At 45.5% G+C, this 137169-nt stretch overlaps 3 protein-coding genes and 1 long non-coding RNA gene across 18 annotated transcripts; 3 read left to right on the forward strand and 1 right to left on the reverse strand.

Annotated features, from left to right (window-relative positions):
- Positions 1-3951: 3951 nt before the first annotated feature.
- On the forward strand, positions 3952-79847 carry HDGFL3 (HDGF like 3). Of its 2 annotated transcripts, none has more exons than XM_046009495.1 (6): positions 3952-4471; positions 54116-54192; positions 60258-60396; positions 60734-60892; positions 65062-65208; positions 76607-77554. In XM_046009495.1, exons 1-6 carry the CDS (start codon positions 4388-4390, stop codon positions 76847-76849), a joined length of 849 nt encoding a protein of 282 aa, XP_045865451.1. In that variant the 5' UTR covers positions 3952-4387; the 3' UTR covers positions 76850-77554. The 2 variants fall into 2 exon arrangements, with proteins under 2 accessions (XP_045865451.1, XP_045865452.1); XM_046009496.1 differs by lacking the exon at positions 76607-77554 and adding an exon at positions 78633-79847 and having other exon boundaries at positions 3956-4471.
- TM6SF1 (transmembrane 6 superfamily member 1) lies at positions 70316-110170 on the reverse strand. Of its 13 annotated transcripts, none has more exons than XR_006818782.1 (10): positions 108280-110165; positions 102993-103096; positions 94054-94136; positions 93307-93428; positions 91470-91574; positions 89481-89573; positions 89172-89291; positions 78250-78365; positions 74690-74967; positions 70316-73888 (listed from the first exon to the last, which is right to left on the reverse strand). XR_006818782.1 is itself a non-coding variant. In XM_046009489.1 (10 exons), the coding sequence occupies exons 1-10, from the start codon at positions 108369-108371 to the stop codon at positions 81245-81247; spliced, it is 1113 nt and encodes a 370-aa protein (XP_045865445.1). In that variant the 5' UTR covers positions 108372-108493; the 3' UTR covers positions 79579-81244. The 13 variants fall into 13 exon arrangements, 10 of the variants coding, with proteins under 10 accessions (XP_045865443.1, XP_045865445.1, XP_045865441.1 ...); XM_046009489.1 differs by lacking the exons at positions 70316-73888; positions 74690-74967; positions 78250-78365 and adding exons at positions 79579-81436; positions 95706-95809; positions 99574-99671 and having other exon boundaries at positions 108280-108493; XM_046009494.1 differs by lacking the exons at positions 70316-73888; positions 74690-74967; positions 78250-78365 and adding exons at positions 85966-86297; positions 95706-95809; positions 99574-99671 and having other exon boundaries at positions 108280-108498.
- Positions 100558-102616, forward strand: LOC123944400. Its single transcript, XM_046009497.1, has 2 exons — positions 100558-102294; positions 102494-102616. The coding sequence occupies exon 1, from the start codon at positions 101193-101195 to the stop codon at positions 101880-101882; it is 690 nt and encodes a 229-aa protein (XP_045865453.1). The 5' UTR covers positions 100558-101192; the 3' UTR covers positions 101883-102294; positions 102494-102616.
- Positions 103338-108230, forward strand: LOC123944401. Of its 2 annotated transcripts, none has more exons than XR_006818785.1 (3): positions 103338-103681; positions 105932-106060; positions 107849-108230. It is a non-coding gene; the product is annotated as an uncharacterized LOC123944401 (long non-coding RNA). The 2 variants fall into 2 exon arrangements; XR_006818784.1 differs by having other exon boundaries at positions 103338-103676.
- Positions 110171-137169: the final 26999 nt, after the last annotated feature.

Here is a 137169-nt window from a genome sequence, read left to right on the forward strand (position 1 = left end):
TTTGAAAGACGCCTCTAGTGGCAATAGTAGCAGAAATGAACTCTGATGCAAAGTGCAGGGAGCTCCCTCAGACATATGGGTGTGTGTGTGTGTGTGTGTGTGTGTGTGTGTGTGATTAAAACCAAATTTTCCTGACTCCCTTTCCACGGTCCTTTCCACCGCACTATGTTAACAACCACCACCACCACAAATCCTACCAACTAATATTTAGTGAGTCCTTACCATTTGCCAGGCATTGTTCTAGGTGCTTTCCAGATATCATCTCATACATAATTTGGGGAGAAAGAACCGATTTTTGGCAACTGCGGCATCATACAGTGGGTGGAATCTGGGGGACAAATCGGAAGGAACTATCAGAGTTTTATTAGGAACTTGAGCCAGGATACGAAAGGTGATGGTGAAAGCCAGACGGGGTCAACAAATCGTGTGGGTGTGTGTGAGCGAAAAGAGGAACAGTAAAAAGCAGACCGAAGTGCCAAGAGCAGGGCGAAGTAGTAGCCTGTAGGGATTTTAGGATAATAAAATCAAAAGTGATCAAAGGACGTTGATATTATTATCATTTGTGAATTGAGTTCTTTCCAAGTTTCGGAAGCAAAATTAATGTGTTCTATTCTGACATAGTAAAGAGACCAGCTCTTGGGGCCAAACTAAAATAAAATACATCAGACTCTTAATGGTCTTAGTGGTATCTCTAAAGGGTTAGTTATTATCTGTTAAATATTTGAATAGAGCATTGTTCTGGAATAGCCACAGGAACAGGCCTTGCATAAAAGCAGAGGAACCAGTCTGAAAGCCCTGTCTGCAGTGAAAGCCACAGGGCAATGCTTCAACCCCACAACACTGTGTCCACAAGGTGGTCTGCACCCAGCCTGGCTGTGGAGACAGATGGGCTCTGAGCCAAAGGCACAAGGAGATTCCCAGGACCAGCCAGAAGGAGCCTCAAGGGGATCCCCTGTGCGCTGGTTATTGACACTGACTCGGTCAGGGCACGACAGGCAGGCAGATGACGTGTGCTGAGCAGTGAGACCAGGCTTAGAAGAAACCCTGAAACCAAAGCCTAGCTGGGAGAACTCTCTACATTCTCAAAACAAAACAAAACAAAAACAAAAACCCTTTCAACAATCCCTCTTTGGCCTTTGTCTTCAGCCTCTCTCTCTACTGCTTCTCCTCATTATAAACTCACATTTCTCCAATCTTTGACCAAGCGACCAGTCACAGCAGGACAACTCACCCTTCATGCATTCTTGAGAGACCTTCTCTACTGTCGGGAATGAGGTGTCTACACTTCCTGCCTGTAACTCACGTGTCAAGCCACTGCTCCCTGGTTTCGTCCCATCACCGTTTCAGTGACACAGTTCCCACCAAGGTCACCAAAGACATCTCAGTCACCAGATTCGGTGCACCCATCTCCTGCCTTAGCTCCCTTGACCTTCCTGTGGCATCTATCTGGACAGGTCCCTCCTTTTGGAAATTCTTTATTTTTTCTTTTTCTTTTTGGCTTCTCCAGCACTACTCTCCTCTTCTTTTTCTGCCTGACCCTTAAAGGTTCATGTTACCCGGCTCCATCCTTGGCCACTGCTTTTATTTGACACAGAACTCCGGGAACCTCCCACAGGGTTTCAACCGCCACCTGTATATTAACGTCACTCAAATCTCTACACTCTGCCTCGCCTTCCTTCTCTAAGCTGTACATTCTGCTGCTCACTAAACACCTCTTTCTGGATGCCCCACGGAAATTTTGACACACAAAACCACTCATTATCTCATCCCCAAATTGCCCTTTCTTCATGGATTTCCTCAACTGAATGCCAAAACGAAACATCCTGTTGCTTAAGCCAGAAACCAGGGAATGGTTTTTTATTTCTTCTTCCTACTCAAGTTGCAACCCAGTGAGTCACCAGGCCCTGTCTCAGCCCTTCTGTCTCCTGGTGAGACCCCCCCAACTGAGTCTGTGTCTCTAGACCCTTACCCTCAAATCCACCCCCACACTGGCCTCCGGAGTAATTTGTCTGGCCCCAAACCATGGACCATGTCCCTCCTCTGCTTAAAGTCTCCCGTGGCTTCCAACTGACAGCCTGTCTGTCCTCATTTCTTCCCTCTCCCCTCTTGCCACGCTATGCCCACAGGGAGGACAGACTGGAGGGGGCAAGCAGCCAACGCTAGGGCTTTGGCAGCTAACGAGAGGGATTTCGGTTTGACATATGATGATACAGGAACCGTTCTCAGGTTCATGAGCGGGGCATGATGACGGGTACACAGGACAGGTCATAGAAGTGGCAAACACGTTCACAGACTGCTAGAAATCGAACATTGGTGTCCTCCCAAATCTCAGATAAAAATCCTTAGCTAAATCCTAATGTCCCATGTATTTGGAAGTGAGGCCTTTGGGAGGGGATCAGGTCATGAGGGTGGAGCCCTGATAAATGAGATTTGTGCCCTTATAAAAGAGAGTCCAGAGATCTGCCATACCATGCCCTCCTCCCCCTCCTACCTGTGGAAGAACGCAGAGTAAAGACTGTCCTTGAGGAACCAGGACGTGGGGCCTCACCAGTGGACAGACTCGCCAGCACCTTGTTTTGGACTTCCCAGCCTCCAGAGCTGTCAGAAATCAGTCCCCCATTCTGTGGTATTTTGTTGTAGCCGCCCGAAGGGACGGACGCTGGCTACAACGACAGAGACAAAAGGACCTAGACTGGTCTTCTACGGTGAGAAAAGAGGACAGGTGAGCCTGCAGGACCCATGGGGGAAGGCGTGATATCTAAGAAGGAAAGTCACCAGACACGAGTAGTAAGGAAACGCATGAGTGGGTCACATCAAGCACTAGTAACAACGTCAACAAGCCTCAGGAAGTCTAGACTTCAAAGCCCTATTACTGGAAGCCCAAGAACAGGAGCAGGGGTTGGTCTGCCAGGCAACACACACACACACACACACACACACACACACACACACTCTCTCTCTCTCTCTCTCTCTCTCTCCAAAGCAAGCGAGGGAGGCAGGTACTGATGGAAATGAATAGCTTCTATAAAAGGGAAGAGCAGGAACGCTCAGAAGAGGGGACAGACGCCAAGGAGAACCGTCCTTGTGACGAAGGCCACAGCAAGTAGGTCACACTCAAGGGCTGCGCCAGTGACTTCTTACAGGTGGGCTTCGACATGATGAAAGAAGCAGATTCATCATTAGGCAGATTGAAGACACGTTGTCCGAAATGTTGCCAGGATTGGAAACAAGTGACCCGCCAGAATTAAGTCCCTTTCCCCAAACTACAGGCCTGCAAGACCTACGCGCTGGAGAAGCACGACCGCGCTTGGACTCTGGAGTCTTATAGGTCCGCGTTCGAATCCCGCCCGTGCCGCCGGGCAAACGCGAACCACCGCCCCTGACTCCGGGCCGAAGAGCCTGCCCTCGGTGGGTCACAGTGCATTGTCAAGGGCACAGCTGGGGCGAGGACCCAACAAGGTCGCCGACTCCAGAGCGGGGCTCTTTGCAGGCAGCCTGATGCGCTGGGCAGCGGGTCCCCCAGGCCTGCAGCGCCTTTGTGCCCCACTCACCGGAGAGCACTCGCAGCAGTGGCCCGCGGGGGGCGGCCAGGCGGGGGCCGGGCGTGGGACTGGGGGGCGCGAGGAGGTGGGGGAGCGCCCCCCGAGAGCCGCGCGGGCCGGCGGGGAGGGGGGCGGCCAGGTGGTGATTGGCTGGGCTGCGGCAGGCAGCTCCGGGCCCAGAACAAAAGAGAGCGGGCGGCGGGCGTCCCCCGGAGTAGGCGCTCCCGCCCGCCCCGCGCGGGCTTCGGTGCTGGGGGAGGACGCGCCCACCGCCCGCCCGCCCGCCCGCCGAGCAGCCGGGCTGGCGCGCTCGGTTTCTGGGCGAAAGCCGGCCGTGTACCTAGGAATTAACCGGCCGGCGCGGGAGGGGAGGGGAGCGGGAAGCGGGGCGGGGGGGATGCTGAGCGCGCGCGAGAACAATAATAAGATCGTGTTTGCGGTCGCTGCCCGAGGAGGAATTCGGAGGAGGCGCGAGGCCCGGCGCTCGCGCCGCGCCCGGGAGCCCGGGAGGGAGGCCGGCGGCAGCGGCAGCGGCGGCGGCATGAGGCAGGCGACGCGGCGCCTGTGAGCAGCGCGCGGCGGCGGCGGGGACCTCGGCGCGGGCGAGAGCCGAGCGGCCGGGGGCTCCCCTCCCCCGCTGCCGGGCCGTGATTTGCCGGGCCTGCTGCGCCCCCCGCCCACCCCGCGCCTCAGCCGCCGCCTCGCCGCTTCCCCTCGTCGGAGCGGCCGCTCGCCCGCCCGCTCGAGGCCCGCGGGGAGCGCGGCGCAGTCCGTCGGCCCACGGGGGGGCGGCCTCCCGGCATCTTCGCGGCGACCAAGGACGACCGGGGGAGGAAGCGGCCGGGATGGCGCGTCCGCGGCCCCGCGAGTACAAGGCGGGCGACCTGGTCTTCGCCAAGATGAAGGGCTACCCGCACTGGCCGGCCCGGGTGAGTACGGCGGCCGCGGGCGGGCCCGCCCGCCCACCATTTTCCCCTTCATGATGGCGCGCCCGCCCCCTTCCTCCATCCGCCTCGGCCCGGAGCCCGGGCGTCCCCGAGCCGGCCGCGGCCGGGGCTGGAGGCGCGGGCGGCGCTGCGCACGGAGGCCGTGCCCGGGCCGGAGGCGAGGGTTCCGGGCCGCGCCCGCTCGCCGCGAGGGCGGCCATCCTTCCGCCCCTGGAAGGCGGCTCCGGCCCCGGCAGGCCCGCCGCGGAGAAGCCGGGCAGCCGCGGCGCGGGGGCGGCGGGCCCGGGCGGGAGGCAGGGCTGCGGGCAGGGTCGCGGGTGGGCCGCCGGGTCCCGGGCGAACGTCGGGGCACGTAGGGGAGCGTGATGCAAATGGCTGGCGGCGGGCCGGCGGGGGCCGCGGCGGCGAATCCTGGAAAGGGCCAGTGGTCATCCAGAGGCCAGCGGGAGCCTCTTGGCAGCCGTTCATCCATCCCACGGCGCCTCCTTCGCCTTCCAGACTTGTTGAGTTTCCCCTGAGCCCCGCCGGCCGCATCATTGTCCTGGCGTCCGCGCCTGCCCGCCGCCCGTCGCTCCGCAGACCCACCCGGAGTGGCCGGGAGCTCGCCGCCCGGCACCCGCTGGTGGGTCCGCGGAGCTCCCGGTGCCTTTTCACCTCCATGTTTGTTTTAGGTCGGATCCCAGACCTTCGCCTTGGCCTCCCGCGACAGCCCACAATAGCTCTCTCTTCCAGGTCGTGGCTGGCTCTTTCTCTCGAAAGCATCTGCGTGTAATACACAGCCTTAATTTTTTTTTTTTTTAATCGGGCTCTTTGGGCGAGGAGGAGATCAACACGGCCGTGTGTGCTTTGTGTCTTAAAAATAAACCCCGTTTACTTTTGATTTTTATCCTAGTTGGCAGTTAGTTGTTCGAAAGGAGAAATAACCGTGAAAAGGAGGGTCAGGGCATCTTGGAGGCTCTGTTGGTATCCTTGGGGAACAGAATAGACGTGGGAAATATTGGCATAAATAAGAGTGTGAGCTCTAAAATGTTGTATTACAGTCAAGTGAAGGTAGCTAGACCGAGGAGGGGGGGAAAAACACCCATTCACAAAAGGAAGTGACATCACGGGTGGCCAGGCTGAAATTAGTGAAGTTGAAGTAATGGGTGGACATAATCACTTTTTTTGTGTGTGTGTGTTTAGTTCCGCGATTGTAAAATAGGGGGGGAAAAACCCACAACCCCCACAAAAAACAGTTGGCCTGGGAATTGGGGGGCCTGGTATTGGGTTTGGGCTCTGTTATGGACTAATCATTTCGGCTGTGTGAACATCCATTTCTGAAACTATAAAATTATCATCTCTAGGATTCCTTCTAATACTAACCACCTCGGCTTTCAAAGTTCAGGTTCCATTAGGCTGTGATAATAACTTTGGAGAGTCAAAAACAAAAAAAACCCCAAACCAAACAAACCAAAACTTAAAATTTCATTAACAAGTTGCTTACTTAGGTTGGTAGTAATCTTGAAACAAAAAAAGTGCAGTAGAAGTAGTCCTGGTTCTGTATCTAATTGCACACGGAATTCCTAGAAGTTGTAATTCCAAACCAAGGCAAAATGGAAAATAAAATGAGGAAACAATCAGGTTGTTAGATAAAATAAGTACAAGAAGGAAAAATCTGTGTCTCCCCCATTTAACACAAACTCCTCAAAGAAAGGACATGGGTTTTCTTTTTTATAAAATGGTATTTTATAGTGAGTGGCATGTTATAATTTCCAAGGAAAGGTAAGGGTTAGAAAAAGATGTGAGTCCCTACTCTGGTAGTTCCCAGGTTGTACGCTCCATCGATGTTCTCATGTTACTTCCACTCCAGGGCGCTAAGGCATTATCCCCATTTTACATCTCACTGTAGATGATGTCTGTAGGTAATGTTACAAAATGCTAACCGGAAAAAAAAAATCCTACTTCTTCATATTTCAAATACTGTCACTCGATATGAAGGCGGTCTTGTGGGAATTAGATTCTGTATGGCCCCGAGGGATCAGAGAGACCTAGGAGGAAAAACGGGGAGACAGATTTTGGGAGGACTATTCTAATCAAAGAAGGTCCATGCTTGAATGGAGAAGCAGCCCCACCGTAGGGAAGCTATTGGGTCCTGGGCAGCCCCTTGTGAGGAATGTGGGCTGAGAGGATTCACTCTAGCAAATTTGGTCAGGTTGGATTCCTCTTTTGGCCACCCGTCATACTCTGTGATCTTAGGCATATTCTGTAATCTTTCTAAGTTTTAATTTACTAGCCTGTGAAATAGGTAGAATTCTCACCGCACAGATTCAGTGTGTGTAAAAGTACCAAGCAGCAGTGTTTGGGTGTTCCTACCTTTTTTCCTTTTTGGATTTCTGACTTTCCCGTTGTATCACTACACTGTTTTTAATTTTCAACTTTTGAGTCAATAGGTTATTTTTCCCAACCTTTTGTCATGAATCATTTCAAGTGTTTAGAAAAGTTAAAACTATTGTCCAGTGAACACCTTTATATCCACCACTTAAATTCTACAATTAACGTTTACTGCACTTGCTTTATCTTGTGATTCATGATCCATCCCTCTATCCGTACAGCAGTCCATCTTATTTTAATGCATTTTAAGGGAAGTTGCAGGCATCAGTATAATTTACTCCTAGACACTTCAGCATGCATTATCATTAACTAGAGGTCAATATTTTTTATAGATCCTTTTTCTTTTCTTTCTTTCTTCTTCTTTTTTTTTTTTTTTTTTTGCCTTTTGAGGTAAAATTTATATAAACTGAAACACACTTAAATGTATCATTCAATGAGTTTGATTAATGTATACCCTGGTATAATCCAAACCCCTTGTAAGATACACGGTAGTATCAGTACCCGTGAAAGTTCCATCGTGGCTCTTCCCAGTTAATTCCTGTCCGCTTCCCTGTTTAGATGCATTATATTAGCATTCAGTAGCCAACTAGCTGTTTCTAATGGAATATATTTTATATTGCATATGACTTAAAAATACAAGTTTTATTTGTACCTAAGGATTAACTAGCTTCATATTAAAAATACTTATGCTAAAATAAGAGTCTCTGAACCCTATTGATCATGTGCTCTATTGGTAAAAATCCCTAATATATGTAACTTTAAATTATATCTCCATGTAAAATGCACTATTGCTACCTACATTGTAAAATAAATACAAAAGAAAGCGGATGACAGATGATGTAATTTATGTTTTAAAATTCTTATTAGCAAAATATTGACAGTAATGGATTAAGTCTGTATTTTTAAAAGTAACTTTTGGAATATTTTTTGCCTGTTTCTTGTGAGATCTGACTAGATAGTCACAGTTTTTCTAAAGAGATTTTCTGTAATAGAACTGTCAGCTGGGCCATTTCCTTGTTTGCTTGTGCTTACATTATTGGTATTATCTTTGCAGGACTCCTTTTAGCCACTTGTTCATTTGGCAAGAGCTCACTTAGAAGTGACTATTCCGTAATTCTGCTCAACCAGGCACTCCCAAATGGCAGTAAATCACGGTGTGCCCAAAGTGAATAATACAACCATCTGAATAAGGACACCGGTGTCCATTTATATGTTAAATATCTATAAAATTTACTTTGTAGGTAAAAGAATAAGAAACTAAAATAGAAATTGTACAATTTTCTTCTCACACTCTTCCCCCAAATTATCTTGTATGTCCTCTGAGGTGTGAGCACTCTCTGTGTATTACCCCGCTCTGAAAGACGGAAGTGAAAAAGCAAAGCAAAACAAAAAAGTCCTCCAAACTCTTGTATTTCAACCAAGAGCTCTTTTTAAATTTAAAAACCTTATATGAGATCTCTCCAGCATTGCTAATAGAAGAGTAAATTGATACAATCACTTGGGAAAACGGGCCCAATCTACCATAGTTAAACACACACCTATCTTGTAATTGAGCGGTCTGTTCTAGGCATATACCCAAGAGAAGTGAGTGTTTATGGCCACCAAAAGCCTTGTAGGACAAGGCTCACCCATGACAGCTTTATTCATCATAGCAGAAGATTGAAAACAACCCAGATGTCCCATCAGCAGGAGAATGGCTAAACCAAACCGCAACGCATTCATGCGGTGGCATACTGCTCAGCAGTAAAAAGGAACAGGCTATGGAGGCCCACAAACATAAGGCTGTATTTCAGAATTTGCGTTTGAGTGAAAAAAAGCCAACACGAATAGATTTTGTGTGATAACATGACCATCGAAAACAGGCAAAAGTGGGGATCAGTTCGTGGTGGGTGGAGGGGATGTTACAGACCGGGAGGAAGCTCTGAAAATGTTCGTTACCGTGATCTGGCTGTAGACACACTAAACCTTATCAGACTGCGCATTTCAGATTTGCACACTATCCTTTGTGTAAGTTTTACCTCCGTTTCATACTTTGTATGAAGTGAGAGAAAAGAATCTAACACTTTGATTTCGTGGATTGAATTTAACCATTCTTAGTTTTCAGTGAGAATTTTATTTTTTCTTTAAGGCTTCAGTGCTACCAATTTGCATCTTCCTGTTCCCTTTTGACTGTCTGAGAAACTTTATTTACTACTTTACAGCTTTCTGTTTACATTTCTTTTTAGTTCTGGTTTCTGCCTGTCTTTGGTTTAACTATATTAGTTTTTCTAATCCTTTCGTGCTAAATCATTGCTTGTATTTTTAATCTAGCTCTCGACTTCTTACCTATAAGAAGTCAAGAGCTAGATAAAACATTTAGGGGCGCCTGGGTGTCTCAGTCAGTTGGGGGTTTGCCTTCAACTCAGGTCACGATCCCAGGGTCCTGGGATTGAGCCCCCTATCGGGCTCCCTGCTTGGTGGGGAGCCGCCTTCTCCCTCTCCCTCTGCCCTTTTCCAGTGCTCCTGCTGTCACAATCTCTCAAATAAATGAATAAAATCTTTAAAAAAAAAAAAAAAAAAGCACTTGATCGCCATTCTAGGACAGCTTGAAGAGCTAAACTCTTAGCTAAGCTTTTACTGAGCACCTACTGTGTGTAAGGCACTGTGCTAAGTATAGTTTTTCATTTTTCTACCAACAGATTAAATTTTCAACAATTTAAAAATATTATAATTACATAATTAAAGTTTCTATACTTTTTTTTTTTTTTAAGAGTTTATTCATTTGACAGAGAGGGAGAGGGAACACAAGCAGGGGGAGTGAAGAGGGAGAAGCAGGCTTCCCGCTAAGCAGGGAGCCTGACGCAGGGCTTGATTCCAGGATGTTAGGATCATGACATAAGCCAAAGGCAGATGCTTAACAACTGAGCCATTCAGGCTCCTCTCCATACCTAAACACTGATTGAGAGTCCTTAGTTCAGATCCATAGTACTTTCAGTTTCTTTGCTGTTACTAAACTCTGAACCTTTATTTCTGGAGACCAAGCTACATAATTTCAGGGAATGACTTGGGACTTAATCTCAACATGAAGTAAGATGTTTATATTCCCGTTTCTTTGGCATGAGTCCAGAGTAGCCCATCATTGGTTCATCCTCAGGTAGAGTGGCAGGGATTCGTTCAGCCTTTCCCTGGGGACCATATTCATGTTGCTGAGGGACTGGCTCGTTGTCTCATTTTCTTCTGCTTAAATCTGGGGATAGGCAACTTAAACCCTCAGTATCAATATGTACATTTGCTCCCATTTCAACCAGCTGAATCTGTATTTCTGGCACATCCCCTCTGCTGTGTCCTAATGACTGCTGTTTCCCCGGGATTTGGAAAATGTTAATTCTGTGAAGCCAGGTTTCTCCTATATGAGATTGTGTTTCATTCTTTTGGAAAATGACTGATAGTTTTTAAAATTATATGACTGTATCGAAAATATGTATTAGCATAAGAAAAGCATCGTAGGCTAGTAAATATGGTAACCCCAATAGGGGAAGAGCCCAAATGCTCCTGTTTATTGGAGAAAGTTACCCTCTGTTGCAGAAGATTGTCCAGATGTTCAAGCAGAATCCAGTCTACTTCAAGCCGTGATTAGTCCATTGCCAAAAGGCTTCTTAATCACTTAGAACCTTGCTTACTGGGAGCATGGTCTGTGGACCGTTCACCTGTCAAGGACCAGAGAGGTGCAGAAATGGAAAGTAAGAATTTAGAAAAATTTTTTTAAGCAATCTGGTAGAGTAACTTCATGTTTATGCATCTAATTTTTTAAATGAAGTTTATGTTTTCTGTGACTTTAATTTTATTTTTCTACTATTTCATCTTTCATGTATTTTATAAAAATGTCAGTCTGTAACAAAGTAGAAATTTAAAAAAATGTCTTTCACCACAGTGTACTGACTATAGAGGATCCTTAAAGGTCAGTAGTGTTCCTTGCATCTAAAACAATCTGCTCATACGATAAACTTTTTTTTAGAGATTTTATTTTGGGGACACCTGGATAGCTCAGTTAGTTAGGCATCTGACTCTTGATTTCTGCTCAGGTCACGATTTCAGGGTCATGAGATTAGACCCTGCATGGGGCTGTTTGCTGGGCATGGAGCTACTTAAGACTCTCTCCCTCTCCTTCGGTCCCTCTCCCCCCAACACTCTGGCTCGCTTGCTTTTGCTTGCTCTCCTAAAAAGACAAAAACATTTTTTAAGTAATCTCTACACCCCACAGGTGGCTCGAACTCACGACCCCAAGATCAAGAGTCACTTTCTCCCCTGAGTCAGCCAGGAACCCCTGCTCATATTGTAAACTGTTTTAAACTGTCTTCAGCTATTTAAAAGAGAGAATGGATTGACTTTTATAAGTATCTCATCTGTGTAAAAAGTTTTTATTACTTAAGTAATAATATTCATTGTTGAAAGATTACTATCCCTCTGCCTTGCCATAAGCATCATGAATATGAACCTACATGTATAAGTACATAATTTGTGTAGTTACATACAGTTTTGTAGCCTTTTATCTCCATTAAACACTATATCTTAGGGAACTTTCAATGGCAATGAATATATTCCTATAGCATTATTTGTAATAGCTGTCTGGTAATTTATGGTATAGACCTATTTGTTATAAATTATAACCAGTTCCTTTATAGGGACATCTAGGTTATTTCCAGCTTTTTTTTTTTTTTCAAGATTTTATTTATTTATTTGACAGAGAGAGAGAGAGATCACAAGTAGGCAGAGCAGCAGGCAGAGAAAGAGGGGGAAGCAGGCTCCCTGCTGAGCAGAGAGCCCGATGCGGGGCTCGATCCCAGGATCCTGGGATCATGACCTGAGCCAAAGGCAGAGGCTTAACCCACTGAGCCACCCAGGCCCCCCAATTTCCAGCTTTATACTATAAAATAAGACTCAGAGAAACATGCATTAAGCAAAATCATTAGTTAACTTCCTCAGGACAAGTCTCTGGGAATTTCTCAATCAAGTGGCATGTGCATGGTTTAAAACTTTGGATTTACGTTGTCACATTGTCCTCCAGAGAAGTTTTGACTGTCTTAACCAGTAGCAGAATAAGAGAATACCTGTTTCCGTACATATTCATTACAAGTAGAGGACTCAGATTTTTAAAAATATTTGTCAGTTTGATAAATACAAATATTTAATTGAATTAATTTATTTGTTTACATGTTAGGCAGAGTGTGTGTGTGTATATATATATATATCTCAATCAAATGTGACATCAACTCATGTATCATACATGTCTTGATTACAAGTGAGGACAAATATCTGATAAAGCTACTGCAAGATGTAAGAAAACCAAGACTTAAGAAATTCACCTAAGGTTATGTACAAAGTAAGTGTGTTAATCCCCAGATCGTTAAGAACGTCACAGGAACATAAGAAATGTGACAACAAGAGTAGGTAAAGGGACTGAAGAAGCATTTGGTGGTGTGTAAGAAGACCATGTATGCGTATACGTAGTACTGAGAAGCAGCGGGAGGCCAGCACTCTCATGTCCGAGAACATTTATTGTGACATTATTATATTATGACTATTTTTTATTATATTATTTTTCTCTAGTCTGTATCTCTTTGCAAGCCCTTTGACACAAGGCAGTAAAAACCAAGTAAGATATTAGTTATGCATACAGAGAAAGCAGAGACCCATTAAAATCAATTCCGAGTCAATAGCATGGTGTTGACGCAGTGTAGGTTCTAAAACCTTTATGTGTGAGAGGATACATACACTTTGAATAGCAGGTGGAGCAGTTACGAGAGTTACTGGTTCAGTAGAGCCTAGAGGCTAAATCATAGGAACTACTACTAGCCACTGTATTCTTAATCCCTGTAACAGCCTCTTCCTGTGTTATTTCACTGCCATTCATACATGTAATAGCTTCTCGGCTGTGTTAGTAAGTGAATTTTTCTATTCTATTTTCTTACCAAATAGAAATTTGCTGCAGTTAGTCAGAAATAGCTGTATAGTCACGAGAAACCACATAGAGGTAAAAAGAATGAAGTAATCTGGGTGCCTGGGTGGCTCAGTGGTTAAGTGTCTGCCTTTAGCTCAGGTCATGATCCCGGGGTCCTGAGATTGAGCCCCGCATTGGGCTCCCTGCTTGGCAGGAAGCCTTCTTCTTTCTCTCCCACTCCCCCTGCTTGTGTTCCTGCTCTCGATGTCTCTCTTTGTCAAATAAATAAAATCTTTTTTAAAAAATGAAGTAATCTGATAACTGGTGAGTTTTAAGCCTTTAGAAGGGCTATCCTCCAGGTATCTGAGTAAGATTTCCTGTGATGTTGGAAAAAACAGTGGCACCAGGAGTTAAAGTACACATACTTCATTCCACCACTGTCTTGGCTTGTCAGGTTTGGACATCTTTTTTTATTATAGCCTCTCTGTAAAATAAGGAGGATGATAATTCTTATTTTCTTTCTCATTTTTCCTTGGAATCAAATGTTGAAATATATATGAAATAAGTTTGCTAAAAGGAACATAGACCAAAATGGGTGTGTGTGTGTGTGTGTGTGTGTGAGACCATATGTGTGTGTATATATATATATGTATATGTACATATGTATATATGTATATAGTCTGCCTAACTTATAACCAGACATTAATTCACAGATTTGTGTTTATTAATACCACAGTGTCATATAGGCCATATACCAGTCGTGCAGCTAATATCATCCTCAGTGGGGGAAAACTGAGAGCTTTCCCCCTAAAGTCAAGAACATGACAAGAACGTCCACTCTCACCACTGTTGTTCAACATAGTACTGGAAGGCCTTGCCTCGGCAAACAGCAAAAAGAAATAAAAGGCTTCCAAATCAGCAAGGAAGAAGTCAAACTTTCACTCTATACTCTGGTACTCTATATAGAAAACCCCAAAAGCTCCACCAAAAAACTGCTAAAGCTGATACATGAATTTAGCAAAGTCTCAGGATATAAAGTCAGCCTACAGAAATTTGTTGCATTTCTCTGCACCCGTAATGAAGTGGCAGAAGGAGAAATCAAGGAATCCATTCCATTTACAATTGTACAAAAAACCATAAGATACCTAAGACTAAACCGAACCAAAGAGGTAGAAGATCTGTATAACGAGAACTGTAGGACATTAATGAAAGAAATTGAAGAGGACACAAAGAAATGGAAAAACATTCCATGCTCTTGGATTAGAAGAAAATATTGTTTAAATGTCTGTACTACCAACCCAAAGCAATCTACATAGTCAGTACAATCCGGATCAAAATAACACCAGCATTTTTCACAGAACTAGAACAAACAATCCTAAAACTTGTATGGAGCCAGAAAAGACCCCAAATAGCCAAGGTAATGTTGAGAAAGAAAAGCAAAGTGGGAGGCATCACAATTCCAGACTTTAAGCTGTATTACAAAGCTGTAGTCATCAGGACCGTGTGTACTGGCACAAAAACAGGCACATGGATCAATGGAACAGAACAGAGAACCTAGAAATGAACCTTCACCTCTGCAGTCAACTAATCTTCAACAAAGCAGGAAAGAATATCTACCAGAAAAAAAGACAGTTTCTTCAACAGATGGTGTTGGGAAAACTGGACAGAAGAATGAAAGTGGACCACTTTCTCATGCCAAACACTGAAATAAATTTAAAATGGATGAAAAGACCTAAATGTAAGATAGGAAACCATCAAAATCCTAGAGGAGAAACCGGCAGCAACGTCTTTGAGCTTGGCCACAGCAACTTCTTACTAGACACATTTCTGGAGGCAGGGGAACCAAAAGCAAAAATGAACTATCGGGACTTGATCAGGATAAAAAGTTTCTGCACAGCAAAGGAAAGAACTGACAAAACAAAAAGGCAGCTGACGGAATGGGAGAAGATATTTGCAAATTACATCAGATAATATCAAGAATCTATATCTATAGTATCCAGAATCTATAAAGAACTCATCAAAATCAACACCCCCCAAATAAATAATCCAGTTATGAAATGGATGGAAAACATGAACAGACATTTCTCCAAAGAAGACGTACAAATGGCTAACAGACACATGAAAAAATCCTCAATATCACTCATCAGGGAAATACAAATCAAAATCACAATGAGAGGGCGTGTGGGTGGCTCAGTGGGTTAAGCCACTGCCTTCGGCTCAGGTCATAATCTCAGGGTCCTGGGATCGAGTCCTGCATCTGGCTCTCTGCTTGGCAGGGAGCCTGCTTCTCTCTCTCTCTCTGCCTGCCTCTCTGCCTACTTGTGATCTCTCTATGTCAAATAAATAAATAAAATCTTTAAAAAAAAAAATCACAATGAGATACCACCTCGTACCTATTAGAATGGCTAAAATTTACTCTGGAAACAACCAATGTTTGTGAGGATGTGGAGAAACGGGAACCCTTTTGCACTGTTGGTGGGAACTCAAACTGGTGCAGCCACTCTGGAAAACAACATGGAGGTTCCTCAAAAAGTTAAAAACCAGAGCTGCCCTATGACCCAGCAATTGCACTACTAGGTGTTATCCAAAGGATATTAAAAATGCTGATTTGAAGGGGCACATGCACCCTAGTGTTTATAGCAGCACCATCAACAGTAACAGATTATGGAAAGCACCCAAATGCCCATCAACTGATGAATGGATAAAGGTCTATGTATGTGGGTGTCACACACACACACACACACACACACACACACACACAGAGGAGTATTACTCAGCCGTCAAAAGTGAAATCCTGGGGCCCATGGGTGGCTCACTTGGTTGAGTGACTTTGGCTCAGGTCATGATCTCAGGGTCCTAAGATTGAGCCCATGTTGGGCTCCACACTTAGTGGGGAGCCTGTTTCTCTCTTTGCCTTTGCCCCTCCCTCTATTTGTGTTCTCTCTCTCTCTCTCTCAAATCAAATCTTTTTAAAAAAGGAAATCTTGCCATTTGCAATGATGTGGATGGAACTAGGGTGTGTTATGCTAAGTGAGATAAGTCAGAGAAGGACATATACCATATGATTTCACTCATGTGGAATTTAAAAAACAAAACAGATGAACATAGGGAGGGAAAGAAAAATAAGATAAAAACAGAGGGAGGCAAGCCATAAAAGACTTCACTGTAGAGAACTAACGGTTGTTGGAGGAGAGGTGTTGGGGGGGGAATGGTCATTAAGGAGGGCACTTGTGATGAGCCTTGCGTGTTACATGTAAGTGATGAATCACTATATTTTACTCCTGAAACCAGTGTCACGCTGTGTGTTAACTAACTTGAATTTAAATTTAAAAAATTGTGTTTATTAAATTTCTATTTGCTTTCCCTTCTTTTTCCCTAGGAATCATGTGTTAAGATGTACTTAACAGTTACCCACCAGGAGAGCACCAAACTCCTTGTCATACAGTGGTAGAAACCTAGTAAAGTCTCCGTGGATGCTCTTGCGGTTGGCAGGTGTCTTTCAGTAGTTTTCTTGTGGCTTTAGAATATTGACTTGGCTCTAGGCTCTTGAGCATTGTGGGCATTTCTCATTGGCACCCCTCCCTCCGATTCCCGAGTGTGGTGGGCCATTTCTGGAGGTTCAAGCTTAAGTCTTTGGGGGCAGACCGAAGCTGGACTGCGTTGGCACACAGAAAGAATCTGTGAGAAAACTACTCTTCCCACTTGAGCACAGACACTTGAGCTCTGAGTGGATTCTCTCAGATCATAGTCTATAGGGCTGCCCGGAAGTAGCCGTTATCTAGCTGTCAGAGTGGAGGGAGTCATGCAACAATGAAATCGCCTCCACGGGGACTGGAAAATCCTTGATAATATTAACGTCTCAGTTTCTGTTGCAAAATATATATAAGATGAGAGCTGTTAGAAAGGCTGGAATTGTTCGGTTCAGAAGTGGTTGCCAATATAAAAATGAGTGTCACAGAGATTCAAAAATTTTTATGTAGGAAGAAATGTCAAAAAATAAACTCATGTCTTCAGATCTGTTTTTCCTTTTTCTCTGTCCCTGAAGTAGAACTTTTGTGTTAATGGCGTCTTTAACTTTGGAGGAAATGCATATTCAGAGGGAGTGGTATGACAGATCCTTGGTTAATTTTTTTTTAGAGTTACATATGTTGACTAGATTGAAAACTAATTCCCTCTAGACCTCTGTTTGACTTTCGAAATGAGACCAACTACTTTGAAACAAGACATAAGTGTTCTTATTTCCCCTCACTGAACTGCTACGTGAGGATTCAGTCTATAATTTTGAAAATGTTTAGATCTTGAAAATGAGTCATTGTTGCTGATCGATTCTGATGCAGTCTAGTCCGGTGGCTTTCAGACTTTTCTTGCACTATAGTAAGGAATAAAGCCCAGAGTAAGAAATAACTGCTAATTTCATGCACACACACATGCACACACCAGTAATAAGTTTTCACCAAATTATACTATATGTGATGCATTCTGATATTTTTTTATTTTTATTTTGTATAAAATCAGGTTGCAACCCACTAAATCAGTTTCACTTCCTACAGTTTGAAAACCACTGGTCTGGTCTGTTAGGCCAAAGGGAAATTAATCTATGTGAGTTTTATGTGTGTGTGTATGTATATGACAGTAGTTGGTTTTTTTAAGATTTTATTTATTCATTTCAGAGAGTGAGAGTATGAGCCAGGGGGAGGGGCACAGGGAGAGAGACAAGGAGATCCCCTGCTGAGCTGGGAGCTCAGTTCCAGGACCCTGGGATCAAGACCAGAGCTGAAGGCAGACACTTCACTGAGCCACCCAAGTGCCCGACGACAGCAGTTTTGAAACGAGTTAGCAGTCCTGAGCATTTGATTGTGCGGTAGCCATGGTGTGGTACCTTCTGAAGTGGGTGTAGTCATGGGACTAATGTTCCTAGTGGTTCTGTATTTCCTTTTAGATCACTTGTCTAATCAAAAAGAGACTTACTGGGCGCCTGGGTGGCTCAGTGGTTTAAGCCGCTGCCTTCGGCTCAGGTCATGATCTCAGGGTCCTGGGATCGAGTCCCACGTCGGGCTCTCTGCACTGAAGGGAGCCTGCTTCCCTCTCACTCTCTCTGCCTGCCTCTCTGCCTACTTGTGATCTCTCTCTGTCAAAATTAATAAATAAAATCTTAAAAAAAAAAAAAAGAGACTTACTTGCTATTATTAGATCAGCCTCAGTAGAGAGAACCTAGTCTTGATGGTAGTAAGGCATTTTCGGTTTCTGTAAAAGGTGCGTTTCTGAAAAGGTGTAGTAAACACAGTTTAGGATCTCACATCCGGCTGGTTCACTCACACAAAGCAAGTACACGCCTGTTAGAAAACACCCCCACTGTACCGAATGGGAGGATCCTGGAGCTGGAAGGATCCTATTAGGTTAATCTTTGTGCTATGCCAGATACTCCGAGCTCTGCTCGTTCTCCAGCTCAGTCCCTCTGTTGCTGTGGGGGTCCGCCGGCCCTACCCAGTGGGAGGCCAGGTGGGCGGGGAGAGGCAGAGCCTGTGAAGGAGTTATGAAATATGATGGGTTCCACTGTTTGTTTTTAATAAGCTCCTTGTCTGGCAGAGGATTTATTTAGCTACTAGGGATCAGGTGACCCAGAACAAGTGTGCCCCTTGTTTTATACTGCGCTGACAGCGAATTACAGAAGAGAGCAGTTCGGCGGGAGCGGGCAGTTGGAGCCGCTTGCTGGAGTGACACGAGAGGACAATGACGGGGGACACCTTCTTTGCCCCAGTGCGCTTGTTCCTCCCTCGGTGTTACTGTGCACTCGGAGTGAGCCCACGACCGCTCCCTGTCCTCTAGCTGCGTCCACTGCTTCTCCTTACCCAGATTTCATCTCCAAGATCACTTGGACTCTCCCACCCTAGTCTCCTTTTCTACTTTTGAGACATTCATCCTAGAAACCCCTTCCTGGGTCATCCTTACAGTCTGCCCTGTCCACTCCAGCGGGTGCCTCCTGCAGCCGGCAGGCCGTCATCACCAAGTGTGCAGCCCGGCCCTGCCGCAGATGGCTTTCTTCTAGGTCCTCAGTGCCCCTGTCCATCCTTCTTGGGCGTTCCAGCATCCCTTTACTGTTCTCCAGCTCAGCTGTCTCCCCCTCGTTTTTGGCACATCATCTTACCTTCGTGTTCCGTTTGTTCATTTCCAAGGTGAAATGGAAGAGTAAGAGCTTAGTGGGCAGAGGACTTAAGTCACGTCTCCATGGTGCCTCTGTCCCTCAGCAGACGAATGACCTTGGGTAGATGACCTAATCTCTTGGCCTCAGTGGACTCTTCTATAAAATGGAAACAGGAAGGACTTGTTTTCCAGATTGTTTCAAGGATTTTGAACATAAACAGCCTGGAGTTTAACATGATTAAAAAATATTTGTTTCCCTCCAGTTCACCTGTTCCCTGTGCTCCTTACTAAAACCCTCCTCTTTCTTGATTCCACCCGTTTCCTCCTTGCCTGCAACATTCAATAAGTATTTTTGGAATGTTTGCTATGTCCCAGGTGCTCTAACAGGTCCTGGGAGTACAGAAGGGACTTCAGCAGCCTTCTCCTCTCCACTCACTCTTTCTCTCCTGGCCAGAAATAATCCTCTCTCCCGTATTCTAGGCACTGCTCCCTCTGTTTTCCTTGGTCGCCAGGCTTCTTAAATAACTGACCTTCCCGTCTTCCTGCTGCTTTCCCAAAGGTCACCGTGATCTCCCAGTCCAAAGGACACATTTCAGTCCTCCTTTTTTGCCTCTGTGGAATTTAATACCGCCTTTAAAAACATTCTTTTCTCTTGGCTTCCTTCCTGTATTTCTTTTCTCGAAAGGTTCTTCCACTTCTCTGACTGTGCCTTTGCAGGATCTTCTTTGTCTTCAAGCCACCATTTAATATCTTCTAAACCCCGTTTCAGCCCAGAATCAGCTGTTGTGGGCTTCAGACCCATACATCCGTTTACCATCTCAGCGGCTCCATCTAGCCGTCTCTCGGGTGCCACAAACTCATTGTCAACGAATCTAGCTGCCCCTCCCCAGCTAAATATTTCTGTTTCCATGAGAGATTACAATTCAGACAGTCACCCCAAAAGACAGAGACCTCAGATTATCCTAGGTGCTCTTTTTCCCTCATCCCCCACATTTTGCTGCTCACTAACGATGTCTAGATGGCCATGCAAATGCAGGCCTGCTGGTCGTTCAGATAGCGGAAAGTGGTGTGAAATCTGATTCATCACACGGCCCACGGCATAGTAAGGATGCTAAATGCAAGAGAACCAAGACATATTCACGTTGTAAACAGGATATAATTTCAGTAAAATAATAAGATATTAAATTAATACCATTAATTTAGATTTTATTGATGTTACTTCATTTCTACTTAATATATAGATTAACCTTGGTTTTATAGTATATGATTATAATATATTGTTATATTTGAGCATGTTTTAGAACATTATGATAAAATTTTATGACAGCTGGGGTTCTGCAAGATTTTGTTCCCTTTAAAAATAATTACAGGGGCGCCTGGGTGGCTCAGTGGGTTAAAGCCTCTGCCTTCGGCTCAGGTCATGATCTCAGGGTCTTGGGATCAAGCCCACATCAGGCTCTCTGCTCAGCAGGGAGCCTGCTTCCCTTCCATTCTCTCTCTGCCTGCCTCTCTGCCTACTTGTGATCTTTGTCTGTTAAATAAATAAATAAAATCTTTAAAAAAAAAATAATTACAGACGGGGCGCCTGGGTGGCTCAGTAGCTTAAGCCTCTGCCTTCCGCTCAGGTCATGATCTCGGGGTCCTGGGATCAAGCCTCACATTGGGCTCTCTGCTCAGCAGGGAGCCTGCTTCCTCCTCTCTCCCTCTGCCTGCCTCTCTGCCTACTTGTGATCCCTCTCTGTCAAATAAATAAATAAAATCTTAAAAAATAAGTTTAAAAATAATTACAGGGATGCCTGGGTGGCTCAGTGAGTTAAGCCTCTGCCTTCAGCTCAGATCATGATCCCAGGGTCCTGGGATCGAGCCCCGCATTAGGCTTTCTGTTCAGCAAGGAGCCTGCTTCTCCCTCTCTCTGCCTGCCTCTCTGCCTACTTGTGATCATCTCTCTGTCAAATAAATAAATAAAATCTTAAAAAAAAAATTACAATTGCCCCTTGAACAGTGAGGGGGTGGGAGTTAGGGGCAATGACCCCCATGGTCAGAAACCCAAGTGTAACTTTTGACTTTCCAAAAACTTGTTGACCAAAAGCCTTACCAATAACATAAACAGTTGATTAACACATATATATGTTTATTCTTACGATAAAATAAAAGAAAGAAAATATTGTTAAGAAAATGATAAAGAAGAGAAAATACATTTACAGTACTGTATTAGAAAAACCTCACATCATGTATATAATGTGGGGCCCTTGCAGTTCAAATCCATGTTCAAGGGTCAGATGTAATTTAAGATGCCACAGATTAAGAGACCTCAACAAATTAGAATGAATTCTTGACAATGAGGGACCTAGAGAGAAAGACATATAAGGACATAATCAGGGATTTGAATGTTCAGTCAAAGAAGGAAAGATGTACGTGCTGATAGTGAGTTTCAAATATTTAAGGGGCTCCTATGCAAGAAGAAATAGGAAGTGTGGGGTAGCAGAAAGAGTGTCTACTTCGGAGCCAAAAGTATAGGTTCAGATGAAGCTCTACCACTTGCCGACTGTGGTCTTGGGCAGATTACCTAATCTCCCTTAGCCACTTCAGAGAAGTGGACTTGGTGTCACCTTCCCCCACGAGGCTGGTGAGAGAACTTAGTACCTGACACATAGGTGAAGCTAAGCCAATATTAGTTTCTGACTGACTTGGGTAGTTTTTAAAAGGGTGGAACTAGAATATGGGATAGAAATTGATCTAAAAGCAGGCTTATTGCAAGGAAGAACAGTTAAGAGAAATCTTAGGACTAATTATCGAGAACTTACATGCCATTAACTCATCTGTCAGCGTGTAACCCTGGGTGATTCATGTTGATGCCCCTTCTTTACAGATGAACAACCTGAAGTTCAGAGAGATTTTAAGTATCTTTCCAAAGATTGCCCAGTTACAGTAAGTGATAACCTGATCCCTGGCTCTGGAGCCTGTGCTCTGAACCACAGTGCACGGTGCGTTCTGTCCGTGGCCGTGCGTTTATCTTCAGCCACTCATTCAACACTGTTTAGTGAGCACCTTCTCTGCTGCAGGCACTGTCCCCCACACAGGCAGAGTGCCCAGCACAGAACATGACAAAGACCCGGCCGTCCCGTGATTCTTCTCTAAGGCAAGGAAAGAGTTGAAGGGGACAGGAAGTGCTAGCAGTGGTGCAGAGTGAAGAGAGGATCTTGCCGTGTTTTATGTACGAATGTTCGGGGAAAGCCTCTCATAACACGGCATTTGAACAGGGAACCGAAGGAAGGGAGGAAGCCCTGTGGATATTCATTTTAGGTAGAGAAGAGCAAGTTTCTCATAATTAATCTTTTTATTAAGAATAATTATTCTGAACCATTTTCACTTACTTGTTTTTCTAGATTGACTTTAGCAATACCTTGAGTTTCAAAAGAAATCACAATGGAATTTTAGTTGGAAGTAAATTAAATTGTAAATTAATAAGAGAAATGACCCTTTTTTCCGTATTGAAACATGCCTGCCAGAGGCATGGAATGTTTCTGTTTATTTTTCTATCTCAGTAGAGTTTTGTGGTTTTTCTTCCTAAAGGACCCACACAGTTTTTAAAAATTATTTTAAAAATTACTGGGTGATGTTTCCTGTTGCTGGTGCCTTTATAAATGGAATCTGAGTAGCTCAGAACAAGCACCTTGGTGTCCCCCCGGCATCATAGGTTTTTCCCACACCTAGTGTACTGGCAAATCCTCTTTTTTTTTCTTTTTGAAGATTTTATTTATTTATTTGACAGAGAGAGAGATCACAGTAGGCAGAGAGGCAGGCAGAGATAGAGGAGGAAGCAGGCTCCCCGCCGAGCAGAGAGCCCGATGCGGGGCTCCATCCCAGGACCCTGAGATCATGACCTGAGCCGAAAGCAGAGGCTTAACCCACTGCGCCACCCAGGCGCCCTGGCAAATCCTCTTAATTCCAACTTCAGGGTATGTGCAGAATCCAAAACTTTCACAGCCACTATCCTTATCCAAGCCAGTATTGTCTCTTAAATATATTATTTGAGTCAATTTCTAGCTGGTCTCCCTTTCCATCCTTGCACTCTGAAGATCTGTTCTCAGCAGTGTGGGCACGGCCACATGTTAAAACGGAGTGGACATGCAGCCTCCTCTCTTCTCTGCTCCAGTCCAGCCCAGGGCCTCCTCCCTGCTCCTTAATGTGCCAGTCGTGTTACTGCCTCAGGGACTTTGCCCGGGCTCTTCCTGCATCCCTCCCAGACCGTTTCTAAGTCTCTACGTAGGCACCAACGAGAAATTTTGCCATCCGTTTAAAATATAACCCCATCTTCATCCTTGGCTCTGATTTTGTATAGCTCTTTATTTACATTCTTATATACTAAATAATTTACTTATTTAATAGTTATTTTCTGTTTTATTTTGCCCCTTGTTTGTTGGTGTATCCTTAATGCCTGTAACAGTGTCTGGCTCAACAAAGAACTAAATATTTGTTGAAGGACTAAATTCAGTCTTTTTCTTTGATATTTTTCAACCTGGTCTCTGATGATACGTGCCAAAGCTTTTTATTTTTACTTATTTGTCATCCTGCTATACTTTATTTTTCAAAAAAGATTTATTATAGAGAGGGGGTGAGCAGGGAGAGGGGTAGAGGGAGAGAGAATCCTGAAGCTGGCTCCTTCTGAGAGCGGAGCATGACACAGGGCTCAATCCCAGGACCCTGAGATCATGACCTGAGCTGAAGTCAAGAATCAGCTGCATAACCCCAAGTCACCCGGGGGCCCCATTCTTCTGTACTTTTTAATTGTTTTTCTAGTGATATACTTTTTCTTAAATCATACTCAGATAATTCTTTTATCTTCTCTGTTTCAATATTCGTTAGGTGGGGTAGCAATTCTCTTAATATATTAACTAGAACTTTCAGAACAGTGTTAAGCATTGGAGATGATTGACTTCCTTGTCTCCTTGGTTTTTAGGAATACGTCTTATTTTATTACTCTATATGGTTTTGTCTGTTCTCAGATAAATAGTCTTTATCATGTTGAAATACTCTTTTATTCCTGTTTTTCGAGGAATTCTTACAAAGAAGTTACATTTTGTCGAATGCCTTTTATACCATCCATTGTAATAATCATAACATTTTCTCTTTTAACCTTTGTATTATATAAACAGATATTAAATGTTAAGTTGTACTTGCATACCTGGAATTTACCTTACTCTGTCCCAGTATGTATATGTGTGTTTCTTTTTTTGTTGAGATAGAATTCAGATACCATAAAATTCACCCATTAAAATGATGTAATTCAGTGGTTTTTATTACATTCTCACGCTTGTACAACCATTGTTGCCAACTCCAGAACATTTTGCCACTCCAGAAGGAAACCCTGTATTCATGAAGCAGTCATTCCCCATCTACCCATACCCCTGCCAACCACAAATCTACTCTATCTCTATGAATTTGCTTGTTCTGGATATTTCATTGCAGTGGAATCATAGGATGTGTGGCCTTTTGTGTCTGGCTTCTTTCACTTAGCGTCATGTTTGTCCGTATTCCATCCGTGTAGAGCAAACCTCAGTCCTTCATTCCTTTTCATAGCTGAATAACATTCCACTGTGTGGATATTCCATGTTTCTCGAAATCACTCTTCAGTTGGTGGGTATCTGGGTTGCTTCTGCTTTTGGCTGTTCTGGATATTGCTGCGATGAACATTCATGTAACAGTTTTTATGTGGACTTAATGTTTTCAGTCTTTTGGCCATAACCCTATAAATGGAATGGCTGGTCATATTATTACTCTTTGGTTGAAAATTGCTGGACTCTTCCACTGCTGCCTCCTGCATTCCAGTCCCAGTAGCCTGATTGTCCTGGCTGAACCTCTAGTAGAGTGTTGACAAGAAATCAGACTGAATGTCCTCATCTTGTTCCTGATCCAATGGGGAAATTTTTAGTGTTTCACCATTAAGTATGATGTTAACTAAGGTTTTGTGTTGTTGTTTTTTTAATAGATGCCCTTTATCAGCTAAAGGATATTTCCTTTATGCCCGGTTGGTTGAATGTTTTTATCATGAAAAGATGTTAGATCTTTTCAAGTGTTTTTTTCCTGTGTCTATTGAGATCATCATGTGGTCTTTGTCTTTGGTTCTATTAATATGGTGTATTGTATTGATTGATTTTGATATATTGAACCAACCTTACACTCCTGAGATAAAGTCTTTGGGTTATGGTACATAATTTAAAAAAAAATCAAAACCAGTTTTATTAAAGAAGTTTGAGTCATTTCCTTCCCTATCATTCTAGCTTTCCCATTCTGCAATCACACATGGTTGGTACACACGACATTGAATACTGATTGACCCTTCTTATATGTTGTTCCATGAACATGAAACCCAATAACAGTGCTAACCCATTAATCTTAAAAGTGTCCTCTTTTACTAGATGTTTCTCCTTGTCAATCAATCAATGTCTAGCTCCTCCCCCTCTGTTCAGTAGAATTAAATGCTTTCCCCATTCCAAATAATGTGCTTACAAACTGTCTTCTATTTTGGTCTTTCTTCCTAAAGGTGAGTTTATTTCCTTCACTTCTTAAATGATTTGGTTTAGTTTCTTTGTTTTATAATGTTCTGTTATGCTGGAGCAGGTTCTAGTTTTAGCCAATCTGATTATTTTCCTGTCACTTTTTATAACCCTATCCCCTCATGCAACAACCAGTTTGTTCTCTGTATTTAAGATTGTTTCTGTTTTGTTTGTTTTGTTTTTTAGATTCCACATATATGTGAAATCATGTGGTATTTGCCTTTCTCTGTCTGAGTTATTTCACTTAGCATAATACCATCTAGATCCATCCATGGCATTGCAGATAGCAAGATTTATCCTTTTTTATGGCTGAGTAATAATTGTATATGTGTACTGCGTCTTCTTCATCCACCATCTGTTGGTGGACACTTGGTTTGCTTGTATAACTTGGCTAATGTAAATAATGCTACAGTAAATACAGGGCGCATATTATCTTACCGAATTTCATTTTATTTGGGTAAATACCCAGTAGTATAATTACTGGAGTCATAGGGTATTTCTATTTTTAATTTTTTGAGGAACCTCCATACTGTTTTCCCACAGTGATTATACCAATTTACGTTCCCACCAACAGTGCATGAGGGTTCCCTTTTCTCCACATCCTTGCTAATGCTTGTTATTTCTTTCTTTTTTTTTTTTTTTTTAAGACACAGTGAGAGAGGGAACACAAGCACGGGGAGTGAGAGAGGGAGAAGCAGGCTTCCCGCTGAGTAGGGAGCCCCATGTGGGGCTCGATTCCAGGACCCTGAGATCATGACCTGAGCCGAAGGCAGACACTTAACCAACTGAGCCACCCAGACGCCCCTAGCGCTTGTTACTTCTTGTCTTCTTGATATAGCCGTTCTAGCAGGTGTGAGGTGATCTCTCATTGTGATTTGGATTTGCATGTCCCTAATGACTGGTGACACTGAGCATCTTTTCATGTGTCTGTTGGCCATCAGAATGTCTTCTTTGGAGAAATGTCTATTTGTGTCCTCTGCTGACTTTTTATTTTTTATTTTTTTAATTTTTAAAACCTTTTTTTTTTTTTTTTAAGATTTTTATTTATTTATTTGTCGGAGACGAGCACAGGCAGGCAGAGAGGCAGGCAGAGACAGAGAAGCAGGCTCCCCGCCGAGCACGGAGCCCGATGTGGGACTCGATCCCAGGACGCTGGGACCATGACCTGAGCCAAAGGCAGCCGCTCAACCAACTGAGCCACCCAGGCGTCCCTCTGCTGACTTTTTAATCAGATTTTTTTTGGCTGTTGAGTAGTATAAGTTATTTATAAATTTTGGATATTAACCCCTTATTGCATATATCATTTCCAAATATTCTTCTCCCATTCAGTAGGTTGCTGGTTTCCTTCTCTGAAAGCTTTTTATTTTGGTGTAGTCTCAGTAATTTATTTTTACTTTTGTTTCCTTTGCCTGGGGACACATATCTAGGGAAATGTTGCCAGTGTTCAAGAGGTGACTATCTGTTTTCTTTTAGAAGTTTCAGGTCTCACATTTAGATCTTCAATCCATTTTGAGTTTATTTTTATGTATGGCATAGGAAAGAGGTCCAGTTTCATTCTTTTGCATGTAGCTGTCCAGTTTTCCCAACATCATTTATTGAAGGAACTGTCTTTTACTTGTATGCTCTTGCTTCCTTGGTCATAGTTTAATTGATCATAGAAGCGTGGGCTTATTTCTGAGGTCTGTATTCTGTTAAATTGATTTGTGTGTCTGTTTTTGTGCCAGGCCCATACTGTCTTGTTATGATGTATCTTGAAAGCCAGATTGTGTTACCGCCAGCCTTGTTTTTCTTTTTCAAAAAAAAAGAAAATATGGCTATTTGGGGTCTTTTGTGGTTCTCTACAAATTTTATGATTATTCGAGTTCTGTGAAAGATGCCACTGGTATTTTGAAAGGGATTCATTGTATCTGTACATTTCTTTGGGCAGTTATGGACATTTTAACAATATTAACTCCTCCAGTCATGAATACAGTATATCTTTCCATTGTGTTGTCTTCAGTTTTGTTGGTTTTTTTTTGTTGTTTGTTTTTTAATCAGTGTTTTATAGTTTTCACAGTACAAGTCTTTTCACCCCTTTGGTTAAATTTATTTCTAGGCATTTTATTTTTGGTGCAAATATAAATGGGATTGTTAATCTCTCTTTTATTGCATCATTATTAGTATATGGAAACACAACAGATATTTCTGTATATTAATTTTGTATCCTACAACTTTACTGAATTCATTTATTCTAGTAGTTTTTTTGATGGAGTCTTTAGGGTTTTCTGTATATAATAGGTCCTCTGCAAATAGTGACAGTTTTACTTTATACCGATTTGGATGCCTTTTGTTTTTTTTCTTTTCTGATTACTGCTACAACATTCAGGATTGTGTTGACTAGAAGTGGTGAGAGTGGACATCCTTGTCATGTTCCTGATCTTAGAGGAAAGTTCTGTTTTTCACCATTGGTATTATATTAGCTGTGAATTTGGCATATGTATTCTTTATTATGTGGAGGTATGTTCCCTCTAAAACCACTTTTGACACTTTTTATCATGAATGGTTGTTGGATTTTTTCAAATGCTTTTCCTGTATCGAGATGATCATACGGTTCTTTTCCTTCATTTTGTTAATATAATATATCACATCGCAGATACTGAACCATCCTCGCATCCCTGGACTAAATCCCGCTTAATCGTGGTGAATGATCCTTTTAAAGTATTATTGAATTTAGTTTGCTAATATTTTGGGGGAGATTTTTGCATCTATGTTCATCAGAAATGTTGGCCTGTAGTGGGTTTTTTGTTGTTTGTGTATTTTTTTGTTATGTCTCTGTACGGTTGTAGTACCGTGGAATGAATTTGGAAGCTTTCCTTTCTCTTCTATTTTTTTGTAATAGCTTGAGAAGAAAAAGTATTAGTTCTTTAAATGTTTGCTAGAATTAAACTGTGAAGCCATCTGGTCCTGGACTTGTGTTTGTTGGCATATCATTTTCTTAGTAATCTCTTATAACCCTTTGTATTTCAGTGATGTTGGTTGTTGCTTCTCCCTCATTTCTGACTGAATCCTCTCTCTTTTTTTCTTGATGAGTCTTGCTAAAGGGTTATCAGTCTTATTTTTTTTTCAAAGAATCATCTTATGGTTTCATTGATCTTTTCTTCTGTTGTTGTTAGTCTCTACTTTGTTTATTTCTGCTCTGATCTTTATTATTTATTTTTATTTTTATTATTTATTATTATTATTTCCTTACTTCTGCTGTGGGCTTTGTGCTTTCTCTGATTCTTTAGGTGTACGGTTAGGTTGTTTGAGATTTTTCTTGCTGCTTGAGGTAGGCCTGTATTGCTATAAACTTCCCTCTTAGAACTGCTTTTGTGCTTCCCAGAGATTTTGGCTGTTGTGTTTTCATCTTCATCTCTCTCCCTGTGTTTTTTGTTTTTTGTTTTTTATTTGACAGACAGAGAGAGATCACAAGTAGGCAGAGAGGCAGGCAGAGAGAGAGGAGGAAGCAGGCTCCCTGCGGAGCAGAGAGCCCGACGCGGGGCTCGATCCCAGGACCCTGAGATCATGACCTGAGCCGAAGGCAGCGGCTCAATCCACCGAGCCACCCAGGCGCCCCTCTCCCTGTGTTTTTTATTTCATCTTTGATTTCCTTATTGACCCACTGGTTGTTTAGTAGCATATTGTTTAGCTTGCACATGTTTGTGTTTTTTCCATTTTTTTCCTTGTAATTGATTTCTAGTTTCATACCACTGTGGTAGAAAAGACACTTGATAGGATTTCAATATCTTCTTAAATATACTGATCTATATTAAATATACTGATCTAATGCGTGATCTGTCCTGGAGAATGTTCCGTGTGCGTTTGAAAAGTATGTGTATTCTGCTGTTTGGGGATGGAAATGTTCTGTATATATCTGTTAAGTCCATCAGGTCTGATGTGTCATTCAAAGCCACTGTTTCCTTATTGATTTTCTGTCTGGATGGTCTGTCCATTAATATAAGTGAGGTATAATTCTTTTTATGTTGCTGGATTCAGTTTGCTAGTTGGTATTTTGTTGAAGATTTTTGCATCTTAATCATAAGTGATATTGATCTATTTTGTGGTGATGTCTGTGTCTGGTTTTGGTATCAGAGGGATATTGGCCCCCCCACTCAAAAAATGAGTTGGGGAATGTTTCTTGTCTATTTTTTGAAAATTTATTTCTGTAGTATTTATGATAGGATTATGTACTCTTATTCGTCAGAGAGACATAACACTGCATCCTAAATGAACCTTACCTTACATTTTGTTCTATTGCTTCTTCACTTACAGCAGATAATTTTGAAGTCTTTAATGAAAAGTTGGGATGCCTGGGTGGCCTCATCGTTAAACATCTGCCTTCGGCTCAGGGTCCTAGGATCCAGCCCTGACTTGGACTCCCTGCTCAGCTGGGGTCCACTTCTCCTTCTCCCACTCCCCTGGCTTGTGTTCCCTCTCTCACTGTGTCTCTCTCTGTCCAATAAATAAATAAAATCTTTTAACAAAGAGAGAAGAAAGTTAAACGATATTGCCTCCTGAGATGGGATTTAAGACGACTTCCAGTATTGTTATATTGTTGTTGTGTTATTTGGGGGGATGGATAAGAAAACTAAAATTCATTAATCTTTTTGATTGAGTGATTTGCTCGGGGTTACAGAGCAAATTAGTAGAAAGAGCTGCTCTAAAATCCATTTTCCTCTTTACTCACCTTTATGGGATGAAAGGAAGAAGAAGAGGACATGTGGAATTCACAGTATTTTGACGGTTAGGGAGAAACCTGATTTAATTTAGAAAATTGAAAGTTCAGGTAGGGAAAGGATCAAAACCAGACTTGGGATGAGCTATTTATGTGTTTTTCACTTTCTTTTCTTTTTAATTGTGGCAAAATACGCATAACATAAAATTTACCATCTTAACCATTTGTAAGTGTGTAATTCAGCAGCCATCACCACCACTAACACTCCTCTCATCTCACCGAAGTGAAACTGTGTACCTGTTAGATAGTAACTCCTCTCCCCTCACCCCAAGCCCCTGGCAACCACTGTTCCACTTTCTGTCTTTATGAATTTGACTCAGTACCTCCTATAAGTGGAATCATACAGTACTTGTCATCTTGCAACTGGCTTATTTCACTTAGCATGATGTCCTCGTGGTCTGTCCGTGTTGTAGCATTTGTCAGAATTTCTTCCTTTTTAAGGCAAAATAATATTTCATTATATGTAGTACCACATTTTGTTTATCCACTCATACATTGGTGAAAACCTGGTTGCTTCCACTTTTTAGCTATTATAAATAATGTTGCTATAAACATAAGGGTACAGATATGTCTTTGAGACCTTGCTTTTAATTCTTATGGGTATGAGTCTAGAAGTAGAACTGCTAGATTATATGATAATTCTGTTTTTAGTTTTTTGAGGGAATGCCATAGGGACTTTTTTCATAGGAACTATATATACCATTTTACATTCTCACCAACAGTGCACAAAAGTTCCAATTTCTCCATATCTTTGCCAACACTTGTTATTTTCTGGATTTTTTTTTTCTTTAAGATTTTATTTATTTGTCAGAGACAGAGAGAGCGCACAAGCAGGGGCTTGGCAGGCAGAGGGAGAAGCTGCTCCCTGCTAAGCAAGGAGCCAGATGCAGGACTCGATTCCAGGACCCTGGGATCATGACCTGAGCCAAAGGCAGACTCCTCACCAATTGAGCCACCCAGAAATCCTGGATTTTTATTTTATTTTATTTTATTTTTTGGTAGTTGCCATCCTGGTGGGTGTGAGATGGTATCTTATCTCATTGTGGGTTTGATTTGCATTTCCCTAGTGATTGGTGATTTTGAGCATCTTCTCGTGTGCTTGTTGGACAGTGTATATCTTTGGAGAAATATCTGTTTAAGTTCTTTGTCCATTTTTTAATTGGGTTGTTTTTGGCTTTTGAGTTATGGGAGTTCTTTATATACTCTGGATGTTAACTACTCATCAGAAACACGATTTGCAAAAAAAAGAAAAAGAAACATGATTTGCAAATATTTTCTCCTCTTATGTGGGCTGCCTTTTTATTCTGTTGATTGTTGTGCTTATTGTAATTTATTTATACAAGCAAAGTACAGGACTCTGAATGAGATGTTTTCAAGACAGTGAGATTCTATGGCAGCACATGTACAGCGGGCGAGAGCTAGGAAATTCGGGACTGGGTCACTGTGATCAGTGCTATCGTATGCGCAGACTGGAACAAGAGAGGAAGTTACTGACAGATAAAAACGTAAGACTAGGGGCGCCCTGCTTCCCCCTCTCCCTCTGCCTGCCTCTCTGCCTACTTGTGATCTCTGTCTGTCAAATAAATAAATTAAATCTTCAAAAGAAAAAAAAAAGTAAGACTGAAGGCAAACCTACCTAGTTTGTCCAGGCTTAGCCTTAGATGAGGCAGTTGGATAGAATTGAGAACAAGGAAAACAAGATTGTGTTTAGAAAATAACTGTGACTGATTATCTAAGTGATCAAATGAGCTTTTGCATAGATAAGGTGGTCAAGATGGTTCAGCTAAGCTGCTACCTTTATTTGTCAAAAACAATCATATTTTAAGACTAAATATGGTAGGGGTGCCTGGGTGGCTCAGTTGTTAAGCGTCTGCCTTTGGCTCAGGTCATGATCCCAGGGTCCTGGATGAGTCCCATATGGGTCTCCTTGCTCAGCCTGCTTCTTCCTCTCGCACTCCCCCTGCCTGTGTTCCCTCTCTCGCTGTCTCTCTCTCTCTTTCTCAGTCAAATAAATAAATAAAATCTTTTAAAAAAAGACTAAATATGGTTTATGGAGCGCCTGGCTCGCTCAGTCGGTAGGGCACACAGTGCTTGATCTCAGGGTCATGAGTTTAAGCCCTCTTGGATGCAGAGCCTACTTAATGTTAAAAAAAAAAGTCTAAATACAGTTTAATTTTGTTTTATACCACGAATTCATTGAAATTTTCATGTGATAAATTTCATCCCTGAAGCAGAAACTAAAGGAAGGAGTCTCTGAGAAAATTAACCAAAAATTGTTGTATTTTGGGAACACTATTGTGACAGGAACTAAGTCTTGTTCTCTGCTTGTAGAAATACAACAGTTTGCTCACTGTTTTGTTTTGTTCTTATTTTATGGACGCTCGCACTGAAACCCGAGAGGTTCCCATTAGTTTCCTCATCAGCGTTCTCGCCATTGTCTGCTCTTCCCGCCCGCACAGGTTGCTGCGCTCGCCCTGCGGCCTGCCTTCTGTCACTGTTTGTTGAGCAGCCCTGTCAGGAGCACGTGTCCATCAGAATTTGTTTTGTTTTGTTCTTTGCTTTTGTTTTTTATTTTTACATTGGTGTTTTTGGCAGAAAGACAAACTATCTTCCCATTTTTATCCTTAACAATAGATTTCAGTAGAGTGCATTTTGAACAGATGGTTCTAAACCTTTACAATCGTAATGCTACTATAGGTTAAATTTTTGAGGCGTTTGATGAGTTATCATACTTGTACATTGATTCAGTGATTTTGTCTTTCGTCTGGGAGCCACAGTCGAAAGCGCAGGTTCCTTTCCAGAGGCATTCGGGGTGAGTGGCTGCTGTCCTAGATATGAAAGCATGTGTTTTCTTCCTTCAGCCTTTCTGCTATTTCTTCCTTCTTCCCAGGCTTTTTTAAAGTCCTCATGCTTTGCCTTATGAGAGAAAGCCCTCCTTTCTGGTAGTCTACCACATTTGTGTTTCTCAGGTGTTTCTTCCAGTGAAGAAAAATAGTATGTGTATAATGAGTCTTAAATAAAAAGGCCAGAGTAGAGAGTACATAGACACCCCAAATAGCAAGCAGAATCAGTGCTCCAGAAAATAGCCAAATAGAAGACAAACTCTGCAGAACGTATCTAGAAAGTAAAAGAAGTTAGAGACAAATAAAATAAGCATCAAATAAATATCTTTCAGAGGGAGTCCGCTTGCCGACATCATGGACTCCAGCAGAAGACAGGACAAATCACAACTGGTTATCAGGAAAAAAAAACCTGGCTATTAGAATTATAATGAAACTTTGTAGACTTTAACAGGAAAAACCCAACTCTAACACTGGAGATAGATAAGGTTTGCCACATTTTGGACTAAGAATTTGGTCAAAGTCTTATATCTTATATTAAACTTGTAATTCTGTATGCTTCTAATCAGGCAGTGGAGTGCAAACAGTGTATTAGCTTATTGAGATTAATGATAAAAACTATGTTGAGATTTTGATTGGTTTTGGATTATAGCCATGGATTAATATGGGGCAAGTGCTATCTTATTATATTGAGGTTTCTAATACAAGAATGTGGTCTTTTTCTCCATTTATTTGGGCTGGCTTAAATGTTTTTGAATTGCTTTGTAATTTTCTATACACATCTATTTTAGATATATTCTTAGGTATCTTATACTTTCTGCTGCTGTTATAAATGTATGTTTCTAAATGATGTTTTCTTTTTGTTGCTGTCCTTTAATATGGAAGGGTGGAAAGCCAAGACAAGATGTTCTAAATAGAAATAACGTGGTGAGACTTAGCCTACCAGATATCAAAATGTAGAATTCTTCAAATGATAATTCACAGTAAATTAAGACAACGTTTGTCTCAGGGGGAGATGTGTTAAACAGTAGAACAGAAGGATAAGTTAGAAACGGGTCCACAGATTTATGGAACCATGATATATGACAAGGGTGGCATTGCAGATGGGGGAAGGGGGTGTGGAGAGACTATCATGAGTTAAATATCTGTGTGTGTCACGGTATAGTTTCCATAAGAAATTAGATCCCTGTTTCATACGGTGTACATAGATGAAAGTGTGAAAAGTTTTTAGGGCATATGGGGAATATATTGTGTCCCTAGAATAGGGAAGAATTACTGTCAAGACACCGAAAGAGCTATCCATGAAAGTAAAGATTAATAAATTTGAGTATATTAAAATCAAGTGCTGTGTTCAACAAAAAAAGTTCCTTTAATGAACTTGAAACTCTAAGCATGGAGCCCGACGCAGGGTTTGATTTCATGACCCTGAGATCAAGACCTGAGCTGAGATCAGGAGTCAGACCTTTAATGGACTGAGTCACCCGGGTCCACTGACTCAGCATTTCTGTTCCTAGGTTTACACCCTAGAAACACATTAATATGCTCACTAGAAGATGTATAACAAGAATATTCACACCAGCATGATTCATAATGGGAAAAAGAAACTTGGAGATAACCCAAATGTCCCTTGACAAAGAATGGAAAATTAAGTTTTGGTATATTGACATAAGAATATTATACAGCATTAAAAATGAATGAGCTACAGCTGTGCATTGGCTGCTTTCAGCATAGGTAGGCTAGCTTTACAATGATGTTTCAAAAAATAAGTAATAGACACTTACTAATTGGTTTAAAAAAATAACTTACTGAATCCCTGCCATGTGCCAGACAGCGTGTGGGGTGCTAAGGATTTTGTAGTGAACAAGGTGGACAAATTTCCTATCCTCATGAAGCTTACATTTTAGTTCAGAGGGGACAGATAAATAAAGTAAGCAATATGTAACTTAATATAATTCATAAAAGCTGTGGAGAAAGATGAAGCAAGGTAAGAGGACAGCATATAATTTGATTTGTGTGTTGTGTTTCTGCAGATTGAGGAAGGGTTTTTTGAAAACGTAACATTTGAAAAGAGTTGGTTGTCCTATGGGAGAGAGTGTTCCTACTTTCTTGGGGGAAAGTATGAATGAGCCTGGCGTTTACGGGAGATGAAGAAGCCAAGTGTGAGTCTGATAAAGAGCCAGGACTAGGGGAAGAGGGCAGGAGAAGAGTTCAAGGGCATGGACAAAATTCATATCATATGTAGGGTCTTACAATTTTAGTACTAAGTTTAGGATTTTAAGAAATATGGAAAGTCCTTGGAGAATTTGGGGCAGAGTGACATAATCTGAGTCATGTTTAGAGTCTGAACTGATTGTTGGGGGCAGAGGTGGGGGGTTGGGAGGTGGATACGAAGGACCCAGTTAGGCTTTTGTTGAAGTGCAGACATTAGATGATGGTGAGGTAGACCAGAGGTGGGGGAACAGCAACAAATCCAGAAGGAACTGGCTAGTTCGGTGATATAGTGGGGGGTTATAATTGGAAGGATTCAGTATTCGATGAAATATATCTATATGGGAGAGAAAGAAATCAATAAAGACCTCTTGCTTCTTACTGAGAACAGCTGGTTGGACAGTAATGCCCTTTACTCACCTGGGGATACTGAAATGTAAGCGGGTTGGGCCGTAAGGTTAAGAGTTTGTTCTTAGATCTCTTGAATTTTTTTTTTTTAAGATTTTATTTATTTATTTGACAGAGAGAGAGAGAGATCACAAGTAGGCAGAGAGGCAGGCAGAGAGAGGGGGGGAAGCAGGGTCCCTGCTGAGCAGAGAGCCCAATGCGGGGCTCGATCCCAGGACCCTGAGATCATGACCTGAGCCGAAGGCAGAGGCTTTAACCCACTGAGCCACCCAGGCGCCCCAGATCTCTTGAATTTAAAATGTCTGTTAGACACCCAAGTATGTGAGTGTGAAGCCCTCAGAAGGGAGGTCTAGAGTCCAGGGGGTAGAAATGCGGGATTCATCAGCATACAGATGGCATTCAAAACCTTGGAGTCCAAAGAGACCCCTGGGAGGGTAAGTGTAGACAGAGAAGAGGAGCTAGGAAAGGAGGCTGAGAGTGGATGGGGGAGAAGGGGAAGGTGCCTTGAGACGTGGTGTCCAGGAACTCAAAAGAAAGAAATGGGTCAGTAGACATGCTATGTAACAGAAAAATATATTTGTAATAGAAACTACAGATATATCAGGTTAATATATCACAAGTGAATAGTAAAAAGATAGTCTTATATAGAGAAATGCAAAAATGATAGGAATAGGCAGTTCACTGAAGGGTAAGTCCTAATGGCCAGTACACCTATGAAAAGATGTTTAACCTCATCATTAATCAGGGAAATGCAAATTTAAAAGAGCAGTAATACCTAATGCTGTCAAAGATTGGAAGGGAGGTCATTTTCATACCTTAGTGGAAATGTGAATTATTACAGCCTTCTTTGAAAGCAGCCTGGCAATATCTATTAAAATGAAAAATATCTCTAATCTATGATCCAACAATTTCACTCCTAGAAATCTGTCTCCTGGAAATAGAAGCATCAGTACATAAAAATCTAAGTATGTTTACTATAGCCTTTTTAAAGGGCAAAAACACTAAAAATAGGGTAAATGCCCAATCCCTGAGGAAAAAGTTTAATGATTATAGGTTATCCAGTCATTGGATTATTATGCAGCTGGTTGAAATCAAGGACCTTTAATGATGCAGACAGTTTTATAAAATATGATTCACTGCATGTACACGTGTGGAACACAGCAGTCTCCCTCTTTCCAGAAAAACTTCTGCCTGTGTATGCAACATTTGAATATCTGTGAAGGTAGAGCAAAGCATAGTTCTAAATAGTCCTTGTCTGGGGATAAGTCAAACTCAGGGATGTTGTGGGGGTAAGCCTCTACTCACTCATTCACTCAATAAACACACACACTCATCTCTGTTCAAAAGAAGAGGGATCCCCAGGGTAAAATCGTTTCTGTGATCTATCCCATTTGTGTCAAGTATATGTGCCTATATATAAAGATGGGAAAAGACAGTCACCAAAATTATAATCCTAAAGTATAATTAACTTTTTAAAAAATAAAATGCTAGATGGAGGTGTACTTTCACCATTTTTTCTCCTTTCAATGCTAGTTCAAGTGGAGAATCTTGATATTGACCAGATAAATTCTATTTTCAAAAGAATACTTTTTACTTTCATAAGAATAATTTTTAAGTAAATTTACAAGATTAGTACCAATTTACCCCCTTCATTAACCTCTTTTCAACATTCATCTTCCTCTTGTTTTCTTAGCTTTCAGTCTTTAACCAGCAGTTTGTTTTGGGTATAAATAAAAGAATAGAAATTAGAACAGATTAGTGGTCAAACCCACAAGTAGCTATGTTCAGTTGAGTGATAACCCTCACGGAATATGTGAATCATGCGCACAGTTATTTAGTATTTACCGTATGCATCTGTTCAATAGGTATGAAGAGACTTTCACACTGTTCAGTTTTAGAACATATTTGTTATATTTATTGATCTTTTAAAATATTATGTATTACATGCTTTAAAAAATGTGAGTATAGGCGACACAAATGTGACATTAGTTTCAGGCGCACAGCGTATTGGTTTGACACCGGGACCGTAGCCAGCACCTGTCACCATAGAGCTCTATTACGGTGCCATTGGCTGTATTCTCTGTGCAACACTTTGTATTCCTGTGACCGACTCATCCCGTAACTGGAAGCTGGACCTCCCACTCCCCTTCACCCATTTTGCCCGCCCCCTGACTCCCCTCGCCTCTAGCAGCCATCAGTTTGTTCTCCGTTTTCATTGTGAAATCATACAGTGAAATCATAGAGTATTTGTTTGTCTCTGACTTACTTGACAGTGTAAGTCCCGCTGTCCGTCCATGTTGTCACAGTGGCAAGATATCACTCTCTGTATGGCTGAGTCATATTGCCTCGTGCCTGCCTTACTGTGTCTTTATCCAGTCATCATCTATCGCTTTGGACACTTGACTTGCTTCCTTGTCTTGGCTCTTGTAAATAGTGCTGCACTAAACACAGGGGGGCACATCTCTTTTTTCATGTTAGTGTTTTCATTTGCTTTGGGTAGATACCCAGGAGTGGAATTACTGGATCATATGGTGGTTCTATTTTTAATTTTTTGAGGAACCTTCATGATGGCTGCACCAGTTTGGGTTCTCACCAGCAGTGAACAAGCATTCCTTTTCCTTCACACCCCGGCTAACACTTGTTATGTCTTGTCTTTTTTGATTCTGGCCATTCCGATAGATGTAAGTGTATTTATTGATTTTTACATTGAGATTAAAACGGACATCATGACTGTCATTAATTATGTGAACTTCTAGAGCAGTGTGGGAGCCTGTGGATTGGGAGACTACCATTTACAGAAGTTTGGGGCTAGCCAGGCTGGGTTTCTCTTAAATCTTCATGCATTACTCGGTATTCTCTTGACCGGCCTCCCACCTTTGCTCTTCCTCTCTGTGATTTAACTGCCGTGTCGTCTTGCCTCATTTTACTCACCTGAAGCTTTGTTTTGCTTCTACTCTGTGTTCAGAGGCATTTTATGATGCTAGCATCGTTCCTGTCTCTTTGGATAAGGTCCTGTAACTATTCTGGTCACTCTCTGCTAATGAAAAGCCCCCAGATCGGTTCTAGTCACAAAAGCAAACCAAGTTCTGTAAGGAATATGGTCAATTCTCTGTGATAATTTGAAAGTTCAGACTTTATTTAAAGCCAAAATTTCGCCCTTCCAAAGAATCTTGTAACTCCTGGAGTAGGTTGGCCTGCTACAGTGGGAAGGAGGAGGGGTCAGCTACTTTTTCTGACTTGACCTGACATACTCACTGTCTTCCAGCATTCTGCAGCCCCCTCGGCTGGAAGTGGAGCAGAGGTGGCAGGAAAGTCCCTACCTGACACAGGGCAGTGTTGCTGCTGTCTGGACTTAGCAACTGTGTACAGCTGATCGTTTTGCTTATGAATTCTTTGTACTTTCTTCAGAGCCACCCAGTATTAATTATCTTTAGCCACATGACACGTCTCTCCAGAACTTAGTGGCTTAAAACAACACATGTTTGTTATCTCACAGTTTCTGCGCATCAGGAATCTAGACGTGGCTTATCTGCGCCCTCTACCTCTTGGTCTCTCACAAGATCAGAGTCCTATTAAGGCTTGACGTGGAGATAGATTCGCTTCCGAGCCGACTCCGGTAGTTGTTGGCAGGATTCAGTTCCTCATGCGCCAGTAGCCCAACGGCTTCATTCCTTCACGAGCTGTTGGCTAGAGCCTTCCCTTGGTACCTTGCCATATAGGCTTCTCCACAGTGCAGCTCACAGTATGGCAGCTGGCTTCCTTCAAGCAAGAGAGAAAGAGTCAAAAAGATGGAAGCGACAGTCTTTTGTAACCCAGTCTTGGAAGTCACATCCTATCACTTTCGCCATATTCTATTCATTGCAAGAAAGTAACGAGATGTAGCACACACTTGAGAGAGGAGTAAGTACACAGGCCATGAGTACCAGGAAAAAAAGATCACTGGGAGCCACTTTAGAAGCAGCCTACCACCCCACCACCAGTATTCCTGGGATTATCTCATTTTCACGTCTCTCGATATAGGCAATTGTATCTCTCTTCTGAGTAGTCACTTACAACTCCGTCCTCCTTGAACATCTTTCTGCTTGGTCCCCTCACCTCCAGGTGGCCCTTTTGAACAGGATTTAAGACAACCCCCATACTACCTATCTCTGGCTAATGGTGCATGGAAAACTTCCATCCTTAACCACAAGAAAATTTGGGGGTACAAGCCAGTCCCAGTGTAATCATCACCCAGATTAAGTCTGCCACGAGAGCAACCACCAGCAAATCTGTATTCTTTCCCAAGATTTCTTAGTCTTGAGTCAATCACTGGTCTAGTTCTAGAAGACATATCATAAGCTCTTCCAAGTAAGTGGTCTTGTTGATGCTTTTTTCCCTACATCAAGGTGCTAGGGGAAAGGAGAGCCTTTTATCAACTCTGTTTACCTCCACTTTTTTTTTTTTTTTTTTTTTTTTTTTGGCTAGGGCTAAAATTCATAAGGAGTTTTGGTTTGGTTTGGTTCGGTTTAGATTTTTTATTTATATGAGACTAAGAGGATGAGCAGGGGGGAGGAACAGAAGGAGAGGGAGAAGCCGACTCCACCGGGCTCCATCCCAGGACCCTGAGATCATGACCTGAGCCAAAGGCTCAGCCGACCAAACTACCCAGGTGCCCCTGCAAGGAGTTTTGACCGCATTCTTGGATCTGCAGCTAAAACTGACACTCAGGTAGTCCGTATTGATATCCCGCTGCTTCTGCTATTTGCTTTCTTCCTGATCCTTTGAGGCATTTGCTTTGGGTGGTTGCTTATAGTTATTGAAACAAGAAAAATGATTACCAATTTATTAAATCAAACGGGAACATAATAGAGAAGAGATGGCAGAAAGATTAATAATGAGAAAGGGAAGGGAAGAAGGTAGGAGAAAGCACTAGATACCTTATTTGGTTTCAGATTAGAATAAATAGGTAAATATTGTCTTAATGTATTGTGTAATTACTGTTGTTTTAAGAGTGTCCTTGACATGTTTGAGGCACTTGTAGAATTAAAATTGAGATATTTGAGTTTAATTCATAGAACAAAGGTAAATATGAAGAAAGAAAAGAGGCATAAAAAGCCAAACATTATACTAGAAGCATAGATGTTCTCCATTTAGACCCATAAATAAAATCCAATATAATGTTTGTAAGAGACCTATCTAACACAAAATAATGGGAGGTAAAAATTACTCCCAAATTGGAAAGATCTATTTATCAGACCTGAACAGAAAGACAACAGTAATTTATATCAGACAAAATAAAATTTAAGGGAAAAAAAAGCAGACAGTGCGTATCACTTTATATTGACACCATAAAGCCCAATGAAATTGACACCAAAAATAAAAGATGTGCCCAAATTGGCATACGTCTTGTGAATTGGATTCACAAGTATCCAAATATTGTTTTACGTGATTATCTTTCTTTAAGCTTTTTGGTGGGGGACGCAGGATTTGGAAGATTTGGATGAAGCAATAAATTCTCTTTCTATTAAAACATGCTACATAGATCTTTGTGTGTAATTATGAAAGTTTCGCTGGTGGAGAACCAGGTAAGAATCCTTGCTGGGGAAATGCAGAAGGCAAGGGTAAAGTTCTACAAATACAGTTTCCTAGGAATTCAAACCAGGTTTGGAACTGGAGGCTTGTGCCCAACCCCCTTTGCAGTGGGAAAAGATGCTGTTTCTATCCAGTTAGACAAGACAAGGTTCTCGTGGGTGTAAAGAAGTCATCCTCAGCTGACATAGATTTCTGAGTCTGAGAAGTTTCGTCGTCCAGGTATTCTTTACCCAATAAAAATTCCATTCTGCAGTTCTTGTTTTTTTGAAATCAGACTTTCTGGGGCAAGCCCTAAGCATTTATAGCTTGATTGATTTACTTTTAGAAAATAATGTTTTGGTTTGTTTATTTAGTTTCAGAAATGTAGTTCTGTAACACTACCAGTCCTCCTGCCCTGAGGTAACTAGCAGTGATAGTTGGGAGTATATCCTTCCTAATGTTTCCTTACGCTTATGTGAGCGTTCGTAGATAGATAGAGATAGGTAGATACAGACACACACACCCGTCATTTGATGCAGTTACCATTTTCTCACTTTCGGCTTGCTCTTTTCACTTGTCCTTGATATGCTGCTAGCTTTCCAAGTCAGTACATACAGATCTTGGCTATGGATGTGCCTAGTATGGCTGCGGCATCATTTAGTTAATCATTTCTATACTGATGGCCCGTTAGTTGTTTCTTCTTTTGGCAGGAGAACTTCGGTGAACATCTTGGATTGTTTATCTTTACATGCTCCTGCTCTTCTATAGAATAGATTGGATCCTAGAAGTAGAATTGCTAGACATGTGGTATGTGTGTTTTTAATTTTGTAATATATGAAATCATATCCACTTCTTAAACGTCTGTAGCAATTTATATTTCATTTATGTAATCGTTTATGTGGGTGCTGATTTCTCCACACTTAAAGTTGAGCACATTTCTAGCTTAAGAAAATAATTCATTATAACCACAAAAGTGGTACAAGGGAAAATGTGAGAAAATGTTTTTGTAGTCTTGGAATAGGAACGGCCTATTAGGCAAGATACAAACCCATAAGCCTTAAATAAAAAGATTAATAGCTTTTACTATATTACTATATAAAAATTAAGAATTTCTGCTGGCCAAAAAAAGTGTTGCAGATGAAATCAAGACAAATGATAACTGAGTAAAAAACACTTGTAAGGTATGATAGAAAAAAGGGCTGAGAGGGCACCTGGGTGACTCAGTTGGTTAAGTGACTGCCTTCAGCTTAAGTCATGATCCTGGAGTCCCAGGATCACGTCCCACGATGGACTCCCTGCTCAGCAGTGAGTCTGCTTCTCCTTCTAACCCTCCCCTTCTCTCTCTATCTCTTTCATTCTCTCTCTCTCTCATAAATAAATTTTTTTAATCAAAAGAAAAAAAAGAAAAAGGGCTGAGATACAGATATGCACAAAATGAGCTTTAAACAGATCAATAACCAATGGAAGCATGAGTACTGGATGTGGAAAAGCAGCTTATAGAAAACATAAAACAAATAATTCAACATATGAAAAGATGTCCAACGTCCTCTATAATTAAGAAAGGGCAAATTAAAACAAAACATCTTTTTTCACATAGCAAATTGAGATCCCCATTATTAGTGAAGATACAGGAATATGGGCTCACATATGGCAGTGTAATTGATATAGGCTCTGTAATTGACATTTTGGTGGTTTTAAAAAAGTCTTTTTGAAAAAAAATTTTTTTTTAATTGTTTTTAGCTAAAGTATTGTGTGTACATAGTTTTACAAATCAACCTTTGCTTATAATGAAGTACAACACTTTCCTTTCTCATCTGAATTTATTGACTAGACAGTGTCTGTTGACTTTCTATCTTAAAAGACAAGGATATATGGGGCGCCTGGGTGGCTCAGTGGGTTAAAGCCTCTGCCTTTGGCTTGGGTCATGATCCCAGGGTCCTGCTCAGCGGGGAGCCTGCTTCTCTCTCTCTCTCTCTCTCTCTCTCTCTGCCTGCCTCTCTGCCTACTTGTGATCTCTGTCTGTCAAATAAATAAATAAATAAAATCTTAAAAAAAAAAAAAAAGGCAGCCAAGGCTATAACCAACTTGGTCTACTACCCTCATATTATCTCCATTCTACATATTTTTACCAAAGTATTTTGAAAATACAGAAAAATTAAAATATAAAGTGAACACTGTATACCCACAACCTCGATTCTACAATTAACATTTTCCTAGGTTTGTTTTATCACAATTCTATCCTTCTCACAATCTCTCTCTATCCATCTATCAATCCACTTTATTTTTTATGTATTTTAAATTAATTTGCATAGAATTTCATCCCATACACTTCAGCATGCATATAATTAGCTGGAATTTAACATTTATTTACATTTTTTGAAGAAAGTTAATACACAGTGAATGCCTAAGTCTTAAGTGTTTCATAGGATGAATTGCGACGGGTTTATACACCTACGTAACCCAAATCCCTGTCAGCATATGTGGTATTGCCATCGTCCCAGAAAATTTTCCCACGCTTCTTTCCAATCCCTAAGTCCCCGAAGTTAGCAATGTTAAGATTTTTTTCACCATAAAGTAACTTTTCCTTTTCTAGAACATCATATAAATGGCATCACACAATATTCTTTTATGGTAAGACTTCTGTCATTTAACATGTCTTTAAGATTCATCCATGTTATTGTATGATTATCATGACATCATGTTTTTTGTTGAATATTATTCCCGTGGATGACGACACCGCAGTTTGCTTGGCCACTCTCCTGCTGGTGAAGGCCTGGCTGCTTTTGGACCGGGCTCTTGTGACTAAAGCTCCTATGTATGTCCTCGTACAGATCTTTGTGTGGTCATGTGCTTTGATTTCTCTTGGATCAGTGCACAGAGTATTGTGGCAGTTCGTATGTTAAAAGATCATCACGATAGATTCCGCTTCATACCGAACAGAATGGCTGAAGTTGGAAAGGCTGGCCGGACTGCCGTACCCAGTGTCGGTCAGGATGGGGAGCAAGGGGAGCTCTCATATATTGTTTGAAAGAACAATACGATACAGTAACCGCTTCGGAAAATAGTCTGGCAGTCTCTTACACAGGTAAACATTTACCTAGGCTTTAACCCTGTAATCATGCTCCTGGGTATTTATCCAAGGGAACTGAAAGCATATATTAAAAAAAAAAAAAAAAAAAGTGCAAGAATGTGTATAGCAGTTTCATTCACAGTAGCCAGACCTGGAAACAATACAAATGTCCCGTCAGTACACCCTCGGGGGAATGGGTGTAGTGGAAGACTACTTGGTAGTATAAAAGAACAAACGGCTTAAATAATGCGAAGTCGTCTCAAAAACGCATTGAATGGGTGCCTGGGTGGCGCAGTTGGTTAAGCAGGCAACTGCCGGCTCCGGCTCAGGTCATGGGATCAAGCCCCGTGTTAGGGTCCAAGCTTGGTGTGGATTCCGCTTGAGTTTCACTCACCCTCTGTCTCTCCCACTTGTACTCTCTCTCACTCTCTCCCTTTCGAAAATAAATAGATCAATCTTAAAAAATGAAGAACAACAACAACAAGAACACATTAAGCAGAAGAGGCCCGTAACAAAGATTTCTTCCCTTTTTAAAATTTTTATTATTTTTTTTAAATTTTAAGTTGAGAAACAGGCAAAACTGATGTCTGGTGACAGAAATCCGGAAAGTGGTTGTCTTTGGTGGGCCTGCAGTAACTGGTAGGGAGGGTGAGGGGGCTTTCTGAGCTGACAGTGTTACATACTTGATTAGGATGGGTTCTATAGGTCTATGATGTATCAAATTCTTATTCATTTAAGGTCAGTATAATTCACTATATATAAATTTTTACCTCAATAAAAGTGAAACCTAAAAAACAAGTGTATTTCATACCCTTTCAAAATTGAACCCATGTGGATAGTTGCTTAGAAGACTGTGGGGACTGAGGGAGATGAAGGACTATGCCATATTTTTAGACATTTCAGTTTAAAATGTGACTTCTGAAATTAAAAAAAAAAAAAAAAAAAAAAAAAGAGGACCTGGAGGCTTAAGTGAAGATCTTCTGTGACAGTCATAAACCAAATCCCTTCCTTTTTAGAACCTGAGTTTTTCCAGTTGTCAGAGACTGGCCTTCCCTAAGTACCATGAGGATGAGGGATGAGTTAATACCCAGCACATGCCCCATCTCCAGAATCAGCAGTCCTAATGAGGGTCTGCAGTTAGTCGTCCAGCCTGCCCCCGAGAGAGCCTACCACAAGGTTAAAAGCACTGCATTCTGAGTATATCACGACCTCTCAAAATTACTTATAATTCTTTTAAAGATAAAATTACCAGGTTTTCCAAAGTTCTGTGGAGTAAAAAACAAAATGTCTATGAAATTGCTCTGTCAACTAAGAGGTGATGGTTTTTACATACTTTAAGTATGTATGTATGTATGTATGTATGTATGTATGAAGTATGTAATAACTTTAAGTTATTAGGGACTGCTTTTCTAGAGATTTTTTTGAATTGTTATTTTGGGAACGATTTCCATATAGTCATGCTTGTGATTCTTTAACAGAGTGTTATTTTCAACTATTAAATTGATGAATAACCTGTTTATTAAGCCAAATTTAGTCACATTTTAAGAATTCTTTCCCCTTTATCTTGTGCACATTTCTGTGTTCTGTAACGCGCTTTCCTCGTTTCACCCTGCGGTAAATCTGTTTGTAGAACTCTATCTAAAGCCATTTTTAGAATAACATCACAAGTTTTTTTCCCCTCTGTAATTTAACTTCATTGTATACACTTTGATACCTAAAATAGTCTTTTTTTCTCTATTCTTTTCATTATTCTTTTCTGCTAGCCCCTCAAGTCTTTATTGGCATACTCAGAGACAAGTTTGCTTGTCATTCCTATTTTGTTTTCTTAAGCGTGGAGACTTCTTTATTCTATAACCTCAGAATAGTTTTTTCTTAGTAATCTGTTATTGAAAGTGTTCCATGATATGCTTTCTCATCTCCATTGTAGTTGGAATCACTAATTCTCTCCATGTGTGAGTGTAGGCTTCTTCATGTCCTAAGTCAATAAGGAAACCTTGGTCCTCAAGGGGTATTTATTATGCATGTATCAGGCACTGTTTTAGGCATTTGGGCTACTGTGTAAAGAACACGTTTCCCCTGCACAGAGATTATTTTCTTTTTTATTCTTCTAAGATTTTATTTATTTCTTTGTGAGAGAGAGTGAGAGCATGCACGAGTGAGTCCAAGCAGTGAGAGCAGCAGGCAGAGGGAGAAGCAGACTCCCCGCGAAGCAAGAAGCCCGATGTGGAACTCGATCCCAGGACCCTCGAAGGTGAACGCTTAACCAACTGAGCCACCCGGGTGTCCCAGAGAGGTGCTATTTTTAATTGGGTTGTAAGGAAGTCTCTCTGATGAGGTAGTATATGAGCAGAGATTTGAACAAAGTAAGGGAATGGGCCAAGGGCACTTCTGAGAGAAAAAGCATTGCTGAAGGAGGGAGGTTGAGTGTGTTTGCCTACCCTTCTGGCTCTTAGGACCCTTGTACCCCAACCCCTGACTGCTGTGTGGACTACAGTGAACGGAACCAGTAAGCTACCAGTGTGGAGCCCCTTACCCCTAGTCTCCTGATTCAGTTCCCCTAATTTTGGTTCCTGGGTTTTCATACCCTCCTGTTCACCCTGTTGCTGAGAGAGGGATTCCTACCATATGGTTATGGGAGTGTCTCAACACACATCACCGGACAGATGAAGGAGGCCGCAGCTTATTAATTACATGAACTCACATCCGAGAGGAAGAGGACACCGCGTGCCATACAGGGCCATGTGGGGGTTGCACTGAGGAGTAGAGTGAACAGCCAGGGGCAGTGGGAGGTGGGCTTTGTAGTGTCAAGAGAGTGGGGCGCCCACGGAAGACGGTGGTTGCCTTGTTTTCATCATTTGGAGGGCTGGCGATGTGGAGCTTTGGGTCTTACACCACAGTCTGAGCGCAGCAGTTTGTTTCCCGGAAGTACTGTGATCTCAGCGACATCACGACAGTTCTCAGAGAACATCTGATCCCTTGATTAAGATAGGAACTTAGATATTGGAAAATAATGAATAATGACAATATGTTTTATGTGAACATGGAAGATGGTAACCTGGTTTTTTTTTTTTTTAAAGAGCATAATTCTTTAGCAAGGAACTTTTGTTTGTTTAAAAACAAATTTAAGGATATGACAGTATAAATTCTAGGAAGTTACTAGGGTAAGTCTAGTGAAATACAGCATCTCTGCTAGCTACGTGAGTTATTCTGAGAGTAAGGAAGACTGTTCTTTACCATGTCTTGTTAGGGACAGGATACTCCAAGACCCAATTTGTTATTTTAACAGAGAAAGCCAACTTCTTGTTTTATCTTAATTTATATTTGACATTAATGGATTTATAAGCTCACCCTTTTTAACCTTATGAATAAGTCATTAAAAATGAGCCAGCTATATCAAAAAGACAGAATAACAAATGCTGCCAAGGATGTGGAAAAGAGGGAACACTCATACCCTGTTGTAAGAATGTAAATCGGTGCAGTCACCATGGAAAACAGTAAGGAGGTTCCTCAAAAACTGAAAATAGAAATACTGTATGATCCAGCAATTCCACTGCTGGGTATTTATCCAAAGAAAATGAAAATATCAATTTGTAGAGATCTATGCATCCTGTTTATTGTAGCATCATTTATTATTGCCAAGATATGGAGTGTGTGTGTCAGTAGGTGATTGGGTAGAGAAGATGCAGTGTATGTATACAGTGGAATATTACTTGCCCATAAAAAGTGAACCGTTGCCATTTGTGACAACATGGGTAGATCTGGAGGGTTTTATGATAAGTGAAATAAGACAGAGAAAGACAAATACCATATGATTCTACTTTTATGTGGAATCTAAAAAACAAATGAATAAAACCCAGAAACTTATAAAATTGAAGAGACTCATAGATAGAGGAAACTTGTTTACGAGAGTGGGGAGGGGTGGAGATGGGGCAGGCAAATAGGTGAAGAGGATTGAGGGTACAAACTTAGTGACAAGTCATGAGAACGTAAAGCACCAGGTAGAGAGTCACTAATATTTTGGTCACTTTGTGTGATGACAGTTGATGACTTACTGTGGAGATCATTTCATAATATATAACAGTGTTGAATGGATATGATGTACATGTGAAACTAACAAGATATTGTATGTCAGTTATAGTTCAATTAAAAAGAACAAACTGAACCAGCTTTGGCAACATCTTAATATTTCATTGCATATTTTTAGACTATTTGTAGTTATAATGTCCCAACACAAGTAAACTTTCTTTTCCACAAACCTGTAGCTTTTAGTATTCCTTGAATATTGGGTTTTAGCCTTCTTAATCCTCTCCCGCATGCTGGAACAACCCAGACACTTGACCTCAAGTACAAAACTAATCTTTTCCCGTTAGTAAGCAAAGCACATCCCATTACCTTGCCTACCTGGTTGCACTTCTGTGCCACGATTGTTTTTAGTATAGTCTCAATCCCCTTATTCATAATTTTTAAAAAGATTTTATTTATTTATTTGACAAAGAGAAAGCACAAGCAGGGGGAGCTGCAGGCAGGGGGAGAGAGAGAAGCAGGATCCCACTGAGCAAAGAACTTGACATAGGGTTCCATCCCACGACCCTGGGACTGTGACCTGAGCCAAACACACACTCTTAACCAACTGAATCACCCAGGCACCACCCCCTTATTTACTATTTAACTAAAGTAACTAACCTCTCTTTCACAGACAGTCAGATACTTGAGGGATTATTGTCATATATAAGTGTTTTAACAAACCGTCAAAGCTCACAGGCAAACATAACACACATATCCTTTCTCTGTCTTCTTAGACTAGCAAAAATCGTCACCACATAACATATAAAAGTTTAAATCCTGTATATTTTAAAACCACTCATTACCAATGTTTCAGTATTTTATTTTATGTAGAAATTATTCAAGAATACAAAGATTATCCATTAGTTAATTCAATATGATACTAGTCCAATGTCCTAAAGTTTACTTTTAAGAAATTATGTGTAATCTAACATACCACAGAATATAATCATTGATATAGAAAAACTTGTCAGGAATGTAATTCATTTACGTTTTCCTTAATTTTTAACATTATATGGAAGTAATATTAGCTTGATATCAGTAGACCTGTTTAAGAAGTTCCAATGTAATTAGTGTCTTCATGAGAAAACCAACCCAAATTTTACTTAAGAAAATAAAACATTTATTTATATCACATTCTACAGTGATAAAATCCTACGCAAAGTTGTTTTTACACCAAAATTATCACCGGTCTGATTTGTTCACTTTGATTACTTAAATTTGGATTTGTTATATAGATGCCTCTGACCTATCAGTTTCTGTGAGAAGGATTTTTTTCTTGGATGGTCACCACATTGAACATAATACAGTACTCCTTTAATAAAAAACAGAAATGTTAACATTTTATACATTTTAAAGCATTAGGAAAACAATCGTGCATTGGTGCATTTTTGCAGTCTCAGTGCAGAGGCCCTGCAGATAAAGTGAGACTTGTATTAATCACAAGAAATGAAGGTGTCCACCCGCAGGAACCACAGCAAGAGGCTAGAACTCTTACAGTGTAATTCAGAATCAGCTGGAGGCTTCTTAAAACACTGATTCGATTCTTTGGCTTAACTTCCAAGGTGTCTAAGTCAGTTGGTTAGGATTCTGGAATGAGAACTAGCATTTCTAATGAGTCCCTCGGAAACACTAAGGGTGAAGGTCCAGGGATGAAACTCTTAGGTTTTCTAGGAATAAGAGGTTGCCTCCCTCCCGTAGGGCTGTAGACCTGTAGACTTCAAGGGACTTCAAGACCAAGCCTCTAAGTGACATCCCTGAGTGTCTCTCTAATGATCAAAGCAGACAAATAAAGAACAATAAAGCTACCATATTGAATGTACTGTACATTCACTTTTTTTTCTCCTGAGGATTCTTAGGTTTATATTATATTTTATATTCCTTCATATTATATATGAATATAATATAAAGAAACCTAATATTTATGTAATATGTATATTTTTATATTTTTTCCCTTTATATCACATTTTTGTAAGTCATATTAGTATCTGCAAACCAATAAAAAGAGCTCTTTTAGTTTAAGAAAATTATATATAATTTGTTAAGACCCTTTTTTGGGGTAGAAAAATGCTTCAAAATCACAAAAGGAGAGGTTGGTACTGTCAAGTACAAACACAGAGAGCTTGTGGCTTCAGGTCTACAGCTTCAGGTCCAGGTTAAAGGAGGCACAGAACACACACATTCACTGATCTAGGTCTCCAAAGAGCTTTTCTTCTTTCTAATAGAAGCCAGACATTCTTCTGCAAACGAAAACACTAATACACCAGATTTTTTTTGCCATGTCATTCCCAAAGGCAAGAGGTTACCATCATCCTGCAATGGGGCATAACATTTGGCTGTGTACAAACCAGAATCAAAACCAAACGTAGCCAAGAACCAGAAACAAAAGTAAAAATACAAAGTACAAAGTCGGGAAAACAGAAACAGTAGAGAAAAACAAACTCTGAAGATAAAGTCGTGTAGCCACTTGCCATTCACTATGGGAGCCAAAAAACAGTGCCTGGGCGGCATATTTTTGAATTAGTTCAGGAAGACGTATCTACTTGAACAACTTGTTACTCCAGAATTGCCAAAGTCTTAATTTTCAGAAGAGTTAAAAACAAAGATTCTCAATAAAATGCAGTGAGTAACAGCTTCCTGGTGGTAAGGCCGGTTATGCTGTTTTTGACAGTGTTTATTACAGGGACACAGACTCACATATTCCAAGGGACCAGGTAAACAATATAAATAAGGAACACAAGCATTTACATTATCTAGAAAGCGGTGGGCGTGTAATAAACACACTTGAGGGCACATACTTTGTCTAAAGGTGGCAACCGTTGAAAATGTTGGCAAACTGTCGCCTTGTGGGAATTCTTGCTTATCCCCGTCTTTTATATTTTTTTGACAGAAGCTATTAACGTGGATTTTAATGTGAATCTTCCTGTTTTAAAGTGTTGGTAACTAATTCAGTTAAAAAAAAAAAAACTCTGTATGAGCCAAACAAAATTTATTTTCAGGCCAAAAATGGCCCAAGGGCCATCACTTTGTGACCTCTGCAGTAGATGCTACTTATGTAACATTATAGCAAGAGTTTAACCAAAAGTTGTATTTTTGTTGGAAAGAAGGTTTTAAAAGATTTCTTTTTAAATTGTATACTTTCAGTTTTTTTATAAGAGTGACAAAACAGTATGCCCACCGCATATTTAACATGTATTTCCATTGTAAGTTCCATTTTTTGGTCCATTCAAAGTACAGCTAATTCACTTTTTGGAGATCTATGTCACAACAATGAATATTGCTGCTACTGTACTGTACATTTAAAAATGGTTAAGATGGGAAAAAATTTTTTTAAAGATTTTATGTGTGTATTTGACAGAGAGATTGCAAGTAGGCAGAGAGGCAGGCAGAGAGAGGGGGAAGCAGGCTCCCCGCTGAGCAGAGAGCCCGATGCGGGGCTCGATCCCAGGACCCTGAGATCATGACTTGAGCCAAAGGCAGAGGCTTAATCCACTGAGCCACCCAGGCGCCCCATAAAATTATGGTTTTTACCATATATTACCACACACATATAAGCGAATGTTTAGTGAATTGGTTCAAATTAAATTAATTCATTTTAAACTGTCTTTGTAGGGCAGTATTGAATATAACGGGGTGGGGTCGGGGGGAAGCCTGGAGACAAGGAGATACTTAGAAGGCCCGCTATAGCGGCCTTGTTGAAAGATCATGAGAACTTGTTCAGGGAACTAAATTTCCTAATGGGAGTGGTGATCAATTTGAGAGACATTTCCGGAGCTGATCTGGGAGAATTAGATGAAAAACTGAATATAGGACTTGAGGAGATAATAAAAAGATGGTTTCTTTCTTAGTAACAGATTATACCAGTAATTAAGATTGAGAAAAACAGATTCAAAAGAAGTTAGTTCCGTTTTAGACAAGCCGTGGTGTTTCAGGACTTGAAGGAAACCGAGAGGTCGCCAAGTGCAGCCGCCTCATGTTACAGATGTGAAAGTCAAGGCCCCAAGAGATGAGGTGATACCTTTGATGTCGCAGTTGAAATCAGAAGCAGGACGTTACAGGTTCGAGACTCAAAGTTCCCCTTTCCTCCGCACACACGGTGTCTGTTCTGACACGGGCTTCCTCGTTCCGGGTGAGCGTGTGCTGGTGTCCTCCCCAGGCTGCCGCCGCGTGTGAGTGAGGGGCCTGCACAGCTCCTCGGGGGACCGGCTCCACGGCCTGCCTCTTGCTCTCTGGACTGCAGTTGGGCCCCTTCTCCTCTTCATAGGCTTCCTTCAGCTTGAGCTGCTTGGAGGACCTGTGAATGGAAGTGGTTTGTAGACCTCGGAGGTTTCCTGCCTGCAGGTCCGTGTAATCCTGTCAGAGTCATAGGAGTTCAGAGGCAAGGCTGGGCCGCAGATGGAGATTTGTGAGGCAAGGACCATGTCCTGACACACTGTAAGGAATTCCGGATGTATAAGTATATAATAGCTGAAGGGTTTCAACTTTATCTCACTAGAGGACCTCAGCCCCGGCTATATGTAGGAATCAGTAGGCCCCTGGGGGAGGACTGCAGTGTGTGTGTGTGTATATATATATATATAATATGTATATTTTGAGATTTTATTGATTTATTAGAGATCACAAGCAGGAGGAGCTGCAGGCAGGCCGCAGGAGGAGAGCTCGATGTGGGGTTCGATCCCAGCACCCTGAGATCATGACCTGACCTGAGCCAAAGGCAGACACTTAACTGAGCCACCCAGGCACCCCCGAAGTATATTTTTTTAAAAGTTCCAGAGGTTTCATATGCACAGTTAAGAATGCTATAAGCAATGAAAAGTTATAGAAGGATTTGAAGCAAGAAAGTGAGATAATCAAATGTCTGTTTTAAAAGGTTTCTAGGGACACCTGGGTGGCTCAGTCGGTTAAGCGTCTGCATTTGGCTCAGGTTCTGATTCCAGGGTCCTGGGATCGTGTCCTGTGTTGGGCTCCTTGCTCAGCGGGGAGCCTGCTTCTCCCTCTGCCTGCCGCTGCCCCTGCTTCTGCTTGCTTGCTCTCTCTCAGTCTGTCCCTCTGACAAATAAATAAATAAAATATTTAAAAATAAAAATAAATAGGAGGTAATGCTAAGGGCTCCGGAGTGGCTCAGTCAGTTGGGCATCAGACTCTTGATCTCAGCGCGGGTCATGATCTCAGGGTCATGAGTTTAAGCCCCATGTTGGGCTCCACACCGGGGTGGAGGCTATTTAAAAAATAAAATGAAATTTTAAAAGGTAATTCTAGCTTAAGTGGGTGGTAAGGGAGACTTGCAAAAGTCCGGGCAAGAGATGATAATTTTTAATGACAATATATCTCATGAGTTAATTTCCCATAATAATTCTTTATCTTGTAGCACGTTTCTGGGTGCGTGTGTGTAAAAATTCACTGTCATCTCCAAAAGGTGTATCTTTTGGGTTTTTTGTTCTCAACACTACTCTTTTTGACTATTTCACTAGGACAGATTCCCAGCAGCAATTCTATCGAGTCAAAGGAAATGAGTAGTTTTGGCTCCTGGTTATGTATTATAATGGTTATAATCGATTTACAGTGTTACTCTCCTCATGGTGGGCCAAATAGGAACTTTGGAATCATTTGTAAGATTCAAAAAAGAAAAATTATTGGGATGTTAATAAGAATAATTTTATTTTGAAATTATCAGAACTATGTTTATATCATGCTTATGCTGTTTTACATGATTTCACTGAATATTTAATAACTAAATTTATTTTTAACAGATTGATGAACTCCCAGAGGGAGCTGTGAAGCCCCCGGCAAACAAGTATCCTATCTTCTTTTTTGGCACCCATGAAACGTAAGTCAACAAAACAACTTAAAGCTTCAGCAACTCTAATTTGGCTCTACTAGACTACGATGTTTATACCTGTTCTATGACATTTTATATGTTATTAAAAGGATCACAATTATATAAAATTACCAAGCTTAATAATGTATTTTTATTTTTTTTTTTATGATTTTGTTTATTTATTTGACAGAGATCACAAGTAGGCAGAGGGAGAGGGGGAAGCAGGCTCCCCGCTGAGCAGAGAGCCCAATGTGGGGCTCGATCCCACCTGAGCTGAAGGCAGAGGCTTAACCCACGGAGCCACCCAGGAGCCCAATAATTTATTTTTCTTAATGTGAAGATTTTTCATTGATTCTGCTTTCGAATGTTATTTCTCTGTAAATGTTGGATATCACCCTGAATCTCCTTTAGGACGCTTAAGTTCTAGGGTATCGCCTTACTACTCACAGTAAATTTCTTCTGTTGCTCTTGTACGTTTCCTTTTAGAGAAACTTCATCCATTTATATATTGTACAACAAAGTTATGTTGTCTCAGGCTCTTTGATTTTGTTGAACCCTGAAGCAAACATACCACCTTAATAAGGTTTTTAAATTGCATTGGTTAGAATACAGGCTAAACTGCTAAATAAAGGAACCTGAAAATGCAGTGTCTCAAATAATACAGAAAATTCTTTCTCTGAAACAATCCAGAGATAGGCAGGTAGATGGAGGTCAGTAGACTACTACTGTGCTCCAGGGACCCAGGTTCCTTCTGTCACATTGTCCTGTTGTTGCCTGGAGTGTTGCTCCTGTCTGCTTATTTAAACCAAACAAACGAAACGGGGCGTAGCAGCATCTGTGTATCTTACAGGTAGAGGGAAGGGGAAAAGAGAGAACATGAAGAACAGGTAACCTCTCTGTAAGGAAATGACAAGGAATTTGCATATATCACGTACACTTGCATTCAGTGCAGTGGCACAGACCGGGTCCTGTGGCCACGTGTTGCTGTCAGGAATTGGGAAATCAGCCGCCCGCTGGGCAACTCTTAATGGGGAAACAATTGGAAGGAGTAATCCATTAATAAAAAGAAAGAAGACAGTAGATACTAGGAGACGGTTGGCAGGCTTGACACAATGGAAATGTTTGTGGTCCGTCAGAGCAAGGACAGAGTGGAGTAGGAACTGCAGATGTGGCGGAAAGCTAAACACTGTCTCTTAGTCTTCAGGTTCAGGGCCCTCTCCCTTGTGTTCATTTGAAGTAGTAGGGCCAGGCGTGAACTTCTTAGCTTGCGGTCTCTGCCACTTTGACATCTTCATTCTTACCTGGAAAGAGCTAGCCACGGGGCGCCTGGGTGGCTCAGCTGGTTGACCGTCTGACTTGATTTCAGCTTGGTCATGATCTCAGGGTCGTGAAATCGAGCCCTGCATCGGGCTCCGTGCTCGCCGTGGAGTCTGCTAGAGATTCTCTCTCTCCATCTCCCTCTGTCCCTCCCCGAATTCATGCTCGCTCTCTCTCTCTCAATAAAAATAAATAAAATCTTGGGGCGCCTGGGTGGCTCAGTGGGTTAAAGCCTCTGCCTTCGGCTCAGGTCATGATCCCAGGGTCCTGGGATCGAGCCCCGCATCGGGCTCTCTGCTTGGCAGGGAGCCTGCTTCCTCCTCTCTCTCTCTCTCTGCCTGCCTCTCTCCCTACTTGTGATCTCTATCTGTCAAATAAATAAATAAAATCTTAAAAATAAATAAATAAATAAATAAATAAATAAATAAAATCTTTAAAAAAATTAAAACAAAAATTTAAAAAAGAAAGAGAGCTAGCTAGGAGACCAAAGGCCCTTAAGACATATTTATTTCTTGGCTTCATGTGAGACATAGTTTTGTTTCTTTCAGAAAGTTGGTTTTATTTTCTTTTGTTTTTATCAAAAAAAAACACTGTGTAGGGGCGCCTGGGTGGCTCAGTCGTTAGGCGTCTGCCTTCGGCTCAGATCATGATCTCAGGATCCTGGGATCGAGCCCCACACCAGGCTCCCTGCTCAGTGGGGACATGCTTCCCCCTCTTCCTCTGTCTGCCTCTCTGCCTACTTGTGATCTCTGTGTGTCAAATAAATAAATAAAATCTTAAAAAAAAAGACACTATGTACATACTATGCACCATTACCATGTTTTCTTCCATAGAGATTGCTAGAAAGCTTAGAGATTAATGTTTTACCTATAATAAGTGTAAAGGGCTTTATGATACTATTTTTCTATTTGCTCCATTCCTGTCTCCAGTTTACATCTATACCATTACTGTGCTTTTTCTCTAGGACCTATTTCCAAATGATTGAATGGTATCCCTGGGACCAGGCAGGCTTTAATAAAAAAGATTATCACATTTCCACTATATAGGACAAATCAACCATTTACTGACATTATGTGGTCACTTGTATTTACTTAGTAAACATTTTCTAGGCATTCCTTAATGCACTGTAGAACTAAAGAGCTTGCCACCTGGTGTATTGCTGGTGAATGTAATAGGATCATTCCAGTGAGCAGTGTGAAGGGTTTCACAGCACGGTTTTTTACAGCGTCCTTAATGGAAGCCAGTGGCTTCATTCCAGGCCTCAGTTCAGTGAATGTGGTTCTGCTACCAAGAAGTATCACACAGTCCATATGTGAGTTTTTTGCTGGTTTGATCATTCAGAGGTAGATTTTTAGACCTCTGGAGGAAAATGAACTTCACAAAACCAGCCATGAGTTCAAGTTTCAGCAGAGTGTGTATTAGGTATTAGGTGCTCCGAGCCTGAGGCTGTATGCCGGGCACATAGCCAGTGTTCAGTCTCTCTGCGGAGGCGGAGATGGTGTGGGGGTGGCTTACTCCTGTGGGCACGGTGCCCAGCACAGTGCCTGGCCAATGGTCAGTGTTTAAAATAATCGTTGATGGGTGAAATTAAATTAAAATGACATAAAGGAAAGGGTGAAAAGTATAGGAAAGGTGAGGAAGTTCACAAGAAAGCAGTGTGCTGGTCAGCCAGAGGAGCACCCCCAAGCAGACTAGAGGTTTCCTCAGAACATCGCCTTGAATTTATTCTGGTACCCAGACAGACAGGTCGTCGAAGCCCCCACTCTCTGCCATGTAATAGCCCAGCAGGTTTAGTTCGGACACTTCTCAAGGTAGCCTTAGCCTGGAGGGAAATCATCTGCAGAGCATGGAGCTATGAACGGTTTTGTTTCCTGGCCCACACTTTAAGACTTGTGAAGCATGCGGGGCCGCTAACCAGTTGGGAGAAAATTTGATGTGCAGAATTATCTTTCTATAATCTAGGGGAAACAAGGTTGTGTGTCAAAAATATGTTGTTATAGGACAGTTCCTTCAGGGCTCTTGTGTCTGGCCGCAGCTGCGATGGCCACTGGAACCATGAGCCCTGCCTCAGAAAAGCACAGGCAAGCTCTGGTTAGCAGCGGCAGCTCATGGGCCCTCAGCAGCCTCGCCCACAGCTAATTCCTCCACGCGGAGTCCGTTGCTGAGGGAAGGTCAAAACCATAGTCTAATAAGGCCTGACAAACTTATCAGAAAGTCAAAAGGACGTACCTAAAGTCCATTTCTTTTCTCATGTTCCATTTGTCACACAAGACCGTGACGACTTCAATTAAAATGTCCAGTAACCTAATGAGTTATGTCTGGATTCAATGAGATAGAATCATGTTGACCAAGCAATTAAAGGTCAAGGGAGTTTTGGTGGTTGGGGTCAGAAAGCTTCCCCAGATATTTTTGTCAAATTGAAATTTTTGATCAGCTAGGCAATGAGGAGATCAGTACTAAGACCCAGTCAGAAAATGGAATATATATGTATGTATAAAATACATATATTTTGGTGGGAAACAAAGTTTATTGAGCACTGACATCAAGCGATAGTACAAAGCTCCTGAAGAGGGAGGGGACCCGAGAAGATGGCCCAGAAAATGGAATCGATAAAGATGGACAGTACACTGTTACCTCACCTCTCAGAGCCTCTCAGAGCTTTGATGTCTCCAGCTCAGACCTTTCCTCTGAGTTCCAGAATCACGTCTCCAGCTGCCTACTTGACCTCCTCACGGATGTCAAACCAGGGTTTCAAACCTAACATCTCAAACTGAGCTTTTCACCTTTAAGTCTTGTTCTCTCAAAAATCGTTCGGTTCGGTAACTGCCGCTCTGTTCTCATTTCCCAGCCTGGCGCTGCGGAGACAGCCTCGCCTCCTTCCTTTCTCTCCCATGGCATGTCCAGCCCAGTAATAGTCACGGTGGCTCTTTCACGAGCACGAGATCAGAATCCAGCAGCCCCTTGCCCACTGCACCCTGCACACCCTGGCCCGAGTCACTTTCGTCACTCCGGGGCACTGACGGGTCCCCCTGCTTCTACCCTAGTGCCCACTTGTTCGGTCTCTTTTCAGCTCAGCCGCCGAAATGATCCTGTTAAAACACAAATCGTCACGTGTCTTCTCAGACCTTTCATGATTGCTCATCTGACTGAGCCTCAATAGCGGCCTTCAAGGCCCCACGTACTCTGTACCCCCGGCCAGTCCCCTCTCAGACCTGCTCTCATCCTGCTCTTCCTCTAGCCACGCTGGCCTCTTCGTTTCCTCAGCACGGCAGGCACTTCCACCTCGGGGCCTGTCATACTCACTCTTCCTTAAATGTGCCCCTGTCCCCGGAACACTGCCCGGCCTGCTTCCTCACCTCCCGGGCCAGGGAGGCCTTCCTCGATCCGTGTATCTGAAGCGACCACACGGCACCCCCAGCTTTGCCGTCCCCCTTCTCTGCATTCTTTATGTTGGCCGTGCTTTCTGCTCTCTGTGTCTGTCCAAACCCTGCTCGCTCTCCTAGCACGTGTGCTCCGTGAGCGCAGAGGTGCTCATCCGCTTGTCCCCGCGGAATCCACAGCCCGGCAGCAGGGCCTGACCCTTCACGGGTGTTCGGTCAGGTCTGTCGGGCGGAAGGGTCTCTGAATCTCGATTTGAAATGTAGGCTTTTTGGGTGTCCACCAGGATGTGGGCCTCTCCTGTCTCATTCGCCAGCTTGATATGTTGTAGGAGATACTGAAGACTCTGGTCTGAATGCTCTGGTCTCTTAGCCAGCCCCGGATTTGCCCGAACTCATTTTCTTTTTCTGGTTATGATTAAATTAGGATAAAGCTTAAGGGGCGCCTGGGTGGCTCAGTGGGTTAAAGCCTCTGTTTTCAGCTTGGGTCATGACCCCAGGATCCTAGCATCGAGCCCTGCATCGGGCTCTCTGCTCAGCAGGGAGCCTGCTTCCTCCTCTCTCTGCCTGCCTCTCTGCCTACTTGTGATCTGTCAAATAAATAAATTAATTTTTTTAAAAAGCTTAAATTGCATAACATTCTATGTTTGCTACATCTGACTTTTGTTTGTGCCTCATTAACCACTGAAATGATTTTTTAATTTATCGAAATAATAGTGAATAAATATACTAATGTGACATATAGAGTTAAAGTCACTATTTAAAACTCGTGTTTATATTTTTACTGTAAATCTCACAAAACCCTTACCTATGGAAGATTAACATTAAAAAGTCTTAGTTTAAGGTGATGATATAAGTGGTCAACATTTGGACATCTTTAAAACTCTGTGCGTAACTGAAAGTTTTAAAACAAAAAATGATTTGCTAATTTAAAAGTAAAATCCAAGTTACATGGTCTAGAGTTGCTGGCTTATATAGCCAGCCATTTTTTTCTGCCTAGAAGTATATTTATAAACTTTTTAAGATTGTATTTATTAGAGAGAGAGCAAGAGTACGAGCCGGGGCCCGGGGGTGCCAGACAGAGAGGCGGGGGAGGAAGCAGGCCCCCGGCCGAGTGGATGAGCCCAATGCGGGGCTGCGTCCCAGGACCCTGAGATCATGACCTGAGCCGAAGGCAGACACTTAACCGACTGAGCCACCCAGGCGCCTTATATATTTATCTGTAATCTGTTTTATGATGTGTGCCCAACTCAGAAGGTTCATGTATACTTTTGATTTGTTTACTAAAATAGACTGTGACATCTTAGTTGATATTGATATTAAAAATAGTTTGTATTTGAAGGTCAGAGTATCAATTTTATTTCTAATCTATCTCTGCAGTGCATTTTTAGGTCCGAAAGACCTTTTTCCATATAAGGAATACAAAGACAAGTTTGGAAAGTCAAACAAGCGGAAAGGATTTAATGAAGGACTGTGGGAAATAGAGAATAACCCAGGAGTGAAGTTTACTGGGTACCAGGTAATGATTTGCTTCGTTGTTAGATCTCATTTCTTTGGTTTTTAACTCTCTTTGGGGTCTTTCTTACATGTCCTTTGTACTGGTAGTTACCCTCCATCTATTTGAAATCAGAATTCTTTTTATCTCCAGTAACATTTTGGATTAAATATAATTCTGTTACCCAAGAGGGTTCAAGTCAAGTGGTCACGGAAAAATTGAAGTTGACAGTGCTTGATTTTGAAAATCTTAAGAGTAAGCTGAACCTTTTCAGGTTAAAATAGAACGATTCTTTTCACAGTCTGCATTCTTTACTATTTTTTGCAAAAATGTAATTAGCCAATCTCTTGCTATTTCTTAGGCAATTCAGCAGCAGAGCTCCTCAGAAACTGAGGGAGAAGGCGGGAACACTGCAGACGCAAGCAGTGAGGAGGAAGGCGAAAGAGTGGAAGAAGATGGAAAAGGCAAAAGAAAGAATGAAAAAGCAGGCTCCAAACGGAAAAAGTCCTACACTTCAAAGGTGACTGAGAACCTTTTCCATTGTTTCCAATGTTATGTGCATATTCTTTAAGGTTTTAGATGATTCTTTTTTTTTTTTTTAAAGATTTTATTTATTTATTTGACAGAGAGAGATCACAAGTAGGCAGAGAGGCAGGCAGAGAGAGTGAGAGGGAAGCAAGCTCCCCGCCAAGCAGAGAGCCCTATGTGGGGCTCGATCCCAGGACCCTGAGATCATGACCTGAGCCGAAGGCAGCGGCTTAAACCACTGAGCCACCCAGGCGCCCCAGTTTTAGATGATTCTTAATTCATTCCTTGGGCGCAGGGAAGTATCCTAGGTCTGTGGACCTTTGCCTTCAGAGACAGGAAGACAGCCAAGGGGAATAGGACAGGTAACCTTAGACGTGAGGGCATCTTCAGGGCTGATCTGGCACTGAAAATACCGCTTCTCAGTTAGAGAAGGACTGTTCTTTCGTCAAGGGTCCAAGCGTAGGTATGCCTCCTACAGGAACCTCCAAATGAACTTGGAAGAATTTAGGAATATAGGAGACCCGGTACCATTCACAACAAGTCCATGTAAAGAGAAAGATCTACTCCCAACCTGTCTTTCTGCTTTAAAGACTGTGCAATTAATAAATATAAATTATGAGGGGCTCTGAAGGCAGTGAGTGGGGAGAGCATGTAGTTCAGGTAGAGTGGCCGGGCTTTTCTGAAGAGGCAAAGTTCATGCTGAGGCCTGAAGAAAGAGGAGAGGAGAGGAGGAGGGCTGGATGGGGCAGAGCAGCCAAGATCTGAGGCAGGAAGAGTCTGGCGTGTCCTGAATTGAAGGAAGACGAGCATGGTTGGAACATCATGACCAAGAGGGAGAGAGGCTGGCAAAGGCTCAGTGATTGAGCCTTTGAAAGAATTTGGATTTATTCCCAGTGTAATGATAGTTTATTGAAGGCTTTAAACAGAGGAGTGACATGATCTGAGATAAACATACTGAAAGTCTAGGTTTTTCATACAGTAATTTAGACATGCAGTTGAACAGACTATGAGATTGTAAAAATTGTTCACCTTTAGAAATTGAAAGCAAGATAAATACATCTTTGAAGACCAGAGATTGGTACAGGTTTCACTGTAATTGGTCTTTCATATGACTTGGATAAATTATTTCCCTTTAGATTCTGGTATTTAGTGGCTGGACAGACTTAGGCAGCTCCTTAAAAACCAAGTACCAGGGCGCCTGGGTGGCTCAGTGGGTTAAGCCGCTGCCTTCGGCTCAGGTCATGATCTCAGGGTCCTGGGATCGAGTCCCGCATCGGGCTCTCTGCTCGGCAGGGAGCCTGCTTCCCTCTCTCTCTCTCTCTCTGCCTGCCTTTCTATCTACTTGTGATCGCTCTCTGTCAAATAAATAAATAAAATCTTAAAAAAAAAAAAAAAAACAAAACAAGTACCAGGAGCTGATTGGATTATCAGCATTTTATTTTACCATCTATAAAGCCCACCCAGCCAGCATACAGGCCGAATTGTGTGATCACATATTACTTCCTGCGTACCTAATGAGAAACATGGCATCTGCCTTGAATGGGGATAAAGTTTGCAAATCACAACAAAATAATTAGAATTTTCCTTGTCAGACGTATCTTCCATTGCATTTTTTTTTTTAAGATGTTGGGTTGTGTTTTGTTTTGTTTTGTTTTAGTATTTTGGATTTCACTTAAATACCCAATTCAGTTGATATTTTTAATTTATGATTGCCTGCTGAGCTGTGTGATGTGTTGTACCCTTCTAAATTACGTAAGCTACCTGAGGTATCTGAGGCATTTGTTAGTGTGGACATGCGGCTTTTTGGTGTCATTATTTCCTCATTCGTTGTGAAGACCAGAAGTCATGAGGCTCAGACCTGATGTGGATGTATCATTTTAAAGCAGTGAAGGGGTAAAGACATACTTTACTTATTAAGGTTTACCTGTTTTAGATTAAGGAATCATCTTTTCTTTTTCTTCCAAAGATCACAAATTCCATGATCACTAAAGAACCATGATTTTTAAATTTCTTTGACTTTTTACTATTTTATTTATTGTCAAGATAAATTATGCACAAACACAAAAATTTTGGAAGCGCATAAATGATTTTTAATTGTTAGTGTTGACTGAGAAACTTAGCACAGTGGTTCTTAAAATTGCACACGCATTAGAATTACCTGGAGAGCTTATTAAAAACACATATTGCTAAGCCACTGCCTAAATTTCTGTTTGAGTAGGTCTTGGGTGTGCGGGTCTGAGAATTAAATTTTCAGTTAAGGCTGATGCTGCTGATCTGGAAACCACAGGTAGAGAAGCGCTTCCCTGACGTAATCTCCTTTCCCCTTGGCTTCCCAAATGTTTCCTTTTTGTTGAGTATGGTTATCTTTTTTTACACCTTCTTCAGGTTGGGTATCTTCCTTTGCCACTGAAAACCAGTGGTTCACAAACTTTTAACTGCATCTCAGTCAGCAAGCAGATTTGAAGGAAGTTATGTGTCTGTCTCTTTGGCAGTAAGTATATGAATGATTCCTATCTGAGCCATGACAGATGCTGGTCACCATATTTTACGCACACATTATTTACTATATAAAGTAGGGCAGGTCAGAGAGCCTCACAACACTGGTGATGATGCTAACCCACTCGTCATCTTAGTTAAAAAAACAAAGGTGGCAAGAGTGGGACCCCCAACCAATTCAAGACTATAGTGCTGAAACAGTTGGAGGGTCCTTCCCCGGAATTACAAGAATTGCCGTGATCTGAGTTTGCTAAGAGTTTTGCAGCATTACCAAATCTAGCTGGGCAGCCAGATTTCTTCAAGTACTGAATGTGACCCTTGAGCAGAACTTCTGTATTGCCCTAATTCTGGTCCGTGTGCCCAACGATAGCACTTCCAGACAGCTTCACGGTGGGGTTGCTCGTTAGGATCGTTGTTAAGCATTGTGAACTTTAGGGAGTTGTGTGTTACTGCCTCGAAGAACTGTAGGCCAGAAACCATTACTTGAGAATTACTACCTAAAGCAATTACTACGTCTCAGTAACTATACTGTATTTGCTGGGAAAACAAAAAGTAGTTTGCTTTCTGTATTGTCATACTTGATCTTAGCTTCACCTGTAGACACTCCACATTTGGATTATTAAATCTCTGCTTTTCCTTCCTGTAAAAAGTAAAGATGACCTCATTTTAAACTGACATTTGGGCTTGGTTGGTGGTTTCAGTTAAGTAAAATAGAAGCAGTGTAATTACATGCCGCATCACATAGCTAGAAGATATTTTCTCTTTGGAAGTTGGGTTTAAAATATTGATTGTCTGAGGAAGCTCCAATTTGCTAATTATTTCTGGAAGACCAAAAGTGACATGGCTAAATCAGTTTTGCCTCAGCTCTTATTTGCCGTGCGCTTAAAGATTCTTAAAATTCTGGAGAGGACATGTCAGTGAAATGGTTAAAAAAAAAAAAAAAAAAAGGTAAAAACTTTCTTAAAGGTGCACAGCGGGGCTGGCTTTTGATCATTTTAATGCTTTCTGCAAAACAGCTCTGGCTGTAAACTAGAACTGTATTTTCATCTTCCTTAGCGTTCATCTTGATTTCAAAGGCAAGGTGATAAGAAAAAAGGGCTGGTTCCCTCGGGCTCCTCAATAATCATCCGTAATTTAAAAAGATTAAAGTTAGTTTCTATCACATGGAGATATAAGTGTTGTCTGCTCTTAACCAGGCAGCTTCAACAGGTGTCTTAACATGAATATTCATCTATTGTCTTAGCTAGTTCAGCTCACTCTCCTGAGACCTGAGTTTCTGCTGTGAACTTCAGGGAAGCCTTCTAGCCCAATAGCCCCCAAAGGTGGCACCGGGCTATCCATCCGGCTGTCATTCATCCTTTGGCAGTGCCCTGGGGACATGAATCTTTCTTTTCTGCTTTTACCGCTGCACTGCTGGAAAGAACGAACAGGTCATCGAGTGCACCTGTACCTCCTTTTCCAGCTGGTTATACTGAGGCCCAGTGAGATGACGCGGTGTGTGTCAGGTCACCCGACCCCGCCTCGGCACACCGCGCTGTGGTGCTGGGGTGTCCTGCAGCGAGCCCCATGAGTGGATGTGAGTCAGCCACTTCTGTGTTTCTTACCTACACTTGCGCATTGGAGTTGTGCTTTTGACTATAGTTTTTAACTTGTCCAAATGTTTAGAAATCCTCTAAACAGTCCCGGAAATCTCCAGGAGATGAAGATGACAAGGACTGCAAAGAAGAGGAAAACAAAAGCAGCTCTGAGGGCGGAGACGCCGGCAATGACACAAGGAACACGACTTCAGACTTGCAGAAAACCAGTGAAGGGGTAAGGATGGCGCGTGGTCTCGCGCTTCTTCTAACCTAGAAGCCCGGGTGCTTCAGAGCCGCCGCCAGCAAGCCCTGTCCCTGTAAACGAGTGGACGCAGGGGGCCAGCAGCCTCGGGGTGTCCCACACTGCTCCTGGGTGCATTATGATCCAGAGCACAAGAGGGTGGGGGCCTATGCCTGCCTCTCAGTTTGGACTCTGGGAACAGGTCTGTTCTTTTTTAAACTAATGCCAGCAACTTGATAGTCTTTTAAAAAGGAAGACGGGCAATATTGAATTTTATAATTGTATTTCAGAATCAGAATTTTATAATTTTATTTCTTTTATTATAAGACGGCACATGCACAGTAGGGGATTTTATACTTACGGCTTCTTTCCTAGAAGGAGTTCGTACTTTAATGTCCCCACGGGGACTTTAAATATTGAAGTATTCCAACAATACGTGAAGACTGGTATTTAAAGTACGAAAGGGGAAGACTTGTCCACTTTGAATTTTGGTGACTCTGTCTTAAGGTGTAGGTGACGTACAATAGCGTATGACTTTCAGGTACACAACAGTGAGCCCACACTGACAGACGGTACTAAATGCTCACCGTGATAGTCTGGTTCCCGTCCGTCATCATACCCGGTTACACCGGTATTACCGTCTCCGTTCCCCATGCTCGCCTTTGCATCCCTGTGACAGACTTGTTGTATGATGGAAGTTGGTACCTCTCCGTCCTCTTCACCTGGTTCACCATCTCGCCCACTCCTCTGCTCCTCCCTCTGGTGGTAACCAAAGTCTGTCTCCTGTATCTGGGACTCGGAGTTTTGTTTTGTTTTGTAGAGTCCACGTACGAATGAAATCGGATGGTATTTGTCTCTCTGCTTACCTTGTTCCACTCAACATGGCCCTCTAGATCTGTCCACGTTGTCGCAGATGGCGAGCTCCCATTCCTTTTACAGCTCCGTAAGCGTCCACTGTGGTGTCCAAAGACGGACACCACGTCTTTATCCATTCACCTGTCGCTGGACGCGTGGGCTGCTTCCGTATCGTGGCTGCTGTAAATAATGCCGTAGTGAACAGAGTGGTGCATAGATCTCTTGACATTGGTGTTTGCATTTTCTTCAGATAAATACCCACAAGTGGAATTGCCAGTATTTCTCACCTTCCAAGGACCCTCCCTGCTATTTTCCACAGTGGCCGCACCAGTGTGTAAGCACTCCCTCCAGCAGCGCGCCACGGTTTCCGTTTTTCCGCATCCTTGCCAGCACTCGTTACCTCTTACTTTTGGATTCCAGCCGTTCTGACAGGTCCGAAGTGATAGCTCACTGTGGTTTTGATACGCGTTTCCCCGGATGAAGGGCGGTGAGCATTTTTTCATGTGTCTCTTGGCCATGTGGATGTCTTGGATCTTAACCTCTGTTAACCTCTGTTAACTTAAAAATGGTAGTGAAGGCACAGTGGCAAATCATTTTGAAACAGTAATCCACAAAATACGTTGTTATTGTTATCCTGTGAGGTTCTGGTTTCAGCTGAGTGCTGGGCCGTTCTTGTCAGTACTGTTTACCTCTCGACCCCTCCGTCATGCCGTTATCCAAAATCACTCCGCAGTTGTGATTCTCATTGTTTGCTCATCCCTCTTAGCCACTCAGCTTTACTCTGTCCTCTGTGTATCATTCTTCTCTTGACCTCTTTCCAGTAACGAGTCGTCTGTCGTTACCTTTGCGAGTAGTCCTCCCGGGAACAGTCCTGTTAACAGTCACCAAAGGCTTGAGTACCTGACTCGTTTGATTTTTCTCTTTATTGCACCTGCCGTCTTCATCCCAGCTGGCTTCAGTATGCATAGAGCAAAACCCTCACAACTTGTCTCCCTTTATGAAGTCCCTTCTGTCTGCATGTCTGTGCCGGAGGACGCGGTGGTCCCTACCCGTGGTGCTCAGTGTGCTCGGTGCGCAGGTAGCGTCACTGTCACCTGCAGGCCTGTTAGACGTGCAGAACCCCAGGCCCGACCCCAGGCCGCGCGAATCATTTTAATTAACCCCCCGGTCACTCACATGCACGTGAAAGTCTGAGAAGCATTATTCTGCACCTGTCTGTTCCCAGGGTCCAGAGTTGCGTCTCCTCCTCCTCCTTTCTCCAAGACCTCACCCGGTCAGTGGTCCCCTGTCATCCTGGACCTTTATCTTCTTTTCCCTCTGCCTAGAAACAGTGTTAGGCATCCCTCCCCCCACGTATCCTACTCCTTCCGTTCTTCTCTTCATCTCTGAACTTCCAGATAGACTTTCTTGCCTCCAGCGTCTGGTCCCTCACCCCCTGCTGCCTTCCTCCAGGCACTTGTGCTCACCCCCTGCTGCCTTCCTCCAGGCACTTGTGCTGCTTCGTCGCCATTGCACGGAAATCGCTCTTGTAAAGGTCTGTGGCGATCCTCTCGTTGCCAGATGCAGGGTCAGGGTCGTCTTCAGTTTTTATTCTATCTGTGCAGCATTTAAAGCCACTAGCCACTGACTTCCCTCCTGACTTGGCCTCCAGGTCACAAGTCTCTCCTGCTTCTGCATCAGTTCCTTCCCAGAGCCCCTTCCTTCCACCTGTCTTGGTGTCCTGCTATTCGGAAAGCTTCCCCTGTGTTCATCTGCTCCCCTCTCCTGGTTTCAGCCATTGTATATTACTGGTGACTTCCCACCCTGTATCTCCTGCATTGTAGAACCCATTTTCCTAATGGGTCATGAAACCATTCAACTCGGATGTCTCGAACGCACTTCAGAAGAAACCTGCTGTTAGAAGTCGCAGCAGCAGCAGACTCGGATAGTGATGGCTGACATCTTACTCTGTGCCATAGACTGCGCTCAGCGCTGTCCGTGTGTTGTCTCACTTGATTCTGCACAAATCCCAGATGTATCATCTCCATTTGTACCTGGGGAAACTCAGGCTGGAGAGACTGGCCCAGGGTCACATAGCTGGTGAGAGCCTGACTGGAAAAAAGGAGCCTGAGATCCGTTCATTTATTCATTCAGTTATGTGTTTAAGGTGACGCACAGCTGACATGCTACAGTAGTTTCCGATGTACAACATGGTGATTCGACGGGTCTGTACATGCACTGTGCTCACCACGAATGTAGCCACCACCGGTCAACACAGCACCGGCATGGTACCATTCACTGTATTCTCTCCGCTCTACCTTGTCCCGTACTCATTCATTCCAGAACCAGAAGCCTGGACAAAATGGGCCCATTTTGCCCATCCCCAGCCCTCCTCTTTGTGGCAGCCATCCGTTTGTTCTCTGTGTTTATGGGTCTACTTCTGTTTAGATCCCACATAGAAGTGAAATCATACGCTGTTTGTCTTTCTTTGTCTCACTTGATTCACTTAGCATCATCCTCACTAGGTCCGTGAGTGTTGCTACACATGCAAGATCGCCTTCCTTTTACGGCTCAGTCGTCGTCCCTTGATTCCGCATCTTTATCTGTGCAGCTGTGGATGGACACTTAGTTTGTTCCCACACTTAGCTTTTATAAATAATGCTGCAGTATACATAAGAGTGCATAGATCTTTTTTTATTAATTTTTACTTATTTATTTGATAGACAGAGAGAGATCACAAATAGGCAGAGAGGCAGGCAGAGAGCGAGGGGGAAGCAGGCTCCCCGCTGAGCAGAGAGCCCGATGCGGGGCTCGATCCCAGGACCCTGGGATCATGACCTGAGCCGAAGGCAGAGGGTTAACCCACTGAGCCGCCCAGCCGCCCTTTTTTTTTTTTTTTTTTTTTTTTTTTTTAGATTTATTTATGTATTTATTTGAGAGCGAGAGTAGGGGGTTGGGGAGTGTGGAAGGAGAGAGCAAGAGAGAATCCTCAAACAGACTCTCCCTGCTGAGCACAGAGCCTGGCGTGGGGCTTGATCCCAGGACACTGAGGCCATGACCTGAGCAGAAACCAAGAGTTGGCCATTTAACTGACTGAGCCACCCAGGCACCCCCATATATCTTTTTGAATTAGTATCTTTATTTTAGTGGAATTACTAGATCATGTGGTAGTTCTACTGTTAATTTTTTAAGGAACCTTCGACTGTTTTCCACAAGGGCTGCACCAGTTTACATTCCCACCAGCAGTGCACGAGGCTGCCTTTTTCTCCACATTTTCGCCAACACCTGTTGTTTCTTGTCCTTTTGATATCACCATTCTGACCAGTCTGAGGCTGTCCTCCTTGTGGTTTTGATTTGCATTTCCCTGATGACTAGTGCTGTTGAATATTTTTTCATGTATCTGTTGGCCATCTGGATGACTTTGGAAAAATGTCTGTTGAGGTCCTCTGCCCATTTTTTAATAGGAGTATTTGGTTTTTCTGGTTTTGAGTTGTATGAGATACATATATATGTGTGTGTGTATATATACATATACACGTATATATACACACACATATACATATGTGTATACACACACACACACATATATATGTATCTCACACACACACACACACACACACACACATATATTAACCTCTTATCAGATCCATCATTTGTAGGTATCTTCTCCCGATCCATAGGTTCCCTGTTTTGGTTTTTTTTTTTAAAGATTTTATTTATTTATTTGACAGAGAGAGAGAGATCACAAGTAGGCACAGAGGCAGGCAGAGAGAGAGGAGGAAGGCAGGCTCCCTGCGGAGCAGAGAGCCCGATGCGGGGCTCGATCCCAGGACCCTGAGATCATGACCTGAGCCGAAGGCAGTGGCTTAATCCACTGAGCCACCCAGGCGCCCCCCCCCCCCCGTTATTTTGTTAATGGTTTCCTTTGCTGTACAAAAGCTTTTTATTTTGGTGAAGTGTCAATGGTTTATTTATGCTTTTGTTTCCTTTTTCTAAGGAGACACATCTAGAAAAATGTTAAGCCTCATGTCTAAGATGACTGCCTAGGCTTTCTTTTAGGGGTTTTATGGTTTCAGGTCTCAAATTTAGGTCTTTAGTCCATTTTGAGTTTCTTTATGTGTGTGGTGTAAGAATGTGGTCCACTTTCATTCTTTTGCATGGAGCTGTGCAGTTTTCCCAGCACCATTTATTGAGACTGTCTTTTCCCCATTGTACATTCTTGCCTCCTTTGTCAAAGATTAATTGACCATGTAAGTATGGGTTGATTTTTGGTCTTTCTTTTCTGTCCCATTGATACATATATATCTCTGTGCCAGCACCATACTCTGATTAGTGTAGCTTTGTAGTGTATCTCAAAGTCTGGGATTGTGGTGTCTCCGGCTTTGTTCTTCTGTCTCAACGTGGCCTTGGCTATTTGGGATCTTCTGTGGTTCGGTACAGATTTTAGTAGTTATTTGTTCTAATTCTGTGAAAAACGTTTTGGTAATGTGATTGGGAATGCATTGCATCTGTGGATTGCTCTGGGTAGTACGGACATTGTGAGAATATTTGTTCTTCCAGTCAGTGAGCATGGAATATCTTTCTGTTGATGTCATCTTCAATTTCTTTCATCAGTGATTTATTGTTTTCAGAGTACAGGTCTGTCAGGAACTTGGTTAAGTTTCTTCCTAGGTATTTTATTCTTTCTGGTACAGCTATACACGGGATTACTTTCTAAATTTCTCTTTCTGTTACTTTGTTATTAGTATGTAGAAACAACAGATTTCTATATTAATTTTGTCTTAGAACTTTACCGAATTCATTTATTCTGATAGTTTTTTGGTGGAGTCTTTAGGGTTTTCCATCTGCTATACCACATCATCTGCCGATAGTGACAGATTTACTTTTTCCTTACCGGTTTGGATGCCTTTTTGTTTTCTTGTTCAATCGCTATGGCTAGGACATCGGTACTAGATGAATTAAAATGGCAAGAATGGACATCCTTGTCTTATTCCTGATCTTAAAGGAACAGCTCTGAATTAGCTGTGGGTTTTTCCTGTATGGCCTTTATTATGTTGACGTATGTTCCCTCTAGACCCACTCTGTGCAAAGCCAGATCCTTTTATTTTTAACCCATTTTTAATAATACATTTGTCATATACAAAAGAATATATATGTGCTATAAATTTAAGATGGTATTCTGACGAATACCAGTAACCCTCCCACTCAACCTACAACAGAGCAGTAACTTACATCTCATTCTTCCCTTGTCCCATCTCCTTCCTACCCAGAGATAATCACTACTGTTGTGTTATTTCCTTTCATTTTCAGAATTTTTGCTCCTATCTAACATATCGGTATATCCTTAAATAATACATTGTTTAGTTTTGCTCATTTTTTAGCTGTTTAAGCAACAGTGACGGTCACTGACTCGTGTGCTTCCAGGAGCGCCTCACACGGTTGTGCGCGGAGTAGCTTGTTAACTCTCCGCTGCCGTGTGACACTCAGCCTTACGACTACACCGCACTTGCTTCAGTCTCCTCCTGACGGACATGTTGGTGGTTCCCGGTTTTCACAGTTCTGAACTGCACTGCTGTTTGCCTCCTTGTGCACAGAAGCTAGAGGGTCTTTACTGCACACGAGAGCTGGCCGTGCCAGCTCAGGAGCGCACAGTGGCTAACTTTAGAAGAGAAAGCCCAAGGACATCCCTGAGGGTCTGGGCCAGTTCACACTCCCACCGTCCGCGCACGGCTTTCCTGTGACTGACGTGTCGTTGTCAGACTTTAAAATTTTGCTTATAAGCGTGAGTGTAAATTAAGAGTCTTAGTTCGCAGTTCTTTGATGAATAGTGAGGTTGAGCTTCTTTTCACTCGTTTATCTACCATCCAGGTTCCTTCTGGCTTCTCCTTGATTTTGTATTTCTGCCCATTCTCCTATTGGACTATTTTTGGTGACTGATTTGTAGGACTCCTTTACACATTCTGGATTCCGACTAGTGTGATTGGTCGTGTGCATTGGTACATATCTTCTCCACACTTACAGCTTATCTGATTTTTTATGATACCTTTTGGTGAACAGACTTTCTCTCTAGTAATCAGATGTCTCACACTTTTCTTGTTATGGTTAGCATTCTTCTGTCTTGTTTAAGAAACCTGTCCCTTTCCCAAGATCAGAAAGATAGTCCCCTATATTTTCTTTTAAATTTGTAAGTTTTGTCTTTAACATTTTAATCCATCTGGAATTGATTTGGGGCTATAAGATGAGGTAGGACTATTGCCTTTTTTCCCCATAGAATAACCATGGGAACCAGAACCATTTCTTAAATTGTCCCTCCTTCCTTCTCTGACCCGCACTGTCATCTCTCACAGCCATGGCTCGCTCCCTGGGTTCTCTGTTATGTTCTTTCGGTCAGGACCATACTTTTCTTGGTTATAGTAGCTGTACAGTGAGTCCTGACGCCTTGTACAGCTAGTAGACTAATCTTAAACTTCTTTTCAAATACTTAATAGTCATGGTCCAAGAGAGTCAAGAGGGGCTTTTTTTTTCAATGGAAGAATTTATAGCCCTTGTGCTGGTAAGAATGATTCACATGAGGAATGAATGAGCACAAAATGGTAACGTAGGAAGGAGTTGCCAAAGCAGTGCTCTTCAGAAGACAAGGAGGCGTAAGATCTAGAGCACATCTGGAGGGCTACCTTGGCTCCCCTGCTGAGGTGGGAGGGAAGGCAGGTAAGTGGATACTTAGGGTGAGAGCTTGTAGAAGTTCTCTTCTGATTGCTTCTGTTTTCTCAGGAAGTGAGGTCACCATTTGAGAGTTGATACCAGGAAGCAGTGTTGGAAATTTCGAGAGAGAGGAAATGGGACAAAGTAGTCCCCTAGAAGATGAGAAGAGTAGATAGACTTGGGGAATGAAGTGAGGGCTCACTTGAGATTAGTGGCCATGACTTGGAGTGAGAACAGTCATCGGGATGGGTGTGCGACCCTCTCCAGGCGTATTCAGCTGTGCAACCACAGAAAGGCAGAGAATCGAGTGCAGCTAGAATGGAGGGGGATGGAAGCAGGAATGGATTTTGTGTAAGGAAGGGAGCAGTTACAGTGATGGATCATTGAACCAAAATATGTTTGGAAGGAGAAAAAAAGGCATGAGGAAAGGAGTAGGTCAACAGATTTTCAGTATCAGAGAATTATTGGAGGTAGAGTCCCAGCTAAAGAGAGAGAGCCGGGGACAAGGGGTGGTGGATGAGTGTGGTGTTCCAGCAGGCTGCGGAAGAGCTGCGGCGGTGGTCACCCTGCAGGGGGGCTGGTACTTGAGTGGGCCGTTTCGCTGGGTGAGCACCGTTCGTGGCACAGGTCCCTTGACGCCTGCCTGTAAAATACCAGACAGCCCCCAAGTTCTTAGGACAACCAAAAATGCCTTCATAATTCCATCCCCCCAAACAGTGACTTAAAACCATGTTTGCAAATACAGTTGTCCCCCCTTTATCTGCAGGAGCTATATTGCCAGAGCCCCTGTGGATGGCTGAAACCGTGGGTAGTATGAGCCCCATATATACTGTATTTTTACCTACATGTATGTGCCTATCATAAAGCCTAATGTGTAAGTTAGGCACAGTAAGACACGGTAACAACAGTAGCTACTAGAACAACTGTAACAACATCCTGTAATAGAAGGGAAAGTGACCTCCCTCAAAATACCTCCTGTGCGGCACTCAGCCTTGCTGTGGTTGATGAAGGGAGATGACAGAACGCCTGCTAGATGAGCTAAAGTGAGGAGAGTGACGTAGCCCCTGTAACGCAGGCCACCGTTGACCTTCTGGTGGAAGGAAAGTCGGAGGGAAGATGGTCCGCTTCCCGGCCACAGCTGAGCAAAGAAAGTGAAAGTGCAGATCTGTGGGGAACTCCTGTACTTCTAGGGCACGAGAAACACTTGCCTAAGAACTAGCCGTGGGGGTGAGTGACTGAACGAGGGTGGAGGAGGAGAGAAAATCAAGGCGCTGAGAGGTCAGAGTTTTGGAAAGACAGTTCTACACGGAGAGACTTCCCAGTGGTGATGATACCGAAGGACAGTGGGAGTAAGGAGCAGCCCCGGCGGTGTGGAGGGGACTGCAGGCAGGAGGGGTGGCAGTTCAGAGCCCGGAGGACTGTGTGGTCGGAGGAGAGCACAGGGGAGAGGAGGGACGGCTTAGGAACAGCGGTTACAATCAGGAAGGACACCTTCCCCGCCTCCAGGCTCGTGATACAAGAGCTACCAGGGGACGCCTGCGGGAGAAGCAGCAGCACAGTCCTCAGGGAGAACTGTGTTTCTGTTGGAACAAATCAGGGGGCAGAATAGCTGAGAAATGCAAGTTGGGAATATGGGAGATTTGCTCGTGGCTGACTGTGATTTTCAGGGGCCTGGTGGAAGAGATCAAGGAACCTGGGTGGGGGCGGGAGAGTTGAAGAGATGAAGCCGTAGACTAACATGGACACAGCCGACTGGGGGTGAGCATGTAGGAAGTGACATGCCCAGGAGCCTGTCTTTGGTAACTACGGTAAGCATAGGCCAGAAGGATAAAAGGTTTGAGGGTCTCGAGGCAGATGGTGTTATGGTTATAAGTACTGGTGAGGGAAGGAGAGAAGAGGTCCTTAGGAGGAACCCACAGACTTCTGGGGACCCCTTTACCTCCAGAGGCTCTGACAGCATCCTCGCTCCTGAGAGTTCGAAGCATGAGCCAGAACACTTGGAGCGTCCCTTCTTGATCCATGGGGCTGTGAAGTAGTCACTAATCTTTGTGACGAGGACCGTGCTCCGATTGACTTGGGCCTGCTGTGGCAATGATGCCATGTAACAAATTACCTCAAGACGTAGTGGCTTAGAACAGCATTTATTATCTGGTATTTTCCATGGATCAGGAATCCGGACAGGCATAACTTAAGCCCTCCATCTCTGGGTCTCCAAAGCTGCGAAGAAGGTGTTAGAGGCTCAAACCATTTTGAAGCTCAGCTGGGGCATTGGTCCTCTTCCAGGCTCACTCAGTAGATGGTGGCCGGATTCAGTTCCTCCCTAACTTTGGCCAGAGGCCCCCTAGGTTCCTTGACACGTGAGCCTCCCCCTAAGGCAGCTCCATCATGCCAGAAAGTTTCATCCGCAAGACAGAAGCCAGTCCTTCCTAATCTCATCTCAGACGTGACATTCCCATCACTTTTTCCTCATCCTGTTCATTAGAAGTAACTCACGAGGTCCGGCCCACACTCAGGGGGGAGAGGGCGTTACACAAGGGTGTGCTGGAGACCCTGTCCGAAAGTCACCCATCCCTGAACCAACCACTGATGACGGAGACTGGGACCAGTCAGTTTCTCCCCACTGGGAGCTGGAGTCAGGTCCCCAAACCGCAAGGCCACCATAACAGCAGGGAAGAGCAGAGGATAGAATAAATGTTGGGAGGACAGCCGCTGCGTTTGCTGTGACCACTAAGCCGTGTCCATGCTTTATCCTCCCAGCCCTGACCGTTTCTTTCTGCAGTAAGGGGCTACATCCTTAGTCTCCCCGGTGCCTCAAGATCAAGTCCAGACCCTTACTTCGGCAGATGTTGGCCTTTGTACTCAGATGCCAGGTTATCTGTGCAGCCTTCCTTCTAACCCTGTACTCAGTATCTGCTCAGCCAGTGGGTCATCAAACTTTTTGGTCTCGGCACCCCTTTAATTCACTTATAAGTTATTGAGGGCCCCAAAGAGCTTCTGTTACACCTGTAAGCATTTATTTAATTAGGAATAAAAACTAATTTTAAGATATTTATTAATTTGTAAAATAATACTCAATATAAATAACATTTTTATGAAAAATACATTTTTTAGTAAGTGTTTGGAGAAGAAAGACATTGCTTTACATTTTATTTTTTTTTTTAAGTTTTTATTTAATTTTTTTAGCTATCTCTATACCTAGCATGGGGCTCGAGCTCACGACCCTGAGATCAAAGAGTCACATGCTCTACTGAAAGCCAGTCAGGTGCCCCCTAATGTTTTGCATTTTAAGATTTCTTTAATGTCTGGCTTAATACGAGACATCAGGGTTCTCATATCTGCTTCTGTTTTCAGTCTCTGATTGAGTTATATGAAGGAATGTGGCCTCACATAGATAGGTAGTTGGAAAGTGAAGATACAAGTATTTTAATAGTTTCTTCAGATCATTGCGAATGTTCTTTGATATTACACCAGCTCTGTGACGGTTACTAGCCATGTGCAGTCTGAACTTGTTGTATTCTGTCAATAAAGTCCGTGGGACTGTCTGGCACTTCGAATAGCTCTTACCCATTTGGAAGATATTGGTTCCCTGAATCAGTTGGGTCTCAAATCGTTCCTTATGAAGTATTTTTCATCACATTTTTAAATACCAGGTATATCCTGTCAGAAAAATCCTTATTGGGAAGTCTTGACTGTAGTGGACTAAGTTTTCCAGAATTCTAAGTTTCACTTAAAAGCTCAAGTTTCGTCGTTGGCAACAAATACTTCCAGTTGTCTTCCTTGAGGGAATAGGCTCATTTCACTTACTTCTGAGAAAGCGTCCGAATAACCATAGTTCACCTGTCATCGTTTTGTCAAGTGGCAACGGTGCTCCATGAAAAGACCCTGTGACTTCACCGTCTCATCACTTCCGCTGTGTCCGGGGCCCCTTCAGCTCTGCGCCCACCCACCGCCTCTTCCTGGGCCTCGCGTGCGTGGGCCTCGGGGGGCTGGTTGCGTTAGTCAGCCGCCGTCTGACCGAGGGGGGCCTGGCGCAGAGCACGGCCGCCGGCACAGAGGGAGCCACTTCTTGCTGCGGACTTGGAGGAGATGTCCAGGCTAGCACGTGCTCCGAGCACCGTGTCCAGGATACGTACCATTGTGAGTCAGCAAGACGGTTCTTGATGCAGAGATGCCAATGGAGTCGTGGTGGTATATGACAGGTTAAAAAATGGATTCGTAATTCGCTTTTTATAAGCACCCATTCGACAGTACCTTGTTGAAAGACACCCTCTCCCCTGCCCACCCAAAAAATCCCATGTCCTTACAGTTGTGGTCACATTCTGGTATCGCCTTTTCTTTAGGTGGGAGCGTTAATTCTATTCTGAGGCGGCTCTGGGACCATCTGTCCCAAAAATGTTCTTCAATACAGTTTGAGTCGTTCGTACGATCAATGTTCCACCAATGTCCACACAGATTTTATTGCCTTTCGTATTGGTATTAGTGAAAAGACATTGTTAAATAAATTCCTTTGGTTAATAATTTTTCATTGCTTTAAATGGGTGTCTTCCTCCTTCACAAGGGAGGAAAATCCCCCAAAGTCTGTGAGTATAATCATATCTAGTATTTTTATGTGTTAATAATTAGGAGTCACTAGTCATTGCATTTTGCAGGTTCACAGATTTGAAATATGATTTTTATTTATTATTTTTTTTTAGTTGACTTTCTCATTCAAGTAGGAACAGAGTAGGCTGGCTGTAAGAGAAGTGTATTTCCTCTTTTTTTTTTTTTTTAAAGATTTTATTTATTTATCTGACAGAGATCACAAGTAGTCAGTGAAGGGAATGGGGAAGCAGGCTCCCTGCTGAGCAGAGAGCCCTATGCAGAGCTCAATCCCAGGACCCTGAGATCATGAGCTGAGCCGAAGGCAGACACTTAACCCACTGAGCCACCCAGGTGCCCCAAGAAAAGTATTTCTGCCATCTTGAGGTTTAGTAGCTTTTCCTGTTTGAAGGTCTTGGAATTATTTATATATGGCATAATGTACACTATAGATTTGGACTGTATATGCGAGAACATACCCATGAGCGAGTACTCACGAGCTCACAAGCAAGTTCATTCACTTAGCAAAGGAAAGAATGGAAACAGGCTGTTTTAGGAAGAAATACAGGGGCCCGAAATCCCTCTTTCCTTTGTCCCTTGAGAGCATGAGGGGTAGGGGGAGTAAGGTATTTGGGTTAATGATGAAGCAAACAAAAACAGCGTCCCTATGAAGAAACGTAACCTGGTAGGATTTATGGTAGGACCCAGATTGAAACAATTCTTCTCTGAAATGGAAATATTTTGTCACACAGATGCCATCTAAATTTTAAAAGAAATCTAGACTTCCTTTCTTATCGTACATCTTGATTTTGTTAAATCTTGTATTTCTTTGAGCCATATGTCCCAAGCAATTAAGTTATAAATATTATACAGAGTAATTTGCATACATTCCAAATGCTTTTTAAATTTGAAGCAGCTTACCTTTCTTTCTGACACCACAGTCCTCACAAAGATGACTTATCTCAATTTCTCCAGTGACTTTATCCCAGCAATACCTTGTCCTGAGCTGTACGAGTGCACACTACTGCACTCCGTCCCTGCCAGACAGTAGACAGAGTTTATTGTTTCGTTTCCTTTTTTTGAATGGCACGCTACAGATGCCCTAGCACCTCTTTTAGCTTGCTGAGCTGACCGGTATCAAGCACTGCCTCACCGGGCTGTTCTTGCTGAGTATTGGTAATGCTGCAGTACAGATTAAAATCTCAGAAAATCCCACTTCTTATGTACTTTACAGGTGTGGAGCTTTTATTGTTAATGTCCCAAATCATCTAAAGTCTTGTTTTCTTTCTTTTTTTTTTTTACAGACCTAACTACCATAATGAATGCTGCATATTAAGAAAAACCATAAGAAGGTTATACATTTGGTTGTCTAATAATCTTGGATTTGATATGAACCAACACATATTCCTTGTTGTCATTGACAGAACCCCAGTTTGTATGTACATTATTCACATTCCTCTCTGTTGTGTTTGGGGGAAAAAAAGACATTTTAGCCTTTTTTAAGGTTATTGATTTAATTTCATGTTATTTGGTTGCATGAAGTTGCCCTTAACCACTAAGGATTATCAAGATTTTTGCACAGACTTATACATGTCTAGGATCCTTTTATCAAGGCAGTTACGTTCATCATTCTCCTGCCTTTACTCCACTATCACCAGACACTCCATTAAATATAAATTAGCACTTTCTAAAAATGACCACTCAACATAATGCTTACGAGATTTCCTCTCTATGACAGAACCCAGGAACCAGTTCCTAAACACATAATGTTGGCATATTGCAGATGAAATTAAATTGTCCTTCAGTTTTGAGGCCATGTGTAAAGTTTAATCACATTGTAAAATATCTATTCCGTATTAGAAATAGCTAGTCGACAGCTTATACTTCTCAAAACTCATATTGTTACGTACACAAACTCAGTTTTTATATGTGAAGTTAGTGAGTCTTTTGTGTTATTCCAAAATAAAGGCAATGATTTATTTTTTCCCCAATGCCAATACAATTTGAGCTAATCACTCAAGGTGGATAATTTACATTTTAAAGCTGGACTCAGCAGTAGCCCTATGGGAAACCAGACCAAGCATTGACTTTTAAATGAACCGTTGTTTTCTTTTGGAACTAGAATTAGAATAGTTGATATTCATCCACAAACCATTATTATGTGTACATTATTGTTGCTATTGTGATAATAGAGATTTTATTTATTTTTATGCCAGCTTATATTGTGAGAACACATTTAGTCAGTTTGGGTTTTATCAATCCTGTTATGCTTGTCCTTGGAACATCTTTCGCGTATTTGAGGTTTGTAGTTGAAAAGTTTACTGTAAAAAAAAAAATCAAAAACAAAAAAATGTATTGTTTTTACAGAATAAATTTATTGGAATGTGTACTGGGAGTAAGATTTGAGGTTGTAAACAACGAAGTTAGTGTAATTTGGCTTCATCTATGTAATGTGAGGTATTAATGTAATTCATATATTAAAGCAAAAATTGTTAACAGCAAGTTGACAATAGAATCAAGTGCAGGTGAGGGTTTTTCTTTTTCTTTTTTCTTTTTTTTGCACACTGTCTGGGTGTTAAGTTTTTTGTAAACATGGAGGAGGGAGAGGAATGGCTACATGATTGCTTGCACGTCTCAGATAATATTTACCAGCTCAGTGGACCCTAAATTTGCACACTTGACATTATCCGTGCATTGATTTGGACTCCCATTTCTTTTTTGTTTTCTTACTGTGGTGAAGAGCTAATAAGAGGAAGAGAAAATGTGAGCTGTTCTGAAAGCCCGAGGCCGTTGAGGCCGTTGAGGACAGTGATGGTGCTGGTGCTGGGAAAGCACTAGTCTGCTTACCCCTCCAGGGCGCATGGATTTTTAGTTTGCTTCTCTCGCTTAAGAAATACCAGTTTTTTTCTCTATACTCATAGTTCCAAATATGAAAGGTTCACTAGAAGATAAAAGGGATGCCAATCCAGTTCCTTCTCCCTCAGAAGTACTTTTTGATTTTGAGTGCTGTAATTTAATTTTAAATTAACGAAATTTAATTAATTCATCAGAAGTCCTCTTCATTGCTCACACTAAAACATAAGGAGAATGTAGATGACATTTTGAATTGGAACATGTAACTGACAGATTTTTAAAATAAAAACCCTAGAGACTACGAAACTGTTTCTGAAAAAAAAAAAAAAAAAAAAAAAAACCAAAATGTTTCCAGTTTAATAAGATTTGTTTTCATAAAAGGCCAAAAAATTTTATTAAAAATATACACAGAAATACAATAGAAATATTTCCAGTCACCGATAAAACCAGTATTCATTAATAGTAATGATAAAGTTATCGATCTCTCCTTAGCTATTTAGGCTCACAAAAAAATTTTACTAAAAGCAATTTTTAAAACAGCAGTGAATATAATAGACTTTCCTTGGGAAAACATTTTCAAATAACATTTTAAAATACTGTGATGATTTGCTTTTTATATTGAGGTTAATAATGATGCATATATGTCTTATATGCAAAAGGTATCTCTCCAGTATGTATCTGTTGTTTTGAATTTTTTAATATGCGTAGGCCATATTCACTTTTGAATAGTTTCATTTTCATTCTCACTATTGTAGGAGCTAAATTGTAATTGTTTACAGTTATATTTAATATGTGCAAACAATATGGAAATAGATGGTCAAGTTTATTCACAGATAATTTTGAATATATTTCTTTAAGCAAACCGTTTCTCAACTTCACTTTTCCTTTAAAGAAAGAAAATTTTACCCACACAAAACCATATGAGAGCTCACATACAGTGCAGAACAAGAATTTATGTATTCTTAAGTATTCCTGTATGAGAAGGGAGTGAAATGGGACAAAATATCAGTACCAGGATAACAAAAGTCAGTAATCTAGAGAGGATGAACATGAAATAATATTTTTATTCAACTTTTTCCTCTGCCTTTGTTTTTATAAAGAACTCTGGTTTGTAGATACAACGATAGGCCAAGAGCTGAGGAAGAACTCCATATGCTATGTTTAATGCTAGAAAAAGGGTTTTCGCTTCTTCGGGGACTCTGTAGACATAAGCAGTTCTAGCATGAAGAGAAGCACCGATGTGAGAAAACTGAGCCTGTTGCATTTAAAAAAAAGGGGGGGGGGAGGTAAGCATGAATTCCGTGTTCAGTTGGATTCCCAATGTGTTCTGGGTGATTCATTCAGACCCTGCTTCCTGTGCCCTCAAAACCAGTACTCAAGCAATCCACAGTCTTCAGGATTTCATTGAATTTAGGGCCAGTCTTAACATAACTGTTCTAAATAAAGTAAACCTTCCTTAGTGAGGCTTTATCATGCCGGCTGTTTATTCACCCATCCAGTGCCCCTTACCAAACATCAGTGGCTCGGTTTGAAAGAAAAAATTGAGCAAAATCTCGGTGTTTTTGTTTTTGTTTTTTTCTGATTTGCATTCTGGAGATCTATATAGGCAGTCACTTGTGGCTTACTAAATGTGTTCCAATAAAGATGAAGAAAGTACAGAGTTTACAAAGTGAAAATATTTTTAATACAGCTATTTAAAGAGAAGCACTGAGGACCTCGGCGTCATAAATCAGTCTTTGACCTGTTCCCTGCAACAAGAGCTCAGAGCCCTTTGTTATATATTTTTTGTTTATTTCTCCAGGCATTGGTTTTTAATGCAACTTTAAAAATCCTAGTATGTGGGGTTGTCACCAACTTGGGTGGGGGTTGGACTGTGGTTGCTCTTTATAAAATGGTAAATGTACCTGCCAGCAACCTTTTCAAGTCGAAGTCTAATTTATTTAGAAGTAGAGCCCGTCCGATCATCATCTGACCTAGAGCTTCTGGTTCGTATGTTCATACTTGTTGTAACGTGCATTCAGGATGTATCGTTTTTGATACTTTTTGTAAGCACAGGGGTAAACTATCAGAAAAGGCTTCCAGTAAGGATTTCTCAGGGTTCTCATATTGTTACAAAATGCAACCCTGGAGTCTGGTTTTCGTATCTCACTGAAATCTGAACTGTATGTGAATAAAGGATTGGAAATTAAATAGATCCAAGTGATGGATTATTAGTTCATCAGGATCAAAGTGAAGAGAGAAGATATTATAATCCAAAGAAGTCACAGAAGAATCATAAGAATGAAAAACTAAATAATTTGCTTCACATACATATGAGTTACCTTACACTTCCCACCGTATGAGATCAGTCTGCTATGTGGTTCACAGATAAAAGTGTTCCTTAGCACCTGACTTTATCATGAGAAGAAAAGGACGCGCTTTCCTCGGCATGTGTATGGATTTCTATCAGTGACGGGTACTTTCACAGGCTACATTTTTACAAATTACTGGTACATTCTAGGGACCTCACAGTAGTTTTCCTACTCTCCGGAGATAAGAAATTAATGTGGTGTGTTACCAAGGACCAACACAGAAACTGCGTCCACCCCTGCGTTGTGACCCAGGAGGCTCTGGGAGGGCTCGGCCCCCAAACACACGTCCCCCAGGCAAATGCCCAGACGGCGCCCAGCAGATGGGAAGCGTTCCACCTCCGGGCTCTGAAGACAAAAGACCTTGCGAGTTAAGGCCACTGGAGAGGCTGCCCTGAGAAGCCGCTCTTGGGCGGTTCTAGGAACACAGACCAGGAGCTTGGCCCCTGTTGCTGTTTTTCCCTAGGGCCTCTTTTGAGTAACAGTGTTTTTCTGAATAATATAACCAAACTTCCGGACTAGAGGCCAGATATGAATCTTGATCTTCAGAAATGTGGGTTTGGTGTCTCTGTCTTTAAAGACGCTTGTACACATGACAAAAATCACCAGGTTTGGGGAAATGCCAACCATCCTTTGAGAGATTAATAGGAGTAATCATGCCTCCTTGCATAGGGAAACCTGCATAAGAAGTCAGTGAATTCCGTAGGCTCTTTTCCTGCACTCCCCAGTGCAGTTAATACCTCATTTTCAAAAACCGCAAAATCATGGCAACGTTACAAAATGATCATGTCCTTAGATTAGATTGTAAGCCCACCGGGCAGGTACCGTGTCTAATGTTTCGTGTGGCGCCTCTCGCATTGTTAGAGCTCAATAAACATTAAACAACAATGGTCTTGTGACTGTCGAAATACAAAACGGTTCTTCAAAGCACTTCTCTATTTTTATACCTATTTTGGTAGGCCTGCCTTCTCCAGAATTATTAACAAGGGGTACAGATCTACGTTCCTAATGCAGAGAGGTGGCTGCAGGTGAGAAGCCTGGGGCCCGCATCCCGCAGTTTCTCGCACTGCCTGCGGCTCTAACAGGTGTGTTTACAGGGGACACACCTCCCGCCGAGTAAGCCCCCAACCACTGCTTCCTTCCAACACCCATGCTGTCCCCTTTCCAGAGTTCCGAAGTTTCAGAAAACTCCCCCGAGAACGGTCTCCTCCCCGAGCACACAGCTGCTAAGGGCCTGCACAGGCATCCTGTGTGATGCTGCTCCCAGCACAGAGGCCGGCCGACGGCAGGGCCGAGAGCTCAGCCTGGCACCCGCTGGCTCTGGGCTCCGTGCGGCTGAGCTGTCACCCAGGCTCACAGGTACAACTGGTACAAATTCAGTGATGCGACATTGAGCCCCTAATCTTTCTTGCCATTCCAAACCTGCTTTCGCCTCCGGTAAATTTCAGAGATAGGCTTTGATCTTTTTTTAGTGGATGATTAGAATGGAAAATGAGGCAAAAAAAAAAAAAAAAGGCAAAGAATGGTTAAATTTTAATAACTCCCTTTTCTTATATTTAGAGACAACACGGAAAGGATGTTAAAGGTCATGATCTTGGATGCAGAAAGAGGTGAAAGTTATCCTGTGTCCACATAAGTATCATAGGCCAAAGCTGATGTGAGCCCTGGGACAACAGCCAGGCTATTTGGCCGATACAAATATGAATAGTTAATCCAGAACTATGTCATTTTTTAGGGTTTTCTGAGCAGCACAGTCCAGGGGTTAAGAACACTGCATCTGAACCAGACGGCCAGTGTCCGCTCCCAGCTCTACCAGCAGCATGACCTTGGGTTAGGTATGTAACCTTTTTGGCTTCCTCATCTAGAAAAGTCGGATAATAATGGAGCCTACCTCATAGGGGTTGCTATGCCCGCTCAATGAGCTGATCTTTATGGACTGCTTAGGGCGGCGCCAAGACAATCACCTGGTCGTGATCTGGCATTTTCCTTTGCTAACAACTCAGGTGGGCTCTTCTTTTTTAGATCCCCTTGCTGACCTTTTGACAATTTCAAGACGGTCTGTCTCTAATCTTAGTGCTAAATAAAGATGTTTACCGATAAATAACACTGGAAGCAAACTACTAAATTAGAATTTGTATTAGTATTCCCATTTACCCATGTTCTGAAATCTTTCAGGTTTTTCCTAATGGTTTCCATAAGGGAAAAACAAAATTCCCCTTCAGTAGGGTCAACTCTACAACCAGATTCTCCACAGATAAGCTTCTAGACCCATTTGTGAGAAAGGACACAGCACCCGCTGTAGCCAGGGAGTGCGAGAGTCTGAGCAGCGAGCGGGAAGGGGCACCGCCCCACCCAAGGTGGGGGACTGTTCCTGCTTCCAGGGCTGTGGGTATTTCTGGACGGGCGGCAGGCTCCCTGCCAAAACCCACTAGGAGTCCATCCCAAATCTCTTTCCCAGTCCCTCTGATCTTTAGGTAATAATATCTGCTACACATGGCTTCAGATGAATGAGTCTTTGAGCAACACAACGCACTTCCTCTCCAGACTCCTATTGGGAATCTTAAACCAACAAGAACAGCAACAAAGACCCACGGCGCTTTCTGTGCCAGGCCCTGTTCTAAGCCTTGTATACAGAGGCCCTCATTCAGTCCCTCCCAGCAGCTTTAGCAGAAAGCTCCTATATTGTCCTCACTTTCACAGCAGAGGAATCCAAGGTGGCCAAGGTCACGAGCTCCCCAGGGACAGGCTGAGACACCACACAGTCTCTCCAGAGATTGTGCTCTTAACCATACTGACTAGATTGTTTTCTTCTAATGCTTAGTGATATTTTAGCAGAGAAAAATTCTCCAGTTGCTAGAAGGTACTAATAATAAGTGGATCTAAGCAACCTGGAATAGTTTTCAAACTAGACTTGAACTTCAATCCTACAATAAGAATTTTATAGGAAAAGACACTTTAGTTATGAATAAGTCCCCACTGGCTCTTTGGTGTAAAATGTGACCTGGTTTTAATTTAATTTGATTTTTTTTACTTTTTTTTTTTAAAGATTTTATTTATTTATTAGAGAGAGAGAGAGAGAGATCACAAGTAGGCAGAGAGAGAGAGGGAGAGGCAGGCTTCCTGCTGAGCAGAGAGCCTGATGCAGGGCTCAATCCCAGGACCCTGGGATCATGACCTGAGCCAAAGGCAGAGGCTTAAACCCACTGAGCCACCCAGGTGCCATTTTTTTTTTTTTTTTAATATTTTATTTATTTGTCAGAGAGAGAGAGAGAGCACACAGGCAGGCAGAGGTGGAGAGAGAAGCAGGCTCCCTGCCGAGCAAGGAGACCATGCGGGACTCGATCCCAGGACTCTGGGATCATGACCCGAGCTGAAGGCAGCGGCTTAACCCACTGAGCCACCCAGGCGTCCCGGTGCCATTTCTTTTACTTTTTGATTTTTAAAGACTGCAGATTTTGCAGATTCTTACAGGATCTGAAATCAGGGACCCAGTAAGGACTTAACATGTTTTTTCCACTGACTTGTACTGATCCAGAAATTTTTCACTTTTTTTCCTATTAAATCAGAGTCTTAGGAGTCCACTAGGCCTTTAAAGAAATGCAAACTTTGATAAAATTAGTGGGATCCTAAGTGCGTAAAGCTTCTAAATGAGGAATGTGGCAGTTTTAGTAGGCGAGGGATGCGAGTTGGCTTATGGAAGGTGTTCTCTGTGATCAGTGTGTCAGATGCCCTCCCAAGACAAGAATTCATTTCGTAAGCAAGTATTGGCTAGGCAGAAAACCAGTTACGTAACATTCTCATCGTGGGCGCTTTGTTTCCAGGGTGATTTATAACTTCTCCTTTGGCTAAACTCTGGAGTAGTTAGATACTAAGGCCCAGCGCAGAGTCATGGCACGGTCGGACACCCAGGTCTCAGACGACGCCATTTCTGGGTGGGGAGAAACCTGCTCCTGACAGTTGTAGGCTCTAGCCTGTAGCCTCCAGCTACCTTGTCGCACTGGGCTTTGGTGGACAAGCCGAAGAGTTCCTGCGAGGCCGGGGCTCTGGCTGAAGCCGCTAGTGCTGCTGCCCAGAGCTGTCTGCCGGCCCCCTGGCCTTCCCAGGAGCGCCGGGCCAGAGCTGCCGGGCCTGGCTGCAAGCCTAGCCCTCACCAGCAGCTACAGTCCCAGGTTCGTCTTAGTGCTGTTGCTTCAAGCACACACCCCCAGGTCCCCAAGGTGTGACCTTCCCAAGCCTCCTGATGCTCCCTGTCCACCTGACTGGGTCCAACAGTGGCCTCACTCTTGTTAGCCTCCTCGACGGGGACGGTCCGGGTTCTGCAACCGGGCCTGCTACAGGGCAGACGCAGGTCCCCAGGCATGGAGAAGGACCATGACTGTCAACTCTGAACAAGCTAATCCTCGAGGAAGGGACCGGTAAGAGTGAGGCTGGTGGGAGCCCCTCTCTCCTGGGCGGCGCTAGAGAATGAGGCCAGGAAGGCAGAAGCCAAGGTTTTCTCCACCCTCTGACCTGCCGCAGCTCCTAAGTGCTCTCCCGGCCTAATGCAGCCTACCCCGGCCTAGCGCTGCACTCGCGGCCCGCTTCTGCGTCCCTGCCTCCCACCCCCTGGGGACTCTCCGGCTTCCCCATGCCCACACAAGGTCTGGCTTTGTGCCGATGGGTAGGACTCCACCGTGGCTAACATCTGCGTGAGAGGAAGGATACAGGTGGAGAAGAACGTGGGCGTCGGGGTCAGACAGGATTCCAGATCCCTATTCTGCCATTTAGTAACTGTGACCCCAGGCAAGAAACAAGCTGCCCTGAGCCTCCGCTTTCTTATCTCTCAGTGAGACTTTAAAAACCAAACAGAACTGCAGGGCCTGTGCTGTGTCCCTCGCTCCGAGCCTCCGGGGCGCACAGGAGGACCACAGGATCCGCTTCCCTTGCAGTCATGTCGGTGCCAGGCCTGGCTCCTGAAAATGCCCCCAGCCCTTCGCCCAAGCAAGAAGGCAGACTTCACTGTGCTAAGCCACTGAGGGTTTGCTGTTCCAGCGCTGCGCACGGCCCGGCCTCACCCAGACAAGGGAGCAGAACACTTAGCCTGCTTTGCCTCCCATGAAGTAAGGAGACGAGCACGCGGACCGCTGCAGGGCCAGGAGCTGTAAGCAGTGGGTGTGCGATTATTCCCGAGACAGAACTAACCAGATGTAGGGGTGAGGGCATGGCAAGGGCTGTTTGCAGGGATGGGGGACGTGGGGGATAAAGTGTAGGGAAGGTCAGGAGTTCTGTTTTAGACACTAAGTCCAAGACAGCCAAGTGAAAAGACTGAGTTTAGGATTCGGTCTAGGAGTCTGGGAACAGCTTGGCCTAAAGACAGAAAATTAGAAGTCAGCTTATAGGGACGCCTGGGTGGCTCAGTCTGTTAAGCATCTGCCTTTAGCTCAGGTCATGATCCTAGGGTCTTGGGATCAAGTACCGCATCAGGCTCCTTGCTCAATGGGGAGCCTGCTTCTCCCTCTACCTGCCACTCTCCCTGCTTGTGCGCATGCTCTCTCTCTCTGACAAATAAATACAATTTTTTAAAAGTCAGCTTAGAGTTGGTATTGAAAGATACTGGCCTGAGGAATCGGCTGTTCCGAGGCCAACTGCAAAGAGCAAATGGCAGTTCTCTTCCGTCTTAAGTCCTTCAAGGAAAGGACAGGAGCCCTTACTTCCAGATGCTGTACCAACTTTTTGATACTAATACTCTAATTCTGTAATTGAGAATTACCTCAGACTGGGAGAATTTAGCTCAAAGGGTTAAGCCCTGAATACCACAGTGGTTTTCCAGCCTGTACACGCCAGGGCGTTGTGCTGCCATCCCACACCGTGACTATGACGGACTGTACGTGCTGACGCTTTCCAGATGAGCCTCGTTCTGCTCGAAAAGAGCAAGATGCAAGAGTGACTTTACAAGGTAGATTCATTTGTTTCTTTTTTATTTGTAGTGAGAAGAGGGGAAAGATGAAATTACTGAATAATTTTCTTCCCTGTTCCTAAGATCAGTTTGTCTTGCCAACTGTTAGCTTGTAAAAATGTTCTTGGAGTAAGAATACACTTCCGTAGATAATTTTATTTCCAGTTCAATGAAGTAATAAGCATTCACTGGACGCCTGCTAATTGTTCCGTGCTAAGAGGCCTGGACTGTGTAGCAGGGGGAAGGAGAGGCATGACTGGGAGCAGAATGTTCTCCAGCCCGGTTTCCCTGGCTCAGTGCAGGGCAGCACAACAGAGTTCTGACATCTTTGGTGTGAGATAGACACCTTCAAGGTGCCAGCTCTCCATTCTTGTTAGTAGCCATGGTGTTCAGAGACGGGGAAACCGCCCCAGGGAACCAGCAGGCCCCTTTGCTGGGCATGTGACCTGGGACAGATCGCTAACCTCCCCTGGGCCTCAGCTTCCTCACCTGTACGGCCGGCTGACACACCGCCACACATGGTTATAGCGCGGTCTGAATGAAATGCGTATGCAGAAACGCCTCCCAAGGCACTGGGGAACCGAAGGGGAAGAGTCTAGGACCTGCTTCCCACCCGCCGGAAACACCAAGCAGAGATGTTTCTCGGATTCCCAACAAGGACAGCCAGACCCCCAGCGGACGCTGTGAACAGAGCGTATGTTTAGTACCTGAGCTAGACCTCCGGCGTGCATCAGTGTGATGTCGGGCATCCAGGAGCATCCAGGAACCACCAAGCCATAGAGCGCAATCACGAAGTAAGGGACAGAGTAGAAGAGATAGGCCAGCATCTGCATTGAACAGAGAAATGACATCGTCAGCAGCTTCACAGTCAGCCCCGCCTGACGAAGAGCACAAAAGATGAACGTTTTTATCTCTGAGAATATTCATTCCCGCTTCCTACATGCGTCCCCATGTTCCCATTCTTAAAGAAACAAACACCCATGTTAGAAAGACCATGGGCTTCATAACTACTTGACCTGGATTTTAGGATAAGCAGCGGGATCCTTTAGGTAGGGCTCTTGAAATTGCGTGTAAAATCGGCAGAGCTCAGCCGGGCAATCCAAAGCAATCTGGGAACAGAAACAAGTTCATTACATAGTTGCAATCCCATCAGAGTCTCAGCATTTGCTGGGAGGGCTAAAGGTTCCAGGTTCAGCCACAGGCCACTTTAAGGGCATATGGTAGAAGCTCATCGGTAGGAGGGGAAAGAAAAGCAATGGTCTGCAGATCTGCTCCGAGGAGACGAAGAGGTTAACAGCGGAGCAGGGAATACCTGACGCCCTGCCCCGGCGTACTCCGTCAGGGCCAAGACTCCCACTGGCCAAAACACCGCTCCCACCAGATGACCAGTTTCACTCTTCCCAGGAAGAAATAACTAGCCAGCTGTTCCGTGCGGGAAGAAAAGGACATTGCTAGCCCAAACTCCTCTCACTATTCTGTGCAGAATTTAAAACACAGCCTCCTCCACTCTGCAGCGCCTCACAGAGCACATGGCCTCTGGGGGCAGTAAAGGGTGATCCGAAAGCAGGGTCCCGTGTCCGCCTTGAGAGGGAGCAGAGCAGAGCAGAGTTGGTCACAGCAGACTTCTGGCCACGGAAGAGACAGTCTCCCTGGCACATCACCAGGTCCCCTCTGAGTCACCTCCCTCCTGCATCGCTCGTGTCCTCGGTCAGAAATGTCCTGCCTGGATGACATCCGGGGACACGGGCCAGTGACAGAATGGGTACAAACCAGCCCAGGCAGAAAAGCGCATCTGCAAAAGTCCCGCCCCCACGCCCACATCTTGCTGGTGCACAGAGGAGCGGACACGACTCTGCAGGGATACAGCCAGGCTCGTCTTTGTTGCTGCTGTTCTCTTCTCTCTGGAACAGCAAACCAACCAAAGAGCAGTTTTAAGGTCACCTGGCTGGCTCCATTGGTAGCACGTGCGACTGCTGATCTCGGGGGCCTGGGTTCAAGCCCCATGTTGGGCATGGAGATTAGTTAAGAAAAGCAAAAGTTTTACTGCTCTGTACTCTGAGCAAACCCTCCAGCCCTGTCTTCTCCTTTACATCCCTTCCCTGTGCCACTCCTCCCGTTAGCTGACTCGACTCCCGAAAATTTCTGATGATCTACAGCTGGAGACCAGAGCTTCTTGCTCTGAACCCAGCCAGCTGCACAGAGTGTACGGTTCAAGGACGCCAAGACAGTGGGTCAGGTACATCAGCTCACACTCGCCACTCGCCTCACACTTGCTGTGCAAGCCAGCAGGCTGAGAGCAGTCATTGTCACTGAAGCTGAGTATAGTTACTCATGTGATGCTGGCCGCTGAAATTCGTTTCCCCTAAGAACAAATCATGGCACTCGGCATTGCGAAGGATCATCCATCAGTAAAGATCGTAACTAGTAACCCTATGTGGTCAACACTTACCGTGTCTAAGGCCCTCTGTAAGTGTTTGATGTTTGTTCTCTCATTTAATCTTCAAACCAGCACCGTAAGGTAGGTGCTGTTACTTTACAGCGGAAGAAACTGAGGTCCGAGAGGTTAAGTCATTTTTCCAAGGCCACACAGCCGGTAAACAGCCAGAACTCTAACTCCTTGCTCTGGACCCCTCCTCACTGCCCTGTCCCTACTCCTGAGAACACAAGGCATGCTCTGTGCCACAGTGTCACTGGCGTCTTCAGGAACCACCCTTCCCAAAGACAATGGCATTTAAAGCAGAAACAACAAAGAAACCAAAAGAATGAGACTGTACTAGCTCATTTCTCAGGCACCCTAACATCGGGGAAGAAAGAGATTCCGGGCAGGCTTAGTCCAAGGAGGCAAAGGAGGTGCACCTGGCAGCCCAGCGCCCCCCCAACCCCCGAGGGGGTCGACCTGGCGGGTGGGAGAGTGGCAGCAAGCCGGGCCGGGTTTTGTCGGGGCACTAGGAATCCTGATTAAATATACATTTTTCTTTAATATTCCTGTGATCTGTTACGCTTACCAGTCCTCTAAACAGACAAAATCCAGTTGCCAGGAGGAGACACACGACCAGCATTAAATCAAATGGTCTTCTCATCAGGTCCTTCGCTTGGGCTTCGTGAATGACCTAAAATAAGAGTTCGTAACCAATGAGCAGGCCCAGAGCGCCAGAGAAGCATCAGAGATCTACGGACGGCTAAGCGCTCTGGTGCTGGACGGTGAGAGAATTCTCTGGATGGGGGATTCGTGTCATAAACCACTGGCCACCCAACCTAGGAAAATCGTGCCCTGCCTCCTCTCTGCTTCTGCTCTGCTCATGTGAAATGAGGAGCTGGGGCAGGGCTGTCTTGAAGGGCCCTTCGCGCTCTATGAATCGTTTTTTTGTTTTTTTCTTGCAGTAACAGTTTTGTGATTATAGATGTAAGGTGCGTTTTTAAAAGGTAAACCATAAACCCAGCACGTTATTAGGAGCCACTCTGTTTTTCTGGAGACCTCTGTCTACTTACCTATCTGATCTACATGTATTTTTTTTTTATAAAATTATGACTTTATGTATAACCAATTTTGTATTTGTTCTTTTGACACTTAACATCTACCTATTTTACAAGCCCTTTCCCACGTTACTAAAACCTCTCCTGACACGTCGTGTCACACGGAAGCACATTTCAGCCGTGCTCTCACTGTCGGACACGTGGGCATTTGCACCGTTAACGTGGTGATGAGCGATCCTGTACAAAAATCTTGACCGCATCTCTCCGACGACCGTCCGAGGACAGGGCCCTCGACGTGGGATTACTGGGTTACGGGGTTAAATTTGCTAAGGCTGACGACAGCAACAAATTGCCTCGCGGAGCGAGTCTGGAGCGAGTCTGGATTTATGTTCCTGTCCGCGCTGTGTGACAATGGCCATTTCTCCCTGGCCATCACTGTGTTTGGACATTTACAAAATGATGGTGAATAGTTTTCTGTGTCTCAGGGCATGAGCGGTGTTGACACACTGATGCGGAGACTTTTTTAAAAGCGGTGGAGCCCAGGGCCATGGGTACTTCCTGGTGTTTAACAACCACCTCATTCCTCAAAAGGATGTCAGTGTGTCACCCTGAGTGTGCACAGCAGGTGTCTAATTGTTTACAAATGAGGTTTATACATTACAGTGCATTTCATGAACTTCACTAAGTCTTATAGTCAACTGAATAATCAGGTTCTGAAGATCGCTAGTAATTCACATTCCATGTATCACTTTGCTTTATGGATCTTGCTTAAGGGTCTAATACCTATAAGAGGAAAAGAAACTTAGATGTCACTAGCTTAGAAGTGAAGACCTTAACAGAGTACCTGCCCGGCCAGCGTTGCTTCACCTTGACCGCCTTGGCCGTGAATGCAAGGGAAGTGTCTCAGAAGACGTCCTGTACCAGTCTCCGGATGCCTGGATCCCTTGGTAAATTAGACCCTAAGGCTGTGTGTGCCGCCCTGCCCGGGAACCCCTGCAGCCTCCCCTTGGGGCGGTAAAGGCACTGGCTTCTCTGCAAGGGGTGCCCAGAGGCTCAAACACCAGGCCTTTAAGAGCCCCAGACAAACCACACAGTCCACACACTAAAGCGGGATCTGATGGGAACAGCCAATGTGACAGGTGGTACAGGGAGTTCCAGAAAGCCCAGCCCATCCGGCTGAAGCAGATGTGTTCAGACAGAAACAGACCATCTCTGCCACTGTAACTAAGGTGTGACCAGTGCACAGAATCAGCACCGTCAAATGGACTGGCCCGGATGGTCCAGTGCACGGAGGCACGGTTCGAGCCAGGAGATGTCAGCGAGCCCCGTGAGTTTGGGAACAGGTTACAGTTAACATAATAAAATCACCTTTGAGGGATAATTATAAATTTCTGATGGCTGATTATAGATTCTGAAACCAGCCCAGACAGGAAGACAAGTATACGGTATGCTTAAGATAAAGGCAGGGCAAATGCGGGTTCCATACTTCCCTATTTAAAAGAAAGAAAGAAAGAGAGAAAGTCAAAAGTTTGCCAAAAAAAGCATCGCTAAACACCAGTAACATTCAGGACACCCACCTCAAGTAATTTTAACACTGTGCTGTGGACCAGGCAATATTCTTTATGAGACCAAATAAAACAGGTCAATTTAAAAATACGAGGTGCTCATTACCAGCATGTCCTAGCTACCGTTATTTTTTTAAAGAATATTCAATATAATGCCCTGATTGTTTACACACATAAACAGTAACCTCTTTCATGTTAGCTTTCGAGAGCCTTAATATTAATACTAAATAACATACATTTATCAACTGTGTCAAAGAGAAACATATGATAAAAAAAAACGTTGTAAGAAATATTTGCACACTGCAGGTAGCCGCAGACACAGATACCTCCTCTAAGTCCTAAATTTCTGGAGTCGCTGATTGTCTCATCGATCAGTGTACACTTCTGAAAGTTCTCAAAAGCATTTCTTAACAGGTGAGATGACGAAGGGGAAAAGGAAGAATTCGGCATACCGCCATCTGGTAGGCTTGGAATAACAACCCAGACAGCTTCTCTGTCTATGAACGCTGTTTCAGAAGAGGAGAATGAATTTTAAGGTAAAGTTTCTTACCCACAATGTTTCCCGGCACAAAAACGACAATGCTCATGATAATAGATCCAACCCAATAGAGACCAATGGTTCTATAACTTTCCCTGCAACGAAAAAATCTTGGCTTAGTGCACTCGAGTTAGGATACAGTTAGCAAAAGATGATGCGCATGATTAGCATTATCCTAAGGTAAAGTGCACGACTCGCAGCTTACTGAATCGATAGTAATCAGTCAACCCTAAGGGGCCCTAGTGGTCAAATTTCATCCCCATCTGTGATACGACAGAACCCTATTTGTGTCCTTTTGAATAGGAGGTACGCTTCTGCCCTAATCACCTGCTAAACTACAACACGGTCCGTCGCCGTCCAGGGAGGCCTGCGTTTCACTGTGTCCTGTGAAGCTCACGGCAGGGAAGGAAAAAGAAGGTTCCAGACAGAAAGGAAATTGGACCCATGCTTTAAGGCATTATAAGTACGAGTAGCAGGATGTTAAGTGGACTTTCCCTGGTGTCAGAAGGATGAAGGGCTCAGGGCCGTCCAGCCCGTGTCCTAACGGAGCGGCGGGCACAGACCCCGAATCCTCACAGGCGAGGGTGGCCAGAAGCTCTTCCGGTTGGAACCCCTGCTCATCCCACTCCATAAGGGGCGATGAGAGACCGCAGGGAGATTCTCTGAAGGGAGACAGAGGGGGGCACACTGCGCTTTCTGCCCTGCCCCATGCCCCAAGCCAAGGGTTGCTGCTTCCCAAGAGGCCAGTTCACAACGGCTGGGACTGTCAGCAGGACCAGTGAGAACCTTCCCAGCAGGGATAAACGGACCCAAAGAAGCCCCGACCCACTCCTGGCTGCCTCCAGGCAGAGCCAGGTAGTCTCAGAAATACCTGATGTACGCCCTGGAGGCTTGGGAATGTTCGTGAAGAGACAGGCTGGGACCTGGAAGAGTCCCAGAATGACTAGAGCTGTCCCTGGGCTCACGACTGAGGGCACAGGCTCGGGGCAGGCGGTGGGTCGAGGTGAATTCCACCTTGTCTGGGCAAGAATCCATCGTTTTCTCTAACCTGGAGCCACAGGGAGGCCTGGGAAGGTGGCCAGGCTTGAGAGGATCCTGCCCCAAAGGGTACACGTTCTTGGGGACAGGGACGCCAGCAGGAAGCAGCAGTGGGCGTGCCACCACGGGCAGGGAAGTCCCACGAATTCAGCCGGTGAGCGCACCGCTCACATGACGGCTCTGCGGCACGCAATGTCCTGGGCTGGGGTCTCCGAAGAGCGCACCTCCGTGCCCCACACGACAGGCCTAGGCGTATCACAACTGAGGGCCCAGATCCCCAGAAACCAGAAATCATCACGTAAGACCGCCCCTCGTGCCTCAGCTCCACGTGCATGAACATGCAAGGAGGCCGCTGGAGATGAGACTGTCCTTACGAGACGACAGTCAGGAGCGGAAGGGTCTGCCCAAGCTGTCCCTATGGCTGGGGATCGTTCAAAGGGACATGGTCAAAGGCAGAGGGGCCAAGGAAAGACCTTGTGTTGACTCCGTCTAGCCCGTGTCCCTGCAGCGCGTCTCCCCATGCCTGGGTACCTGTTCGTGCCTTTGCCCCGCCTGTGGTTTCCTTACACACGCACTCTCGGCGGCTAAGCTGACCCAGGGGCACACACGCGGACGGACGGACTTACTCCCACGCGATGGCCGCCACCATCACCAGATACATCAGATAATGAGCGGAGCCGTCCCAGTAGCACATCATGTGGCCGTGCGCCGTGTTCAGGTACGGCTCACCCTAAGGAGAGAGTCAGAGAGCGGTCGGCTTCCAGTCGGACGCACACAGCCCCGCGCACACCGGCCCGGACTCGAGGAGAGCGGAGCAGGCAGCCGGCTTGTGTTTGTCCGCGGAGACGAACCGAGGCCGAATCCCAAACTTCACCCTGAAGCCGCCGTCGCTGAAGGTGTCCACGGGATGGCCCGAGCCTGGCTGGCCGTCGTCTGACATGTCGGGTGACGCGCGTGGGCGGTGACACGAGGCCGGTGACATCACGGGCAACCGTGGTGGCACAGCTAACTCACCGAGGCCGAGTCGATCTGTCACCAGGTGCATGGCTCTGGCCGGAGGGGCTGCGGGGAGGACCCTGCCCGCCCGGCCACCAGCCGCCCCGCGTCCCTCATCTGCGTGCCGATCCCCGGGCTCGTGGGGCTGAGGCTGCTCCGCACCCGGGCACTCAGACAGACAGACAGACGGGCACCCCACCCCCCTCAACCTTCCCAGCCATCCTACAGGACACACACAACTCAGTCCTCTCTACGCACGTGGAAACAGGGCTCCGAGGGGTCATAGGACCGGCCTAAGGTCACATGGCAGCATACCGTCAAAAGCCACACTTGTGAGAAATTAATTTTATCAACGTGAGATCATGGCATGCACTACGCTTCCCTCCTCCAGACGGCTCGCAAAAGTCACGGTCGGATTTGCGGGGGGTTTTAGCGTCATTCTGACACCCCCTCGTTCTCCTTTCTCCTCTCCTCCACGTTCATGCTCTCCTGCCTTGGGTCCCCCCCGAGACGCCCTCAGTCCTGTCTGCAGCAGCCAAGAGGGGGCCCCGCTGAAGCCTCACGCTCCCGGACAGGGACAGACCTGTCGTCTGTCCCCACGAATCAGATGGAATGAAGACCGTGGAGGAAGTGGCAATACCACAGCAGCTGGACTTGTGTGTCCATGCCTGGCCGCGTCCTCTCTCTCTGACGTGCCCTGGCTGGACAATCCAGTCCAATGTCATGGCTTCATTTCCCACCGACACACCTGGCCCTCGGAGCCAGAGCCGGCCTCTCCTGGCAGCCAGATGGGCGTCTTGAACTGGACGGCCCGCGGGCCCTTCCAACCCCCCGAACTCCTTTCACTCCGCAGCTTCTGCCCTCTGCCAAGCCCAGCACCCAGCCTGGCTGGCTCAAAGCCACAGGGCCATCTTTGTCATTCCTCTCTCCTCTGCAGTCTGTGGGCAAGTCCTGTCAATTCTCTCTGAGCTCCCCATGGGCCACCCTCTCTCTCCGCACAGCCTCGTTCAAGCCCTCGGTGCCCCTCATGGAGCCAGTCCCGCACGGTCTCTCTGTCCCCTCCTCTCCAATTCACCAGCCCAACGAAAGGTCACGAGGCCTGGTTCTTAACACGTTGCTCTTGTGCTCAAAAGCCTCCCGCGGCTGGGTGTCGCCTGCAGGCCCGGCCCTGCCTCCCCCATCTGGCAGCCGGGCGCCCAGAACCTGGCCCTGCAGACCTGCCCAGAGCAACACCCCCTCCCACCTTCTCACACCCTTTGTGCCTCACCGCTTGCCACCGTCACCAGCCCCACGTCTGCGCCCTTCAGCAGCCACCTCGTCCCCAGACCCTCCCTGTCCCGGACTCAGGAGGTCCCAAGCTCTCCAGCTCTTCCACCTGCCTCTCGGGCTCACAAGCCGCCGAGTGTGGGGGCTCTTCTGACCATGGCCTCCGCGCATTCCGGCCTTGGCCATGTTCCATCTCCCCCTTCTCCCCGGCGAGACTTCAGGTACCGTGTATACTCCGAAGGCCCCCGAACCTCTCCGTCAGGAACGTTCCTCAGAGCTCAAGCCCTGCAAAGCCCTGCCAACGGAGACATCTGCCGGGATGTCCCTCCACCACCCGAAACGTGACATGTCCCCAGCTGAACTCCGCGTCATCCCTGCACACCTGCAGCCGGGCTGACCGTGGGGAGACCCTGCTGTTTCTCACCTCCAGGCTCTTGCTCAAGCGCCCCTTCTCCTTGGAGGGCGCTCCACCCCCCTCGTCCTTCTGGAAAACGCTCACCTTCCAATTTCATTGCCAGTTAAAAAACAGCTAGAGCAACGTCACTAAATCAATGGGGCACCCCTGACCACTTCCAGCCCCGGCTCGTCCCTGCGTACAGGCAGACCTTGTTTTCTGGCCCTCGGCTTTACCGTGCCTTGCAGACATGGTGTTTTCACACGCTGAAGGTCTGCGGCAGTTCTGCGGCACAGGTCTCTCGGGGCCGTTCCTCCGACGGCATCTGTTCGCTTTGTCTCTGGGTCACGTTCGGGTAATCCTGACGATATTTCAAACTTTTCCATTATCATATTTGTGATGGTGATCTGGACCGGTGACCTCTGATGTTACTACTGGGACCGTGTGGGTGCCCCACGCACGGCGGCGACTGTCGGGTGTGGTCTGACCGCTCCGCCTCCCTGCAGCCCGCCCTCTCTCTCCCTGTCCTCAGCAAACTTCACTGTTGTTGTATTTGAGGAAACTATCACAGCCACCCCAACCTTCAGCAGCCCCCATCCTGATCGGCCAATAGCCAGCGACTTCACGGCAAAGACCCTCCACCAGCAAAAAGATGAGGACGTCCCGAAAGCTCAGGTAATAGCAAGTTTTTAGCCAAAAAAAGTATTTCAATATTAAGGTATACGCGGGTTTTAGGCTGTAGATCTCACACTACAACATCGTGTAAATATAACTTCTAGATGCACCAAGAAGCCAGAAACTTCACGTGGCTTGCTGTGCACTGAGATTTGCTTTATTGCGACCGTCTGAGACCAAACCCGCACTGTCTCCACGCTGGGCCCCGACTGCCCAACTCGTGTCTGTGGGACGGAATTCTCCCTGCAATCCCTCGGGTTTAATAACACCAGCATCTTCCCCGAAGCAGGAGGCAGGATGTCTTCTTCGACCGTCTCCCCATCGCCCCCAACTTACCCCTGAGTCCCATCCCCTCCAACCACTCAGAGTCTCTGGAATTCGTCCCTCCTCCCCACCTCCTCTGCTTGGCTCTGCCTAAGCCATCCCCACACCCTTGCCGGCCCTGCAAAGCCTCCCGACTTGTGTCCCAGCTCCCAGCCCTGACAGTCCCCTTGAAGTCCATCCTCCCCAGAGCTGACTGCATCGTTCCCTGACTTAAAAATCTTCCCTCAAATGTGAGATAAAGTCCAAATTCCCTTCGCTTAACATACGAAGCTCCCCACTGTTTGAAACAGAGATGAAGACTATAATTTCCTGCGCGACCCTGAGTAAGTTACTTAACCTCTCGGGCTGGATTCATCACCCCATGAAACAAGGAAAGAGGACTAGCTCCGTCAAGGGCAGGTAGCCCTACAAGACGATGACAGGGAGAGAAGGATCTTCAACACCAAATGGCTCCCTTCAGTGCCTCGGTGTTCTCCAACACACGTTAAGAATGGCCTGGGCTTCTGGATATGGTAGTATTTTAATAAGACACCAAACACTAAACTCCTTTAGAGTGTACCATTTATAGTAAATAGAAGCAAAGGAGAAAGGTAGCGGACCCGGAGTGAGGGAGGAAGGATCAGACCCAACGCTGAAAAGAAGTGCCTCCTACGATTTAATCCCAACTTTCTGCCTCACTCTGCACAGGAATAAACCACCTACGTCTGCGGCAGTGAATGAAATACCACGGGTCCTACCCCCTACACTAAATGCAGGCGTCTCCTCTGTCATCCCTGAGCGACGGGACGTGTGTGGCCGACCCTTGGGCGTAAGGCTAAGGTCACTAAGCGATTCCGTACCTCTCTCAAGTAGTGCGTCATGAACCCGTCAATGATTCCGTCCTGTTCCAGGCCTATGATGAGGCTCACCACGCTGGTGAATCCAAACACCGCGTACACTAGAGCAAAGGAAGAAGCCGTTACCGATGTCTTTATCTCTCTGCCAAGTAAGCTCTACGCCCACTGTGGGGCTTGAACCCAGAACCCCCGAGATCAGGAGTCAACATGCTCCAGGCCTGAGCCAGCCGGGTTCCCCAAGAAAGAAATAGATTAAAAAGCAGCAGCTTGGGGGCAATGACGTAGAGCTTGGCATTCACCGAAAAGAGTGACTTGGGCTTCATCTTTTCCAGAAGGCACTGCAGGCACCGTCAAGACGACTAACAGAAGGACCCTCCTGCACAGAAGGACCCTCGCCTTGTCATGGATCTCCGCGTCATTGCAGGAGTGCTCTCCGAGGGGACATGCCCCGGGGGGACGGAATCACACACTCACCTCCTTACTCTGTGCCACAGGACCATACCCGGCCACCCCGTCCATCCTCCACGACCTCCCAGAGGCTGCCGTGGGCCACACCCGCATCCCCCCTGCAGCCAGCTCACCCGATGCCCGCCTGTTCCACACTGAAGAGCCCGAAGACGGACAGTGACCGACGGGCAAGTTGGAAGAGGAAAGGCCGGTGATTTTTTAAAATGGGTACAAGACGGCACATTGAATGTGAAACAAGCCAAGCCACGGCGTCTCAAGAGACTCTCACTCAAGTTTTAAGAATCTCTGAAATGGGGGTGCCTGGGTGGCTCAGTGGGTTAAAGCCTCTGCCTTCGGCTCAGGTCATGATCTCAGGGTCCTGGGATCGAGCCCCGCATCGGGCTCTCTGCTCCGCAGGGAGCCTGCTTCCTCCTCTCTCTCTGTCTGCCTCTCTGCCTGCTTGTGATTTCTCTCTGTCAAATAAATAAAATATATAAAAAAAAAAATTAATAAAAAAAAAAAATCTCTGAAATGGCCCACGAGCTCCCAGCAGCAACCAGCTACGGAAGGAGGCAAGGGGTCAAACTTAGTGCATGTTAATTTATCAACAGGGCTGCATTTTCAAGCTGTATCCCCTCACAAGCCATGTGGCGGGCAGGACAAGAATTCGAAGGTGGACAGAAGGACAGCCACGACAGAATCAATGGGAGGTTACTTTCCGGAGAAGGGGAGCCGGCCTCGCCGAGTCCGCAGCCGGGGCGGCGGCGTTCACATCCTCTCCAGGCTGCAAGGCCCCCGTGTGCGCCCTGCCCCGCAGACCCGGCCTCCCCGTGCCCTCCGAGCCTGTGCTCCAGATCCTGCTGTCAGGATCAGCCACCAAATGTCCCCCAGAAGAAAGCACTCCGCATCAGCTCACTGAGGCTGACGGGGGTGTCCTGTGCTGGGTCTGAGGCGACCAGCCCGGCCCCCAGGATGCAGCGTGCTCAGGCCAGGACACAGACGAGACCAGACGGCTGCGGGAGTCGGAGCGAGCGTGCTCAGCGCTGGGGGGGCTGGGAGAGACCCAAGTCAGCTAAGCGTGAACTCCACGGAGAGGGTGGGCAGACAGCAGCAGGAACTCTTGAAAGCTGGGCCGGGGTCCGAGCACAGGCAGGTGGTGTGAGGCAGCAGCAACGATGTGGGCCTTGAGCTCAGAGCCAGCCCCTCTACCCCCTGGTTGTGCAACCTCAGACAAGTCACATCATTTACCGAAGCCTCGGGGTCTTTTACACGCAAGGTGGGAGAAATTAGTTACTTACAATGCTTCCCCTCCCCACCTTCGCCCAGACCCACGGGGGGCCGAGGATATTCCCCACATGCCACTGATGGTGTACGCAGCCACACGACTCGTTCGGCCGTGCAACGTGCATGAAGTGACTGTGGCCACGCCCCGTCTCCTCTGCCGTGAGAAAGGCCCACGCGGGGAGCTGCCGGTCCAAGAACAAGCAGACACGTGGGGCAGCCGATGCACAGCTGTCCCAGCCGATGGGCACACCCATGAGTGTTTACACCCCGGACTGGAAACACCTGGAGAGTCCGTCCATGGACGAATGGATAAAGAAGATGCGTGTAGACACAATGGAGTATTACTGAGCCGTAAGAAAGGAGGAAGGAAGTCCGGCCGTTTCCAACAACCTGGTGGACTTGGAGGGCATTACGCTAAGGGAGACGAGTCAGCAGAGAAGGACCGGGGCTGTATGGTCTCCCTCACCGACGCGGAACCCGAGCAAGCTGAGCTCACGGGAACAGAGACTGGAACGGTGGCTGAGGGGCTGGCGAGGGGGGACACGGGGAGATGCTGGTCGAGGGGTACAGACCGACAGTGACAAGATGAGTAAGTGGTCAGCGCGGCGACGGTGGCTAACAAGACCACACTGTACGCTCAGGGTTCTCACCACAGGCCATAAAAGGTACTGATGTGACGTGAGGGACCCTCCGGTGAACGACCTTGTCGGGGTCACCGTCTCACGGTGTAGCCGTGTGTCACACCATCCCCAGGGTAGCCCTTACACCCGCCCAGTGTCGGATGTCAAGTGCGTCTCAGCAAATCTGCGGAAACATGGGCACGTCTGTTGCTGCTGCAGGACACCAAGGTCTGAGGGGCTCTGACCCGCAACCTCACCAACGCAGACTGGGAACCAGGGAAGGCCCAGTCCAGCTCCCAGCAGGGGAAGCCCTCAAAGGCGGGGATGGCTTTGCCAGAAGCAGCGTGGGACAAAGAGGAGCCTGGCTTCTGGGGTCAGTGACATTCTCACTATATGACCTTGACCACCTGTCTCAGCGGCCCCGAGCCAGCTTCTTCGTCTGAAAGTGGAGAGAACTTGTTGCGAGGATGCAATGAGCTAATACGGCCCCAGCACTTGGGGCCACACCAGGCGCATAGTAAGTGCTTGATTGGGGTGTTTTTATTTATGTAATGTACATGTCTATTTTTCAGGCACTGCTTAAGTATTCGACAAATATCACTGAACGCAGCAACCCCCATGGGGAGCGTTATTATTTTCCTCACCATGCAAACGTGCGGACCAAGACACTGTACAGCTCAGCTCCATGCCAGGTGGAGGGAGCGGCCAGAAGCAAGGCAAAGGCAGGAAGCCCGGGAAGGAGGTACGGCAAGAGTGGAGGGCAGAGGTCAGAGCACAGCTGGGGGTGGGGGCAAGGAACAGAGGGGCCTCCTGCCTGGCCCTGGCATTGACCTTCTGCCATGATGCCTGCTGGGAAAGGGTGGGGTCCACGGCCCAGAGGAGGTGTTCATCTAGAGGGCAGGACTGTTGCCCTGAAATACTCCTACTTCCTGCCACTTCCCCAGTGGGGCTCAGGGTACTGAAGGCAGACGACTTCTTCATTGGGGGGGGGGGGGGAACATGAGGAAGGCAAAGTCCCGATAGCTGCACTTCGAGGGGGACACCAACCGCCTCCCTCCCACGGAGACGTACCATAGAACAGTGGGTCCCGGGGTGGTTTTCTTTTGACCAGGACACGAGCCAGCAGGGCCACCAGGAGCAAGATGAGGGCAGCAACCCCCACGATCGTCCAGGAACTGCAACAATCAGAACAGGGAGGCGGTCACTTACCGAAATGAACACGTGGACGCGTGGAATTTCCTGGCTGTGGATGCTCTCGCCCCCACGTCTGCCTCTGCCTCCAGCTCTGGGGCCGCAGGCTTAGCGGGGTGGACCTGCAGCCCTCTGGCCGCTGCGGGCCACCCATGTGACTCTCAGGGATGGGAAGCATCAGCTCCTCACTCACCCTAGCCTGCGCACCTGCACCCTCCACGCCATCCCACGCCCCTGAAGACGGTCCCTGCCCCACCCCCCAACTCACCCCCCGCACCTCCAAATCCTGTTCCCAGGTGACTGACAGGCCTAACCGCTGAATCTGTCGCCTCTCTCAGGGCCAGAAACCCTCGGACTGCGCTCCAGGAAGCACAGAGCAGTCTCAGCTACACACACCTTCCAGAAGGACCAGGAGGAAGGGCCCCAGGCCACACACATAATCAAAGGGGCCAAAGGATAAGGCCAGTCCAAGGAGGGAGGAGTTTGGGCCAGAGCTGCAGCCAGAAGGGAGCCAGCCCCCCACACCAGGGCCAGCAAGCCGGAGTCCAGCCCCGTGCCCAGAAGGTAAGGTGAGTCTGGGGTGGGCACAAAAGACTTGGTACCAAGGAGACTGGGGTCCAAGGCCCCTTCCCCATGGGCAGCCCTAGGGCGTGAGGCTCGGTTGAGTTAGCAGTCGAGACACCTGGAGTCTAGGACCCCTTTGCCACTGCCCAACTGAGCGACTTGAGAAAGCAATGTCATTTCATCATCTGCTTATTAACTCACTTTAAAACACATTAAGGATAAGATGTGTTATGTACCCATGCGCTGGCACTGTGGATGAATGGAGGCCATCCTTCCCTGTCTCATGGAGGGTCCAGTCTCAGTGGACTCTGAGCCCTCTCACCCAGGAGGTCACCTCCAGTCCTGCAGAGATGCGCTCTCTCTCACACCCGGGCACCCAGCAGGGCTGGCAGGGCTAGACACAGGATCACGTGGCCCTCTCCAACGGCCCGCTACACCCCGGCCTCCTCAGCTGAAACCCCGTCCACACCACCACAGCCCAAGAGCATCTTTTGGATCACCTTTGCTATATGCCCCTGGGGCTTCTGGAAAATACCTTCCTCAGTCACAGCTTCCACCAGGACCCAACAATACCTCCCAACAGCTGAGGGGCAAACTCATGCTGAAGCCCGCTCCGCACCCCCTGCAGTCGGAATGGGTGTTAGAAACCTGCCCCCAGCATAAGAGAGCTCGGTGAGGAAGTGGGAAGCAAGCTGCCCAGGCTGCATGTAGATGGGCCCCCACGAGACTGATCACGGGGGCAGGAGAGCTGTATCCCCAGCACCTGCCCCCAGGCCCACACAGAGTCAGGGAATGGGCTCTGGGCCTCAGGAACACCCAGATTGCCAAATGCCGTCCTCCACCTACAGAAACGGAATCCGTTGGCTTGGGGCAAGGGAATATGCAGCTTTTTTCAAGATTCCTGGATGAGTATGACAAAGAAAGTCTGCCTGGGAACTCCTGTTAGGGTATATAGGAATTAATGAATGGATGAAGGAGGGAAGGAGGGGGAGAAGAAGCCAAGAAGGAGAAATGGATGGATGGATGGATGGATGGTGGATAATGAACGAATAGACAGATGGTGGATAGCGGATGGTGAATGAATGGATGGATGGATGGACAGATAACAGATGGTGGATGATGGATGGATGGTGGATGGATAGATAGATAATAGATGGTGAATGGATGGACGGATGGATGGTGGATGGATAGATGGATAATAGATGGTGAATGGATGGACGGATGGATGGTGGATGGATAGATGGACAGATGGATGGATGGTGGATGGATAGATAGACAAATGGATGGATGGTGGATGGATAGATAGATAATAGATGGTGAATGGATGGACGGATGGATGGTGGATGGATAGATGGATAATAGATGGTGGATGGGGATGGATGATGAATGGTGGATAGTGAATGGATGGATGGATGGACGATGGATGGATATATGGTGGTTGCATGGATGGATGGATGATGGATGGTGGATGGCAAATGAACAGATGAATGAATGAATGATGGATGGATGGTGAATGATGGATGATGGGATGGATGGATGACAGATGACAGAAGGATGACACACTTCTATGATAAGAATGAGGATGACTGTGTCCAGGTAAGATGCTGAAGTAGGAAATTTCTAGTGGTGTCCATCCATGGCTCCTTCCTGTAGGGATAAGCCAAAAGAGCAAAGGATGGACAAGGAAGCTGATGTGGGTCAGGAACGTGATGCTGGACCGAAGCATCCTGTGAGAAGGCAAGAGGTCCGGTGTGCTACGTAAGCTGACAAGCACTTTAATCACAGCCCGAGGCAGGTGGTGGCCAGGAAATGGCCCCCGTCCCTGTTCCTACAAGGACCTATGCACTGTGGCACAGCGGGCGCCCTCGGGGGGCGTGTGAGGGTCGTGTAAACTGCGCTCTCACAACTGCCGCCTGGCAGAGGAGCAAGGAGCGAAGCGAAACTGGGGCGGCAGATTCCGAGCGGATCCCAGGGACCACCAAGTGCAGGACCGGCTCAGAACCGAGAGAGAAGGATCTGGCAGGACTTGGTGGGGGCGGGCGGGTGCTGAGACACACAGAAGGGTGAAAACTTTGCTAGTCTTGGACTGGGGGCAAGAGGGTTACTGATGGCCCTCCATGAAGGGACGTGTACGGGTAAGCATGAGAAGAGAGAGAAAGTGTGTGTGTGTGTGAGAGAGAGAGAGAGACAATGAGACTGACCGATCCTAACTCTTTCCTGACTCTGTAACCTGCCTTGCTTTTTCTGGTTTTCAGGCTTTCATAAAGGGCCTGGTGGGAAGGAAGCTTCAACTAATCCAGCTGATTCAAACCTAACCGAATGCCTGCTACGCACAAGGCCCCGGGCTGGGCCAGACGACGCCACGGTGAGCAGGGCCTGGGAAGGTGAGTTCTGACCACAGCGAGGGAACTCTCGTGGGAGAGGCACAATCCCAGGGGGCCAGGTAGACAGAGAGATCCTTCATGCTTGGAGGGAGGGTCTGGAGGCTGTCAAATCAGGGATGGCTTCCACAGTCAGGTCGGGGAGGAAGTCCTCCCAGTCAGAGGGAAGAGCATGAACCAGGGCAAGGAGGCAAGGGCTGGGGCAGAGAAGCTCCTGGGGGAGGCTTGGCAGGGCCTGGGGTGGGGAACCGCAGGGAGGAAACAGATGTTTGCCCAGGCCTGGGGCCAGTGTGGAAGGGGAGGTGGGAGTGGGGAGTGGAGGAAGAGGACAGAGGAGCCAGAGGTCACTGGGATTTTACCCTGCAGGGGGATGGGAAGAATGACTGGAACCAATTATTCAAAACTCTGCAGGGCTTAGAAATGTGCTCAATGCTACAGGGCAATACATAATTCAGTGTGTGCTTAGTAAATGCCATCACTATCCTGCCAGGGGCTGAGGCCAAAATCTCAGAGTCATCCCCAAACCCTCTCCAGGACATGCAGACCTTCAGTAAGCCACACTGCTCTCCCCCCAGATACCCTGCACTGAGCCACCCCACCCCTCTCCTCCCTCTGCTCCCTGTTCCCCTACCAGGAAGGCTCTGTCCCCACCTCTTCCCATGCCCACCTCCTGCACCTCAAGTCACCTCCTCCAAGAAGCCTCCCCTGACCACCAGTCGCCTTCCCAGTCACTCATATCACCGCATTTTTTTTTAAAGATTTTATTTATTTATTTGACACAGAGAGATCACAAGTAGGCAGAGAGGCAGGCAGAGAGAGAGAGGAGGAAACAGGCTTCCCGGCGAGCAGAGAGCCCGATGCGGGACTCGATCCCAGGACCCCGAGATCATGACCCGAGCCGAAGGCAGCGGCTTAATCCACTGAGCCACCCAGGTGCCCCTGTCACCGCATTTCTTGATGTCTGTTTCAACACTCCCTTCCCTAACCTTTCCTAGCTTGTCCATAGCTATATCCCCAACATCTGGAACAGAGTCAGGCACAGAGTATGTCCTCAGGAAATATTTGTTGCACTGCGCACCATGCACTGTGGACACTGTATTCACAGACACGTGACATCTGCTGCCCAGAGCTGCAGCTCCCAGGAGATGTGCCCCGGGACGGGGTCAGACCAAGGGCAGTCACGGCCAGTGTCCAGGCAGTGCTCCGTATGGATGGGGGCCATCTGGATAAGGCTGTCAGCAAGTGGTGGCCCCAGCCGTGAGAGAGAAGTGGGGAAGGAAGTCACCGCCCTGGAGGCAGACCCTTATCCCCGGCTCAAGGACTGGAGGGGGTTTGCCACGTGCAGACTGATGCAATTTCCTCAGCACCAACCGCTGGGGGAAACCTAACAGGTTAACTTCTTCGCCCCCACGGACAGCAGGGAACACCAGCAGGCACGGAGGCCTGGCACCTCTCCCGCCATCCCGGCAAGCCTGCAGCTGCCTGGTGCAGGGTGGCTAGCCCGGGATCCCTCACACCAGACTGAGGCGGGGCTTTGAACCGACCCATCTGTGGCCTCTGTCAGCCCCACCCATTTCCTCGGCCTCGAACTGCCGGCTCAAGCCGCGCCTCTACACAAAACGGTCTCTTTGGATCCTGACAATAGGATACAAACATAGGCCATTTCACAGACCAGAAAACTGAGGCCACACCACACGGGTCGTGCCAAAGGCACGCAGAGAACCCGGGTCTTTGCTTGTCGGCCCGAGGCTATTTCTGCTAGTCATTCACAACAGTTTCTAAAATTAATAGGAAACGAGAAGTACGTGCGTGTCCATACATGGAAACGTCCCTGTGAAACGCGAAGCGAACCCGGCACAACCCGAGGGAACACGGCCACGCTCGCAGCTGGCGGCGTCTGCGCCCCCACTCCCCGGCTCCTGGGCTCAAGGGCAGGGGCGTTGCCTCGTTGACCTCCGTCACCCCGGACACCCGGGCCGGCGCGCGCGCCCCGCACTGGGCTCCAGAACCGCACCGAACGCCGGCCCGAGCCCAGCCCCCCGCGCCTCCCCTCCCCCCCCCCCCGGCCCGGAGCGGGGAGCCCCCGCAGGCCGCCGGCCCCAGCCCTGCGGTGGGCGGCTCGAGCCCCATCGGAAAAGTTGCCGCGGGCTCGCGCGGCGCCGAGGCCACTCGGCCGCCCACCCCCGGCCCCGGCGCCGCCCCCGCCGCGCGCGCCCACTCACTCGTGCTGGGCCGCCAGGTGGTTGAAGACATAGGTGACCGGGATGGCCGAGAGGGACAGCACGAAGACGCCGGTGGCCGCAGAGGCACTCATCGCCGCCGCCGCGCCGCTCGCCCTTCAGCGCATCCCGCGCGGCGCCCCGCCCCAGCTTCCGGCAGCGCCCGCGCCCCTCGGCCGTGCCCTTCGGGGCGTCCCGCGCCGCGCCCTCAGCAGCGCCCCCTCTGCGCGCCCGCCCGCAGCCGCCCGGGAGCGCAGCGCCGCGGTGCGGTCCCGGGGGCCGCCCTGGCCGCGCCCCGGCCCGGGAGCGGCGACAGCCCGCGGCGCGGGACAGGTGTCCCGGGGGCGCGCGCTCTGCGAGAAGGCGGCGGCGGCCTGGGAGGTGGGCACGGCCGGCGCGGATCCTCGACGACGACCCGCGGAGACTCTGGGCCGCGCTGCGGACGGCGGGGGCGGGGCGGGGGGTGGAGTCAGACCCGCGGGCGTCGGAGCGGGAAGGGCCCCGCGAGATCATCCACGTGGGGAGCCCTAGGCCGGGGGGACGGGAGGGACGATGTTCCCGAAACCCTGGATCGTCCCCGTGAGCAGCCGACAGCGGGCAGCAGGCACAGGTCGGTGCAGAGAACCGGGTCAAACCCGGGCTGCTCGCTCGCGCGCCGCTGACGTTGGTCAAGATACTTAATTAACCCTTTGGTCTTTTCCATTCTCTGTCCGGTGGGAATAGCGCAGGGGCGATGAACTGAGCCGGTGTGTGCGGATTCACCAACCCCCGCCCCCCCCCCCCCCGCCCGCACCACTCGGAACACCGGGGCCTCCTGCAATTCCCGTCTCTGGGGGTTGAAACTCACCCTGGGAGAAATGCTACGATTTGAGAGACCAGGTAGCGTTCCGGAGGCCCGGGTTCTGCAGGACCGGACGCGCGGGGCCCTGCGCGGGGAACGAGGACCGGGAGGCGAGGGCTGGGACCGCCGTCAGACAGACGCCCACCGGTTATCGAGAAGACGGGAGCCCAGTATGCCCGACGCTGCTTGACCGTGCTGGGGGCGAGGTCTCAGAACCCCTGGGACTCAGCCTGGCATGTTCTGCTGCCCCGGGAAAGCGAAGGACAACGAGTACCAGACAGAGAGCAGCCCGCGCAACCCAGATTGGGGAGCGGTACTCAGTACTAAGCCTGCAGCGGCCCAGGGCCTGGTCGGCTCCTTTCAGAGAGGACGGAGATGAGCCACAGAGAGGCTGTGACAGACCCGCTCTGGGGCCACTGCACTTTCCCAAGCCAGCTCTCCTGATCCCCTACCCGGGTGCTCCCCCGAGGCTTGGGTCTAACTCTGAGGAGGTAATGATAAAACCTTGGCTCAAATCATGACACAGCCAAAGTTTTTCCCAAGGGACATCCTTACCTCTGACCAGGATGTCACCCTCTTCCACAACTACTCCCAGTGTTTGTCACTCTCAAACTCTCTCTTCCTCCAGACAACGAAAACCCCCTCTGAGCCCCTCCGAGCCCATCCCTGAGGCCAGCCCAGCCCTTCCCTCACTACCCAAACCCCGCTGCATGAGTTTTGCCTTCTCTCTCATACCTTGAACCGCTCTGGCTACCCTGGGTCCCTCCCCTCAACCTAGGCACACGCACGACTATGTCCCAGTGTAGACACGGCTCCCTGGGCCAGCGACTCCTCTCCGTTTGCCACCTTCTCTCCTTTCTCACCCACACTCCGTTTTCATGCCCGAGCTCTGCTGAGAGATCCCAAATTATGGTCCTCGTGCTGGCGTCTCCCCCCGGCGCTGCCGCATGGGCGTCCCACAGACTCGTCACAGTCAACCTGGCCAAAATGGATTTCCTTATCGACCTGGAGACCAGCCTCCTCTCATCTGGTGGCACCACCCCTCACCTGACGGGCCAAGCCAGACTCCTGGGAATGCACCTCAGTTCTGGCCGATCCCCCTTCCTCTGGTTTCGGCAGCGCTGCCGGCGCTCCCTTCCAAATACTTCCCAAGTCTGCACCCCACCATCTGTCCGGGTCTGTCTCCGTGTTCTACCCCTTCCCTCGTCTCTCTGGCTCTGATCCCACCAATTCTAGAAGACCTCCCCTGACCCCTTCCTGGGCTTCCCTCCCCCTGCATCAAGCTTTGCTTTCTTCAGAGCGCTTCCACTCTTCCAGAGACACTTGCTTACGTGTCTGCTTTCTGGTCCGTGTCTCTCTCTCCATTGTGGTGTAAGCCCGGCGAGGTCAGGAACGCACCCGTCGTGTTTATAGTTCTATTCCTGTCATTTCTATTAGCAGAAGAGGTGCTCGAGAAATCTTTGTTCAGTGAATGAGTGCTCCAGTCAGCATTGTGCATTGGAAATATGTGAGCCGCGTGGGTAATCTTAATTTTTTTTTTTTAGGTAAACTCTATACTCAACATGGGGCTTGAACTGAAGACCCCGAGGTCAAGAGTCACACGCTCCACCAACCGAGCCAGCCAGGTGCCCCTGCAATCTTAAATTTTCTAGCAGCCACACTACAAAAGAAGAAGGACACAGGTGAAGTTAGTTTTCATGATATAGTCTATTGAAGCCATATGTCCAAGAGATTATTGTTTCAACAAGTCATCAGTGTCAAAGATACTGAGATATTTTGCACTAAGTCTTTCAAATTTCATGTATTTTACACATCGCAGTATATTCTGTTTCAGACTAGTCACATTTCAAGCACTCAACGGCCACATGTGGCCAGTGGCATCTATACCGGACTCATGGTTCTAGAACTTTCTCCCCCTCTCGTACTGACCTGGCTTCAGCTGTGCTCTCTGCTGGCTACTGTCAAGAATGGGTGCGATATTAAATCACTTATAAGCTTATTCACGTGTCCTCAGAGAGTCTACCATGTTTCTAGCATTGTTCTAAGACATGGTCACGCAAAGATGAATTATAAACACATCTTCCCAAGAAGGCCGCAATCTGGTTCGAGAAAGGGATATGTAAACAATTACCATAAAAGGCGTCAACGACGTATGTACAGCTTGTGAGAGGAGCCACCGGTTCTGTCTGGAGGAGTCAAGAAGAGCTACGAGGAGGAGGTGAGGCTTACGCCCAGACTTGAAGAGCAAGTGGAAGCTGGCCAAGCAGACCAGGGACGGGTGGGGCTTCCCAGGCAGCGGAGACGGCACACGTGAAAGGCAGAAATGGGTGGGCACACGTCACTTGGTGAACTTCAAGTCACTTGCTCTGGTTGAAAATACCGGGATGTCATGCACAAAGGGGCTGGCAGGAGGTGAAGGTGGACAGGCGACCTGGGACCCGATCTCGGAAGCCCTCAAGTGCAGGGAGCATGTAAGGTTCATGAGTGGGAGAGAGGACCATCTCCAAAGCCCCGCCTGGCAGTTGGTGGGGACCACGGTTTAGAAAGAAGAGAGATAGGAGGCAGGAGGGCCAACTAGGAAGCTAGGACAATGGTCCAGCGAGAGATCATGAGGACCTGAACCAAAGAAGTGCGAGGGAAGAAAAGGGGCAGATGAGAAAGGTCTGGAGAGGGATCGTAAGGGGAGAAAGTTGGGAGGCGGGGACGGAGCACAGGTCCGTAGCGGGGCTACCAGTGCCCATGGGTTCCCAGGAGGAACTGACTCATAGGCAATTGGGGATACTAGCCTGTGGTACCAAGAGAGGTACAAACAACAGATATAGATCTGGGGGGTCAGGAGCCTGGAGATGTGGCTGAATAGCAAGGAGATGAATTCCCTGTCCCAGGAAGAGGGTAGAGACAAAGAGAATAGTAACAGACACGGCCAGAGAGCGGGTGGAGAGCCCTGCCCCCAGCAGAGCAGCAAGGGCATGTGAGCGCAGAGGCAGAGGCATCCAGCACCCCAGCCTCGGGAGCTGTCCCTTAGAGTCCGCAAGAGACCCGGGGGCCACCGCAAAGCTCAGGTGCTGTGATATACATGTTGGAGATTATGATTTTCTTGATAACAACTTCTCTTAATGCTGAAAGTACGAGTGGCCAGAACTCTTGTAGTCGAGAAGCCTGTGTGCTAGAAACCTTCCCCAGCAACCTGCACAAAGCCAGTGAAAATAATCTCATTCCACAACACTACTGTACTGTGGAGACTCCAAAGTGTAGTTGACCTTTGAGTAATGCAGGGGGGTAGGGACCCCCTCCAGCCGCTCAGTCAAAAATCTGCATATACCTTTTCACTCCCCAGAAACTGTTGACTATAAGCCTTACCAATAACATAAATGGTTGATTCATGCATATTTTGTATGTTATATGTATTCTACACTGTTTTCTTATGATCGAGTAAGCTAGGGAAAAGAAAGTGTTAAGAAAATCATAGAGAAGAGAACTGAACTGTATTTACCAAAAAAGAAATCCACGTATAAGTGGATCCATGCAGTCCAAACCCATGTCGTTCCAGGGTCAAGTGTATTTCCACTAATATTATCTCTTTGAAGCTTCACAGCAGCTCTCTGAAGAAGAGAGAGAGCCCTTTATGGATGGAGAAAGTGAAGCTCAAAGAGGCGCCGTGACTTGCCCAAGGTCAGAAGGCTAAGAGAGAGGGTGAACCTGAATTCAGTCACTATATCCATGAATCTATGCCCAGTGATTGAACCTGAGTCACTAGACCCACGTTGCCACAGCTCACGGAGCACCACGTTGGACACCTTAGAAATGGTGGATGGACACGCTACAGGCTTAGCCAGTTGCCTCCTTGCTCGGGAAGCTGAGGTCTGGAGCTCTATTCCACGCCAATCAGTAAGTATTAAATTCCCATCTTGAAAAAGGGCTGGATATGACTTAAACGGTATTCAGACAACAAAGTAGTTTGGTTTTTTATTTTGTTGTGAGTTTGTGTGTACGTATGCTTTTTAGGAGCATCCATCTTGCAAGCCGCGGAGACTAATCTTGTAGCTATGAAACTTGACTCCCAGCTTCCTGCAAGCAAGCAAAAATAGGCGCATGGAGGTGTGCACCGTTCTGTGGTAGGAAAGACACAGGTTTTTGTCACATTGATTCCAAATAATTGACAGATCAGGAATTCAACTGAAGCAGCCCTCACCATGCCCGTTTCTGCCGCAGAGGGGAAGTGAAAGCAGAACATGAGGGAACTTGGTCATCAGGAACTAAGAAAGAACGTCGGGAGGGTAGGACAGAATAACTCCTCTAAAAGGGTAAAGTGGAAGTCAGCCCACAGGTCTGCTGGCCCCCAGCCCCAGAGCTCTCATTCTGCACGTTTCGGTTTCCCCCTTTTTAATCCTCCTTTAAACGTCGTGTTCATGTTTTTATGAAAGGCCGCACACTCTAGATGAATGTGCAAGGGGTCATCAAACAGACTGGCTTGTGGGGTGTATAGGGACGGGACCAGTAACCTGAGAGTGACCAAGGTAAGGCCGCTGTGCCTTAATGGGTAGACCACCCGGATCCTGGGCAAAGAAGGCACCAGACAGTGATGAAACCCCTCAGAGAAACCCAAGTCCCTCTAAACGCTAAGTCACACTCAACACTAGATTTCTCATTGGTAACCACGAGTGCCCTGACAAGGACCGCAGTCGGTGACATGGGTATTTTGGGGTGACGACTGCTGTCTGTCCAGCACCCAATACAGTGCCAGGCATGGAGTAGGTGCCCGATAAATGTTGCCTGAAGAGAAAAAGGGGGAGAGGAAGAAGGGACGGTGGGGTTTGAACTTAAAAAGGAGGGGAGGCGAAGAGAGAGAGGGAGCGGGAAGGACAGAAGTCTGCAGGAAAGTGAGAAGGAAATAAATGAAAGGAGAGATGAAGATAGGATATAACATGTTTGTCAAAAGGTCTAGTGCCCTTGCTGGTTGAGGCCTGGACCATTGCCCTGGGTTTCCTAGCAACCAAAGCAAGGAAGGAAACATAATAACATTCACAGATTCCATAGGATAAAAACAGATTGGTTGTTCAGAAGAACCCTTCCCTGGTTCCTCTTAAAGGGAACACTGTGTCATACAGTATGTCCTTAGCAACATTCCTACAATAAATATAGAATCAAATTCTGAACAGTTGTCTCTCAGTACAGCCTGGGTGCGGGTGACCGGCATGGCTCCAAGACCCACTCAAGGAGCCAAAAGAACTTCACCGGATAAGCAACTCTCTGAAGGTTTGGCGTGGGGCCGTGCTGCATCTTATAACGGGGGCAGAGCTCTCCCACGGAGACAGAGCATCACCTCACAGACCTTCTGCACCCCCCGCAGGGTTCTTCTCCCCTGCCAACCTGAAGCCATCTCCAGCTGGGGTCAAAGGGTATCCAGCAATATCCTTCAGGCCGTGCTCGAGGAATATCATTTCATATAATAATGTTTCCATCGAACAAGACCATAGGGAGTTTGAAATTATAGGGGCTGGCAAGAAGGAAGAAACCGTCTACGTTGTTAAGTAAGGACAGGACGTTACGGTTTGACAAGCCAACAGAGGGCAACTTGACATTCCTGTGTGAAGGAGCTGAGCACTTGGACAAGGACAAATGTCAAACCCGGGGTTGCTGCGGTGTTGACTGCTCCTGGGGGATAGCAGAAAGACCTCCTAGTTAGGGTTTGGGTTGGACAGAAGTGACTGGAGAGGAGGTGGGGGCTTCCTTGACGGTTACCTCCCCTACTCTAGATGCCTTTTGAACCTCTGGATTCCACAGGTGACATAATAGTTAACATAGAATGACTACCATTATTAAGTGGCCAATAAATGTGTGTGTGTGTGTGTATATTTGGGGGGTGCTTGAATGGCATCTGCCTTCGGCTTAGGTCACCCCTGGGTCAGGCTCCCTGAGCAGTGGGGAGCCGGCTCCTCCCTCTCGCTTGGCCCCTCCCCCCACTCATGCTTTCTCTTTCTTTTAAATAAATAATAAAATCTTAAAAGATATATATTATATATATATTTATGTAGGTAAGAACCTATACAAATATATATATATATTTGAGAGAGCACACACGCACATGCATGTTGTGGGGAGGGGCAGAAGGAGAGAGAATCCCAAGCAGAGCCTGACACAGGGCTCCATCTCACCGCCCCGAGATCAGGAGCGCAGCTGAAACCGAGAGTTGATGCGTAACCGACTGTGCCACCCAGGTGACCCCAATAACTACATATATATATATTTTTAAGATTTTATTTATTTGACAGAAAGATCACAAGTAGGCAGAGAGGCAGGCAGAGAGAGAGGAGGAAGCAGGCTCCCTGCGGAGCAGAGAGCCCGATGCGGGGCTCGATCCCAGGACCCTGGGATCATGACCTGAGCGGAAGGCAGAGGCTTTAACCCACTGAGCCACCCAGGCGCCCCAATAACTATATATTTTTAAGAAAAAAGAACTAATCCAGCACTTGAAACAGGAAAGGATACTCCTGGTCAACCAGGAATGTGGAAGATACCTAGAAGACTGTGGTAGCTTTTGCTTCGGTGGCCCCACAAGCCACACTTGCCACCGTTCATGCTTCGTGGTAGATCCCTACCGCCTGGACTCTGGACTTGGCGTGTGGCTGGCTTGCTCTGGCCAGTGGGACCTTAGCGTAATTGAAACAGATATCGGTAAGAGCTTACACGTTACAGTGTGTCCTCTGGGGATACTATCTTGGAAGCCAGCCACCGTGCAGTGAGGAGGCCCGGGCAGCCGCGTGGAGAGGCGGGCATGGGCTGACGGCCCGAGCTGAGGTCCCAAGCAGCAACCAGCCCCCACACGGAGGAAGGCTGGTCCAGACCTCCTGACCCTCCCGACATCGGCCCCCCACGAAGCAAAACAACTGCATGGTGAACCCACAGAATCATAGGAAAATAACACATTTTTGGTGTTTAAGCGCTGAAGTTTGGGGTGACTTGTGCAGCAGCGGACGGCTGACAGCAGAAGGCAGAGCGGGAGGAAGAGCAGAGGGAGCGTGAGCCTCGCACCGGGACGCCTGCCCAGGGAGACAAGGAGCACGTCCGCATTCAAGGAAACAGACGCGGAGTGGAGGCAGCTCCGAACAGCGCTCAGGGAGGGGCGGCGCCGCGGACCACTCGGTCAGGCCGTCCTTCCGTCTCCAGGCGAGAACACGGAGTAGCCGGAGGCAGGGGCGGTAATCAGGAGCCCTGCTCTGTGGAGAAGCCGGGCGTCTGCCTCGAGAAGGTCTGAGGCAGGCTGCAGGCCAAGGAATGAAGCAGAACCCTCTGGGACAACTGTGGGAGTCCCTAGCCTGACTGACTGCTTGCGCCTCGTCCCGGTACCCAGAAAGATTTCTGTGTCTGGAACTCCACGGCCAGAGAACCCTCAGATGGCTCCGTCGGCCAAGGGAGAGGCCGGAAAGGAGCGGACAAATCTGCAGAAGCTCCTGGAAGCTACCCAGGCTCATTCACACAGCCCTTCCGTCATGTCTGCAAACAGAAAAGCGAGGTTGCTAAATGCAGTAGGAAAATCCATAGCATGGAAGAGGAGGGTCAAGTTAAACCAATAGAAAAATTGACCTTGAGGGTGCCTGGGTGACTCACTCAGTTAAGCATCTGCCTTTGGCTCAGATCATGATCTCAGGATCCTGGGATCGAGTCCCACATCAGGCTCTCTGCTCAGCTGGGAGCCTGCTTCTCCCTCTCCTTCTGCCACTCCCTCTGCTTGTGCGCCCCCCCCCACCATCTCTCTCTCTCAAATAAATAAAATCTTAAAAAAAGAAGAAGAAAAAGAAAAACTGACCTTGGACGAAACAACAATTTAGGAAGGAAGAGAGGACATCATAAAAATTGCAATTAATAGGGGCGCCTGGGTGGCTCACTGGGTTAAAGCCTCTGCCTTCGGCTCAGGTCATGATCTCAGGGTCCTGGGATCGAGACCCGCATGGGGCTCTCTGCTCAGCAGGGAGCCTGCTTCCTCCTCTCTCTCTCTCTCTCTCTCTCTCTGCCTGCCTCTCTGCCTACCTGTGATCTCTGTCAAATAAATAAATAAAATCTTTTAAAAAAAAATTGCAATTAATATCCTTAGAGAGACTCGAGGTGTGTCACCTAAGGGGAAGGAATGGCCATCAGAAGGGCACAGAGAACAAGAGAAAGTTCTTGGAAATTAAAAATGGGATTGCAATAGGAAAAATTCAGTAAGGGGCTGAATAATAATTTGCAATAATAATAATTGTGCAAGGCAAGCAGTTAATCTAGAATCTGGAATCTTAAAGAACGTAGAGCAAGAAGAAGAAAGAGGAAAGAGGAAGACTGTTATAAGAGCGTGGAGAAGAACCCAAGCGGTCCAGCGTCAGTCTGATTAGGAAAGACTCAAGAAAGTAGGGAGAGAAAATTACCAGAGAAGGAACAACAGTATTTTCTTAAGGTCAAGGAATCCCGGAGTACTCAAGACTGAGAAGGCCCACTAAACAAAATTAAAGAAAAGAGACTAAACTCTCCCCGCTAAGTTTACCAACCTCCCTTACTTACCCTGATCTACTCATTCCTTTTCCCAGAGCACTTCCCACCTGCTAGCATGCTGTACAACTTTCTTATCCATTGTGCATATAATCTATGACCCGCCTTTCCCTGCTAAACTGTGAGCTCCAGAAGGACAGGAATTTGTTTCCGGTTTGTTCCTTGTTCGGTGAACCCTGGCACCAGCCATCTAGTAGGTGTGAGTAAATATTTGTGTTGAATTGAGTTAAAATCTAGATAGACATGCCGAATATAAACAGATCCTAGAATCTTGGGGATTTCCTACAATAGGACAAGAAACAGAACTGTCATCTAACGTTAACAACAGCGGGGCCTGGAAAATAAGCAAGTTGCTCCCTTCTACATCCTGAGAAACACCGTCCCAATCCATGGCTAGAGCAGACACATCTGCAAACCTGAATCGGGCATCGGGAAGAGAGGTGTGATTGATCGTCAGAGGAACCGGATGGGAAAATCAGCCATTTCCCCCAGAACATGCCGGTAGTAGAAATTCCCATCTCAAACAGTGGTATAGAATGGCTCTAGTTCACAAGGGAGAGTTTTCCCCCTACTCTGAATTCAAGCCATGACGCATAAGTTTCATTTTTAACTCTCAGATGATGGGAAATGTTTGGGTGGTTTACCCTTTTATCACAGGGATGCTTCTCCTTAAAGGTCCCAGCTGTCTTCAGCGATGTCAGTTTCAACCTTCTGCAACCAGTGAACTCAAAGCCAGGTGTCCCAGCCTAGTATAGACATGAAAACCAAGTTTCCAAGTTATCGAAAGGACACCCTCCCTAAGCTGCATGTGCCTTATCACTCACAGACTCCAGGTCCCCAAGCCTGGTTTCCTCTCAGCCTCTGGGGGTTTCCCTTATGTTTGTGCAGGTCTAGCCATGTGCTTAAGTGTTTCTGTTATACGAATTATATGTGAGTATTTTCAGGTGTTTTTTTAGTGGGAGAGTTCAGAGACGATTCGGTCCAGGTAGCTCAGAAATTTAACTTGAAAGAAAACTTGAAAAAATTAAACTATCAGGTAACAGGTGCTCCCCCCCTCCAAAAGGGCATTTTCAGAAATGTAAGTTCTCAAAAAATCAATCTCCCTTGAGCTTTTTCTCAGAAAGCTCCTGGAGGATGTGTTCCACTGATACAGGGACGTGTCCAATGTGGAGGAGGACGTGGGATTCAGAAACAAGCTCCAGCCCGTGAATAGGGCCAAGAGGTCCCCGGGATGAGGGGTAGCAGCTGTGTAGCCTGGAGAACATGCAGCCTGCTTAGGGCAGGAGGAAGGCAACTCCAGGACAGTCGTCTCTAGAAAATGATGGAATCGTTAGGTGACCGAGTGTTTTGTGTGAAGGTACTTAGAGAGGAGAAAGAACAGAGTTTGAGGCTGAAGTAGTGAGAGGAAGTCAAAACTAAGTACACCGTCATCATTTCCCCATAGTAGAAAGTCAGTAAATAACATTGAGACCTGAAAAAAATCACGACATAGCAGCCTTAACGTGTGACTTGCAAAAGCAAGCATTGGGAGAGGTTGCCTTTGGAGGTGGAAATCAAGGGTGAGAAAGTCAGGTAAGGGACTCCTGCCTTCATATCAAGCCTTGTCAATATACTTTCATTCAATACACATGTAACTTTGATAAAAAATAAATCAGTAAATAGAATGGGTATGATAGCATAAGACACAGCATTCATTTCATTGTTGATTTTTGCAGCAAGACAGTTTTGATCCAAAGATAGGCATTTTTGCGCAAGTGTTCAAGAGATGACTCAGTTTTCCAAGGCCGCTCTTAATCCTTTCATGTTTGGATCACCATCTTCGAGGCACCCATCACGTCTTCATCTTTGCCGCTTTGTTCTTCGTTTATTAATTGGTTTTATGATCAAATCCTCTTTGGTGAATAAGATGCCTTTCTCCAGCATCGCTTTCATCAACCTTGTGACATTCCACAACCCAACCACCCAGGAGACGCGGGCTGACTGCTGGGGAAAAAAGCCGTTCTCTCAGTGGGCAGGGATAGACTTTGAGGCTAATCCAGTGGGGACCAGTTTCACACTGGACCAGTTCGTTAGTGAACATGCTGCAGGGCTGATGGTTTTTGTCACTTTACATAAACTCGAACTGTGGGGTCCGGACTAACAAATAGTCCATAAGAATATTCTGTTTGTGGGAAAACTGAGTCCTGACAGCCACGTTCACGGCTCAGTCATTGGTTCCCTGTCCAGCGTGGAAGAAACTGGCCTAAAGGTGGGCAGCAGAGAGAAGGAGGAAGGCAAGATCGGTAAGGACGACACAGACTGTACATCTTACCACCGTTCCGAGCGCTGGTGTGCAAGAGGAATGCCTGTGCAAAGGACACCTGCCCCCACCCCAGCTAGGCAAGCTAGTGACAATTTTGAGCTGTAGGGGGATAGGTTCTGTTTGGCTCTCTTAGAAGCCTACCCTGAGAGACGTGCAGAGATTGAGGTGAGTGGCTGAAACGGGGGGCAAAGAGGAGAGGAGCAGGAATGGAACCCCAAAAACAAAGGAGTTTAGAATCAGGGCAGATAGGGTGACGGTAGAAAGGACAAGCTAATTAGGACTCGAAATCAGAGTTTGTGGCTACTTGGATGGGAGGGACAGGGACCAGAGGCGGAATTACGAATGGCAGCTGGTTGGGGAGAAGGAGAGGAACAGCCATTCTATAACTGTTGGAGATGTGAATTTCTGCTAAGCTCAGAGGCTCAGATGTAGTGAAACCTGTTGGGTTCTGCTCTAAGGCTCCAAGACGGTCCTCCTCCCTGGGGCTTGTTGCTGCCCAAATAAAACCAAGTTTTAGAAACTAGGAGAGAAAGAACTGGGACCACCTTGCAGGGCTGTCCAGAGCAGTCTGGGTTGCAAGTAACAGAAGATACGCACACCGGGCTTAAGCCACGAAGACAGTTGAAAATCTGACATGACAAGAATCCTGGAGAAAGAAGCTTCCCGGTTCACTGCAGCAGCTTGAGGACGTCACTGAGGACCCAGAGCCACTTTCCGTCTTCCTAACCCCCATCCTCGGCACGGTGGCTTCTCCCCCTTAAACTGGTCAGCACACAGCTCTTTCCTCTCTTGGCTTCTATTTTTTTATGTTTTTAGATTTATTTATTTTATTTTTATTTTTTTGTAAAGGTTTTATTTATTTATTGGAGAGAGGGCACGAGCAGGGGCAGAGGGAGAAGCAGACTCCCTGATGAGCAGGGACACCCCCCCACCCCCGCCGAGTGTGGGGCTCGATCCCAGGACCCTGAGGTCATGACCTGAGCCCAAGTCAGACACCTAACCGATTGAGCCACCCAGGCGCCCCTAGATTTATGTTTTCATTTTCAAGTCATCTCTACACCCCACCTGGGGCTGAAACTCACAACCCCGAAATCAAGAGTCCTACGCTCCACGGACTGAGCCAGCCCGGCGCCCCTCTTGCCTTTTGTTTTTGACTGGCCTGCGAAATGATTCCCAAGAGCCTGCTCCCAGACTCCTTCCGTCCCCCGGGCTGCTTGGGCGCCCTGTTCAGACCAGGCGCTACCAGGGGAGTGGCGAGCCTCCAACCAGTTAACAGCTTTTCTCGGTGGCCCCATCCCTTCCTTGTAGGTGTTGCCACCCAGATGAAATCCGGTCTTACAGCCTAGAAAGATGAGATAAGAGGTAGGTAGTGATCTTAAGTCCTATTTCCTGCCTTCAAGACCCAGGAGTCTTGAAGGAGGACAAAAAGACAAAAAGAAATGACCCAAGTCTGCTTCCTCCTAACCACCTGATCGCGTTTACAGCGGAAGGAAAACAAAAAGGCCTTATCTACGTGAGGCACTTGCCGGGATACCACTGGGCTATTTAAGTTCCTTACGGAAAACCTGCCGGGAAGGGACCACCCGGTGGGGCTGAACCTACTGGAAAGCACGAGCGTCAGCTGGGTCAGTCCCGGAGTGTCAAGCGAGGCTGTTTCCTGCCCCCTCTGCGCGCACAGTGCCCCCCGTGCAGCTCTCACGGGCGCTCACCTTCACTCTGGGCCAGGGCGTGCCTGTGCGTGATGAGGAAGGATCTGGAGCTACGCTGGGCGGCCCAGACGTCTTCGTGTCTCCAGTCTCAAAGTCTCCCGGAGCTTTGGAATTACTAGGAAAGGTCAATCCTGGGCAAGAGCTCTGATTTCTTGTGAGTTTGATGGAAGAATCCAGACTTCTGTGTTATCCCAGATAGGTAAACGGCAATGTTGTTATCCTTGTTTGAGATGGGAAAATGGCCACTTAGCGAGGTAAAAACCTTGCCCACGCTCAGCTCGCTAGCAATGAGCAGGCCAGGACGGGAAGCAAGGCTTGAGGCTTTGCAGCCGGAGCTCCTGCTGCCGCCGGGACAGGGGTGTGAGCCCATGGCTTCCCTCAGCCCTGAACACAGTTTTACCACGTACAGAACACGATTCTGCTGCATTCAGACATCAACTGATCTATTGAGGCCACGGGCTAATGTCAAACAGCCAGACGTTCTTTTCACTTGATTACCAGGATTTCAGCTGGGTTTTTTGTTTGTTTGTTTGTTTGTTTTGATTTGTTTTTTAAGCCAGGTAGCAGCAATTAACTTTAGATGGTGTTGGAGGAAGTTCCAGGGAAGGAGATGTCATTGACTCCGTCCAGTGTGCTTGTGGGACTCCAGTAGGTGCATTTCTAGTGGACATTCAAATCCCAAACCAGGGTTATGCTAAGAAGAATGATCGGGGTGAAGACAGAAACAGAGGAATCACCCGCATGATTTGGCTGAAATCATGGGAACAGATGAGGTTGTGCAGAGAGTGAGTTTGGAGGAGAGAAAAGGAAAGGGAGCTCAGGTACCAGTGCTTATGGCTGGGGACAGACAAGGAGCTCGTCATGCAAGAAACAGAAGGAAAGGTTAGAGAGGTATGAAAAAAAAACAACACCAAACTGCAGCATAAAACCCAGGCAGAGGGGCTGGTCCCATACCACAGCCCCCGAGATCGAATGAAATGTGGATTTGGCAGTTAGAGGATGACCAGTCAGTCAACAGCCTTGAGGTGCTCAGCGAAGTGGGGCCAAAGCCAGACTCTTGCTGGCTTGGGCAATGGCAAGAGATAAAGATGTGCCATGAAGAGTCTGTATAGGAAGGAGGAAGAAAGGGGCCACTTCAAGGCTGACATAGGGTTGAGGACATCTTTTCTGTTAGGGGACATATGTAAATATTTGTGGGTACCAGCAAAAAGTGCCAGCAGGAAGGGAGAGTTGAAGTCTCCAGAAAGAAAGGAGATCGTTCAGCAAGAGAGCAAGGGAATGACCTCCGAGCAAAGGCAGACAAACCAGCCTCGGAAAGAAGGTTCCTTTCAGAGGCGGATGGGGAAGTAAGAAGCAGACCTACTTAGAACTGGGTTAATCTTGTGTCTGTCGCTGGGAATTGAGTAGAGATGGGCAAAGTTAAATGAAACGTGTTCACTTAATCAGGCTGGTCTATATTTACTTTCCTGTAACCGGAGAGCGGCATGTCCTAGGGGTGTGGACTCTGAAACCCAGCCCGCTGTTCTGAATCGCATTTCTGGCCATGACATGCTTTTTCGTGGAAGGTCATATTTAGTTCCCCGCAGCCGTCTCAGCAACCGCTCGGCCTCCGTGGCTGCTTTCAAAGGCTCAGAACATATGGGACAGATCATTCCGGCTCCTGAATGTCCTTGGAGCCCTAATACTATTTTTATGAACATGACAACAGCTTTGATAATGGGGGGATACACCGGACTCACTTCGGTTATTTATCTTATTGTTGATTGCATCAGAGTCGTATGTGAGACAGCTGATAAGGAGAGTACAACTGGATGTTAAAATAGATTAAAAAGGGGAAAAAGCCGCAACGGTGACAAAAATTTAAAAACTGTCTCGCGTTCCATGGTAATTAGAGGAATGTCAATGTCATTTGAAAAATGAGGCACTGTCTGTTAAGTGATCAAAAGCAAAGTCAAATGATCCAATCTATGTGGGGTTGACTTTAGGAAAAGAGCAATACAGAAAGTGCCAGGGAACATTGAAATTGGTTCAGCTCTTTGAATCATTGCTAATGTTTACTGAGCATTTACTCCAAGAGTTCAGCAGCTTGTCCAAGGTCGTGAAGCAAGGAAGTGACCCCGCTGCACCTGAAGCCGGGCAGCTGGATTTCAGAGCCCTTGTTCTGAGCTAGTACTCTATGCCCGCAGCAGCCGCGACATTCTCAAAGCTTAGCGGGCCTTTCGTGCTGAAAACACTCAACAGACCCAAAGCTAAAATACTCAACAATAAAAGACTAAAACCTTTACACCTAAAATCAGGAGCAAGACAGGGGAGCCTACTTCCATGACTGCTAGTCACTGTACAGGAGTCCCAGGCAGAGCAATTATGCAAGAAAAGAAATAAAGGCTTCCAAATTGGAAAGGAGGAAGGGGAGAAAAAAGGATAAAAGGAAAGGAGGAAGTAAAATTGTTTTTTTAAAGATCTGTTTATTTATTTAAAAATTTTTTTAAAGATTTTATTTATTTAACAGAAGGATGGAGAGCACAAGTAGGCAGAAAGGCAGGCAGAGGGAGAGGGAGAAGCAGACCTCCTGACAAGCTCAATCCCAAGACCCTGGGATCATGATCTGAGCCGAAGGCAGACGCTTAACTAACTGAGCCACCCAGACGCCTCAGGAGATCTATTTATCTATTTTAGAGAGAGACACAGAGAGAGACAGACAGTATGTGCAAGTGGGGGGATGGCGTGCAGAGGAGAGGAAGAGAGAACCCCAAGCAGACTCCATGATGAGCACAGAGCCCGATGCGGGGCTGGATCTCCCAACCCTAGATCATCACCCGAGTTGAAACCAAGAGTCAGATGCTTAACTGACTGCTCCACCCAGGTGCCCCAGTAAAATTATCTTTGTTAACAGATAGCATCATAGATAGAATATCCCAAAGAGGACAGCCACAGAAAACCTATTAGGGCTAATTATTGGATTCAGTAAAATCATCATATACAAGATTGACAGGCAGAAATCAGTTGCATTTCTATATACTAGTGACGAAAAATCTGAAAATAAAATTTAAAAAAAAATCAATTCCAGGGATGCCTGGGTGGCTCAGTGGGTTAAGCCTCTGCCTTTGGCTCAGGTCATGATCTTAGGGTCCTGGGATCGAACCCCGCATCGGGCTCTCTGCTCAGCTGGGAGCCTGCTTCCCAAAACCCTGCCTGCCTCTTTGCCTACTTGTGATCTCTGTCTGTCAAATAAATAAATAAAATCCTTAAAAAAACACAAAAAACAAAAACCAATTCCAGGTATAATAGCATCAGAAAGAATAAAAATACACAGAAATCGATTCAGCCAAGTTGGTGTTACGACTTGTGCACTGAACACCACAAAACATTGCTGAAAAAAAAAATATTTAAATACATGGAAAAGACATTCTGGGCTTATGGATTATACGACTTATTAATACGGTTCAGATGGCGATACTGGGGGTGCCTGGGTGTCTCCGTTGGTTAAACATCTGCCTTTGACTCAGGTCATGATCCCAAGGTTCTTGGATCAAGTCCTGCATCAGGCTCCGTTCTCAGCAGGAAGTCTGCTTCTCCCTCTCCCTCTGTCTCTTCCCCCTGTTTGTGCTCTCTCCCTCCCTCTCACTCTTGCTCTCTCTCAAATAAATAAAATCTTTTTTTTAAAAAATGGCAATACTGCCCATCGTAATCTACAGATTCAATAAAAGCTCTACAAAAATCCCAATGCTGTTTTTTGCAGAAATTGACAGGGTGATTGTAAAATCAAAAAAGAGGGGCGCCTGGGTGGCTCAGTGGGTTAAAGCCTCTGCCTTGAGCTCAGGTCATGATCCCAGGGTCGTGGGATCGAGCCCCACATCGGGCTCTCTGCTTAGCTGGGAGCCTGCTTCCTTCTCTCTCTCTGCCTGCCTCTCTGCCTACTTGTAATCTCTATCTGTCCAATAAATAAATCTTTAAAAAAAAAAAAAAGAATTGCAAGGGGCCTTGAATAGCCAAAACCTTGAAAAGGAAAAACAAAGCTGGAGAACTCACATTTCCCAATTTCAAAGGTATAGGAATCATAGGGCAAATGGATGGCTCAATGGGTTAAGCCACTGCCTCAACTCAGGTCATGATCCTAGAGTCCTGGGATCGAGTCCCATATCGGGGCTTCCCCTGCTCTGCAGGGAGCCTGCTTGTCCCTCTCTCTCTCTGTCAAATGAATAAATAAAATATTTTAAAAAAAGATATAGGAATCAAGACAGGGTGTCTTGAGTGTCTCAGTTAGTTAAGCATCTGCCTTCAGCTGAGGTCATGATCCTGGGGTCCTGGGATCCAGTCTTGCATCAGGCTCCTTGCTCAGTGGGGAGTCTGCTTCTCCCTCTCCTTTTGCCCCTCCCCCCACCCCCTGCTTGTGTTCTCTCTCTCTCTTTCCCAAATAAAGAAATAAGCTCATTTTAAAAAAAAGGAATCAAGACAGTTTGGTACTGGAATAAGAACAGATATATAGATCACGGGAATAGCATTGAGAGACCAAAAATAAGTCCAAAAATCTCCAGTCAATTGATTTTCAACAAAAATGCCAAGAGCATTCAATGGAGAAAAGAAGTTTCTTTAACAGATGGTGCTGGGACAACTGGATATCCCCCCGTAAAGGAATGGAGTTAAACCTCCACCGCACACAATATACAAAAAGTAACTCAAAATGGATCATAGACTTAGAGGTGAAAGGTAAAACTAAGAACTCTGAGAAGAAAACATTGGGGTGAATCTTCATGAGTTTGTGTTTGGCAAGATATTCTTCGAAATGACACCAAACCACAATGACAAAAGAGAAACCAAACCAACGGACTTAATCAAAATGAAAACTTTTGTTCATCAAAAGGCACTACCAAGAAAGTAAGACGATAACCTACAAAATTGGGGGAAATATTTGTAAATCATATATCTGATAAAGGTCTGGTATCTGGAATATAGAAAACCCTTACAACTCTACAACAAAAAACAAACCACCTCTACGACAAAAGGGGAACCCAGTTTAAAAATGAGCAGAGAATTTGAATAGACAAATGGCCAGTAAACACATGAAAAGATGCTCATCACTAATCATTAGGGAAATGCAAATCAAAAACACAAAGAAGATGCCACTTGATACCCACTAGGATGACTACAATCAAAAAAAATGGAAGCCACAAATGTAGAGGACGTGGAGAAATTGGAACCATCCTACATTGCTGGTGGGAATATTAGACAATGCAGCTGTTCTGGAAAATAGTTTGTCACTTCCCCCAAAAATGACACGTAGAGGGGTTCCTGGGTGGCTGAGTCAGTTAAGCAACCAACTCTTGGTTTGGGCTCAGGTCAAGATCCCAGGGTCCTGAAATGGAGCCCCACGTTGAGCTCTGCCCCCGGCATGAACCTACTTAAGAGCTTCTCTCTCTCCCGCCCTCTGCCCCTCCTCTCCGCTCGTGCCCACACTCACTCTGTCTCTCTCTAAACAAACAAAGTAAATGTACAATCATCATATGATCCAACAATCCTTCTCCTAGGTGTCATACTCCAAAGAACTCCAAACACATACCCCAGCAAATACGTGCACACAAATGTTCACAGCATCGCTGTTTATAGCAGCTGAAGGGTGGAAACAACCCCAATGTCCATCCACCGATAAATGGATAAAGAAAATAGGGTGTGTTTATTGTATGACAGGATATAAGAAGGAGTGAAGTACTGGTACGTGCTACCCTGTGTGAGCCTCAGAAACATAGTGCAGAAAAGAAAACAAAACAAAACAAAAAAAAAACAAACAAAAATGTGCTAAGTGAAAGAAGGGTCATGGAGCCGGTGATTTCCTTGATATGAAACATACCAGACGGGCAGATCCATAGACACAGAACTCTAGATCCGTCAGTTACTAGGGGTTTAGGGGAGGAGGAACAGGGAGTGACTGCTTAATGCACATGGGGTTTCCCTCTGGGGCGATGAAATGTCACAACTAAAAACAGGACAGTTGCACAGTAGAGCGATTATGCTAAACGCCACCAAACTATGCACTTCCCAAATGGTTAATTTTGTGTTCTATGAATTTAACTTCAATGTTTACAATGTATTTACTTAAGAAAGCATTGAGGATGCGCACGAGCTTTTGTTTGGGGTTAATATCTATCAGTATTTGTTGTGTCGGGGGTCAAAGCTGGGAAATGTAAAGTATCTTTAGGCGTTCAGGGTTTTTTGTTTGTTTGTTTTGTTTTGTATAAGTTTTTTTTTAATTTCTTATTTGACAGAGAGAGATAGCAAGAGAGGGAACACAAGCAGAGGGAGTGGGAGAGGGGAAGCAGGCTTCCCGGCAAGCAGGGAGCCCAATTCAGGGCTCAATCCCAGGACCCTGAGATCATGACCTGAGCCGAAGGCAGACGCCCAACGACTGAGGCACCCAGGCGCCCCTAGGCATTCGTTTTAAAATAAGAACAAAAATTAATACCTAGAGGAATAAATATGTAAAATTTTAAAATAAGAGCAAAATGCTTTTACAGAAAATAACTTTATTTTCCGCAACAGAGATTAGGGAGAAGAGGGGGATTGCTTGACACCTTTAAAAACCTCTCGGATGCCTGGCTTAATAGAAGACAGCGGAATTCTCTCTTCTGCTTTCAACCTGTTAAAATACCCCACTGTCAGGCAACTTTGGGAGAAGCTCAGCCTGCGCTCCTGAGACAGTGAGTGTGAAGAAGGTACATTATGTCTCTGTGTTACTGTGAAAGTAGTTTTGACCTCACAGGACCCCTGGAGCCCCCAAGAACCCCAGGGGCTCCGATGGTATTTTAAAACCTGCTGCTGAATACCATACAGGAAGGGACAGCTTCATGGGCATAGGACCGGTGCAGTCACACAGGACCCTATGCTAAGTAGGTTTTCTGCTCTGCTGTCCCCAACTTAAATTCCTAAGAAATTTATCTTTGAATTTATGTTTTGTAGGTGAAGTCTGATGGGCCGATGGGGCATGCACCAAGGCTTGGAACCTTGGCTCATCCACTGTTCCCCCCTCCTGCTGCCTCCCTGCTTCCCAGGGACCAACCCAAGTCACCTATTCCTCCCTGGTGCCTTGGGCCTGACCTGGCCTCCCCTCCCAGCTCTTGCCCAGCAACCACTGTCACCCGCATCCACGGCAGGGGCCTTGGCTTAGGATGGGAAGGACCCAAGTTAGGCACATACACCCCGTGCTGATTCCGGGGGAGGCCTGGCCGCACCTGACCTCCCCCAGGAGTGGAAATGCTGTGGTGCGTTCAGCAGGCAATCCACAGGGCAAATCCCTCACCCATTCCCAGACCTAGTACCTTCCAGGTCCTGGCACGAAGTTTGCGGTGCCCTTGGGTGCCCAACCCAATGGCTTGGGCAGCAGGTCCATGGGAGGGGAACATCTCTGACATCACTCGGGTGGCTGGCTGGGGGGAGGGCACTGGCAGCTGGTATGGTCCTGACCTGCTGCTTGGGGACGGCCCCTGGGGCACCTGTGACGTGGCTACTCAGCCTGCCAGTATCCCTGTGCTTAGGGATGGGCACATGAAATTAAATAGCAAATAGAAAACACCAGGACAAATGGGGCGGGGATAAGAGGGAAGGATAGTAGAAAAAACAAAGTTTCCAGTTTGAGTACCTTAGTGGTACTTATTTACTGCTTTTTGGACCAGGGCCTGCATTTTCAATTTTTAGGGCTGCAAAGTATATAGAAGGTCCTGCATATAGTCTCTGGGGAAATAATTAAGAAGACACCTGAGTGTTCTTGCCCTCTGTCCTAATGAAGCTGCAAAAGGAAATTATCCTGAGCAAATGAATTCAAAGGGGGAAAAAGCTACAAATAAAGTCACTTTAGCTGTATTTCTTATTATAATAAAAATGCAATCTAAATGATCAATAACAGAAAAATCACTGAGAAAAATTAGTTTTTCCTTTACCTTCTAAAATCTGCTCCTCTCCTGCATTTCTTTCTCTCATCTCTGTCCACTGAAGAGAACTAGAAATAGTAACCAACCCAGAATAAGTGAGCTTCCTTAGAGGCCAGATTCTGGTTTCTAAATATATTTCTCACTAAAAGGAACGAAGGTTCCTTAGAGAAAAGGCTGATTCCAGGTCTGGGGCAGCAGATACTCCAAAGCAAGGAAGCTCTCCAAGACTGCTGTCCTCGTGTCCTGTGATTCAGAAACCCAGCGCTTTGAGCAGTGACTGGCTGACAGTGCCTAGACACCAGAAGTGAAAACAAGCCCACAGGGACAGGTGGGACGGTGACCAGGGAACATGTTGGTTGTCTGCATGCATGAAATTTGTTGGCAAGGTCTGTCATTCATCTTCTAAGATTTATTTATTTATTTGAGGGAGGAGGGGGCAGAGGGAGAGAGAGTCTTAAGCAGACTCCACACTGATTGTGGAACCCAACGTGGGGCTCAGTCTCATAACCCTGAGATCATGACCGGAGCTGAAACCAAGAGTTGGACACTGAACTGACTGAGCCACCCCAAGACTACCATTCATCTTCTAGATCCAAACCTGGCACGTGTGTATTGTTTGGGTGGGTTCGGTAGATGGTCGGACGATGACTACATGGACAAAGTAAGAGAAACAAATTGTTTTACTCATGAAGAAAGGGATGACGGTGGGCAGTGCCAGGAGTTTTCTTCCCAAATTCTGTTCAAATACCTAGAAAAAGTCCTAAAACAAACTATTCTCAGCAGCAGTGAATGTTTACGAGTTGAAAAAAATCAAAGAAAAATGAACAAAAGAGAAGAGAGCTGCAAATCGAGTCACACTAGGGTCAGAAGTGCTGCCGAAATATAGCTCCTTTGTTTATTTTTAAGTGATCTGGTCTTTCCAGCTCGCACTGATCAGATGACAAGGAAACACATGTATTCTAGTCTATTCCAGCACAATGAGTCCAAGCCGGGATTGTGACTGACCTAAGTCAGGCTGCCTCGGAGGCAAAACTGCTCAGTCCATCACCCACCCACCTCTCCAGCTTATCTCTAGTAGCATTGGGGTTCTGGGAAGGGGCCCCATGGGACCTCAAGATATCGCCACCTCATGCTGGCCCTTGGGCCCGTGTTGGGCTGGTGAGCCCTGAAGTGTGACTGGCCTGGGCTCTGGCTTCGAGTGTCCACAGCTGACCCCTGCGGTTGCTGTCACCCATAGTCCAGCCTTGTTTCTCTTGGTTGGAGCCTGAGGGCTGCTCTCCAGCTGGCCCTACCTCACCTTGGCTCTCGCTGGCCTGTGGGCTCCACTGAATCACCACCACATCGTCCATCTGGCCCCCAACCAGGAGGTCCAGGCAGTGGGGTCACGTTACCCTCATCCCTTTAGATCCATGGCGGGGCCGCTGGCTCTCAAGCCTGCATTCCTGGGGGCTAAAAGAAGCTCAGGAGTGAACACTGCATCTTTTCCCTAGCCTCCCTAATTTTAAACCATTCACCTTGATAAAGAGGCCAAACATTCACCCTTTCGTGCTCTGGGAAGATAAGCCTCCTATTTTAGAGAGAGAAGGCTACTAGGGAACACCGTGTAAGAGGGAAATAAAACACAACCGTTTCTTGTGTGCAGAACATTGTCACCGATACTCAGGCAAAAACCGATCTAAGGAAAATGACAGTAAGGAAAATTTCTTGACTAAACCATCTTGAAGAAATGCAAGCATTAGCAGAACAGATCAACATTTTTTGGAAAACTCTAATGGCGTCTAGTCTTCACTGAAATCTGCACACATCCCGAATGTATAGTTCAGTGAATGTTCAAAATAGGTTCTACACCCCTTCGGTAACACCCAGATCTGGAAACAGAACATCAGCAACACCAGAAGCCCCCCTCATGCCATTTCCATTGTTTGGATTCTCACACCAAAGATTCATTTCTTGGTTCTGGTCTTTACATATGCAGGATCATACATCATATACTCCTTGGAGTCTGGCTCTTTTTAATTCAATAGTATGTTTGTGAAACTCATCTATTCTGTTACATGTTATCAATTCATTTTCTGTAGATTTTCATTGCATGAGTATACCACAATTTATGTTTCTGTTCTACTGAAGATGAACACTAGCATCTAGTTTTTATTACAAATAGCACTGCTACGGGGCACCTGGGTGGCTCAGTCGGTTAAGTGTCTGCCTTTGGCTCAGGTCATGAGGGTTCTGGGGTCGAGTCCCGCATTGGGCTCTTCGCTCAGTGGGGATTCTGCTTTTGGCGAACATGTGTACATAATTCTGTTGGAATTATCCCTAGGAGTCAAATCTCTAGGTCATAGATGAAAAGTGTGTTCACCTTTGTGAAATAATGTCAAATCATTTTCCAGAACCACGGCATCAATTTACATCCCCGTCAGGATAGTATGAGCATTCTGATTGTTCTACGTTCTTGCCAACACTTGTTGTTATCAGACACTTAATTTTTTGCCATTGTGGTCCTGGTGCAGTGGTATCTTACTATAGTTTTAGCTTACATTTCCCTGATGATGGCGATGTCGAAAAACTTTTCCTGCGCTTCTGATCTTGTGCATTACCTCTTTAATGAAGGGCCTCTCCAAATCTCTTGCCCATTTTGTATTCAGTTAGCTTCCTTTCTCTTATCCCTTTACGCACGTGGGATGATAGCTCTTTGACAGATGTGCGTATTCAGATATATTTTCCTAATTTATGACTTGCCTTTTTAATTCTCTTCATTGGCATCTTTTGCTAAGCAGGGGTTCTTAATTTTACTATAAGCCAATGTATTCATTTTTCTTTGGTGAGCGAAATGCTCTTTATTTCCTTTTTGTGACATTTCTGTCTGTTCCAGTATGTTCTCCTGTATTTTTTTGCTGTAAGGCTTTTTTTGGAGGGAGTCTTTCACATTTAGATCTGGAATAGATTTTGGGGGGATCATGTGAGGGCCACCATTAGTAAAAGGGAGAAAAGAGGACATATATCTAAGAACAATAGGCCAGGGTTTAAAAAGAAGTTATTATGAAAGGTTCATAGTAGATACATGAAGTTATCATTAGAACAACTGTTGCAGTGTCTACATAAACTGTTCTCAGCATACCTCGACTTAGATTTCTACTTGGTAAATAAGTCAAGCTTCCCTATACACTCCTCTTTATTGAACAACCATTAGTCAGCTAAAAACCTAACATTTAGTTCTGTTCTCCTGGCCCAGGATAATGCAAGCTCTAATGGGGTCAGAGGAGGGGGGTGAAGTTTTGACATAAGATGATGGGTTCAGGGAGTCCGTGAGAATTTTATAGGATCTGGGGTTCCTAAGAATATGGTGGGAAAGCAATAAAGATAAACCGTGCTTTGGTTTGGGGCCAGCCAACGTGACAGATGTTGGAGTGAAGAAACCAGTGCTGTTTGAAGTTACAAACAACAGCTTTCCCATATTCATCTCCCAGAAGGCTGGATCCAAGGAATGTTCCTGCCCGAGGGAACCTTGGAGATGGGAGAGGTCCACAGGTAAAGGGAGTGCAGACATGATCTCCTGTTCTCAGCCAGGAGCCAAATACCTCAGGGCTAGAAATCTCGTTTTTGTGGGTAGACTTGTCCCGTCTCCCAGGCGAGGCACAGACTAAAACTGTGTGTCGGTCAGTCGATTCTCGTTCGGGTCCAGAAAAATGACTCGTAGGCAAAGTCAGAAGAAAATGTTCTTTCTACCTGGAGGCAAGGCCTGTCTGAGGAACATCCCTGGCTTCTCTCTCCTCTTACTGAAGAACGGTCTGACATCGAGGGATGGGGGTCAGACGTAAAGAAGAGAGAGACAACCCACAGAGAACCCACGTAGCTCGCCGGCACTTGGAGCCCAAGACAGAGGGGACAGACCAGGCGGCAGGGGAAGGGGAGACTCAGGGACGTGTCCTGCTGGAGTGTGAGGAGACATGAAAGCGGACAGGACAGAGGAGAAGGATGAAAGCTGGACAGCCCTGATCTGTCCAAGTGGGGAGAGCGGACAGTGGGGACTCTGACGGAGGAGGTCAGCAAAGTGAGGGGCTAGGGTGTGGAAAGATGGTGGAAAGGCAGGCTGCTTCGGACTAGGGGTAACCCTCTACCTGTCTGCTCTTTAATTCTGGGGGCCATGCTTCCAGAAAAGTCTTCTCAGGCAAGCCCCCAGGAAACCCTCAGAAACCAATAACCCTTAACCTCGAGGGCAACCTCCCCTGGGATTTTAGGGCCAAGGCCAACCACAGCTTTCTGAACTGTGTTGTTGATGCCCAGCTGGAAACCGGTGAAGTGTGGGAAGAACACGACTGCGTCAGCTCAGAGATCTTAGAACTAAGTCTCTGCTCTGGGTTCCAGCTAGAGTGAAGTTTGCTCAAGGTTGGGACTGGTTTGAGATTTACGAGAAGGGCAGCCTTGGGTCCATCTGACTCCTACCCTCCCCTTCTTCCCTGGAGCTCAAACTCGGGTCACAGGCATGGTTGGAGCCTTATGAGCTGGGGGTATGATTTCACATGCTTATCGGCCTCTGCGGGACACGTGAGTCTTTTTCTGCCTTTAGTTTCTTGACCTTAGCTTCTATTTATACCTACAAGGCTCATCCTTTCAAATCGAGGGTAATCCAATAGCAGCTACATTTTCGTGCTCTCCTGGAATATAAAAATCCTAAGGACATAATAATTGCCTTTTATACTTTTTAAATGTCTTCTCTTTCTTTGGCATTAAATTAATTTCCAAAATAGATCTCTTCCTCCTTCTCTCTCCTGCCTGCCTTTCTAGAGTTTTACTAAGTGTTTTTTTGCCAATAGGTCTTTTTCGTGTAAGTCCTCACATTTGTTCTAATTATAAACTAGCACACATGGTGACATATATTACTTTCCTAGGCTGAATTCCAGAAAGCAATGACAAGCAAAGAAAGAAAGAAGGGCTCCTTAAGTAAGCTGAGTTTAGTCTCGGGCATGGCAAATTGACATTGCTAGGGCTTTTTTTTTTTTTTTAATCCAAAAAAGAAGTTTTATTTCTAGCTGAGTAAGTCCCAGTGGGTTTCCCCCTCCTACTAAATTATTAGCTTCTCTGGGGGCAAGTCATATGTTCTAGTCATCTTGGCAATCTCATGTCTAGTGCCTTGAACCTAGGGGTATGCGCTGACTGTAGATCCGAGTTAAGTTGCATTTAGTCAGATGAGAGGTGATACTTAATAGCAGGTCAGAGAACATCAAAGAAATAAACCATCTTATGGCGTGGGCGTGCTACTGTCCTCGCCAAAGATTACCGGTTACCTAACTCAGAAATCATATGTAGTCAAATCTCACAATATATATATTTTTTAAAGATTCTATTTATTTATCCGACAGAGAGAGAGCGAAAGAGGGAACACAAGCGGGGGAGTTGGAGAGGGAGAAGCAGGCTTCCCATCCCCCGGCCCCGACCCAAAGCAGGGAGCCCAACACGGGGCTTGATCCCCGGACTCTGGGATCATGACCTGAGCCAAAGGCAGAGGCTTAACAACTGAACTACCCAGGCACCCCAAATCTCAGAACATTTTTACTTAAAAAAAAAAGACCCTTTCTTACTCTCAAATAGAAAAGTAGGGAGAGAAATCACTCACCATCCCATCACACTGAAAAATACCACATTCATAACAGTGGTTGTAAACCTCCGGTCTTTGATATACATAATTCAGACATTTAAACAAGATGGTGTACTCTGAGCCCCTAGGCCAAGATGGGAGGCTGCACGTCTTGTTCTGTGGCCAGCTTTCCCTCAGCATTGCGGGTAGAGAACATTCTCTCATAATCCGTAAGCTCTCTTCAGTAGGCATTTATTGCTCCATTACACGATTGATTGTTCAATAATTTACTTAAGCAATCATCTGCCTAGGTTGTTTTTTTTTTAATTTTTATGATTTTTAATTTTTTTTATTAACATATAATGTATTATTAGCTGCAGGGGTTGTTTTCATTTTTAAAAAGTATCATGTTTTGATATCCTTGTTGTTGTTTTAAAATTCTGTACCCAGGGGCTCCTGGGTGGCTCAGTGGGTTAAAGCCTCTGCCTTCAGCTTGGGTCATGATCCCAGGGTCCTGGGGTGGAGCCCTGCATTGGGCTCTCTGCTCAGCAGGGAGCCTGCTTCCCCCTCTCTCTCTGCCTGCCTCTCTGCCTACTTGTGATCTGTCTGTCAAATAAATAAATAAAATCTTTTTTAAAAAAGAAAGATATGTAAATTTAAACTGTGACACACATTTCTGAATCACAGTTTGTTTGTTTGTTTTTTGAAGATTTTATTTACTTATTTGAGAGAGAAGCATGAGTAGGGGGAGAGGCAGAGGGAGAAGCAGTCTCTGCACTGAGCAGGTAGTCTGATGTACGGCTCAGTTCCAGGACCCTGAGATCATGACCTGAGCTAAAGGCAGACACTTAACCAACTGAGCCACCAAGATGCCCCTTCTGAAGCACTCTTACAATAAGTTATACTTCTATGCATTCCATGTTCATGTCCTTTGTTAAAGAAAGGAGATGAGCAGTATTTGTCTTATTGATTTATAAGGGCTCTTTATATGTGAAGGATACGTCCCTTTTCATAAAAGTGTAAATTATACAAAAATTTTTCCTGGTTTTTTTTTTTTTTACTTCTAAGAATATTATGCTTTATTTGTAGATGAACAGAACTTTAACATTTTTATGTAGTCAAATCTGCCAGTATTTTTGTATTTTATGGATATAGTCTTTGGTATTCTGTTTAGAAAAGCATTCCCTACCTCAAGACCAGATCATTTCACTTGCACTTCATTTTGGTTCTCTTATGTCTTAATGTTATTCTTTTTCTTCTTTATTATTGTCATCTTTTATATATGGATTTATTCTTTCAGGTATATATTTTGGTGTATAAAATGACTTATAATCTAACTCCAGTTAAAAAAATACATATATAGGGTGGGTGTGTGTGTGTGTATATATATATATATATATACATATATATATATACACACACACATACATAAAATTGGACCTGTTTGTGGACTTCTTAGTCTGCTGTATTTGTCTGTTTATTTCTGTATCAGTAAGGTATAATAGATAATATTTATTGATCACTTGCCCTCTTGCCAGGCTGTCTGTTTTCCATATATTAATTCAATTAACTGCCCCATAAAGTCTCTGCAGAGGCAGATTTATTATGAAATGAATGAAGCTAAGCTTCAGGGCCCTTCAGTTGCACAAACCTCCTCCCAGACCCTGGGAGGGGCTCTAGCAAGTTATTCACACAATGTTATATTTGGTAAAATTTGCAGAGTAAGATATTACAATGACAGTTGGTTAAGAAACCACTGTTTCTGACAAATCTTCCTTCTCAGTACCCCGATGTCGCTGGGGGGCATTGGAATGGCCTCTGGCATTAAGGAGAAGCTGAGTCTGGAATACATTCAGGTAGGTTTAGTGGGATTTCCTTGTATGGTTACCAGTCAACTTTGCTCGATGCCACTTACAGAAATAGCTTCCACAAATACTCCTCCTTCCTGTTAGGCCAACTTACCCAGCATCACGACACAAAAGTACAGAGCTGGAACCCTTTTTCTTTTCATTTTTAAAGATTTT

Source organism: Meles meles, chromosome 6 (genome assembly GCF_922984935.1).
Source record: "Meles meles chromosome 6, mMelMel3.1 paternal haplotype, whole genome shotgun sequence".
In the NCBI taxonomy this organism is placed as follows: Eukaryota; Metazoa; Chordata; class Mammalia; order Carnivora; family Mustelidae; genus Meles; species Meles meles.

Excerpts from the sequence above, each read along its gene's own strand:
- LOC123944400 (XM_046009497.1), top strand. The coding sequence starts at position 101,193 with ATGTGGGCCTTGAGCTCAGAGCCAGCCCCTCTACCCCCTGGTTGTGCA.
- TM6SF1 (XM_046009484.1), bottom strand. The coding sequence starts at position 108,789 with ATGATCTCGCGGGGCCCTTCCCGCTCCGACGCCCGCGGGTCTGACTCC. Across the intron at positions 89,574-91,469 it reads TTTGTCTGTTTAGAGGACTG|ATTGCTTTGGATTGCCCGGC; the intron begins GTAAGCGTAACA and ends TTCTGTTCCCAG. Across the intron at positions 81,437-89,171 it reads ACGCCGGAGGTCTAGCTCAG|GCTCAGTTTTCTCACATCGG; the intron begins GTACTAAACATA and ends TAAATGCAACAG.
- HDGFL3 (XM_046009495.1), top strand. The coding sequence starts at position 4,388 with ATGGCGCGTCCGCGGCCCCGCGAGTACAAGGCGGGCGACCTGGTCTTC. Across the intron at positions 60,893-65,061 it reads AAAAGTCCTACACTTCAAAG|AAATCCTCTAAACAGTCCCG; the intron begins GTGACTGAGAAC and ends CCAAATGTTTAG. Across the intron at positions 65,209-76,606 it reads TGCAGAAAACCAGTGAAGGG|TGGCAACGGTGCTCCATGAA; the intron begins GTAAGGATGGCG and ends CGTTTTGTCAAG.